The following is a 121,896-nucleotide window of genomic DNA, read 5'->3' on the forward strand; positions in this document are numbered from 1 at the left end:
TATGTTTTTATATTATTAGATACATGTAGGTGTTCACTATAGAATGTGGTATAGAGAAATACCTTACATTTAAATGCGGTCATTAAACTGAGACAGGTACGTTGCACATAGTTAGGTTTTCATGTTCTGATGTGACACAAAATTCTGCATTTTTTTTTAAAGCTACACAGCAGAGGCCATGTAGCACATGCAAACACCCTTGTAGTTTTCTATCTTTTGCTTTTGCAGAGCTACTAGGAATCAATTACCTACATTGCAGTAGCAGTTTGATTTGGTTTTCTTTTCTGTCTTTGCCAATCATCTCCCCAGGTCCTGTTATAGCCCCCTAAGAGCTGGGGCTTTATCACACTGCAGCAGGTCCCTCAGTGAGAGCAATAATTCATTTCTGCCTTTTAAGAGATACCCATGGAGCCTGTCGAGAGCTTTCGGTTATGTTTGGGCCTTGACAAGTTTTAAGAGCAGCCAACGAGCTCCCTGGCTTACTGTGTGCAGAACATCTGAGCTGCTGACAACGGGGCTGCAGCTTTACATTTGTCCTGCTGCGCTAATCTGACATGGCAGAGGAGATGGGAATGTGCGGCCGTTCTGCTCTGTGTATGGAGTTGATGAGCTCACAGTTCAAAGAGCACACATTTAGGGAAATTTCTGCACTTACCTGCTGCTGTGAACCACCTGAAAATGGGTTGAGATCTTTGACACAGTGGAGAGGGAGAAGGTTACATCTTTCTGTTTTCACTAGCTGAAGTAGTGATGTCACAGAGTCATTTAGGTTGGAAAAGACCTTTAAGATCATCAAGTCCAACCATAAGCCTAACACTGCCAAGTTCACCACTAAACCATGACCCTCAGCACCACATCTACACGTCTTTTAAGTACCTCCAGGGACGGTGACTCAACCACTTTCCTGGGCAGCCAGTTCCAATGTTGACAATGCTTTTAGTGAAAAAGTTTTTCCTAATATCCAATCTAAATCTTCTCTGGCACAACTTGAGGCCGTTTCCTCTCGTTGCCTGTTACTTGGGAGAAGAGACTGACTCCCACCTGGCTACAGCCTCCTTTCAGGTCATTGTAGAGAGCGATAAGGTCTCCCCTCAGCCTCCTTTTCTCCAGACTAAACACCCCCAGCTCCTTCAACTGCTCCTCCATAGGACTTGTGCTCCAGACTCCTCACCAGCTTCCTTGCCCTTCTCTGTACACGCTCCAGCACGTCAGTGTCTTTCTTGTAGTGAGTGTCCTCCCCATGAAGAGCACTTCTGGTCTCCTCTCTGCCACTGAGGCAGAGACCTAAAGGTCCTCAACCCTGCCAAAAAAAGGATCATTTACCCAAGTACCAGATGCGTTATGTTGAAGTTCTTTTGAAGATTATCTGAAGACTATGATCCTGCCCATAGCCTGAAGATTGATGTCACCGATAATTTTGTTCAGTGCCTGTATATGGGGGGGATGAGACACTGTTGTACAGGGCTGCTGGGCTGTGCAAATAATAAAATTAGCAAGTAGCTTCTTGAACTCGTCCTGGGCTGTAAGTGTTTTTTTTACAGGAAAAGATGCTACTTACCTCAGTGAGGTCTCAGGAAAGCATCACACGAAAGTCTTAGCTAAGGGAGGGATTTTCGTTCATTTTAAAACTGCTATGATATTTAAATGTTTGAGAAAAAGTTTGAAGGATTGGCATCGGTATTGGAAAACATTTGCTAATCTTTCTGATGGAAACGGTACTACTGAAAACTGCATGGTTTACAACAGGGCTACAAAAATCCAGTTCATGCTCTCATCTTGGTTTTGTTTTAACTTTTTTTTAAATGAGAAATTAATAGAATTCTCAGCCAGTCTGTTTCTTTTCTAATTCTCCCTGCTTTCTTGGTTCTCAGGTTTTGAACTTGGCTTCGCTATGGCGAGTCCCAATGCCCTGGTGTGCTGGGAGGCCCAGTTTGGTGACTTCCACAACACGGCACAGTGTATAATAGACCAGTTCATCAGCTCCGGCCAGGCCAAGTGGGTCCGTCACAACGGGATTGTCCTGCTCTTGCCACATGGCATGGAAGGAATGGTGAGGGCCACGGGCTGGTGTGTGCGGGAGGGGAATGCTGGCTACCGTGTCTCCTTCTGCAGCTGTAAAAGCCAAAGGTGTCTTTAGGATACGATGGTGATATGAAGCTGGGGGAAGGAAGGCGCTGTTTGGCATGTTGGGCTGCTTCAGTGCTACAGAAAAGAATGTGGATAGATTCATTGGTGAGAACCAAAGAAAACTGAGAAATATTTCTGAGCTTTGCGTCCTTCTTCGTGGTGTGTTTCCCCCCCCCCCCTTTTTTTTTTTTTTACCTTTTTTCTCTCTGTTTTTCTGTATCTTTCCCTACAACACTGCCTTCTTCCCCTAGAAAGACGGATTCTTAGCATACAGTAAGAAAGAAATCATGAGTATCTAGCAGTACTTGCTTGGTTTTATTTTGCATGAAGTGTTTCTGCGTAAATGCTGCGCTAAATTCACCTGCATTGAAATGATATTGAATGAACTTTAAAACTTCTTCAAAAATCATTGATATTGGGTAACTTTGATATAGTAAGAAATTTTCCTCTTTCTGAAAAGGAAAATGTTTCCACTAGCTGTTGACTCTCTTTTCTTTGGTGGCTAGTAGGAAGAACTAGAGAGTATCTTAGAGGGAAAAGGCATGGGCAAGCTCTCTATAGAATGTTATATGAAGTTTGTGTCAGCAGTAGAATTGCTCTTCAGATCTTTTAAATTATTTGTAAAGGTTATGTGAACATCATGTCAGGGTAGGTTAATTTTCTGCTTTTCAAATGCATTATCCTTCATGAATTAATGCATGTATGTTTCTAGTTTTCTATTAAGAAAAGCATAGTATGTGCCACAGTGGCAATCGCCATCTGTATAAATACTCTACACCCTTTCACTACAAACTGCGTCATTTCCATTCTCACAAACAGTTTATTTCCATTCAATTATAATCCTGTCCTGATATACTGAGGTGGATTCATGTCTTATGAGCGGCTTTCCATACTCATTTGTGTGTAAAGAATAAAGGGTCTGGTGCTGTGCACAAGAGTTTTGATAAATCAATTTTTTTAAAATGAATCCTGAGGGACAGCCTGAACGTGCCCCCAGCAGGAGGTGTGGTCCTCTGCAGGGAAGCACTCAGCTGAAGGGAGATGGTTCTCTGCTACTTACAATACAATTAATCTTTCTTTTCTCCTAGCCACTTGCCAGCTAAGATTTGCCCAGATCTTCTGAAACACACTTATTTTGCTACTAGCGTCAGGTGTTTTTGGAATATTTAAGAATCCCACCAGGCTGCTGAAATCCGTTATCTTCCCAGAGGAGCCTTCCATTACAGGAGTGTTATTCTCTCTATAACTACAGTGTTGGGGACAGAATGATTTGGGGAAGGATCCGTAATGGGATATGGATCCCATTCACCTCTAGGTCATGCATTCACAGGCAAGTTGGCCGTGATTGAAAGACTCTGCTGCCTAATGCCTCCTCGGGGACTCATCTGAAAGTAGCTAATGGATTCAGTACAGGTCTCACTGGATGGGTGGTCACCATAGAAATAAAGGCTGCCCCACACTCCCAGGCAGCAGTTGCCTGCAATCTGACTGGTGCTGTCAGCAGAGAAATCAAAGATGGATGTGAACGTTGAAGCCCTGGATGGAGGTTGTTGCTGGGGCACTGTATGCGTGTTTGTTGGGGAAGCCTCACGTGTCTCTCCTGGAATTGTTTGCTGGTAACATCTCTGTTTCCAGCATACCGAATTCAGTGTGCTTGTGAGGCACTCTGTTTGTACATGTATAGGTTGTACTTAGTGTAGGGTTTGATTTACGGCAAACAGATGTATACAGCAGAGGTATTGCAATATTGGACTCTTACTGTGCACCATAGCTTTGCGTGGCATTGCCTCTTGTTCTCAAGCCCTTGCCCATTTATGACCAGATTATTTGGCACCTCAAAAGTGGAGACAGACTTAAAAAGAGTAATTATGCAAGGCACAATTCCTGGCTGTTTGTGTTACTCCTTTGTTGCCAGTGGAGTGGGTTTTTTCCTTTGAATTCCCTTAGTCCATGAAGTAGAGTGAATCCTGTGCTTGGAAGCAGGGAGGATGATGTGTTGAATCAAGGTGGGCTACTAGCTGTCAAAATAATGAGTGATTTTTGGAGATCATACATTAAGGTTTCAACAGAGGAAGTTACAATGAGAGACTGCCATATACAGAAAGGAGGTCTTTATGAACGTTAGCTTAGGAGCCACGGAGAGATTTGAAAGGTTTAATGGTTTATGTCTTCAGGTTAAAATACTTTGCAACTGTCTCCAAAATGAAAGTCCTTCCTAACAGCAACTGTCACTTGAATGTGCAAAGGCTGCCAGCATTGGCAATAAATAAAAAAGCACACTGCATTCTCATATTTCTCACAGCTTTCTCTCATCCCTTATAAACAAGGACAAGAGGGAAGATACTAGATTCTGTTACACTCTTTATCCCTGATATTGTCTGTGACCAGTGTGCATGTTTTGCTAGTGTAAAATGGATCTAACAATGTTTGTGCACCAGAAGAAATTACCTTGGCTACTGCTAGCAAGACAGTGGATGTGAGTGTTCAGTACTTTGACAGAAGGTAAAATACCTCCTGAGGAGGCAGAAATTAATCATAGCTTAGTTTGGCAGATGATGCGTATATGTATTTTGATCCATTTTAGCTGAAGCATTCACCTAGGCTGTTTTGTCCTGTACTGAACAGTGGACAATGGTAGTAGAGAGATCCTGAGTCTACTTTTGAGTTGCTAATACAGCGCACATAGTCAGCAGTTACCTTTGTGTTTGGTCCTGTTTCTCATGCAAGGCTGGTTTGGCGCAAAGAAGAGTGAGTCACTGCAGTGCACTGAGGGACGTGGTGTTTCTCCTCCTGACATTCCTCCAGCCTCTTTTTGCCCAGCATTAGCAAGGTCATTCTTGTGCCCACGTGGACCTACTGCCCCTTCCCTGGTCTTCATTGTGCAGCTCTACTGAGGCTGGAAATTACTTGCAGCTGGTAAAAGCATTGTAAATCCACGTAAAATCTAATCTTCTCCTATGAAAACAGTTTACAGAAGACAAAGAATTCCAGTCCTGTGGTGTGTCCTCTCCTCTCTGATGGCTGCTGCCATTGATGCTTTGGCTGGGGGGGCAGGTGTGCAGAGCTGCAGGGTGGCAGGAGGTGCTTATGCAGCGGGTGACCTCGACTGATGTCTAACTGCTGATTTGGCTTCTTAATGTTGTTTTAAATGATACCTTTACCAGGGTCCAGAGCATTCATCAGCCAGGCCTGAGAGGTTTCTGCAGATGAGCAATGATGATTCTGATGCTTATCCAGTAAGTAGATTTGTCAAAGTCCGTGTCCTCTTTTTTGCTCTTCACATCTCAGAGCTATTTTTTTTTTTGTAAGAACCATCCTTTTAGCCAGGTTTAGTGGGTTAAGATTTATCTTCAAGAATTGGTGTAACGTTAACTTGATCCCAGAAAAAGTAATGGAAGTACACAGTATGTGCTGCTTCATTTCAATGCTGAGGTCATATACAATTAATCTCTGGCAGCATTATCTTTTTATGGCTGTTCCTCAGGGACAGTGATTCTGCTTGTTTATGTTGCTGTGCGTACAGCAAAGAGGTGTCTCTAGCTAATTTCTAAAGGAGGCCAAGTGAGACTGCTCCTGGGTTTTTTCAATGGAGCTAAATTGTACTGCTGGGAACATGAAAATGAGCAACTTCTACATTTGATTCAGCTAAGACCTTCATATGTTGGTCATTCATTTCTACAGGTAAAGTACGTAGCTCTACAGGATACTGGGCATCCACTTCCCCACTGTGGATTTCCTAAGAAACACTGCTATATGTTAATTGAAAAGCCCACCAATTTAAAAAAAAAAAAGGGGCAAAATAAAATGGATGTTTGAGTTTTAGCCGAGTTTGTTACCCTTGGGGCAATGATAGTTCCAAAGCCATGTCTCTCCTCATATAAAAGTGATTTTCGTCAGTGCACTGTCAGAATAAAGACCTGTTTGATTGATTAGTTTAAGCATTGCCAATTCTGCATAATAAGCAAGTTACACATTTTATCATAGAAAGTAGGTACTGATCTGTAATGAGATTATTGTACCTATACCGATATATATGCTTACCTAATATATATACACACAGATATGGATTAAAAAAACCCTATATTAATAAAATACATAAATATAATACATATGAAATTTATGTATTAAGATAGTATAAGAGGACAGCACACCTACTGAAAAGTGGGAGAGAGTGAGTTACTATACACTCAAAAAATGAATTATAGTTTTAGGATTCTTTCAAAAGGGTTCTATTTTGTGTCTTCCACCTACTGAAGTCCTAGTCCTCCTCACCGTTCCTTCCTGGACTTCCCAGCTTGCTGAAATTAATGGAAGCTTTTTGCCTTCATTTGCATACATTTTTAGGAAGAAGTAGAAACAGAAGAGAATGATTTGTAGGGAGGCTTCCCTAGCTAATAATATAATCTCAGCAGAGATCTGCTAATTAAGTTTTTTGAGGAAGGGAGTTGCTGAGAGTCAGAAATAGAAGGATGGCTTTCAAGCCTTTTTTTTCTGATCTTTTAGACTTTTTTCTAATGCCTTTAATGTCTCTCTCAGGAGTTCAGTGAGCAGTTTGAAGTTTCCCAGCTGTATGAATGCAACTGGATTGTGGTGAATTGTTCAACTCCAGCCAATTACTTTCACGTCCTCAGAAGACAGATCTTGCTGCCATTCAGAAAACCGGTAAAGTTACTGTAATGGACTTAATTATTCTAGGTATATTAACCCTCACATAAAGAGGTGTCTTTGTTTTCATGTGACATACTGTTGAAAAGAACAAGAATCGTTGGTGAAGACCCCTAATTGAACACAGGTTCAATTTGATGGAATGAAACTCAGCTCTGACTTACTACAGTTCTAAAACTTGATTTTTTCAGCTTTACTTCCTTCTGGCTGTGCAGGCCTTCAGATGAGCTTGTTGAGATACTGTGTAGCTAACAGGTTGCGTAACTATAATCTGCATCTCTGATTGCTGCTAGAACTTCAAAAACCTAAGATACAGCTGGTGGATATTTTACTGGTTCATAGCCTGTGATTTGATTTTTTTCTCAGAGAAGCACAAGCAATGGTTTTTGAGAACCTTTAAAAGGAGTGGACTACCCAAATCTTCTGAATAATTTTGAAACTTCCTAGGCTTTCAAAACAGGAAAAAATAATTTACTGTGTTTTCTGTTCACACTAATTTGATCTATAGCCTATCGGTTTGTGTTTTTTGTATGAACTGTGTTACAAATGTTGCGTGTAATAATGTAGATAAAGCAGCTCCTGAGTGTTGGAAAAATTTCTGTCTTACAGCTGATCGTTTTGACACCTAAGTCACTGCTGAGGCATCCAGAAGCTAAATCCAGTTTTGATGAAATGGTGTCTGGTAGGTCACCTTAAAGTATTATGGACAAATAATTAGCTATACCAAGTCGTGTGTCAGACTGTGAAGAAGAGAATCTGCTCTGGAGAGTTTGCCTTTTCCTTTGGCGTAATTTCTGTGGAGCTGTTGTAGTGAGATCTAGCATGGACTTTCGCTGAAAAATCTGCTTTCAAGGATGGATTCTTATTTTTAACAGGCTTATCTTGTTACCAGCCATTAGTCTTAAAGGCAGTGGAAAGTGCATTCCCTTCCTCTCCGCAGGGTTGTTCCCCTGCATAGGCTGTTAGGTCCCTCCGCTCTTTTTTTTTCTTCATATAAAAATTGAATTGTTCATTGTATTGCCCCCACCCCCAGATGTGAGGGATGGGTTGTGATCACAGTGTGCCCATCTGGAAGAATAAGGGGCCCGTTTCTTCTTACAGTACTCAGTTCTGGGGCTGCCTTGTCACACCAGTGATCTAAAGCAAGACCAGTGAGCTCAGAGCTGTAGGTGACCACCCTAGCTCCTGCCGGCGTGCCATCAGCACCAAGAGATATGTAGTGACTGCAGAGGTAATCCCAAAAACTGGAGTGCTCCGTCTTGCCCCGCACTGGTTAGAATGTGTTAGAGCGGCATGAGGCAATGCAGTGAAAGGTAGCGAGTGGGTGATGAAAGGTGCGGTGGTCTGGCTCCAGTCCTAGCAGGCATCTTGACTGCTGTTGGAAAAGAGCAACTGCTCAGGGTTTTTTTTAAAGCAGGTTACAGTGTATAAACATACTTAAATATTGCATTATCTCCTTTTTGTAGGTGAACGAAGTTTGCTTCTCAAGCAAAGACATTTGCTGGTTTTGATTACTGTTCAAAACCTTTGTAGAATGAGTCAGGTTAGAAATTCTGTAGGGACTGTGATTTGTCATTTTGTTGTGGGAGTTCCCTCTACTTCAGGCTAACCCTCAATAGTGGCCAAACTCCTAATTAAGATTGAATTCTGACATATTTTCATGTTCCTGCTGAAGAAGAAGCAAGCAGTAAAGTACTGCTGACTCTCAGCTAACTCTTTTTGCTCTGATTTTTAATGGAAAGCTGAGAAGGAGAGGAATAGTGATTCCGGCTGACCCAATGAAGCGTGGATTCAGTCTTTTTTAATTATGAATTCTGCTGTTCAGTGGAACAGGATAATTCTGACATAAATCAGTTCCTCTTTCATATGTTTGTGCTGCCGCTTTTCTCCACTCTGCAAGATAAATGGTTCAAACAGGAGCTTATTCTCCTGGTAAGTGGGTGTGCGGATTCAAACTGGGAGGTCGTGCCACTGTCTGCTGCCTTGCAGTTGGTTAATGTGGGAATAGTTCTAATCAATCACATCAGAGAGCAAAGAAAAGGATCTTTTAGACCATCAAGTCCCTCTTCCAGTTTCATGTATCCCAAGCAAATTGTTCTCCTGGGAGATGATATCACAGGGGAAAAGAGATCTAGCAGTGAGGATATGCATCTGAAATTGTATCTTTTCACTTGTAAATATGGCTCAATGCTATGCTAATTCTTCCTTTAGCTAATGCCGTAATATGTGTGTTTGTGTAAATATTTCTGCAGTTGCCAGACAGTGGCATTATGAATATGTACTATGCTTTTATATAAAAATGTTCTAAAATGTTCTAAACTTATATTAATGTTACGTGGTTGAGATTATCGTGGAAAGAAGAAACAATATTTCAGGTAATTCTCTGAAAAAACACCTGTAAGCAAAGGTGAGCTATCCAATCAATTTAAAATTAAAGGTATAATGCACAACACAAAGCTAAAAAAGAATCCACTGTTAATATGTTTCTGTCTATTAAGTGTGAAAGAGTGGATTATTGACAATCTTTTAGCTTCTTGAAACTAAACTGCTGAAAGTCACTTTAGTAGAATTACTGGTCTGAAAAGTAGGACTAGAGAAGCAGCAGAAGCCCGTGACCGTTGCAACCTGCTGCTTGCTCAGTAAAGGAATGATTTTCGGGCTGCTTTATTACAGTGTCAGTTCCACTGAGAGCACTTCTCTGATTTGTGCTGTAACCAGGTACCACTTTCCAACGTGTGATTCCTGAGACTGGGCTGGCAGCTCAGGCACCACATGAGGTCAAGCGAGTGATTTTCTGCACAGGAAAAGTGTACTATGATCTTGTTAAAGAGAGAAAGAATCAAGACCTGGAGAAACAAGTAGCTATAACCAGACTTGAACAGGTGAGCTCCATGATCCTCAGAAGACATGGTCCTTGGGGAGACCTTCAGCAAGGGTTTCCTATGCTTCTACATGGGTATCTCTTGCCAGAAAGGATGGTGATCATATTTTTATAGCACATTGCATCTTACAAGACGTTATCTAATCCTTCATGGCCTCGTGGAGAAGGAACACATCAATAGTGTACTGGACAATGAGATCCAGAAAACCTGGTGACTTTTCCAGAACAAGGTAACAAAGTGAAGGTTACAGTATGATGGCACCTTAAATTTGTACGTCCGATCTGCTGAGTTTAAATGTTGTGAATAGTACCCTTTGCAGCTATATTGTCATTCACTAATTAAAGACTTGCATTGTCACAGCTACTTCAGTAGAAAAACTGTAGGAAAGCAGATCTGGCCTATGACCTGCTTCTGTTCATACTCGTGCAACTATAAAATATGTGTGTATTCACTTCTGACAGCATGAAATAAATCAAAGAAATTTAACTCACTTTAAAGAACATACAGCAATTATATGAGGTAGTAAATGGTTAATTACAATGCTTGGTTGTAATACCCAATAGGTAAAAGGCTTTCCTACCATGGGCTAGCACCATGTAAGAGAAGGCTTCACGAGTTACCCTCCCCTTCCAGATCTCACCATTCCCCTTTGACCTGCTGAAAGAAGAACTTGAGAAGTATCCAGGTGCTGATCTAGTTTGGTGTCAGGAGGAACACAAAAACAGCGGATATTACGATTATGTCAAACCTCGTTTCCGCACTATTGTGAACCACACTCGACCGATATGGTATGAGACTTTAAACAATTGCTCTGTCTCCTGGGCTGATTTGTTTGCTTTTAATTTTGCTTGGTGGCTGGTTTGGTTTTTTTTTTCCCTTTTAAATTTGTTTTTGATTTGAGGACAGGGAAGTCATGTTTTTCACAAATCAAAACCTCTGAGTTTGGGTTCTTGAGTGAAGGAGGGAAAAGTCTAGATGACCATTTCTCAAATACATCATGCATCTCTTGCTCTCCTGGTAGTTCTAGAAGAAAACCAATAACAACTAGCTCTTTGTTTATTTCTATTTAGCACAGCACTTAGCTCTTCTGGATTTTTCTCACTTGTTGTCTTAAGATTCTGTAATTTTTAAGAATTTCACTCCAAATATTAGGTTTCTGGAGGAAACGGTTGTAAGAGCTCAGTCCAGGAAGCTTTGCCTTTATTTTAGATGATTGACTGTTGGATCTGCCCATGCAGCTGTCAGAGGAATGAGAGTCTTCATCGCCAAAAGCAAGTTATCTAATTATGAGACAGTGTAGCTGCCTGCCCTGGGAGGGATGAGGGAGAAAACACAAAAGGGGAACAAAGGGGGAGGCTGACCGGAAGGTATAACTGATGGTGCAACTTAGATTGATTTTTATTTAAGAAAGATTGATGATTAAGCGTCCAAATCTGCCAAGCTGACTTGAATGCATTTAGCAGCATGTTCTCATGCTTCTTAGTGTCAAAATAGTCTCTCTTCTCACCTCGTTTATCTGCCCAATTCTTTTTGTCACAAAGGTATGTTGGCCGAGAGCCTGCTGCTGCAGCTGCCACTGGCAACAAGAACACACATCTGGTATCGCTCAGGAGGTTCTTGGATACAGCTTTCAACCTGGAGGCCTTTGAGGGAAAGACATTCTAACTGCAGAGCACCAACCCATCTCTGACGAGTAGTCTCTCAAATCACTGCATCTGAAAGAGGAAATAAAAGTGGGAAAAATACTGGAAATTATGTATTTTTTGCTTCACCAGATAAAACAATCCAGCAGCTGACTTAATTAATCTGCATCTTGCTCTGCAGTTTGTAAAGAAGAAAAAAATAATTCCAACTTTCTTCCACCATGTTTTGTCACTTGTCTATTTAGATTGGGACCTCTTCGGCACAAGGAGAGTCTTCTACCCAAGGATGCGGTGTCTAACTCCGTAAGCCTCCAGTCTCAGTCTGTGGGCACTGTCTAATTACTGTAAGTAAGTAGAGCAGGCATGGGCAGCATGATAGTTACGCACATCCCTGAAGAAGAAGAGAGCACCTTTGGGAGCCACGAAGGAAACAAGATGCATTGTTACAAGGAAAATGGTTGACAGTTACTTCTAGATACGTTGGAGAGGAGTAATGAAACTGAAAAGCAAATAGTTGATAGATGACTTTGGTTAAGAAACGTCCTGGCTGTGGCTGTTGGATGGAGATGGTGAGGGAGTCTGGTGATGTGAGGAGGAGGCTGGAAATAGGGAGGCAGATTACAAAGTTGCTAAACTATGGGTGGTAGCAAAAGTGGTGTGGACTTCTCAGGTATAAGGTGGAGGAGGGTGATGAAGGCAGAAATAAAAGGGACCAAGAAAAGGTTTGTTGGGGGTTGTTGAGGAGGGAAGAAGTCTACACAAGACCACAGCTGACAGAGCAGTGGGCGATCAGCAGGAGAATTCGGCATCAAATGACTTCAGAAGAGGTGACAGCACCAATTGTTCCCGCTCCCTGGGGTGCCTGCTTTGATGCTCTGTGGTATTAGGGAACTGTGGGGTCCTGTGAACGTCTTCATTTTGGATGAACACTCTTCCCCTCACCAAACTACTAGGATCTGCTTTTCTTTGACCTGGTGGCACCCCTAAAAAAGATTGTGTTTGGATGAGAAATCTGTGTTTGTGCAGCAAGTAGTGGGTTCTCTGCTTTGTCCAGTGCTAATCCCTGCCTTACCTCTCCTTGCTGATATTAATTCAACTCTGAAGTGGCAATTCCTGATTTAGTCACCCTTTTTTTGTGTTAAGAGGAAGGTAGGCAAGCAACAGTTGCTGACTGACCAAAGGCACATACTGTGGTTTCGTACAAGAAGTAATTGATTTTTTTTTTTCCCTTGTGTTTACTTGTCAATTAGGATATCAATTGCTGTGTACGTTTGGTATGGACATAAAATCGAACCGCCTCCAAGAGCTGGCTCTGTGTGAGGCAGCTGGTGTACAGCAGGTGCTGGAGGGGAGGGAACAGCCGGGGATGTTTCTTTTCTCAGGAGATAGAGCTTGGCTTCCTGGGGGGCACCACGCAGCAGGGTGGCCTCGGAGTGACGCTGCTTGTGCTTCCTCCGCAGTGCTAGAGGGCAGGTGGGCACAGCTCTCCTCTCCCCTCTTAGTGTAAGAACTTGTGTTGTCAGAAGTCGTTCCCTCTGCCCCGGGAGAGCTTGAGTGTGGGTGGACCTTGTGGCTGCAGGTTTCTGCCACGCTAGACTATGTAGTGGCTGGAGACTTCTTCCCTTCTTTCTGCTGGCTGGCGGAGGAAACCGCTCAATTAACGGCGTAAGCCGTGCAGTAGGAGGCAGAGGCATGGCTGTGCCTGTGTGGCAGCGGGAGGCAGTAGCTGCAGTGCCTGGAGGGGTGCACTAGATCCTCCCACCAGCCACCTTGATACATCATAACAAGTGACTGGAAAACACACAGATGAGGCTTCACCCCCATCTCCAGTTCCCTGTTCTGAGCGTGCTCCTGGGACATAGTTGTGCTCTTGGCAGCAAGTTTTACCCTGCTGCTGCTGTATCGGCTGAGACATAATAAGGCTTGACAGTTTATGCCTGGTTCAGAGAGTCAGGTGATGCTGGAAAGCTTCTTGTCTTGTCCGAACAAAAAGCTGTATTAAAAACTTATAGCTACGATCAGGTACTACTTGTCCAAGCAGGTTACCAAAAAGGGAGGTGTGCCTTATGCTGTCCCTTTATTTGGCCTGGAGACTACACGATGGTGAAAAAAATAATTCTTCTGTCAGAGCATAAAATTGATGTGATACTTACCATGGGATCCAGAACCAAGCTTGGTCTAATGATTGTGAAACTCAGTAGCATCCTTTTAAATCAGGCTGGTTGCCTTGGGCTTTTTCTCTCATTGAAACAGTGAAGCCGATTCAGTCTTTTGAAACTAATGAACTTGGAAAGTACTGCAGTCGACAGCAGCAAAGATTGTCTCCTGTCCATTTCTATAGCTCAAAACATTAAGCTGATAGGCAGCAACCATCACCCAAAGTATTTTAATGCTTTTATGAATGCTTGTTTCTGTGGCAAGAATTGAGTGCAGCTAAATATTGCTGGCAGTGTTTATTGTATGCTCAGTTTGCATAAGGCAGGTCAGTGCTGCATGAAATATGATAAATGCATTTATGCCACAGTATATGCAGAGGCAGAAAACAAAATTAACATAGAAATGTAAGTGGTAAACGACAGGTTTCCATTTTCATTGTGTATCATAGATTGTGGCACAATAATTGCATAAAAATTCCATCAAAGAATGTAAAAAACCCAATAAAATAAAAATATGTAAGAACAAAATTCTCTGTTATGGCTGTTCTTTTTGACAGTTTCTCCTTTGAGTGCTGGTATCAGCATCCTATTGGTAAGAGTGCTAGGGCAGCTCATTTTTCTGCTTTCTGTTTGTTTCCTCAGTTGGGGCTTATTTAAATATAGTAGCAGTGAGAGAGACAGCCTTTGGACTAGAAAAAGAGAATTATTCAAAACCATTGGGTTAAAAGTAGTAATAGCATTGAGGTTATATTAGAATATTTTGTTTGTTTGTTTTTATTCTAATTTTTTAAAGTAATAAATGAACACACTTCCATTTCAAGCAGAATTTTTAAAATACTGGAACTAAACTGGAATTAGCTTCCCTAATTTCTAAACACTGGAATTCATTTCTTCAAACATGCTGGCTCAACATATGTTTCTGTTGAATTACTTTTCCTGTCGCCTGCACTTTCAGATAGTAAATGTTCAAAAGCTACTAAAGCATTACAAATTGCTAAATGCATAGATTATACTTATTTGCAGAATTCTGCTGCTTTTCTTCAATGAGGCCCCTTGAATAAAAAATAGTTCTTAAATAGATGCACATTAGAAAGGTGCATTATCAGCAATGAACGCAAGTTTCTGTGACTGCATCTTTAAACCAGGTTAAGAATATTTCTCTGTTCTCACAGAAAATAAATACTTAGTTAGGACTAGCTGACAAATTCAATACTTTTTTCATACTAAATAGCAATCGATTAATCTTTGTAGAGTGTTTGAAAAGGACTGAAGTATTATATGAGCCTCTTCTGCAGGTATTCTGCACTAAATAACCCCACTAATAACCCCATGCACGGTACAGGTTAGGGGCTGACCTGCTGGAGAGCAGCTCTGTAGAGAGAGACCTGGGAGTCCTGGTGGACATGAGGATGACCATGAGCCAGCAACGTGCCCTCATGGCCAAGAAGGCCAGTGGGATCCTGGGGTGCATCAAGAAGAGTGTGGCCAGCAGGCTGAGGGCACTCATGCTCCCTGTCTGTTATGCCCTGGTGAGGCCGCACCTGGAGTACTCTGTCCAGTTCTGGGCTCCCTGGTTCAAGAAGGACAAGGAACTACTGGAGAGAGTCCAGCAGAGAGCTACAAAGATGATCAAGGGACTGGAGCATCTCTATTAAGAGGAAAGGTGAGAGACCTGGGTCTGTTTAGTCTGGAGAAGAGAAGACTGTGATCTTATCAATGCTTATAGATAAATAAAGGGCAGGTGTCAAGAGGATGGGGCCAGGCTCTTCTCAGTGGTGCCCAGCGACAGGACAAGGGGCAACGGGCACAAGCTGGAACACAGGAAATTCCATCTCAACATGAAAAACTTGTTTACTTTGAGGGTGGCAGAGCACTGGAACAGGCTGCCCGGAGAGGTGGTGGAGTCTCCTTCTCTGGAGACATTCAAAACCCGCCTGGACACGTTCCTGTCCAGCCTGCTCCAGGTGACCCTGCTCTGGCAGTGGGGTTGGATGAGGTGATCTCTAAAGGTCCCTTCCAGCCCCTACAATTCTGTGATTCTGTGAAATTCAAGTCACAGACTATTGTTGCTCAGTCTAGCCTTTTCAAAGTCAGATGACTTTGAACATTGTTGAAAGCATGAGAGAGAGGCGCACTCAAAAATCATATGAAGCCAGAAAATCCTTAAAAGCAGATGAAACATCTTGGTAAAGTTAACAAGTCTGGTCAAAGGTGGAGGGGAAAAAAGTCGGCTGTTGTCTTGTTTGTTGGTTTGGTGAATTCAGTGTGTTTTAATTTTACAGGCAACTGCTCAGGTTGGCGCTGGGCCATGGGGGTCTGCCAGGGCACCTGCCAGGCTAATGAGTTACCCAGCACAGGTGATTACTTAATTATGGCTGATGGGACTGGCCTCTGTGGGTGTGGGCAACCAAATGCTGCCTGTGGTTGACTGATTAAAGCCCAGGGTTTGGTTGCAGCTGGCCCACCTCTATCTCCTTTGCATCACCTCCTAAATACTTCAAATATTTCACCTGTTTTCCCCAGAATGGAGGGTTGTGGGTGGGCCCTTGCAGTGGGTCCTTGTGTGGGCCTCTGGGGCATTGCCGGACATTCCTGGTGTAGGAAGGACAAGAGTTACGGAGTTAAGCTATGGCAAAGGAGGCTGAGGACGGCTGCTGGGGAAGGCCTAGGAAGCAGTGGGGGCCACTGGCTGCCGACTGCTGGTGCTTTCTGCAAGCAGGTAAGAGATGTGGCTCTGGAACTGGGTAGGGGCGTCTCATCCTGTCCTCAGGGTGAAGGGAGCGCCGTCCTTCGAATTATTATCAGAGCTGCTGAAGACTTCAAGGCCTAGAGAAAAACTCCCAGTGTGGCCGGGGATTTCTGGTGCAAGCCACTGGCAAAAGCTGCTCAGGGTGTATAATTACTGCTGCTCAAAGTGAGGTTTGTTTGGAAAAGATGAGGAAACCTTTGAGTGAAAGATGGTAGAGAAATGCATGTTTTGTTTAAAAACAACAGCAAAAAAACCCGCAAGAAAACAAACCCTTTAAAAATTCCTTGTCCTTCCCTGGGTGAAGAATGACCTGCCTTTTCCCTGGCTGCAGCCATCGAGGTCTGCTGGGAGGGACGGACGCTGGGCCACTGCTCTTCCCGCATCCTGTGGACAAGACAAGACTGCAGGTATTGGAGCTTCAATCAGTGGCTGCCACGCAGCCTTGCTGTGCTGATGAAAACACTGACCATCACAGCGCACCAAAAAAATCTCTGCAGATGAGGGTAGTTCTGCATGAATCTTTCTCCCCTTGATTCTTGGGTAGTAAAGGTTACTGAGTAGAGTAACTCCAATGTGAAGCTTTAAATGGCAAAAGGCATTCAAGATTTCTATTAGCTCTGATCAAAAGGTTTGGGGTACTTTTTTTTTGTTCTCTTCGGTCATTTAGTAGTTCTGCAAAGTCCAACTGTGTAGCAATAGGAGACTTGATTTGATGGACTCTACTGATTAAAAAGTAATTATCGAAAGTTTTTCTTCATGTTTATGCAGAACAAGGACAGAGATTAAGTGGGTACATTTTCTTAATCATCAGTGTAAGATAGCAGGAGACAGCGTGCAGAGTGAAACAGAAATTCAACATATTTGCAAGAAGGAAACATGAATATTGCCTCTCTTCCAATTCTTGCTTCTTTTTTTTAACTGTTGAATCCACTTCTGATTTTAGATACTTCTCAGCTGTTATTTCAGATTGTGCTTTTCTTAATGCCGTTATTTAAAACGTAGCCTATGATCCAAAAGGAATAAAAGAACAAAAGGAAAAATTATTCAGGAAAAAGGATATTTTAGAGATTTATTAGCTTTGATTGAAAACGTTTCACAGACTTCTTCAAAGTTTTCAATTATTAACAAGTGCACCAGGCGGTTCCTTTGTGATATTTAAGTGATGCAGTCATTAATGGCAAATGGAGATATAATTTGTTTAGAGGGGAAAACAACTGTAGTCATCACTAGAGATGCTGCATGAAACACCAAATTACAATTTCTGTTGCAGAAATCTTTGCTTCTATTCAATAGCCCATGAATTCACTGATATTTACATAATTCACATAAAGGAGCACAGAGAAACTTTCTGACCATGTTTAAAAGACAGGTAGACAGTACTTAGAGATACAGTTTAGTGATGGTTTTTGTCAAAGTTAGGTTGATGGTTGGACTAGATGATCTGAAAGGTCCCTTCCAACCTAGGCAATTCTATGATTCTGTGATTCTATACCCATCCAGCTTCATATTCTTCTCCCCTTCAGGGTGGAGGGTGTGCTGAGACTATCACAAGTGAAGCAGCTCTACGTAAGAGCTCAGCTTGGCTGTCAATTAGTGTCTAATGTCAATCCAAGGGAAATAATGGGTTTGTTTTAGTGGTGGTTTCAGTGACCGCATTTCGGTTGGCCAGGCAGTGGAATAACAGCTGTCTGCACAGGGACTTGGCTGAAGGGCAGTGATGTTTAGTGCTCTCAGATTTCTCCCTGCACCTGCGCTGCTACCCGCGGTACGGGAAAAAGTGCAGGTCAATGTTAGAAAGTGCCTGAGAACGCCTCCCTGGGTGTCCTCTGCCTGGGCCTTGGCTGTACCGTAGAGGAGACCTCAATTCTACTCTCCCCAGATGACCTTGCCCAGGTTGCACAGTTACTTCTGCAGCGATGCCTTGGGTAGCCTTGCTGGGGTTCCCAGTAAAGCTCCCCTGTCTGTAGTCAGTCAGTTCCCCAGGAGAGGCCATCAAGTAAATGTGAACTGTCACTGCGTGCTGGCAGCAGGACTTTGCAAGGGTAAACATCATTAGTAAAAAGCAAAACACATTTGAAGAAAGAGTATGTTTCCCTACACTGAGGAAAGAGTATCTTTCCCCAAATGAGCGTCTCTGCTGCTGTGGATAAAATAAAGAGGATAAAATAACACTGTCTAATACAGAACATGATAAAATGATCGTACATAATTCCCCGTGACTAGAAATAAATGTCTAGCAAACTGCTCCCAATAGGCTTGTTAAAGAGGAAATATTTATTACTATATGTTAATTAACAGGGTTTAAGCAGTACTTAAGTAATTTAAAGGGATTGGCTTCATCTTGCTTTCAAGAATTTTATGTGATTAAATCCTCCTCCATCAGTTGGTCTTTGTGCTGGAGTGGTTTGCACAAACATATCCTAAAACTAAACAGTGTTTGCAATGTTGACTATGTTGTATAGGAAGAATAGCAGACAGTTCTCTTCACGGATTCATGGCCCAGGCAAAATCAAATTCCATCAGAATTAACATTTTTGCACGTGGACTGAAGCACAGTAGCTCTTCAAGTCTAGAAAAATCTTACTAATATGTAAAGTTGTATGTTACTCCTGGGATGTCTCGGACACTAACATCCAGTTTTGAAGAAGTCTGTGTATATTTTTTCGGGGGGTGAGAGATATATGAGAGAAATACATATACATAAAGTACACCATGTAAATCGTCTTCCTTCCCCTGAGCAGCTTAAGATACCACAAGAACCATAAATATTTTGCACCTTTATGTTTTAAACACTGTTTTGTGCCAGCATATTTTGCACAAAATTACTTTGAGGAAAACTTTTAGTTTATCAGAACTTCAAACTATTGTTGACAAAACTCTGCTGTCTTAGGGTTGATGAAGAGCCAAAGCTTCGTGTTGCTTTGGGACTCTTCATTGCAACAACCTCCTGCCTATTCAGAAGGAAAGATAAACAGAAATAAAGCAACTTAATCTCCAGTGATTCTAAATGGTTCCTAGTTACACTCTGAGATAATTAACTTCTCCTGTGATGTGCTCATTTAATAGATACCTGGTCATTTGTGACCATGTTTATTTAATGTACTCTGCAATATTTATACCACAATACACCTTTCTCATTATAAAACAGACATTCTTTAATTTATTTACACACACATTCTGAAGCTCTTGCTTAGACAAAACTCTACAGGCTTCAGGAAAATATATCGGAGTATTCACATCAGTATATGGCTGCACATAAATAGCTTCTGCAGGGACTATTAGCAAAAAAAAAACCCAAAACCTAGTATTTTTCCTTCTCTCCAGCATCACTGTTCTGATATTTACGTGCTACATGAAGTGTGATTTTTTTTTTTTTTTTTTCCTTCCGTTTTTTATTCCCTTAGGCCTTTATCACAGCCCTCAGGCCCCTCATTAGACTTAACAGTAAAACTGTATTTTTCATAGTGAGCACAATATTGCGCAGCTCATGAGCTCAACAGATTTATGCAGAGCTTTGCAACTTTGTGGTACCGGTCTCTGTGACAAAGCCCAACGGGAAGTAGAGAGACATCTCTGCAGCATATTCTGTTCCCCAGAATTAATAGCAAAGCATGCGAGGAAAACCACTAATATGTAATGTTTCTGGCTATACTTCATATGACCTTGGTAGATGCCCTCCTGGGTGCATTTACATGCACATGTGAGCAAATATTGATGTGTCCAAATAGTGCCTATGTGTGGGTGCAGAACAACCCCATCTTTTGGTTATTTTAACTGCCTTACAAAATTGATCAAAATTGAAAGTTGTAGCAGGTAAATGGCCACATTTCAAATTCATCTTAAATTAGTAATGCATCTTGTCTTTCACTTGAATGAGCCTGTACTGAGTTATGAGTCTTGTAAAGATGTGCCTTGACAGAGCAGAATAATCCTGCTTGTATTCTCTTGGGCTGTTTTCCACTCATAACATGTGTGGGCATTGATAGGGAATCCCTCTCTTTTAAGCTGAAAAAAAATTATTTAAAGAAAGAATTTACTGGAATAAAGCATTTCCCTGCAGTAATTGCGGAGTGCCATATGGCTAGTTGTACAGCACATTTTACTGGAGATTTGGAAAATATTTTTGGGAATGCAGGATCTCTGTGACTCAAAGCTGTTATCTCCATTTCAGCTGAAGGAGATGGAGAAGAGACTTCCTACAGACTGCAAAGTGAGTCTGTCACAGACTTTCTTTTAATATGTAAAAATTATACATGGAAGTTCTTAGTGCTGCTGTGTTTGATATTGTGTTACTGGATGGCCAATATGCAAAATGAACAGGAAGGAAATTTAACTATGTACAGGATCATTGATATCTTTTATTAAAAAAAAACAAACAAACAAAAAAAAACCCCCAGCTATTAAAATAATTCAACTTTGTTCCTCTAATAAGGTTTAAATTCTTTTCTGAGAACTGTGTTGATATCAGCTGTATGTTGCTTTATTTTTCCAAGTATCGATCAAAAGCGCACCCATGATGATTACCATTGTTCAGTCACTTTAAAACAAGCAAGACATGGCTGAGAATAAAGCAGACCTTTTCAACTCTTCTTAAGTATTTGCACAGAGTGATTTCCTTCCCATGCATCACTTCCATCTCCACAAACGAGCTCCTAGGCCCTTGCAGGTTTTTTTGATCAAGCTGACCACTATGAAAGTGTACATCTCTTCTAGTGGCTGTGCCACTTTGGCATCGGGCTTCTGAGAAGAAGTTACTTGAAAATTACGTGGCTGCTGCCTTTAAGATGATAATGTACGGAATAAACACAACTCCTGTAAGGGGTAATGTCTTGTTGCAACGTACGGCCTGTGCAACCACGGGGAGTGATGGCCAAGAGCAAAATCTTCCTGTTTGCTGAGGGTATAAAGAGCATGTCGGTAGTGCGTTGGATAATGCCAGCTCGCTCCATTTGAAACGTGCTCCTCGTATGAGGAAGAAGCTTCATCTCTTTTAATATTGTTTGAAACAAAACACCAAAAAAGTACCTAAATGAGGAGCCCAGAAATCCTACAGGCTGTGCTCAGTAGAGATCTGAACTGATCTGGGGAGATGCCTCTCTCCATCAGTTACAGAGGTAGCCGAGGGCAAGCCAGCTCCTGAATTAAGTGCTTCAATAAAGTGTCTGTAATTAAATGTGATAAACTCTTTGGAGGTGCGTCCTGCAAGGGTGAGTGGACTGGGTGCCATACAACCATGCTGCTGTTCAGCCTGTGCTTGGTACAGTTGTTTTCATCTTTTTTTTTAATGTATCAAGTGTCGCTAATTTGTTCCTTGATAGCTAATGATTTTTTATTTTCCCTCCCCTTTTTGAAGAAATTACTGGAAAAATTGACAGATTTTTTTTTTTGCGCCATTTGCAAAACATAAGGAAACGCGCATGATAGAGGTTCATCATGTTATAAGAGATTGTTACTCTAAAAGGCAAATTATTTTAGTCATATTGTGTTACTGTGCCATTAGTGCCGTTTGACTGCCAACTGTGCAGCAGCGGGGCTCCAATCAACGGGAGGCTTTGTGTGTTTTCCATGGCAAATAGCGCCAGGGATAGGAGGGAGAGAGGCTCTTAGTGGTACAATTTTTTTCAGTGATTAAAAATACTTGAGATCCATTTCAGTGATCAGAAATGTGTCTTAATGAGACAATTAGTCAAACCATAAAAGCTGCACGGCAATTTACTTGGTGTTACTACTGGAATAATTTGCTGCTGCTGTTTTCTTCCCCCTGATTTGACTTTATCATAACAGTCTGGAGGAAAGTCACTGCAGAATGGCCTTGCAGGCTAGGTTCAGTTTTCAAATGGCCATGATTATCTGTGGGGCAGATAATCCCCTTAAAAATGACGGAGTCTTGGAGGAAAAAAGTGGTTATTTCACACATTAAAAAAAAAAAGTAAATGCCTTTGTCCAAGTGGCTACTACAGTGCCTTCAAATATGCAGCTGCCTGCTAGTGCCATGGCAACTGATCGCAGGTAGTGTTTGGGGGACGGGTACCAAACTGAAAGGGCTACTTCAAATTTGTATTTATTTTTCCTTTCCTTTCAAAGGCACAATAATGGGGCCTGAGATCTCTTTATGCATTCTAGCCAGCTGTGTTCAAAATGTCTGATGGAGCTAATTTTTTATCTTGCTGGAAGATACCTCACTGTCACATGAAAAATCTTTTCTCATCTGTTTCTGGTCTTTCACGATTTGGTCATAATATAGCCTAGAGCTCCTGATCCTCAAGAAATGCTACTTCTTTGGTGATACCTCTCTGTTAGGATGCAAAGACTAACCACTTCTTTCTTTCATAACTAATATGGGCCAAACTGAAAATTGCTCTGAGTACCAGCATTCTGGCATAGGATTATTTGCTGAATTAGTACCTGAGTCAGAGTGTTTCTAAAATGAACTTCAGGTTGAGAATAGGTGTTGACAAATCAGGAGCAAAATAGAAGCTTCATACTCTAGTTATTGGGGGGGGGGGGAAATAGAAAGGAAAAGGCAGCATTACTTTTGAGATACCTGGATTATCAGCTGTGGTAATACTCAATCAGCTTTAATCCTGTCCTTATGGCTATGCCAACTTCTTTCTCTCTGTGCCTTTGGGCTGTGTCTAATGATGCAGCAATGTTCTTTGGGACATCTGTATGAGTATGTATGGGTTGATCATCAGCTATTAATGACTTTGAAATTATTATCTAAAAGTTGAAAGAATGCAAGATACCCAGGAGTTTCATTCTTCTTTTAATTAAAATCAAATTATTAGAACTACATGCAAGTCACAGTTCTACATGAATTTGTGCTGTTCAGGGTGGTAACACATGACTGGTTCTGGAAAAGGCAGTATATTCTTCTTTGGTTGACACGAGTGTAACATTACGTAGAGCTTCATTAAGAGGCATATAGAAGCGTAAAGAAACAACTGAATCCTGACACTTCTAATACCTTTGTAATGCCAGTAAATTGCCTGACAGAAAACCAAGGTAAAAGGGAATGTACCTGTAAATCAGTAAGCATTTAACACTGCTTTTCTGGCTTCTTCACAAAGTGGATCCAACTTGACAACACCTCCTAATGGAGAAAAACACAACTTACAAAGTATATGCAAGTAAATTTTATTCTTATTTTACATTTCTACTTCTTATCCTAGCATCTATTTTCCTTTGCATTCTCCCTCACAGTACTTGGACTCAGCTTGTCTCTACCCGGATTAGCTGAGATTGATTCAGCTTTGATCTGGATTTGAAACAGAGCAAACTGCGAACACAGCAGTGCAGGTGGCTCAGCAGACTGTACCATGGCCTATTAGCCACTACTTCGCTGGCCAGCATAGGTTTAGGACTGGCACCAAAAACCCAGATGTATTTTGTTGGAAGAAATTTCCAATTCAAACCTACCGGTTCCTGGTATGTCTGCCTTCCTTGCAGAAACATGAAACCAACCAAGCTGTGGTGCTGGAAATGTCATTATTCTTGGTCAGTTTTCTGCTTTCGCTCCACAACTCCTGTCCCCTTATTCTTGGTCAGCTTTCTGCTTTCGCTCCACAACTCCTGTCCCCAGCCCTAGAGAGGCGGTTGAAAAGTCGGGGAGGTGAGAAGCTGTGGCTTTCAGCCTTTCTCTGGAAGCCAGTTGCACAGGAGATGACAAAATTTGAGCCCTGAAATCCTTGTCTCACCTACAGCAAAAAATGATAAAAGAATAACTCTCTGGCATCTTGCAGAGAGTTACCCAAAGAACCTAAGAAACTAAGGCCCAAGCAAAGAAACATATTTTCTATTTTGAAAGCAAAAGGACGTCCTATTATCTCTGTGGAGTGAAACCTAGCAGGTTTTCTTGTGATTGTGTGCTGGTGCATGCAGCAAGGCCCCAAACGGTGCTCTCCCGAGCATGGCCTTAACTCCCAAACTATCCTCTCTGACTGTGCCCTTCAAACTGCCTCAAATATAAAGGAGTGCAGAGCTTAAAAGTGTTAGTGTTGACAGAACCTGGACTGTTTATGCTCATTTCAAAATGTAAGTGCTTTCAGTGAGAGAATGGGATGAATTAAAACTTTGTACTTAGCAATATCCAGGTCACTGATGTTAAGAGTGAAATACAGTCTCCCTGTTGACCACCAGATCTACAGCGTTCCAGTCTGGTATCTCTTCCAGAATAAGCTGATGTCCATCTGCCTGCAGGACAGCTGGAAAAGGGCAAAGCAGTAGTGACCAGTACTGTATTTGCTTGGTTTCCTCTGAACTCCCAGTATATCCAAGTTTTAGCACTTAGGAGGGCAAGGAGCAAATAACAGTGTTGATGTAGTTAAGTGCTGTACAAAACTCCCCACAAATCCTATCAGCTTTAATCTCTGGCTTCACTATTATTACGTTAATGGATCTCCTTTGAATGAAGCCTCCACCCTCTGTCATTTCTAGTTCTAGCAGTAAAAGGCAACAAATTCATTATATACTTGTATTTGCTATTAACTGGCACAGCAGCTGGAAGAAATGCAATGCTTTTATTTGTAAGTACCATGGCATAAGACTAAATTCAAAAGAAATCTCCAATAAACGTTAAGATGGTGCTATAGAACAGCTGCAACATTAAGTGAACAACCTTGATAACCCAATTGTTCATTGACGCATAATTCATTTTGCTTTTGCTGAAAGACTAATTCCTCAGGACGTTAAAGACTTGAGATTTTGTGAAGCTGAGAATCAAGCCAGAAGAGGGGACAAAATCCCTTCTCGATCCACATATTTGTTTAGATGAATTAGGTGCATTTTGGGTTTATTACAGCACATTGTACAGTGTTGTTGTAAATTAATCAGAACTGGGGAAATATGAGAACTGGCTGATAATACAATTCCAGCAACATAGAAATGCCACGTGCTTCTGCCTGCGCCCCCCTAGATTTAAAATTTTTTTAATTCATTTTATTCTACTGACTTGTTTTACAAGGCAGAAGCAGATTTCTGTATAGTTAAACATTCAGGCTCTCACCTTTCCAGGCTTTTATCAGCTATGTGTTAAGGCTGAGACAGCATACTGCCCAATACTCATGAGTCATTTTGGTCTGTCTTTTAAAGGTGAAGGCAGGTGGAGGTACCGCTTCCTCTATCCTGGCTCCACCGTAGCTTGCAAGGGTTGGTGTTTCTCAAACATTTAACCTAACTGCCTCCACCTGTGACAGCTGTTTGCAGCATTTTAATTCAACTTATTGAAAAGCTACAGAAAATGGTTGAGGAAGGAGTCTGGTTCAGAAAGCAGAATACTTTCAGCCTCAGCTGCTGTTTGGTCATCCTTATCAGACAGCTCTCCCTGCTTTCTAGGAAGCTTTAATGGGAACCTCTGACAATTAATTCACATTTATAAAATGGACAAAAGAGATGTCATCTCTACACTGTTAGCTCTAAATTAAAAAAAACAAACCAAACAACAACCTTACTAGTTGCCCTAGCTTGAGGCCTGGTCTCTCTCCATCCATGTCAGGTACACTGCTGTGATCTAGCAACCCCAGTAAGGTAGCTGGAATGAATTGCCAGTAGCCTATATTTTGCATTAACTTATGCTCTTTCTAAGTTTCCAGTGTCAAGCAAATAGTGATTTGTCTGATACTGAGTTTATCTTTTTTCTTCCTTTTTTTTTTTGATGCATCTATGTGATTTAAAGCCTTTATAATCACACAATTTTACTTACTTGAATACTTCAGATCACACGCATACAATTTGATTTATCTTGCAACCTTAGATTAATTTTGGTAGGCAGAAATTTGTATTATGTATCCTCTTATAGTTGGAGAGCATTAGAACAGAGGAAAACTATTGCTCATTCCCTAATAAACAGAAAGTAGACTATGCCAGTCCTTAATTGATGATGAATTGGAAATAAATAGCTACGCCTGGGTCTGTGGGTGATATGTTAGGTTTGGATAGTAAACTTTGGCAGGACTCGCTTGGTGATACCCTGAAGCACTGCTCCTCTGTCAGATCTGCGGCAGGGCCGTTTCTTGCTGACTGAAAAGTCTGTGTTTTTAATGAGGTTTGTGTAGTTGGAAAAGAAAAATACATACACAGTGTAATACAAGCTTGTTTTAGCACACATAAGTGATGGAAGTGTTTAAGTTTCTGAGGGATATTTAAGGACCAGCTCTCCCCTCTCTCACATGCAATTTCTAGAGCCTCCCTTTAGCAGCCTGCCAGCCGCGAAAGGACACCCTTCAGCACAGCATCACCAAGCAGAAACCAGGGCAAAACCCTCCTGCTGGGCCCGGCCGCCGCCCGGCCTGCTGGGCCTGCCCTCCCTCAGGGGCCCAGCGCCGAGCCTGGCTGGTCTCCAGACCTGCGGGGCGGTGTGGGGGTGGGGCCGGCGGCTGCAGGACTCCCTCCTCCACACACCCCGCAGCCCCCCGCACCTGGCGGGCCCTCAGGCGGCACGTGTGCGCCGCCCGGGAGCCGTTGAGGGCCCTGAGGCAGGAGGCGCGAGGCGGGCGCTGCGCCCCCGAGCCGTTAGGAGCCGTTAGGAGCCGTTAGGAGCCGTTAGGAGCCGTTAGGAGCCGTTAGGAGCCGTTAGGAGCCGTTAGGAGCCGTTAGGAGCCGTTAGGAGCCGTTAGGAGCCGTTAGGGCCGCTGTCCCGCCTGCCCCGCCGTGAGGGGCGGGGGCAGGGGGCTGCCTGGCACACAAAATAGGCGACAAGAGCTTTCCTCCGGTAGTTTTTATTTGCGGTGCGGAGCGCTGTCTTTAAATAAGGTGAATTCGCGGTACCGGTATACACTTCAGGTCGTATATATTAATATAGGCAGATAAATATATTTCGATAGAGCACAAAACAAACTGTACTATAAATGCACATTTACATTTGTCATAAATCTATAGTATTTTATAAAAATAAAAGTATCACTAAAATATTTTTATGTCTTCTGCAACTCATACACCAGAAGAAGCTTGGCTGCGTTGTCCCAGCCGTGGCCTGCATAATGGCAGCACCCACGGAGAGAGGTCGGGCTCTCGCAGCCTTGAACCACCACTCTTTGGAAGTCAAGGTTCTCTTGCTTTTGTTCACTGCGAATATAGAAATTCACAAAAATTGGCTTTTTAATTTCTACATCTCAGTACTGCATGTATGTGGGTGTACACCTACAGAGAGCGTGAAACAATTACCTCCTTAAAATTTTCTTGCAGGGGGTTTGTATGTCCCAGGTCCCACCAAGAGGTCTCATTAAATCATTGCCACTCGTTACGTTAATGTAATTGCACTTACTCTGTCAATCAAGATTTTCTCCCTTTTTTTATAATGAACAATCTATTTCATAGTTTTCTGGTTGGAAACATTTTGAAAGCTTCACATTTGATTTCCATAAGTGCATGTGCACAGACTGTGTATTTTTAAACTTCAGAAGATAACTTCATTTGTATAATACAAACAATTTTAAATAAGTACCTAAGAAAACTACCTATTTCCTGAAATCCTTAATAGATGCAGCTGCAGCATGGGATCATACCACACAGGCATAGGGGATTCTGTTAACTGAGAAGCAGCACAGTCCTTCGTGAAGCCCCTGCTGGGAAACCGAGAAGTGTGTAACACCCTGTGCTGTGAATTTGATCCATCTGTAGTTTAATCAGGACCCTCCAATTAAGTACATCTGAAGTGAGTACGCAGTCAGGTACTTTGCAGATACTGCTTTTAGCATGGTTAAGGTGAAGCATATATGCCAATGCCTTCCTCTGGAGGGACTGAGTTCATCGAAGCTGTTCATTTCAGGTATTCAGGCTGAACACTAACAAGTATCTAGGATACAAGTATGGAATGGCCAGCTAAATAAATAGAAAGTATGAGTGGTCGCTGATTTCTTCCTCAAGTAAAAATATGGTGTCAGTATTTTTCACCACCAGTATTTTCCAGTGTTGCAGAATCCAAAACACCTGTTATGGCAGCTGTAGACAAGTAAGGGTTTCTTAATGATAAGTTGGTATAAAATTTCAGATGTGGTTGTAGTTTCTGCCTGAATTCTCAGTGATTGTGTGTTGAGTGCAGTGTCTGAACTACTTTTAGAATTCCAGCCAAAAAAGTAAAATGAAAACACAGGTAATATTTGCAAATAAATATTAGTACCTATGGAACTAGGAATACAAAATAAAATTACATATTTCAATAGAAGCAAATTAATAAATAATCAAATAACTATTTGCAGCATTTTTATAGACTTAAAATATGGTTATAATTTTAAACATACAAATCTATGAAAACATCTTGAGATTATAGTGTTGAAAATGTATGTTAAAAATACAGAATGCCTTTGTAGTGACAAGAGAGAACAAAGCAAAATTACTAGGAATGTTTCGAAGTAATTTTCATAATTATAGTATAGGAACAATTTAAAGTCATATTTTGAACAGTGAACATTAAGTGAACATTTGGTGTTGCTAACAGCTTTCTTAATTTTTTTTAATTTTTTTTATTTTTTTTACATTTTAACTTTGGGGCAGCTTGTATGCCAAAATACTATTTATATAATCTAAAAATAGATTTCATCTTTGGTTTGAACAACGGCTCATGGGGTAATGAAACATACATATTTTTAAAGGAACGCATTAACTTTAAAAAAATGAGCCCAGCTCTCAATCACTGCAAATCAACTGAGTTGATTTGCGCCAATGTAACTGACTTCCTCCAATTGATTATCAGGCCCACTGTGCTTTCGTATATGGGATTGCAGGTAGCCTTTATCCAGCAGACTGCTTAATTGCATGTGTGCAACTGCAAAGAGGCAGTAAAGTAAGCATGGAGATATATAATCTACTGCATCTTTATCTAAATTCTTAGACAGAAACGTATCTGCGCTTCTAGTTTATTATAATAAATCTATTCTCCTGCTTTTAGGCTTGAGAGTGCTTAAGCATGTGATTGTTCAGTCTACAAAGGAAGAAAAAATGTCTCCACTTCTCCACAGGCAAGTAAGCAGTCCGGGCTTCCCAGCATGCTCCAGCTTGCCTAGCAAAGGATCTACTCTGGAGTTAGTAAGTAAGTGTCTTTAGTCAGCAAGTAAGTTGTATTCTAAGAATGACTGAACACCTCTAAGCAAGGCAACGTATTTCAGTTTGAGAGAAGGCAATTCAAAATATCAGTCCTTGGAAAGATTTGTAGGGAATAAAAGATAATGAAAAAACCCTCAGGATAACACCCACAGAATATGGAAATTACCACATACTGCATTATTTTTCCAACTAAATTTACTATATATTGGAGATTATGATACCCTACATCTACTATTAAAAAATATAAAATATAAATCCCTCCCAAGTGGGATGATGCAAAGCTGATCTGAGTACCAGTACTATTAAACTGGTATTTATAGCTCTAGCTTGGCGACGTCCTTATATTGCAAGTTTGCCTCTTCATTCTAGTTTTTTATTGCTCTTTGATTTTGTGTGGTTGCATATGCTCTCCTGCTACTCACAGTGACTAAATTCATTCCTGTGCAAACAAAAAAGATCTTAAGTAGGATTGAATTGCACTTATGCTTTGTGCTTTGCCTCTCTGCCAGACTGGATTTTGCTCACTGATGGAAAAAAATAAAGTCAATTAATTACAGACAAAATTATCCCAGTTCTCTGTGATGAATCTTATCTCCAATGTGCTGCTTTCAGAGTGGGACTGTGCTTGAGGCCAGCACAAACCAGAATAAAGGCTAAATTATTTCTGTAGCATTTTTGAATGGGGGGAACATGCAAACAGTAGTGTAATCTTCCTAAACCCTCTTTGTGGAAATACACAGCAACCACTCTTGAAAATAATATGCTTTTCATATGTAGGAAATAACATGGTGGTATTAAATGCTCTTCATGCAAATTTTCAAGATTTAATGGCATCAGCCTATTATTTACAATGTTACGCTCAACATTCTCAACAGGGGAAATTCCTTTTTTTCTTTTCTGTTTTTTTTTCTTTACATGCAAATCTTGCAGGAATAGATATGAATATTTTAGAACTACTTGCAGGGGATATTCATTAATTGGTGTGCCTTAGTATTTATTTTATGTTATATACAAACTTACTCAATTTTTTAGGTGATAAAATGGCATAAGTTAATTATGGTTAGAAACGGTAGTACAACACATACCCGTATTACTTCCTTCTTCATTTCAGCCGGCAAGACCAAACCTTTTTTGCTGACTCTCAAGCAAGAAATGGTAGATTTAATACTTACAGGGTTTTAAATGTTGGCAACAATGTAAAACAAATGACATTTTGGTTCTACACTAATATGTATTACTAGTACTGTCTTGCCTTTGAACAACTATGTCATTGTTTCTTCGTAAGATGGAGTCAGGAGAATAATTCCCACAGCCTCTCAGAGTTTGCGGTCACTCTGTAGCTGTGTGGCTGCTTCTTGTTTTGCAAGTGGCTTTGCGGTAGTAGAGTTGCATTTGCTGCACATATCTCTCATTTCTAGGAGACTTTCTTCCACAGCTTTTGCAAACATGTCTGAGGAGGTTTCTTTACAGTCTTTGAAGCTTGAGATGCAGAATAATATATGCTCTGGCTGGGGGTTATAACATGCCCCATAACCATTAGGCACCACAGGCCCATAGCAGCAGAACATTTCCATAGTAGTTGGAACCTGGTTACAGGGAGAAGGTAAGGAGTAATCTCTGTTAATCAGGGCACCTGAAATCAGCTGGTTAGGAATGAGGAAAAAGATAAACAAATGCTCCAAATGCTAGAAATGTGGTGAATCCCCCTCTCCCTTGTAGAATATTGCTTCCTTCAGAAGCCCAGACCTGGGGCTGGCACTTAGTAAAAGCTGATCACAGTATAGAATTTGGTTGCTCTGTTTGTTTGCCAGCATTTGAAATTTGGTATCATTTTAGTGGATATAATGCATTTTTTTGTTCACTTTATATAGGTCTTTAACAGCTATAAGCTTTGTTACTGATAGGGAATTTTTTTAAGGCTGTATGTAATTCTGATACATAAAATTATAATTCATAAAACTTCTCCAAGGTTTTTAATTTCTTAAGGTTATGTTAAACTTGTAATGTGAAGAGCGTAATCAATTATAGAAAGTAGTATTTTCCATTTCTAATACTCATTTATAATTGCGATGCTGTATAAAAACATATTTTAATGCTGTATTTCTATTACACCTCAGTTTAATCATAGCATAATACAAGAGTGAAATGCTTTCTCCTGCAGAAAATAAAAGATGTGTTAGAAATCTATATGTTTCAGACTTTGTGTACATGGGCCTTCACAAATGACATTTGGCTTTTTAATGGTGCAGAACAAGCCATTAGTCCTGCTAATAGAGCCATAGAATTGTCAGATAAATTTGCTGTGCAACAGCCGAAGGCCATAAAGCTATTCAGAAGCACTCTTTGCTCATGGATAGTTTCTTGGAGAATTTATGTAGTAGTACATTGGTTACATTCACTCATGTCTGAAAGCCTGCAAACATTATGACAAGATCAAATTACTTATTAAGGTTTTATGCTGTAGCACGATACTATAAGTCTCTTTTGTTGCATAGTTCCAATCTGCGCAGTTAGGTTAGTGTTTCAGTAAATGAATTCCTACATAGATTTCTTCTTTCATTAGGACTGCTACTATATGCAATGAAACATTTAATTTTTAGACTGTATGCTATAAAGATGTTTCCTTATTCAGGACATTAAATGTAGGAAGTGTTGATTTTTAGAGTATCTTAGTATAGTTGCAAATAACTGTAAATCCATAAATGTCTGTAAATGTCTAAAATGTCTGTAAATCCAAGAGGCATGCCTACAGAGGTTGAAGTCTTACACTGAACAACTGAAGGCTCTCAAACATTTCAAACACAGCTACTTTTAAGAGTAAAATTTCCTCATGCCTCTTGGCTTTTGTTTCTCAGTGGCAGCCTGTCTGGCTTATGGCTATGCTGTCACTGGAGTAAAGCATTCCCACTAGAGCTGTCACCTTAGGGGAAGGAGGACAAGAAAGGGAATAGAAACATATGTAGTTTGGAAAGCAAGGAAACGCTGAGCCCTTATAAAAATTTTACTGAGTTTGTTTCTGTGCATTTCCAGAATTTCTAGGAATTTGCTTGGATGTTGCAGGGGAAGTGATAACTTCAGTCAGTATTTATTGTGCTGATTTTTGCAGAATGAACCCAAACTGGATTAAAAATCGGGAGGATTTTGCAGACTTCTTGAGACTTCTTGATGGTACTGATACTTTGTGGGGTTTTTTTGTTTGGTTTGGGGTTTTTTGTTTGTTTTAGGGTTTTTTGTTTGTTTGTTTTGGGGTTGTTTTTTCCATCCTTCTCACTGTGAGCTATCAGGTCTGGAAGAAGACAAATGAATTTGAAGAACACAAATGAATTAGCCTTTGCTTAGCAAGACCAGTGAACAGGAGAAACTCACCTGGCTGGTTGAGAGGATGAATCGATTGCTTGTCAAATATGTCTCATCTGTAAATATCTCTGGCAGTTCCTTGAAGTGTTCCCGTGCCACCTCTCTGAGCCCTAGCAGATGATTGTCTATTGCCATTCCAGTAATAGCCTGTATACAACATGATAAGACACCAACATTTAATTAAGTATGGAGATGTTTTCTTGGCTGTTACTGCGTTGTTTTCTGGTCAGAGTTGATGAACTTGGTTTGAGTGATGTAATGCCTCTAATGTTCAGGTATTACTCTGCGTAAGTACTTTGCTGATGATCAGTAACTAGAAATTCATATGGTGCTCTGAAGATGTAAAAATTAGGAAGATGGTCTTGAGATGTATTATGTGCTGATGTTGTCTAGTGTTCTGGGTGTTCATCATCTCTCAGAACTGAATATCCTGGGCTGGGCTTCCAAAGCTGCTGAGGGGAGCATATGGGACACCAGAAATCTCTGTGTGTTTTGGAATTTCCTGTACGTCACTTGGATTATATTTCAAAATGGGAGGCTCCAAAACACCTCCAAACCAGAACAAATTAATCTTTCATTGCCTTGCTGCCTGCGTCTCCCTCTGGCAGGTAAAGCATGTGTCATTCCGTAGAATTTAGATCCAAAGATCTGGTAGATGTCTGCAACCGATTTCACAGTTATCACAGAGTAACAGATAGATTTGCCAGTGATCTATCACAGATCTACTATCACACTCCACCACTTGAGAATACTGGGGTTAGGGACCCAGATGCCTTCTCAATTTAATTTACTGCCAAAATATCCCAATTCCCTCTCCCACTCCCTGTGGTGGCTTCATTGCAAAGCTGGATTATCTCTGGGGCAGCCCTTACTTTAGCCCTCGCTCTAATAAGGCAATTGGAAACACTAAGTGTAGGACAGCACAGGTGGATGGTACTGTAGTCCAGGTACCATTTGTCTAGAATCAAATTAAACAGGGTTTAACAAAGAAGAATAATGTGCCTGACAAGCAAGAGACCTAGAGCAGTCTACTTGCCATCCTGCTTGCCCATGTCTCTGCTCGCCATCATCCACAGCACAGAACCAGCTATGCTTGCCCCCAAACCCTCCTCCCAAATGTGCCCAATATCCTCTTCTGTCTCATGGTTACAGGCAAGGTGACTGGCAGCATGTGCAGTGAGTGACTGAATGTTAGCAGCAGTGGCACGCTGGTGGCCAGCTAGCCAGCTCACAAGAACTACTGCCGAGGCTGCAGTAAGTCTTTCTGCCATGAGGTTGCTATGCCTGGGTCTGTCTGCTCTATCCAGCTACCTAATGTTATAGACTTATGGAATTTATCAGCTTAAGATCTTTGCCCTGCTAGAAAATGTAATTGAAGATGGCTAACAAGATCAAAAGTCAATAGTGGGAGATGGGCAGACAGGATAGTTAGGGAGTTTTGTTTCTTTAGGAAACTAAATCAAAATTTGTTCCAACCAGGCAGGAATTGCCTCAGATGAAAAAATACATTTATAATCCTTCAGGCCAAGTTTATTCTAGCTGGTGAGAGCACTGATTATGAGGACTGAGCTGTAGCTTATCCCTGGTAACAGGCTGAAGTCAAGTAGGAAGGGGATGCTGAACAAAGCACATTGTACAACACAGAGAGCAGAACTGATATCCCCGTGGCACAGGCCTCTTGTAGCAAGGAGAACAAGCAACCTGAAAGAAGGAAGGATTTAAAAAAGAGCACAAGTTTGGTTTTCCTCTTAAGGGAAGAATTAAAAAAACAGAGGGGGTTAAAAAAAAAAAAGGAAAAGCACAAGTTTGCTTTTCTTCTTAAGAGGAGAATCATTTTAACCAGTAATAAGTGCGTGAAGCAGAGGCCCGGGAGTCCATAATCTTGTTTAGTTTATTAAGGAGTAGGCACCCATTGGTAAACGGGCCATTTGTTCATCAGCCCAGACAGAGCAAGGATGTTTGCAAAAAAGTAGCATACATCAGGGCAGTGTTTACATTGGTTTTCCCATAGAGGGAAACTGACTTGATAATCAAAGGAAATATTTTGCTATCACACAAGATTTATAAGGCTGTTAGCAATGACATTTTTGCAACATAGATCAATGTCATGTCTGAAAAGAGGCCGAGACAGGCTAACGAAATAAACTGTGAGTCAACGCATAGGAAAAAACTGCAGTAAATTGAATTTTAGAGCTCCACATTTAAGATAGCAATGCTACTAGTAAGCCCTAACAAGGGGAAATAAAATCATTAAATTGCTTTTTGTTTTATGAAGTGGATTTTTTTGGTTGTTTGTCTTAGGAGCTATTACATTTCAGTCTGTTACATACAATTTAGTCAGACTATGTAAGTCTTGCCCATAGTTTAAAGGCACAACAATTACATTCTGCTATTCTGAGAAAGAAAGGGGAGCTTGATGAGTAGAAATACCTGGAGACCTTTTTAAATTTAAAGATAAATTAATTTTTCAATGGTGATTTTAATATTTTCCCATGAGCTACACTGGAGGCTGAATTTTGTAACGATTTCTGGAACTGAAATGACTTGGAGGGGTGATTTTATGGAAATTTTTCCTTTTTTTTTAAAAGAGATGTCGTACGGAAATTCTATTGGTTGTGACCTAGTAGACCTACAGTATACTGTGCTCATTGTAAGGTTACCAGAGGTGGCTGAGGTGAGACAGTTGCCCTGAAGTAAGACTTGCCTCTGTTTTAGAGGTGATGTGGAGTCTCGGCTTCGAAGATGTGGATTCCCAGCACAAGGCTTGAAACATAAAACCGTTTTTCTTCCCTGCTTTTTTTGTTTCACAGTCTTAGGAAAAAATCCTGCCTGAAAGCCACACTTCACCTCTCCAGAGTTCTGAGTTTACCTTTGAATTCACCTCTGGAAGTGAATGATTTCTTGACTATTATGAGTATTTAAACAGTAATCAGCAACGTGGGTTTGTTAGGCAATGGTCTGAGGCAGAACCGTAGGTAGCAAATTCACTTAACATAGCTGGTTATTAACATTTATTAATTTCATGAATGGTTTGACTAAGTTCTTTGTAGAGTAAGTCTATGCTTTGTCTTGGCACAGTGGGATGTAAAGCATTACCCAGGCTCAATTGTCTCATTTTTAATCAACAGAAAATGAGTTCTATTTGATACTAAACTGATTTCTTCACTGGAAATCGTCTCTTCCTTTTATTAGACATTGCATTCAGGTCTTTAAAAGAGAATTTACTATAATCATTCCCTCATCATTAATGACCTTTATTAGAAATGGCACTTTGGAATACCAGAATACATTTCCTAGAATACCAGTCTGTCTGAGGATCAGGTCCCAGATAGGGACCTCTCTTCTCTAGGGAAGAGAAATATAAGAAAATGCATAAATGGTTACTTTTAGGGGAGGGGGGGAAAGTTCCTGATGTGTTAACAGCTGTCTGAGGTTATCTGTAATGTTATAGTGTATGGGTCTAAATACCTGTAAATTTGGGAGATCTGGATTTTGCAGTTGGAGTTTTATTTCTCATGCATGTTACACAGCAGTTAAGTTGGTGGCTTTTAAGCCTTCCTTCTCATCCTGATAAGGCTCTCAGCTGTCCACTTGCCATACCCCGCTAGAATACCCCATTGCCACTTTTCTTGGCTACCTTCATGGCTAACATTTCATGTTGATCACAGAGCACGCAGAATAAAGGCTTATTTCATCTGGCTACTGTTCTCCCTTGCGAACCTTTGAATATTTGTAAAAAAATCCCATTACTAAATGTTGATTGCAAGCTTTTTAAGATGGAGGCCATTTTTTGAATTGTTAGTTTGTACAACACCAAGCTTAGCAGAATCATAATTTGTGGCTGGGATGCCTAATTATGACACAGATACAAATCATAAATGTTTCACAGATGCATATTCCCCATGAATATGTTGAATACAGGGTGTCATGTTCCATGACAGTTCTGGGTAAGAGAGCTAATGCCCAAGAGTGATGGTCTTGCTACTGATGTCTGATGCAGTTTTGTTATCTTGCTTTCCAGGAAGTATTTTTTAAGGTGAGGTTAGTTGAATATGGCTATTTGGAGGGTGTTCGGGTCATTAGAAATTTTTGTAAGTGTGTCATAACAGGTACTTACCTATTTAGAGATGCCTACGTTTTCTGGTGCTTAAGTAGTTAATGATTGTATCTTCATATTTTTCTTGAAAAAACAACTAGTCTTTATTCAGACAAAGCAGTGTTTTACTTACCAGAAGAGTGTAATTAGTCTGAGCTGCAATTGCATCCTTAAATCTCTGCATCTTCTCAGAAACCTGTTGGGGGAATCAAAATATATCTATTATTGAATAAACTCTCAAAGAAATAGCATCTTCCATCAATTAAGCAGCAGCCAAACAGCATGCACTCTCAAATGCCCTTTGCTCCTCACTCAGGTCTAAGTACTCTTTATAAAAAGCCATAGGGATTCGATGTCCTGATCAGCAATGGTGCCTGGTTGTGCAAGGGTTGAACAGGTTTATTGGTGGTGGTTTGTTTGAGGTCAAGGAAAGACTTGCAGTTCCTTTCATGGATTCCTTCCATGGATTTTGGGGATGTAGATTATTACTAACTGAATTGTTCCATTTGAAGTAGGGAAAATAATTGCCTAGTGTAATTCAGTGTTTTCAAAGCAGCCAGGCAGTATATCTGCTCCAGAATGGTTTATCTAGACAATGACAGTGATATTAATGAAAGCCATTACCGCTTTTTTACTAGCCAGTCAAAAAATTACTCCCCTGTGTGAAAGGGATATCTAGAATTTTCCAAGGCTGCTCTACCCTCCACAGATGCCTCACATTTCAGATAACAAGCTAGTAAATTTTGACTCCTGTCAAATGGCAGCCTTTTATATTAAGGGAACGATCCTAAGAAGTACTGCCCTGCTGTACATCAAGTCCGACACTGCAACTTTGGGAGACCCTGAGGCAGCCAGAAATGACTGGGTCTCCAGATAAACAGGGAACCTTCAGCTCCTATGGACGATGAATGATCTTTTGAACAAAGAATTCATTTTAGAAGCAATTCAAGGCCACCGTCAGGGACCTTCAAAGTACAGTCTGATATTTTTTCATAGGGCTAGAGCTAGGCATTAGTTCCCTTATACAGATTAAATTACCAAATGCAGTCTTTAGTTCTGACTAATTTACAGCTATTCAAGCCATCTCTGCAGTGTCTGTTGCTGCTTCTTTTACAGCAAGTGTCATATGCATGATATATTTCTCCTGCTAGAGAATCAATCCAACTTGATCAGTCTTCGGTGACTGTTCAAGCTATCGTTTGAAAATAATTTTTATTACCATCAGATAGAAAACTGTTTTTAATTTGATTTGGATTAATGGCTATTAAAAAACAATATTTTGGGGAGTTCAAGGCTACTTGAACCAAGTGATGCATCTCTTTGTCCAAAAAATAGAATTAATGCCTTCACATCCAGAGGCAATCTATAGGTCTAAAGATATCACCTTGGAATAGGGTTGTGTTAAGTGAATTTTGTTTCTAATGATTCTGTGATAATAATATATCTAGTTTTGAACTAAAAGATGAAGATGTTCACATCAAAACAAAGATTTCTGGAAGTTTGTGGGAAAGAATAATCACAGAACAGTTTAAATGTCCTTTGCATCTCTCAGTGGGCAAGAGGCCAGGAAAACTGTCAGTGGATTGGTTTGCATTATGATTGCGTATTTTTCAGGGGGAACGAAACCATTATTCTCCCTATTTGGTACTGCCCAGGCATGCAATGTAAAGATTTGGGGGCTGAGACTGAGCTCACTGTAGACATGCATGGCATTCTTCTGCTTGCTTGTGTGAAGCAGTTCAATTTAGGATGCTGTGAAAGGTGGGCACAATCTCAAATTTGGGTGGTAAAATGGTGAGAAATGCTGAAGCTTTGGGAGAACTGCAGAAGTCAGTAAGTGTTGGAATAAGGAAGGTACAAAGACACTGTTGAAGGGAACAAGGAGTATTTGGCAGAACAACGTGTCAGGAGCAGGCTGGCTCATCCTAGGAGTACAGTCAGCCTGCAGCAATGTGTGTTGGAGCTTGGGGTATGCTGAGCCCCAAAGTGTGGAGGGGATGGTGTGCAGAGATGACAGCAGCTTCTAATGAAATACAATTAAGAACCATGTTGTCTTGTCTGACACTGATAGCAAATAACAACATCATCTTCTTGTCTATTGTATGGTAGTCACTATTATGCGTAATAGTATGGTCATAATCTGCCTTGAATTACCCACTCAGCATAGGGAATTATTTCAGGTTTCCTTTAAGTTTAACATGGAACTTATTTGAGTCTTGTTTGTCACGAGCTAAATTCTGGGCATTTTAAGGAGATTGAAGCAGCAGTGGAGAAACAGAGCACTTCTCTGGGCAAATCTTCCTCATCCTCCGGTCATTAGAGCTTTGGTTTACAATGTTTCATCAATTTAGACTTAATCTACAGCCCAGCAATACTTCTAGCAATGCTATGCTAGATTCTAAACAACAGCCATGTGGGCTGTTGCCACTGGAGTGGGCTTACTGTGCAAAATAATCTATATTGTTGCAGCGTTTTGCATCTCAACAGCCACCTGGAAATTCCCTGTACAGCAGCGAAGTGCAGTGGGTGGAAGTGGCATGCTGAGAGACATTGAGGGAGGCTCTCCAGGGATGGTAGGCGGGACAGTGCGCAAAGCTGTCTGTGCAGCTGTAGGCTCAGCTCTCTCAGCTGTACCTCTTTGCATTCCCATCGACCATGTACAGTACTCATGCTTCTGGGGAACAGATGGTGGTGTCTCAAAGAAAGGTGATTTAATTTTTCTTTTTACAGGATGATATCAGGACAATTAGGAGAGTTGTTTAAATAGCTTGATGAACTCTTTTCATCATGAAGGTTCAGCCCCCTAGAGGATCTTATAAAACTAACTCTATTTGGTAGAAACATACATTTAAAACAAAAAAGATCAGCCAGAACATATCCACCTTATCCAGAAGTCAAAGTATGTGAATTATATCACTTCAGTCACTGCAATCTGCGTCAGAGCTATCTACTGCAGGGGACCTGCCAGGCAGTTCCCCTGCTGCGGCAGTGTAACGATCCTGAACTTCGCATGTTCAGCCTAGATCTCTACAGGGAGCAGAATTTGGATCTGGTGACAGATCATTCAGAAGACAGTACTAAGTCTAAAATCAGATGTTTTGTTTCTTATAATGTCATTTTTAGGCATAGAATCATAGAATGATTATAGAATCTTTTGGATGCTTAAATAAAAATAAGGAAATATTTCTGTTTAGCTTAATGGTTGGTTTGCACAAAAAGTAAAATCCTGTAAGGCTTGGCTACTCTGCCCTGTGCCTTAATATTCTCGGTCAACGTTAACAAGTGAGAGATCTGGGATCACAAATGTGTTATTTGCTTAGTGTTTTGCTAAAGAAGGCAGAGGGAGACAGACCAACATACCGATAGAGCTGTCTTGTCATCAATCATTGCTTTTACAAAAGCAAATGCTTCTGAGGTAGCAGACCTAATATTGTCGACTCTACCCTCATCAAATCGGCGTATGGAAGCACTTTCATAGGTAGGGACAAGTCTCCTGTGGCATCTGAGAGAATGAAGTAATAAAAATAAAGAATAATTATTTTCAAGGAGTCATAAAGAGTAAAAGAAATATAGGCTTGGTATGTTTTATTGTTACAGCTGTGATTTTATTTTTTGCATAGTATTCATCTTAATGTTGACAGAATTCTATAAGAAACTTAAAAAAGATGGATGCTCACTCCTTTCTAATATGAGGAGCTGCATACAGCTGTATACATTTTAGTTATGCATTGCCAGTAAAAAATCACTTGCTATGTAAAAACAAGGCTAGTAAAACTAAAATTTACTGAAAGATCTCAAGGAATGTTTTATTTGTACTGCATCATAAAATAATTGTGTAATTAATCATTTACTTATGGGCATGAAATATTTTATTTAAAACAAGAAAAAAATGCACTCTGTGTGAAAAATAGAAAACTAAAAGGGTGCTATTTGAGACTGTGAACTGGAATGAAAACCCACAGAGCAAATATACCAGGCTATGAAGACTAATGTTTAGTTTGGGTCCAGGTATGTAGCTACCATTCCTTGCTTCAGGAGACCTACTGTGCCTTCCAGTTGAAGCAGGGGTCTCAGAACATAACTGTTCCCTAAGGTTTTTTTGTTGCATATTTATATTTTGGATGGATTTATACTATGGCTGGAATCCAGATGAAAATCTTGGACCAGGTCATTGTTGGTGTTTGGTTAATGGAATACAAAAAATGGATGTTTAACAGATGTTAACGGAGTACACAAAATGTGTTAGGCATCTCTGGTTTTTACTAGGTAGAGACCATTTCAGGATTTAATTTGACATGATAAAGAGTTATTTGTGTAATAGGCTGTTTTGCAGGAAACCATGCAACCGATCTCTAGCCTGGAGCATCAGCTCTTCTGGCAACGTAGAAAGGAGCTTTTAACTTTGATAATACCATGAAAATTAGAGGATATTATCAAATCTTGGGATGTCTTTGAAGAAAGAAGCAGCAGCAGTTACTATCCTGTGCAGGAATTCTGATCTGATATGCTGCTGTATTATTTTTCCCTGGGAATGTGTTTCCCCCTGTGGTGCAGGGGATGCGTATGTCGTGAGCTATGAATTACTGCCACGGTTCCTCCCAAGCTACCTGCAGTGTCAAGGGAGTGTTTCTGCTACAGGACCTAGGAGTCCCTATCTGCTTCTGCTGCTGTGGGTGGCAGGGTTGTCTGCCACTCCCTGCCACATCCCCTCACCCACTTTATGCCAAGCACAGGCACAGCTGTAGGGAGGGTAAGGACCGGGAATGGTGCCTGTGGGACACAGAGTTGGGAAGGTAGAGCAAGGAGAAGGAAAGGGAGTGAGGGAAAGGAGTACTCTGTCTTATAACCAGGTGGTAACTTCTGTCTTGTCTCACCTACAGTCATTAGGCAAGATCAGACATTTCCCTGCAGGAAGCATTTGTTTGGGTGCTGAGGGAAAAAAGGACCCTCTGTATAAAAAACAAATTATGAATCTCCTCTTGTGCTACCTTCTTCCTATGATTTGAATTAACCTTACCTGTAAAATGCCAGCTGAAGTGCGACTTGAATGTAGGCATCTGGACTAATCTTTTGTTTCTTAATAAATTCCTTTCCATAGTTCTCAAACTTGTAGGCAATAAAGTCCAGATTTTTTACTATCCTGGAAAACAAGCAGAGGCAGTCACTGTGGGTGAAGATGCAAGAATGTCATGTTCCATTTCCATTTGCAAATAAAACCCAGAGATCTTTTCCTGCTTGTACCCACTCAGAGCTGAGCAGGCTTCTGCTCTGCAGACAGTCCTGGCCCTTGGTAACTTGTTCCTAGTCAGCAACTTTTATTCGTACAGGTTCTAGACTGGACTTGTTATCTGTAGCCCTAACATGAGCTGTGGCACTCTAGTCATTCTGTTCATTTGAGTAAAACACCTTTTTTTTTTTTTTTAAAAAAAAAAAAAAAAAACAAACCAAAACCTAGTGTTTCCACTCCTGAATCCTAAGCCAGGGCCTTCTTTGTTCTCTATAAAGTTCTGTGAGATTTACTAGTGTGAAAAATGGGTGGATTTAAAACCTGATAAAGGCTGTAAGCTCCTTACAACTTTCAACTTAGAGGACTACTACCTTGATTTAAAAACAAAAAGGAATTACTCTGCGTCCTGAATGTTTTCATACTCTCATGTATGCTTCTAGCCACTTCAAGGTCTGATGTAATGCAATTACACTGGACGTACTTACAGCTGATAATGCAGACAATGTATTAATTCTCTACAGAGAGATCACAGCTCTGAGTGTTGAGATGAAATGACGTGGGGAAAAAAATATCTCTCCTTGCCATCCCCACCCCCAAAGATCATGCAAATCTTTTACAGTCTGGAAACACATTCAGAAGAATTAACCTTTGTAGGAGCAACATGGATGTAAACAAATTACATTCCTGAATTCAAATTGTTTATTCAAAACAGTGGTATTCAACTGTCCCATATACGTATGCCCATTGCCCTGGCTTGGCTTTAGTCAGGTCAAACCCATAAAATGCATTCACAAAAATGGAGGACCTGCATTGTTTGCACCCTGTGCAAATAGGACTCTGTTTTTTCCAGTGGTCTTTAGCTTTCCTAATATTTACATGGAAGGAAAACAATGGTAATGCAATTCCTGAATACAGGGAAGTAGCTCCAGCCCATAAGGGTGCCATCCTGCAAAAGAGATGCTAGTTATGTCCAGCTTGGGAAGATGAGGGAGAGCCTTCTAGGAGGAAACGCATGGCTGCACTCACTGTGCTGGGTAGTTCCCAGCTTGCATTCATTGCTGAGAAAAATGAGGCATCTGTTCTACCTTTGGAGCTTTTCTGCTGATGATGCCAGATGTGCCTGAATTTCAGGGGAACATTTCCATCTTAGTCTCCGTGGAGCAGGAAGCTCACTCACTGAATCAGCTCGGACTAATTTCTTGGAGCTTTCTTTCCTGTTAGTATGTGAGAGAAAAGTCATTAAGGTTACAGGAATAATCTATTTGTTAAATGCTGCTTTTTCAGCAGGTAAATGACTGGTTTCCAACAGTTGTATGGGTCTTAGTGGCCCTGGGCATCAGGAGGAATTTGCCCCTGGCAGAGGCTTCCCAGGGGCTGGAGTGGGTACAATAGCTGTACTGAAATGGCACTCACATGTGCTTGAGCAAGTGTTCCGTGCACTGCACCAGTACGATGCCATCAAAAGGAGAATGTTCACACACGGTACCGCAGACTCCATCTCTTCCTACTACAAACTAAACAAGGAAAAGAAGTGCAAGATATATAGGGAATAAATCATGTTCTGAGTAAGTTAGCCATGATGGCAACCTAACAAAAGATATTGTTCTCCATGGTTTTCTTGTTGGTCATATCAAGAACTTCCTTGACTTACAGATCAGTGAGTGACTTGCAGACTTATTGCAGGAGACTTTCTTGTCCTGTGAATAGCATTGCATTGGATCCCTTTCATGCTGCTATTTTGGACTGAGTCCTGCGAGAATGTAAATTTTAGCAATTCCCATTGGGTCCAGAAATTTGATTTAGCATCTGCTTTATGGTAGAGAAAACCCATCAATAGAAAGACAGGCCAGGGTTCTCCTTCCACATTTGGGGGCAATGCAACTTCTGTATCTGGGAAGTCCCTTAGGATCACATTGTATTAGAAGTATCATATCAAATGAGCAAGCTAATCCTTATTTGATAGCTTTCTCATAGCTTGTTTTACTGTCCTGCTTCCTCTTTACCTTTTTTTTGGTGGCGTTTTCTTTATTTCCCCAATACTTGTCTTCATTCCTGATTTCATTGCATACATATGGTATAACTGGTGACACTTAACCTGCTGCACAGTAGTTCTGTGATACCCCCATGCAGTTGGTTACTTCTGCATCTCAGACAAAAGGAGAAGTCTAGGACGAAACTGCAACTTGTCTCACATGTTTTCTGGACTTTTTCTCCCACTTCTTTTGAAGTGTTTTTGGCTGGACTTCTCCCACTCAGCTCACTCTGCACATTTGTATTACACATATGCATCCTGCCTCCCTGGTTCCCATGAGGTTTTCACCGAGTAAGTGTGTGATGCAAAAAGTTTACCTGGATGTTTTCTGATGCCTTACTGCAAAGTTGAAGAAGAATACAGAGAGAAAGAACGAGTCCTACTGTGAGAATGACTCCTTAGATAACCTGCATTTTCATGAAAGAAAATGGAGTCTTTTTTCCCCAAAGAATTTCTCTTTGCCTTTAAACTACTTCTGGCCTGAATACATCTGGGCAGATGAAGCTCTCCCATATACTATACAATTTATTTGCTTTCTGCTACCTTCTGATAGTAAACAAAAAGAAAATCTTGTTTATTCTCATCTGCTTGAAACATCTCAACTAATGGCCCTGCAAATAACAGAGGATTTTAACTAAAGACAAATGGTTTGTTCTTTAAAAACACGTTACAGGCATTGGGTAATAATGTCACTTACAGTGGCATAAATCAGGAATGACTATTGAAATGTATTTTCACTGGGGTAAGTCAGTGCAAGTGAAATTAGTTTAGTGGTTTCTCTTTTAATGTTGCTGTTCTTAGATATGGCAAGAGCAACAAGCGTTGCAAACGCAATGTATCAGTCAGGGGTTTTTCAATTTTTCATGAGGTGTCAACATGTTGACAGTTGGAGGTTAATACATTGCTTCATCCTGGGTCCATTGCAAAAAGTGCAGTGCGGCACTTTCAAATATGACAATCAAAATCTGATTGGGAAAAAGTCTGGAGAAATCAATACTTCCAGTAAAGTCTCAACAAGAATGTCATTAAATGAGTAAACAGTCTGTTAAGTGAGAACTTAATACTAACTTAAATACATGCTAAATTGTAAGCAGTAGTATTTCTAGGATGTCAGGAAAATGCGTGAGAAGAGAAAACAGAGAAAGCTATTGCACTTTTCTTTTTTGTTCTGGAATGCTAGTCCAGCATTTGATTGAGTGTAATTAAATGCGTACTGTGGTTGGTTTGTTTGTTTTTTGGTTTTTTTTCATCAGATGTCTACCTGCTCCTATATCTGTGTATCTGTCTTCCTCCTCAAGTGCAAAGGGCAACTTCAGGGAAGGTGAAAGCGTACCTATGTTGAAGAGGCCCCCCAACTGCTTCCCCTGCTTTGCAAGGAACAGCACTAACATCACCAACCCTGCCTTGGCAGATGCTGACACCACCTTCCCCTCATTCTCCAACTTGATTCTAAGTGGTCCCTATCATGAGGGCAACTGGAGTCCTTTACCATGTGCAAGTAATATCATAGTACTGTAAGGTTTTTACCTGCATAGGTTTGTCATACCAACGATTGGCCCCGTTTTTATGGTAGCCTCCTCCATGTAGCAGTTGCAATGCCATGTTTGTATCACTGAGTTCCACCCCACTTGTGCCGTCCAGGCACACCAGGCATATGCACCGTTCAATCATGTCAAGAGAGTCGCGGTTAGTAGAGTCTGGGGATAAAACAGTGAAATGTTCACATCCTCTTACCTGTAATACAGGACTGGCTGGGGAGCCCTGCTGCCTTGGAGAGCCCTGAAGATCTGACCCTGACTCTGCAATGAGCTGGTGTCTGCAGAGTGTTCTCAACAGCAGAACGTCTCAATGCAAGGAAAAGTTATACCAAGGCATTCATTTATGTTTTAACTTTTGCAATATATCTGTATATCTTTTGTGTGATTCAACGATGTCCACTTTCTTTTTCTACCTTTCATTTCCTGAAGTAATTATGTTACAAAATAGATCTATTTTAAAGCCAGCAATGCTTACTTATTTTATACGTAACAGTTACAGAGAGGACAGGTGGAAAATAGAGAATTTCAGAGCTCAGTGCTGCAGTATTCTGCTCTGGAACAGCAGGGCCTATACTGGTTTTGTGCTGTTGTCCCATTAAAACCCTTTACTAGACAAGGAACAGCAGGGCCCATGTTGGTTTTGTGTTCTTGTATTAAAACCCTCTTCTCTCTCCTGTTCCTGGTCATTTCTTGTACTTTAGAGAAATAAGCCCTGGACTGGGTATATTGGCTACGTCACATGAGGAAACATCTGTGGCTGAGGTCATGAGGTTTAGTTTTTGAACATGGTATTGCCAAAACCATGGGCTGCCACATTCTACTTCCCGCCTATCACTAGTGTACTGCTGAACAGAAACGTGCTTTTTCTGGCTCTCTTTCTCTGTTTCTTTTCCCTATTCTGTTACTCTTGCTGCTACAGATGGACTACAAAGGCTATTTTTATGTTGTCCTCAGTGCTTTCCTTCTAATTTATGGTGGATTTATGCAGGGTTTTTTTCTCAGTTTCTTTAACTCAGAAATATTATGAAGGTAAAGTTTTGTTTGCTTCTGAGGGCCAATTTGAGGCATAGGAAATATTTAATTGTGAGCACTTAATACAGCTCTTAATTGAAAGGATAAAAGTGTGGAACCTATAACAAGAACTTGTTTTATTTAAAAGCATATAACACCATTAATTGCTGTTAAATGGTTGTTAACAATATCAAACAAAAAAAGGGTTTTCAAACATCAACTTTAAATGCCTTCCATTCTTAACAGATCAGCTTTCAGCTGCTGGTTTTGCTAGATTTTGGTGAAAATGTTTTTGTTTCAAAATGCTCTAAAGATATGAATTCAGATTGATCAAAACTTCCTGCAAGTCTATGCTAAGTTCAACAAATCTGTGCTCAATTCAGGAGATGATTTTAGCTGAAAGAATGGAAAAAAAATTTCAAATTAAACAATTCTGATTTGCATTTGAAATATGGATCATATGTTTTTAATGTTTGCAAACGAGAAAAGTAGTTTGATCCTCTGAAAGAACAGCATTTTTCAAAGTAAGAAAAAATGCACCTTCCCAAAATGAGTAACATAGGTTAGTGAGGAGCTAGAAAAAAATACAGATGCTTGTCATCATCCAGGTTCATTCTCCAGATGCTGCATAGTAAAAAAGAGCACAAATATGCAAGAAATGAAAAAGGAGTCAAGCAAAGGACAGTCAAGTGATGGCAGTGGCTGAGAAGGAAGAGGGGGGAGCTGTGGCTCTTGCACGTTATGGTAAGGTACCATCTGTTGCTGTCTGGCAGCTCCTATGAGGGAGTGCTGGCAGCCATGGGCATGAGTGACAGAGGTGGCCAGCCTGACTTCTTGCAGGCTGCGTGGGGACCTGGTGGAGTACATAGTGTGTTGTCTTCCCTTGCCCACAGAAGCAAAGTCCTAGGGAAGGCATCTGGTGTTCCTGCCAGTTCCTACAAAGACTTGAGCCGAGAGATTGTAATTGATGGGGCACGCAGATAGGCTGAGCTTTCTGCTAGTGATCTGTGCTGCTCTACAACATGTGAAACACTGATGTCCTTATGACTTGTTTTCAAAAGCATTCAGAAGCTTTATAAGGGAGAAGACATGTCCCTGTCCTCTTGGCTGTAAAGCTCTTCTTGTATCTGACACTTGCAGGGCTGACTGTAACTGTGGTATTTATTCCATTGATGGTCTGGGTATATCAATGCAAAGGCTGAAAAGATCCTTGTGAATGGAAGTTGCCCCGTACACATCAGCTGTTGGTATTTGCGGACAGGCACCTTCAAGGAAAAACGGGTTGGATAGTGATTTACAAACTGCTCACAACTTGCTCAGCATTCTGCTTTATGTTATCTGATAGGTTTAAGTATATTTCATTGTGACTGCTGCCCACAGATCTTTGACAGATATGAAGCCCTTATTCTGACATATGGCTTCAGGGTATCTTGAGTCTAGGTATTAGGGTGAATAAAATTAAGCTCTGCTAGAAACAGAAAAGTAGGGGAAAGATGCCCTTACTGAAAGAAACAGACATGTCCAGACAGCTGATCAAACACTGAAACAATTATCATATAAAGCAGGCAATGAACTGCACAAGAACTCAGGAACCATGACTTGGAATGGAAAATAAATATTTCCAGAAGAGCTGCAACAGAGGAGAAGTGTGAGAACAAGCTCTGCAAGACATTTCCTTTCCTTCTTTCCTTCTTTCCTTCTTTCGCACACAATTGCATTGAATTGGCCAGTCAGCTTTTGGTTAGTTGGGGTTTTTGGGTTTTGCTTTAAAAAGGAAAATATGAGAAGACAGTTCTGAATCAAATTCGGAAATAGTGTACGTAGAACAGTAGCCCCTATAGCAGTAAGAATTTGCTTCCTCTGCTTAGAAGAGTGAATTTGTTCTGGAGCCTGAATGCAGTTAAAATACTGAACGTGTTTATAAATCAGTGACTACAATTTCTTTGAAATTTTCTAACCTAGAAGACCTATCCTCTACTTGTGTTTCTATACAGGCTCATGCATATATCTCCTTCATAACCTCTGCAGAGTGCTGTATAGGTCTCCTCTGTCCCAGAGGATCCTCTCTTTCCCTGCCCAGTACAGAACCATTGTGGAGTGACCTCCTCCTCCTCACACTGCTTCACTAGAGGCTTTTCTCTTCCTCTCTTAGTTATTCACCACAGATAAGAAAGAAAAAAGGGCTGTTAATACTCATGTATCCATGTGTAACAGCAATGCATTATACTATATAGGGGAACTGTGCTAATATGAGTTGTCTAGGATGGGATCCCTCCTCTAAATTAGACAAGGCTCACATCACGGTGCTGTGATATTTGCTAGTGCAGAATCTGCTTTTTTCAGTTGCATAACTGAGTTTGTTTACTTCCTCATTAAAATTTTGGCAAATGCCAGGCAATCCAGGAATGCCATAGAGGTGTTTTTGTTGTAGTTTTTGTTGATTTATCTTTTTTTCTTTAGAATGGTGTAGGTTTATATAGATGATTTTGCTGTAGCTTTCAAGGTATTCACTCTTTAACTTAAAAGCGTGGCATGAAAATAAATGATTAAGTGTTTAACTCATTTTCATTAAACTAAGGAATCATTTTTCCTCCTGCTTTAAAAAAGAAAAGACAGGGAGGGGAAAGCCTGAGGATGAGAGTGATACCATGTAATAATGCTGTAATAATGACCAGGACTCTATGTGTGTGTGTGTATCTATATAAAGTTATTATAGCCACAGATAAACTTGAATAAGAAAAGGGAAGATCTTCCTTGGCATGGTAAACATATTTTGAGACTATTGGCAACTCTTGTATTTTCCAGGGCATTGGTAAAACGGCAATATTTTCTGTAGCATTGCTGAATTGTGGATAAAGAGATGAATTAACATTTTTTTCAAGGTGGCGAAATGAATCCCCAATTCACCTAACATGGCAAAAAGAGACCATTTACATTACTTAGCTTTAAGGTAAAGTATCTAAGGTGTGAAGTGATAGAGGTGACTAATCCCAGCCTTTATTTTCATCTGTTTTAAAGTTAGGCGTTTGAGTCCAGAATCCAAGACAGCTAAATGCTGCCTGTTGTTGGAAGAGAGAGAGAACTATCCCCAGATAATAACTGGTGCCACCTTTCCTAGATATTTACTTAAGATTTGGATGACTCAGCCCTGGTACTTTCTGTTTTTCTCCATTGACTAGAGAGAGTACATAGCTAGATTCAATAGGTGTTTAACTTGTAGATGCCTCTGTTAGATTAGATGAAAAATGTCTAATAGTTGCCATAAGCTAAGAGGATACATCATTCCTATTGGTACAAAATGGATATGAAGAAGGAGACAAATCACAAAATCTGATGTAATGTAATTTATGTGATGAAAGACAGAGAATGGAGTGAGAGCTATTTACCTGGCGAAACACTTAAACATACCCAGACAGAGGGTCAAACCGTATCTGCTGCTTTCCTGGTAACACATATCTGAACACTTATGAGTACTGAGTTTCCTCCTGCTAGAAAAATTCAGCAGTGAGGTTGAACGTTCAGTCCTATATTTGCTGTAACGTTCACTCCCAGCAAAGAAAGGCAATGATGGTGAGGAGGAAGAGAAGGAAGATGATGAAGAAAAAAAGCTGGGATTGCTGCTGCTAACCTTTCATAAGGATCGTCCTGGCCTCTGCCCACTCTGTTCTTCCGTCTGTTGTCAGCAGGCCAATTGGAGGCAGCATTTCCTCTTCATTCTCTGCCATTTTGGCTATCTTTCGTAACTGAGTGAAAAGATCTCCCTCACTGAGACGACGGAAATTAATGACAACATCCAAAACAAAAAACTGCAAAAAAATGACAGAATTCAGAACAGTCACAGATGGGTTGGACCCTTACTGGTCCAACATTGTGCGTTTGCCTGGGTGATGGTTAGATGATGAAGTCCTGCCTGGAGAGCCAGGTGTGCAGGCAATGGAGCTCAAAAACACTGGAGACTGGCCCAGGGCTCACCCCTCCTGTGTTTTTACACCAGTGTAATGCCAGTTGCTACAGGGGACTTATAGTGTGTGTTGGGTCAAATAAAACATAGGTTATTTGAATAAGCTTAAAAAAACCTAAAGAGATAAAATCAGGTAGTATGTAAATAATTTCCATGGTATTATTTGTTTAAAAATGACCGAGAGAATCTAGAGAACTTCCCATTGGGGTGAAGAACAGGACTTCCTGGAAAAGGGACCTCTGGGATCTACCCCTTCACTCCAAGGGGGCCTGCAGGCACGGCTCCAGTACTACAAATAGTTGAGCTGGGCTATCAGGTACTCTGACCAGCCAATATACTCTGCTGCTCAACAGCATTTATTGGGTGGGGCAAATTCACTCTAACGCTTCAGTATTTCTGCCTGCATCCATGCTAACTTCTTCAGGCATAGCTTAGGCCCCCTTACATGGGATGGTAGTATATATGCCATGTGTTGTGCTTGACTGTCAAGAGAAGAGCATTTCCAGCAAATGCACTCTAATAAGGCTTTTTTTTCTCTGTGGTTTCATCTCTGTTTAATAAACATTTTTGTTTGAATGAGAAAGCAAATGAATTCTGCCACAGTTCTCCTTTCTGCATCATTGTACGTAGAACATAATGTGGGCTAAGGATAAAAGTGCTGTGGAAGCATCTTTTGGAAATACTGACAGCAAATGCTTGGTAAGAAGTGAGCTCATGTGTAGCACGCAAATTGTGTTTCTGAACAGTGATTAGATTAGGCTCTTTTTGAGTGAATTTAAGCAAGTTAAGAAATATAGAAAGGTATAAAAAAAGAACACCCATTTACCTGATTGTTACAAGCAACAATGATGTGCTCTGGTTCTGGCATTATGCTGCTTTTCTGGGCCACGAGGGTATCTTTGGTATGTCCTGGAAGACGATAGGAAGAAAAGAGTCCATAGTATTGCTTCATACAGAGAGGATGACCAGACAGCTGTCCACGAGCAAAATCAACAGGTAAAGCATGGCTGGAGAGAGAGAAGGAGAAAAACAAAGCCAGAGGAAAAGAGGGGAGAGAGAGACAGAAAGGAAAAGAAATCTAATCTGTCCTTTGTTCTGTTACAATTAGATCAGGTATAACACAAATTGAATAATAAAATGAGATTACAGTATAAGGGAAATAGATGAATTCCCATACCAAAGTTAAATACATCATTCCTGGCAGCTTCATGCATACTCGTTAAGCAATTGCATTATCATCTAGTGGAAATGGAAAGAATAGCAGGTCACAAGCAGCTTTGCAATGTGCGTGGAAAGCCTGCCTAGATGGGACCCCGGAAACTTGCCAGGATGAAAGTCAGCAGAAAGCTGGAAAAGACATAGCACCTTGAAAAAAGTACTGATAAAATTCATGGCAAATCACAGTGGCCCTGTACTGTGCGCAGTGGTTACAGGGTGGGTGAGAGGGCCTTGCCTGATGAACAGGATCAGCTGGGGCAATACAGAGGGCGTTTCTGTTTTCCACAGAGCCTTACTTATGTGCTAATCCTTACTTAGACTTACAGGGGAATAAGTGCTGAAAACCTATTCCGCTTTTATTGGAAGGCATATGAACACACTACCTCTGAAAAGGCTTCTTTAGTGGCCACAAAAAAAAGAGAAGTTATCACAATTATGATTATGGATTGTAAAACATCCTGCTGGCACTGCAGCAGGAAATAATGGTGCTGTTGCTTGGGAGAGGCTGCAGACACTACAGGAGGAAGAAGATCCTGTGGTGCAGAGGTTTCCCCTCAGCAAAAGAGGACTAAGCTTCCAGCCTGACAGAGAGGGGCAGGGGCAAAGAAGCACACAAGGAGGGTTACTGTCATACAGCTGATATGGGGTAACGTTTTATGCTAGTTTATCTTGTTTAACTGTCTCTTTAGAACTGTTGCAGTTCTAAACCAGGGATATTCACTTTAGTTCCTGACTCAGATTCTCTGTGTCACTTATTTCCTTGTACAGATGCTTAATTTTTTTTGTTCCTTATCAGCAAAGCAGGGTTATTTGTGTTCTCCTACATTTTGCATAATGCAGAAATCCTTATGTTTAGCAGAGTTTTAAAGAGCATCTATGATGATCAAAAATATTGGAATAGCATGGTATATTTATATAAGACAATCTGTAATTATAGCAGTTAAGAAAGGGGTCATTAACCCTGATAGCACCAGAAAATCTCGTACTGATTTAGATGTCTGTGTAGATCGTACAACTCTTATGTGAGCAAGTTAGGTTTTGTTTGAAATATTTAGTCTTGGCATCGGGATGGAATATCTGCACAGTTTAGTTACTAAACACATGGGTTTGGGCTGGAATATTGTGCATCTGTATGTGGGATGATCAAGAGAAGCTAGCAGTATACTCGCTGGTACAAGTCCTTAACAGCAACAAGAAACTGAAAATGTTACAATTATGGTGTCATCATAATGATACAGGAGGGGTGATAAGCAAACAGTAAAAATATTGAAGACACAGTGAGGAGTTAAATGATTATTGATTTAAGGCAAGCAAATGTGATCACAGGAGTCTTTGGATCTAAAGTAGCGAGGTCAGAATATTAAGAATGTAAATTGTCCTTTGTCTGAGCAATGTGGTTTCTTTAGCTCATCTCAGATGGTGTCATATAAAGATGCAACAAACTACATTAGTATGCAATAGTACTTCACAGCAAGTCAGTGCTGGTGTATGCAGTCACATGGCATATCTTGGACAAAGGCACGTGTTCTTAAATAAGTACCTCTCCTATACTTTCTGAGTAGCTGTCAGACTTTTGAAGTGAAAAATCAAACAGCCCCTTCCTGTTTCTTTTATCTAATTTAGAGATAATAGGGACTTTGTTGTTTGAATATGGACTTTGTCTTCCTCATCCAAATAAGCATTGGTTAAAGCATATCACATAGGCCTCTTGTATTTCCAGACAGGAAAATGACCCCTTCCCCACTAGGGTGTGGTATCTGTTGTGCTTGGCTCTGCACTGTTGCTATTGTTTCGGGAATAGTGATTTCAGCAATAAACTTGGAACATACTAGGTGAGGTTAAGAAGTGCTACAAAAAATGCTGTTATGAGCTACCTCATACATGACCATGAATCATGGATTTCCCCCATGTTTATATAGAGAAAGTAACAATGGCATAAGCAACTTATTTTTACTAGCCACTGAACCAGCCTGTGTGTGATGAGGCTTCCTTCTCCTGGTAGGATGTGTTATTTCTTTTTTGGTGGGAGGAAGGCCAGGGGGCTGATGTTCTCAATGGAGGGTGCAGTACATGAAGGGGGTGCAGCACCCTGGCAGGGGTCTGGTGCTGGGGAAGGTGTGCCGGCTGTGTAACCGCAGTGCTGCTGCTCTTTGGGTCTGGGGACCACAGGCTCCCTCAATAGCTCTCTTCAGTAGATTGTGTGTGGCCTTTGGGCTGCACTGCATGTGCAAGAGTGTTGACTACCAGGCATCAAAACCTGTTAGATTGCAGTAATAAAGCAGAAAGTGCATAAAAAATTGCTGGAGCGCTTGCCCTGAAGCATGATGGAGCCCCGGCCCTGCCAAATGGTGGAGAGGTGCAATGCAGCCTGACTTTGGGCACGTTAGAGCACCCTTGAATCAGAAGCCCTGCAGATAATCAAGCAGCAGCTCTCCTTCCAAGCTACTTACGTGTCCAGTAAGGCTTTATAGTCTTGCACTCCTGAAATGAGATTGGCAGCAAACCTGCAAGTAGTAGATAGAAGTGACATCAGTCTTTTGTCATTCAGCAACACTGGGCTGTTTCTGAGAGACAGAAGAGAGCCTGAATGATTGATGACACAGCATAAGGAGAGAAAGTCTTCTGGCTTGGCAAGAAGAGCCCCCCACCCCCACCCAAAACCTGAATTAATTCATGTCAAGAGAAATATGAAATCCTAGAGATGGTCCTTTCAAATGGTTAAACAGACTACCACAGGAGGAAGGCTGAAAGCATTTATTTAGAGAATGAGAGCAGAGGCTGAATATTTAATAGGATCCTTAACATGGGTTTCAATATCAATACTCATAAGCTGTCCAATTTATTAGAGTACTTCCTGTCCTAAGCAGATACTCTTTCTGCAGAGCTGTGGACAGGTGTATTATTTCCTGACACTGCCCATTTGCACTGTGTCTGAATGGGAGGCTCTAAGAAAAATATTTCCTCGTTAAAGCACATACATTAGAAAATGCAAAGTGGAGGTTTTTCGAAAGCTGTGTGCACAATAAATTTGGTCAGTAATGAATGGAAGCATTTATAGTTATGTTTAAAGTAAAAAGACACATTGTCTATGCAAAATGTTAAAATAATACATATGCAAAATGTTAAAATAATACATATTGACTTAAAGGTTCTGGCTGTTTTATAATAGCATAAATTCACATGCAGTTAATTCTTTCAGTAATGAGCAGCTAGAGAGTACTAAAAGCAAAGAGGAAAATTGTACTATATGAAGGTAGATTTGATCTGGTTTACTGTTTTAAAAGGAGAAAATGTTTTGGCAAAGGCTGAAGAACAGAATCCCATTTTAAGGGTGTCTGGAGAGGTATATTCTGTGCTTGGCTGCCTGTTTACCTTTTCACTTTTTAAATTATTGTAATTGCCCGCAAGAGCTCAAAGGAGAAAGGTCAGTTCAGGGCTGGGAAGGATGGGACTGAAGGAACAGTGAAGAACAGTGTTCTTGGAGAGGAATGGTTTCTGAATTCTTATTCTTAGATCCCCTGGGTTTCTGGTGCCCTTTTGGGCACCTGAGAGGGACAATTTAATGCCAGCACGGCCTTTTCAGGTTGCAGGCTGGATATGAGTCATAGTGATAGCATGTAAAAGATTGTTTTTCTTTAAACAATGTGTCAGAAATTAGTATTTTTTGTTTCCATCACAAAATGGTTTACTTGAATTACACAATGAAAAGATTTGCAAATATTCCTTTAAAAAATACAAATCCTATGGCATTTTGTTTTCATGCAATAAATGTAATAGCAATGCCACTTTTATTTCTGAATATCAGTATGAGTAACTCCAGAAACACTGCCCTCAGTCAGCAGGCCTAGTAGGAAATCATTTAATGGTTACAGCCCTTATTTTTTAATGAAAGCTGATTGTCTTTTTGCAAAAGCAGTACAGTTAAAATATCCTTTCATTTAGCAAAAGCTGCAAAGTCGTAGTACATTACCTCAGCTGGTCATTTACATCCTTGAAATACTGACGAGCAAAGATTATTGCTGGGCTGGAATTGACTGGAAGAGCTAGCCGGTTGTTGAGGTACATGTCATCCAGCCAGTAGTTAAACACCTGAAGGAAGGGAACATGAAATCTTAAAGCTATGAACAACATGCAGAAAGGCAATCCGGGCGTGAGGGGGTAGTGCTTGGTGCTTCTGGTGTCAGGCGTGGGCTCTGATTAATGGAGCCACTGAGCATTTTCAGTCTGGGATCTGTGACCTCAGCTCAGCTGAAATCAGCCACAATTCCATAATCCTGTTTTTCAATCAATGGCAATTTGCAGTGTGTTCCATTAAAAAGTAAACAAGACCCATATTGTGGTGGTTTGGGTATTTTCTTGTTTGCTTCTCTCTGCAACAAAAAAATGTTGGAGTACAACATGCAAACTGCTGACGCTTGAATAGTAATTGAGATATATTTAAGAGATGGACAGAATTTTATTAGTGATGCCTTTCCTCAGGGGGCTGCACATATTTGTCAGTTTGCCAAGATGCTCTGTTGCTAGCCATCAGACACTGTCCTGTGGCAAGATAGAGTGGGAAAAGAATGTCCCGAGTCTAATGGTTCAGTCCTTCACATACTGGCATGTGGATAGGGCCCCTGGGGAACTCCCTCTGTGTCCACTGACACAAATACAGATTACTGATGCTTGACCCAGACAGACACATGTATTAAATTTCTAACCATTTTTATTGAAAACACAGATATATGGTAACCACATTCCTGTATGTCTGAGCAGAGCTTGAAGAATCATTATTTGGAAAATTGAGGCTTTCATAAAATGATCAAATGGTCTTTCTGAGTTTAGCAGGCATGCTTTGCATATAGTAACTATAAACAACAAAATTATGCAAAAAGAATTATGAATGCATGCATCAGTTGAAAAAGTTTTCCTCTGAGATATTTCATTGCTGTTAGAACAGATGCTTCCCCCACAGTCTCTGGAGTCTTCAGGAGAACAGGCTAGAGCTGTACTCCTGGCAAGTTAAATTCCAAATCAAAACATTTCTTGTTTATCTTAAGAATCAGGTATTTAATTTTAATAACCAGTATTTAAAGTTGAGATGTTTCAGAAAACGCTTGTACATCCTTCCTCTGTAATTTTCATGCTGTAAGTGGTTAAATGAACAGTAGTCTCCTGGAACACTATTTGTTATCAGGAACACTAAGCGATGGTTAATTTAGCCACCAAACCCATGAAATTCTATGATCAGAATATAACAATTATAAGTTCAGAAATTAAGCACTGCTTTTAAAATAAAAGCACTGCCAGTACTGTAGCCTTTTTTTTTTTTGTGCCTATAGCAGCAATTTGATGGAGTTTTCTTGCGGGTCACACAGCTGAAAAGTTAAGGGAGAACCACACTTCACTGACATCAGTAGCAAGTCTGCAGGATTTCACTGAATCCATGAAACCATTCAGTGTTGCTCTGTCTTCCTGGGATGGAAGGACTTCAATAAAATCAGTGTCTCTACTTTTCAGCTGCCATATTCTAACATGGTTAATGCAGGCAGGATGACCTATGACTTTGTGGAATGATATCTATTTTATCTAGGCCTTATTTAATTTTCCTGTCTTGGGAAGCAGAAAGCTGGACTTTTTTAAAGGCTGAGGTCTCAGCATGGTCTGTGTGATAGATATATATTTATATGTATACATGTCTGTATACATAGTCATACATATTCAAAGTAAATTCAAAGTAAATACTTCAGGGTAACTACATTGGTATGGTGTGACAATGAATGGCAAATAATAGTTTAATTAAAAAAGAGTAATTCCTATCCTAAAGTATTTAATTCCAGAATAATTTGACTGAATCAGAGCTTCAGCTAGATGGGCATGCAAGGCACTTTTTATAGCCCTATCAGAAAGCATTTTTCATTTTAATAAAAACTCTAAATCCTGTTACAAAAGTGAAAGGAAGAAATTACATCCAAAAAGGATGTAATGTAGTGCTTCCTATAAGTAGAGCTGACACCTGTGTGCATGCACTTGAGGTGCATGAATTCTCTCATTTATGTCAACAAACTGTTGATCTGAAAACGTAATGACATGGATTTTGACATGGTTTGAAAATTGTAGCCTAATATGTCTGAAATACCCATTCCCTTTGGTAGAATCTGATGTCACCCCTGTTTGCATTGACCCACTGAAAGAAAGCAGCAATCACATATAGAACATCACAAAGAGTTTGTAAATGATCATCATCTACCACAGAAATTATTTTTCTAATCTGCATTTGCTTACCCAGTTAGTTGTCTTTTCCCTTCTTTCCTCGAGGATTTGCTGCAAGGATTCTCCCACACCTCCTGCAATTCCAAACTGTTCCACGATGACCTCGGTCTTTCTAAATTGCTCCTCTGGCACCAAGTGTTTCATGCACTGTAAGTACATGCGTAAGGTCTGTTGCAGTGGTGGGACTGGAAGTTTTGGCACTACCTAGTCATTAAAAAAAAAAAGAGATTAGCAAGTAATTCTACTTGTTTCCAAACTGCCCTCTTTTTTCTCTTTTTTTTTCTTCTTTTTTTTTTTATCTGTTTCTGATTAATATATTGCATCCCTTCCTTAATCCATTTATTCTGTTTTAGCAATTGAGATGCCTGATTACTGCAAATTAAATTGTGTGACTCCAGCAGACTCTAATTAGGTCTTAAAGTGCCTGGATTTTAGGACATAGTATGCAGTTGTACGCAATACTGAAGCAGTGCTAGCTCTCCAGTAACTCTATTTGTAGGCCTTTGGCCAATGAGGATTCCAAATGGATAGGCGAGGAAACTAGTGGAAAACAGGAGAATATTCCCTGGTAAAAATTCTAGAAATCCTAGGACAAACAGGCAGATAGTCAGGATGCAAGCACATAGTCTGAGCTAGACTCTAGGAAATTTTCAAACACATTAGAGTATAATAAAATAATGCATTAAGAGAAGGTATTTCAATAGGAAAGAAGTGCATTTAGCTTGTGATTACTAAAACCGTGGGTTAATACTTGTCTGATAGGTAATATGACTGGTTATAAAATTGCAGAAATAGAAAATGTGCAGGTCTACCTGTTTATTAGCACTGACTACATACAGTTTTACCCTGCCAAATGTCTGCTGTCAGCCAGTCTGGAGCCCTCCTAGAAGGCTTGATAAAACATTTCTGCTTACACTTGCTTTATTCTTATCCTGCTTGGAGCAGGAAACCAATAGTATCTGGGAAGAAAACAATTTCATGCTGTCCATGCAATTAAGCTTCCTTTAGTTTTTAATGTTGAATTAACCAAGTGAAGTGTAATTAGTCACTTAAAAGCCAGAGGAATTACGGGGGCAGTGGGAAAATCAAGCAAGGAGGTAATCCACAAAAGACGGAAAATTCAAGAGGCTGTGATGCTCTAGGCATGGTTCCTCAGGGAGGTGAACATGTCTCCCAGTGGAGAAACTGTCATCTAATTCACCTGTGCATGTTCATTAGTGGTTAGTGTAGACCATAAACTTTTGGAGGGTTTATTTCTCTAATTTAATATTTTGCCTGTCTCCTAAAGCAGATAAAGTTCAGATTTTTTTACTAGCTCTTGATGTAAAGACATTCATTTTCACAGGATCGCAGGACCATAGTGTGAGAGATGTCTAGCAGTCACTTAGTCCCACCTGCTGCTCAGAGGAAGGCTAGCTGCAAACTCCTTTGTTAGTGCATGCAGGGAAGGAGGGGGGCAAAGTGCTCTGAACAGAAGGCAGGGAGCGGGTGTCCTCTGAGCTCAAATACCAGCTCTGCCTTTTGACATCCAGCGAAAAGTCAGTGCTGCATTATGTTTCCCTATCTAGAAACCAAAGATTTCAGATACTCCTAAGAAGTGTCACAGGATTACCTGTTATTAATGGAAATGCAAATCTAATTTAGCCTGTAATGCACCCTGGATCTCAGAAATAAAAGAATGGTAATTCTACAGTTTCAAGCTATGTTTAGTCAGGGCATATCTCTTCTGTCATTGATTTCTTGGTCAGTGGAAATAGATGTGCCAAATAGTATTTCTTTCAGATACCTGGCTTTGTTCCCATCTTTCTGGGTAAGGTTACAGTACAGTTCATGACTCTGCTTAGGAAAAAAGCTTTAAACCCAAGGGATTGATTACTTACAGGCATAAACATCTGTCATCTTTTCAACCAGCTTGAAAATGAATCATATGTGATAGTTTGATAGTTCTCTACTATTAAGAAATAATTATATGCCATCTCGGACTGTGTAGTAATGCATCTGCTGTTGTGTAATAATATTTTGCTTACTGGAATTCTTCACAGGATGTTTGAAGGAGTGATTTGGATGTGAGAAGCACTAATGTTAGATCACAGTTCCTGATTATAAGCTGCTGCAGCCCAACTAGTGTTCCCTGAAATGAAGAAATGAGCTCTGGAACAGAGGTTGGTTTACAATCATTATATTAATTTACATTAGTTTACAGCATTAAAAGCTGTTAAGTCATCTATCTTCAACCTTTTGTTTTTCTTTTTTTTCTTTCTGTTTTCCTGGAAATAGTCACTTACTGTCTCATCTTTACTGCATGTGTCTTTCTCTTTCTTCTGCATGTTTTTTTCTAGGACAGGCATTCCTGCATTTCTTTTGATATCTTTTGTTGAGTACAGAAATTGAAGCCACTTGGGGGCACTTATGGAGCCTCACGCCTCAGTTCTGGAAATAGAAAAGATTTAAAGTCCAGTCAGTACCCATTATTTACTACCACAATGTACATGGGGAGTATTCCCTGCGCAAGCACACACAAAAGCTTCAGAATGCAAAACTGAAGAGAAATAGGAGTACAACATTCAAAAGTAGCTGAACTGAGCCCTGTGGAGATTGCTTTGACATTCTCTTTGTCTCATTTTGCTATAAATTTCTTTGTCCAGAACTATCTGATGCACATAAATGGTTCCTTCTCAACATGGTTTATTTTGTCACTCTAATTTACTTCAATTTACTTCACAATGCATTGTGCCGTGATCTGCACGTTTTGTATTAATGTTTTATGTTAGCTGGAGGAAAGAGGTGACTTTTCTTTCAATGTATTTATGTCAACACAGGTAATAGTGGTTGCAGTTTTCTATCTAAGGATCTTCTATGTCCTCCTCTTACCATTTTATATGAAAGCACTGCAGTCTTTAAATGTATTTGTCATCGCATGGTTCCAAGGACACAGTGAGGTGCTGTCATCTCCGTGTTAAAGATGTGGAAAGGAGCTTGATGGAAACGTGCCTTTGCCCCCTGCAGGCTAAAAGCTCGCAGGGTGCCAGTGCTTTGGGGCATAGTTGTAGCTGTGAGACCCGGTAAGCCTGCCTAGGTTGGCAGGCTGGCTGTGGGCGGACTGGGAGGGGAGGCATACACTGCATTTCAGCTGCTTCTCACAGCAGTCTTCCCAAATAGCATATACCTATCCAGGGAGAGAGCTTAACCTGCCAAAAGTCACTGAAGTTATCTGTGACAGAGCAAACACTTCCACTTGTGGCTCTCTGGTATTGTGCTTATCCTGGTTTTTACTTCTAAAGGTGCCTCTTATTCATTTTCTGTACAAGAATAAACTATATGGTGCACATATTTCTTCCAATGTAATAGTGCTCACACCAAGCAGTTGTCCTTCAATTACAGTGGTACAGCTAAAGCAGAGTAAGTTCTGTGTGTTCATTCAGGTCTTGATGGATCACGGGGTGGGTTTTTTTGTTCGTTTTGGGGTTTTTTTTTAAATTACTTTGTGTGTATGCAAAATATAAAACACAGCATGTGTTAGACTAAGTAGAAAAGAATGTCATATTTCCTTTCTGAAACCCTTAGGACACTTGAATTATTTCTAAAACAGCTTTTAAAAAACAATTTGGATAAAAACCTACAGTGTATGAAAGTGAAGAGTTTTGGTTAGCAACGGGCAGGGATAGCTGTGCATTATTCCTCTTCTGAGGAACTGGCTTGGCTATTCCAGCCTTGTGGCTTCTGCATGGCTCTGCCAATGTGTATGTGGTCGCTGACATCTTGTGCTGATCCTGTCCTCTCCCTGTCCTGCACTGGCTGCCAGTGGGGCCATGTGCTGTGAAGTAGGTTGGATAAGGTTGAGAGATGTCCCTGGGGCCCTGCAATGAGCCACACAGCAAACTCATGTTGATCTGTCATCTGCTCACTATTTCAACCCAGGTGAGAGACAATTTCCCTCGTGGAAAGGCCACGTTAACCCGCTGTGCTGCTCCGCTCCCTCTCGTGTGCTGTCCAGGTCTCATCGCTTAGCCCTGTGCTCTACTCCAAGCAACACAGGTTCAAAGCACTTCAAATAATGGACGTGTCCTGTAACTCTGGGAAGACTGGGGCTTTCCCAGTTGTTTGTGGGCTGGCCTCGGCTCACCACCTGTGTTCAAATACAGAGCCCCTAAATCTGTATTTCCCTAAAGAAAAAATCCTGCCAGTATTCTTCTCACTGGGACTTTTGTTCTTTCGTTCCTTACCTTTTTTTGTCAAACTGAAATATGGAGTCACACCAACCACACATCCCTACTGGCTCTGTGTCTGTGGGAAATGCTACTAATAACAGACTCACGTATCTGTAAAATCAGTGTGATAAAGGGTTTGGAGATGGTAGGCTGAACTATACTTTTCTTTGTCATGGGGATGAACTGAGGCTTTGTCTCTGGTTCAAGTGCTGCCAGCTTAGCATCATGCCCATTGCTGTATTTGCTTAATAAAGGACAAGGAAACTGGCACAAGAGAAAATCCTGCAGAAATTCAGGAGGACTTAAAAGTTACTCACTTGGATGGCTCAGAGGTCCATTGTCAAAGTTATTAAGAAAAAAAAAATAATCCTAGCTTTTTTTATTTACAGATGGCTTAGCTGGAGGGCTGGGGTGAGCAGCTTAGCAGGGTGGCTGCAAGTCACGGCAGGCTGGGGAGCCGGGTGGCGTTCCCCACAGCTCAAAGCATCAGCTCAAATCCACAAAAAAAGGCACTGATCTCTCCGTTAGCACATAGCAGAGGATGGAAATAAGCCCCTGTGCTTATACTCCAGTTCTCCATACACTGCGGACTCAGGAAGCAGCTTGTGGTATATAACGTCGCTAGGGCATCACACTCAGCCCCCATCTATTCATCCTCACTCTTAGTGTTATCAAGAAGATAAGAAAGATAAGCTTAAAGCTCTCAGGAATCTATGCTTAAAGTTAAGAGCAATGTATGCATTATCAGGAACAGATGTGTGAAGTGTGCTCTGCTATGGCCGTTGACGTTAGGAGCGGAGCCGGGAGCCGCCCTGTCGCCTCCCGTAAGCTCCCTGCGGGCCGCCGCAGCGGCGGGGTCCGTCGCGGAGCGCTCTCGCTCCGCCGGAGGCTGCCGGCGCGCCCCAGCCCCGGCGGAGCCCCTTCCCTCCCGAGCCGCTGATCCGTGGGTGGGTGCCGCCAGCGCCGCGGAGTTTGGCGAGGGGAGCCCGTCCGGCTCGGTTCCGCGGAACCCGCCGCCCCCGCTCCCGGGCCCGCTGTTTTCCCTCCCCGGCACTTGTAGCCGCGCCGTCGGGGCGCGCAGCCCGCTCGCCCATACCTGCTCGTCGGGGCGCTCCGCAGCGGCTGCTGGGCGGGCTCCGCGCGTCGCGACGGCTCTGTCCAAGGTACCACCGCCTCCTCAGCGGCCAGGTCCCCTCTGGGCGGGGGCGTGCGGAGCGCGGCTCGTCCCCGCCGCTGCCTGGCTCCTCCCCGCCCGGCCCGGCCGGGCCCGGCCCTGCCTGCCCCGCCCGCTGCGCGCAACAGGCGCCACCGCCCTCCTTCCGCGCGCGGGCCGCCGCGCTTGTCTGGCCCCGTCTGCAGGCTGTGCCGCGCCGTCGCACCGGCGCCGGCTCGCCCCATGACGGCTGTGTCCCGGGAGGGCGGGCGGGAGGTGCCGGGCAGAGCCGGGATCACCCACACCCGTACCGCTGTCGGGGTCAGACGAGAGGCTCCCCGGCGGCGGCGGCAAGGGGAGCCCGTGAGGGTTACAGCTTTCGGTGACCCGCTTTACCACGGGGGTTGTCACCAGTGTCGAGCAGTGTCGCGGCGGGGCATCCTGCAGCTGCTGAAAGCTCCGTGGCCAAGGGGGCGGGCGGCGCTGCCGGCACGGCGGCCGGGGGCGGCGGCGGTGCCGGCGGCGGTGCCGGCGGCGGTGCCGGCAGGGGCCCGGGCGCTGCGGGAGCTGCCCTGGGGCCGGCAGCGGGCTGTGCCGGGGCGAGAGCGGCGGCGGCCCCGGGGAGGCTGACCAGCGGAGGCGTCGCCGGTGCCACTTACCGCAAGGAGGGCGGCTGCGATTTAGGGAAGCGGGGCTCAGCTCCTACTGAGGTGCCAATCGCTCTTTCGCCAAACCCGCCGTGCCGAAGCACCGCCGCAGTGCTGTCGTGATATGTGCGCATCCTGAGCAGCGACTCGGCTGCCCCGACGGGAGCTGCAGCGCGGAGGGGCCGCGCCTCCCGCGCAGCTCGGCGGAACCGAGGAGCGGTTTCTCCGCGGCTCCTTCGCGGCGCCCAGCTCTCCAGGGAGGGGTGGGAGCTCTTCAATAGTTGCTGTGTCCGTTTATGTATTTTTTCCCCCCTCTTGAGATGATAAGTCATTTATTTTGTTTCCTAATGAGCTAGGAATTTAAACAAACGATTTTATTTTATATCAAGATAAATTTACAGTGCAAAATATGCACCCTGGTTCTATTGTGGTTGGATCGAAGGTTTCCACTTTTTGCAAAGCTTTGAATGAAACACTTCACCTATCTTTTGTTTTGTTTAATCCCTGTCGGCTACCCTGAGGTGGGCACATTGCAATTGGGGCAGCATTCAGCACCAAGAAAGGCTTTTACCAGTGTTGTGTCTCTAACTGCTGGTAGTGTAATTTTTGGAATAATCGGAAATTGAAATTAACGATTGTGAGAATTAAAATTAAATTCGCGTGAGAATACAAGGAGTTGGTTTTAGGCGATCGATAGCATGTTTGCAGTGCGATGTTGTTTGCTTGGACCCGTTAACATATGTTTTAAAGAATGAATGAGAACATTTTGTACCGGGCTTTTCTCCTGGGCAATTTTGGTAACCGATGAGGTTTCTGTTACAAGGAATTGTTACCGTAGGGGTTACACTGAGCACAACTATCTTCCCTCCCTCAAGCAGCCCTCAACAATGAAACAAAGACAATCGATCCCCTTCAATTCCATTTATTCAGATCGTATTATTCTTGTAGTTTGGACTTCAACATAATACAGCATATTGCACTTACCAGAGAGCAGCACAAGAGAGAGAAAAAAAAGTACAATACTTCAATTTATTCCCAAGGAAGAGTAAGACGTTGTAATAGTTGTTGCTCTTCTTAAATATATGAAACCAACTGAAAATCTAAGTATATGTACACAAGATTTACTAAGTCCCTGAATATGCCATTCAAAATTTTACACAGACTTTTTTGCTTTTATTTTTTACAGAGATATACAGTATGTCACACATAGTTTCAGCTTGAGAAAACTTTGCACAATTATACCCCACCTGTGAGGCTGTTGGGTTTTTTGTTTTGTTTTGTTGCTGGCGCTTTTTTTTGGAAGGATCCCACCCAGATTTATGCCAATGATTATTCAGATAACTTTCTTTAGGATTGTCCCCTCTATTTCCCACCTCCACCTTGACAGAATGCTGAAGGAAATACTGATTAAAAATAAGTCTAGAAGAAGAAAGCCATTACATCATGACAAAGGTTAAACTGTATATATTGCACGTTGGTACAGAAACATAATGCAATAACACTTTCATCCCCCCCCTTTTCATTTCTCCCACATGCCCCTCCTTGCTCCTGGGGCTGGGATGTGTGGGGGAACCTAACTGTACTCATAGTCTGATGAGTCCTCCTCGGACACCCCTGTCAGGTCTCTGCGGTAGGAGTCCATGCTGTTCTCCTCCATCTCACCCACTGGCCGGAGGCTTTTCCCCATGCCTTTGCACTCCTCCATTTTGATGGTGTCATAGAGTCCCTTAGGTCCTTCTTCAAGGAGGATGTTCCTCTCCGAGTGAGAGGGTTTCATTTGGCAGACGTTTTTGAGGAAGAGGAGGACAGGGGCATAAAGCACATTGGCGAGCCCCATGCCCAGGTTGAGCTGTGCGAAGCCCATGGTGTGCACAATCTGGCCGGCCACGATGGGCCCCAGGGCATACGCCACAGAGTAGGAGATGTCTGCAATGGCATAGACACTGCCATAGACAGAGACGTGGCGCACGTCCACCAGGAAGGCCAGGGTGGGCAGCAGGGCCGTGTCCACCAGGGCGATGCCAAAGCAGATGCCGCAGAGGGGAATGATGACTTGCCCAAAATTCCTGCAGGCTGGTACCAGGCAGGAGCTGGCGCCAATGATGGCCATGCCCAGGGCCCCATAAAACCACTGGAGGTGGGGGTACGCGGCAGCCAGCCGGACGGTGACGTAGACACCCAGCACGTGGGGGAAGAAGGCGGGGAGCCAGGTGAGGCCCACCTCCCACTCGCTGGCCCCCATGGAGTCCTTCATCCAGTTGGCGATGGTGGGCTCCAGGAAGGCCAGGGGGATGTTGCAGGTGGCCAGGGCCCCCGCCACCACGGCGATGTAAGGGTCGATCATGAGGCGGTGAATGGGGGTGCCGACGGGCATGTTGGCCCGCGCCCCGGTGGCGCAGGGAGGCGCCAGGGCCAGCAGCAGCAGCCCGTCGAGGAGGCAGACGCAGGCCAGCACCAGGAAGGGCACCCTCTTGCCGGCGAACTCGTAGAGGACGCCGCCGAAGGGGGGGGCGGCCAGGCTGCCGAAGGAGATGCAGGCCAGCGCCGTGCCCAGGGCGCGGCTCCGCGCCGGCTCCTCGGCGTAGCGGTCGGCGATGAGGGCGATGCCGGCCGTGTCGGCGAAGGCCGAGCCCAGCCCCTGCAGGCTGCGCGCAGCGAAGAGCGTCGCGTAGTTCTCGGCGAAGGCGAAGGTGGAGGTGGAGAGGAACATGACGGCTAGCCCGGCCAGCAGCGGCACCTCGTAGCCCACGCGGTCGATGAGAGTGCCGCTGAGCGGGTTCACCAGCAGCTGCAGTATAGCCTTGGAGGCGAACAGCACCCCGATCTGCACGTCCTCATTGCCCCCCGCCGCCGGCGGGTACCGCGCCGGCAGGAGACTCCGGTTGCCGCCGCCGCTGCCGCTCTCGTTGCCCCCCGCGGGCGCGGACGGGCCGGCGGCGCTCCCCCCGCCGCGCATGGCCGCGATGTAGTCGGGGATGATGGGCACGATGACCATGTAGAGCATGTTGTCCAGCAGGAGCGCCACGCACACCACCAGCAGCAGCAGCCGCCGCTGCCGCCGCGCCTCCCCCATGGCGGTGCCCAGCCGCCGCCGCCGCTCGCCCACCGCCTCCGAGAGCCGCGCCACGGCGGCCCGCGCCCGACCCGCGCCCTCCGCCTCCGACATCGTCCTCAGCGCCGCCGCCGCCCCGCCGCCGCCGCCCGCATGGGGCACGGCGGGGGCGGCCCCGCCGCCGCCGCCGCCCGAGCCGCCGCTCACCTCCCGGCGGCCGCCGCCAGCCCGCGCCGCCACTGCCAGGCGGCTCCGAGGGGCCGGCCCTCCATCACCACACTAATAAGCGCCGCGCACGGAAACCCCACCCGCCCCCGCCACCGCGCCGGCCCCGCGCCCCCCCGCAGCCCGCCCGGCCCGGCCCCGCCGCCCGCCCGCCCGCCCTCCGCGCCCCGCCCCGCTCCGCTCCGCTGTACCGCGCCGGCGGCGACAGGTCTGCCCGGCTGCAGTAAGGGGGCTGTGGCGCGGGGCTGCCGCCTGTCCCTGCTCGGCCCGGGGGTGTGCCTGGGGGGGGCGGCGGCCCCACCCCCGAGGCGGGGGCCCGCCAGCAGTTCTCGCCGCCCCGACGGCGCGGCTGCCCGCGGACCCATGGGCGGCGCTGGTAGCGGCCCCGGCTCCCCTGGCAGCCCCCTCGGACCGCTCACTCCGTCGTTTCCCTCTGGGCGTGAACGGCGCGGGGGTAGCGGGCCCGGTCCGACGTGCGCCCGCCGGTGTTGCCGGCAGCGCTCCCGTGTCCTCGCGGCCCTGCGCCGCCGTTGACCCCGGAGGGGCGGTCCGGAGCCCGGCTCGCCTGCAGGGGTCGGCGATTACCGCCTCGGTCCCTGCGCGGTGCGAGCACCAAAAGCCCCCAATGCCCCCACGCCGGGGCCGCAAGGAACCGTCATCTGCTCCCCGGCTGCCCTGTGCCTCCGCGGCGCAGCCCGGCTAACCCGAGCAGCTCGCCGGGACAGCCGGCACAGCTCCGCTGTCCGGGACGCCCCCCCGACGGCGTGGCCGGTCCAGGGCAAGGCGCGGGGGCGGCTGGGGGAGATCGGGCTAACCGGGAACGGGGCTGAGCCCTGCCCTTCGTCGGGGGGTGTTTTATACCCCCGGGGACAGCGCTCCCACCTCAGAGGCCACTGAAGCCACTTTGGAAAGCAGAGAGCGATACAGTAACCATCTTCCTACATGCGTGCATGTCTGTGTAGCAGTCAGACAAAGAGCAGGGAAATAATCTTCAAGTGCAGTGGTATTATCTACTTCCCGCATTTTGCTGCAGCTGGAAACTCTGCGGAGCAAGGGCCCTCACTGGGTGCAGAGGCTTTGGATACTCCTGGCATAAAGCAGAAGGTAGATGTCATTACTCCTGTAGCAGAAATGAGATGAGGGCTGATCCAAGGAGGATCTCTGCAGAAGGCTGTATGAAATAACTGGATCTCTCAGCTGAGCAGTTCCTGAGTAGATGTGGAGTTTGGGCGCCTTCATTTGCTTGCGTAGCTGGGCTTCTGTGGCTGAAAGGGAGATGATTTATCTGTCAGTTTCTGTATCTTGCTCTGTTGCAAGAAAACTGTCCGGATGGACAGAAAGACTTTAAGATAGAACGCTGCATGGAGTGGCATACAGATCCGATTGTGCTTACACAGAAGTGGAGTCTTAAAGCACGCTTAAAATAACAAAACCCCTAGACATCCGTATTTTCATTGTTACCATTATTTGTTATTCACCTACTACCCCACTGTAAAACTGCAGAAATACACTACTGACAACAGGGACAAAGCTGTTGACCTGGGACTCTAAATAAGCTAGTATCCTAAATGCTTCAAAAGATCTTTTCAGACTGTAGAAGGAAAGTGTCTGAGAGAATAGAAGAGTACTATTGGAAGGGTACTGAGCTGAAGGCCATGGCTGCTGCACTTGGCTGCATGGTTCAGGCTACTTGTCACCTGCGAGATGGATTTAGTTGGGAAAAAAATCCCCAAACACTGCAAAGCCCATCCTCCTCTGGTTTCACAATGCCCATCCTCTGTTTCCTCAAACAGACCCTGGGGTAGCAGGCTGAAAATATGCTTCTGCGAGGGACTGTGGGCACAGGAGGATCAGCTCCCAGGATGATAAGGAAACGATGCACCTCCTGTTTGGGATGGATATCACGTTTGCAGTAAGCGGTAATGGGTTGGGGGCAGATATGACTTTGGATCATTGCTGTGCTTCAGTCAGGAGTATTGGAATCTTGGCTCTTACTTGATGAGGCACTTTATTTGATTAAAGTTTCCCTTTTAATCAGAGATATGGCCATTTCCCGTCTCTAAAATGGAATCTGGCTCTGGGGGTCATGTCTGAATAATAAAGGAACTGGTTCTCTTGTCTCAGGGGAGCTAATATCGAATTTATTACCATCAAGGGAAAGCAGAATTATACTTGTAAAATGTTGCATAATAAATTTAGCCTTCTTAGTAAATCAAATCAGCAGATACCCTTATCTGCAAGAGATGCGTCATCGCTACGTGAGCTTCTTTGACTAGACAGAACTAATGGGGAGAAAACGTACCTTCAAGTGTGGTCAAAGTTGATGGACCCACAGTAAATTAAAGTAAAAAAAAAGTCTCCCTGGTGTTTGGCTTAGAAACTCAATTATATTTGGGAAGGAACTTCAGGGTGAGATGAGACAACTTTTAAAATCTTATACTTTTATCCCAAACCCAGAGGAAATGATGCTTATTTGCTTTGAGAGGAGGAATGCAGATGAGGTGATGTACTTCATTTGTCCTTCAGTGCAGAACATGCAGTTTTGGAAAACCACTGTTAATGTCAAGGAGATGGAGAAGATTTTAGGTCTGTATAAAGAACAGAGTTGACTGCACCAGGACTTCTTACCACTTTCTTTGTTCTAGATGCTGTAGATGCAGGAAAATACAGCTCATGATGACTGTTTTCCCATAGAGGAGAATTTATTCTTGAGTCCAAAAAAAAGCCCAGGAAGGGAAATTACATTTAGAATCTTTAAGATTTCAGAAACAACAGAAAATACATAACACACATACGAGCATGTAAACCTACATGTCTGATCATGGTATCACTTCAAGTTAAACATGAGCAGAAAGTGGGGGTTAGTAAGACCAGTTGGTCACACTTCTAACTGTTGCTTTAGTTTAGAAAGAAAGATCTACCAACCTTGGGAATTTTGGAAAAATGAGAAAGGTTTCTCTCCAAACATAAAATAAATCTGAGTAGTTAAACAGAAAAAATTACTTGTGTACAATCTGTGCTTGCTTGTCCTGCTACCTACTGAATTGATAGTCCTTGCTCTTGGGAATGACAGTTGTTTTTGACACTGGATCAGGGTGATTTTACAGAGGGAGAGAGAGAAGCAACAACTGCTGTGATGCACTCTGCTGTCAGGAATGGATTTAAGTTAATCGTGCATCCTTAGGCATCTTTCTTCCACAGGAGAAAAACTTTTTGCTATGAGGAGTCCAAACACAATGAGTCAGAGAGTTAGAGTTCCTCATGTCTGCAAATTATTAATTTTCTTAATAGTCCAAGTACTTAATGTCTGCAATAGAGAGCTTGTCCTCTTAAGGATATGGCAATACTTTTTAGCACTTGGTGCCAAACTAATTGCATGTTTCTTTTCTATTTTTAATTTCTGATTAAAAGACCTGATAATCTAATCCTGCTAAATAGGAGAGGCTCACCTAGTTTGAGAAGTATGCTATAATTTTTAGAAGTGTGGTGGAGGAAAAGGGAGGAAACAGAAGGTAAAGTCCATTTTCAACAACTTAATTTCAAAAGCATTTTTGTGCACAAAATAGTGGGGCTGTCAAGCAGAGAAGAATTAATTATTGCCGTGAGTGGAATTATTGAGAAAACATTGGCTATTTTGCTTTAGCCATTAACATATTCCTGTATGTCAGTGGTAGTTGAGCTTCCTGCCCTTAGCTGGGCACTAAAATCTTTGTTCCCAAGGCAGACAGACACATGGGTGCAGGCAGAAGCACAGAAAGGCACACACAGGAGCTTTGGAGAGCAGAGGAAAGAGGGAATCCTGGCAAGGGCTGGCAAATCTCCATGGCTGGTGGCGTCATGTGGTGGCACTGGGATCGGAGGGAAGGCAGGCAGGGCTTGGTCCTGCTTCGGGATCCCACTGGGCAGGGCTGGTTGGCAGTACTGGCTGGACAAGCCTTAGCGCCTTCAGCCAATGGGGCTTTTGGTGTTAGCGTGAGTAGCCACCAGGCACAACCTTCTGGGGAGACCGTGTCTGTTGTAATTCTCTGTCAAAGCTTCATGTGTGATACAGGTGTGATGAGGGGTGGGGACTGTACATGAAAGTGTGCCTGTCTATTTCTGTAAAAGCTGTGTTCAATAAGGAAAACTGCTCTTTAAAAATGGTTGTCATACCTTTTTATTTTTTTATTTGAGGAATGGTAAATGATCTGCTTGTTTGGTTTTTTGGTTTTTTTTAGTGTTGCACCCGTACTTCATGCTGCTTCACTCTTTGGCAATAATGTTTAGAGAGAGACAGGAAAATAGATAGAAGAGAGAAAGTAATTCAAGGGTTTGTGTCTAAGCTTATGGTAGCTCTAGCAATAGTTGATGTTCTTGTTAGTTGTAATAGACAGTTGTGCAGTTAGAGTTAAAAAAGAGCTATTAAATTATAGCCTGTCTTCCAACTCTGAAAGTATAGGGTATTCTCTACAATAAACTCACGTCTCTACTTCTAAATGGCTGAACAAATGGAGTTTCTACTTCCCCTCTTGGAGAATAATTAGCTGTTCAATAAAATTCACAGCTTGAGTAGTCTCCTAATGTTCAGTTTGGAATTTCTTCTCCTGTTTACTTCCCGTTATGCCTATGTCTACTGTGTGTGCCACCTTAGACCACCCTTGTCTCTTCTTTATCTCCTTGAAACGTTTGCTGTCAGTCTCAGACTAGATGGGGACTACAAATGGTATCCATCTTTGAGATGCAAGAAGCAGCTATAAGATCTGGGAAGATCCTGCTCCTCCCAATGACTGCTTCAGCATCATTTTTGTCCTATTACGTCTTTCGTTGCTCTTTTGAGGAAGCCTATCAAAGTGTTCTCCAATGAATCATGAAAATATTGCTTTTTTCTCAAATTACCTGTTTTTCAGCTTTTCAATTGTAAACATACGGAATCTATCCTTGCTCCAAAACCCCTCAAGTTCATGCATGCACTCATTTCTCATCCAATTTTGCAGGGAGCAGGAACTGAAGAAATGTTTTGATGCTACTGATTCTTAATGCACTTCTCCACTAGCCACTCATGTCGGTTCACCTTTTTAGGCTTTGCTGTAATGCAGATCAAATTCCTCATTAGCTCTTCGTTGCTTAACGGTCTCTCAGAACTAAGACCGCAGGAAAGACATCTTCCACACACTCACAAATAGTTTCTGTGGCTTTAAAACCGGTATCAGATTGGCAATCTGATTTGCTGACAGTTTAAATGTAGGTTTCCATCATGCTGGGCATTCTTCTAGTGCTGGCAACAGAAGAAGGATATTTCAAATAGCCTGTCAGATATTTTGGTTTGGTAATCTGTAAAGTGATCAACATTGTCCCAAGCAGAATGAATTGAATATGAATGTTTTACTTAAATGGGGAGAAAAATCTCTTGGCAAAGAATTAAAAATGTATTTGCAGTATATATTGTATGTGACATATCCCAGTGACAGGATTTCACTTAAAATAGTCAGCCTGTATCTTCATACTATATAAGTGAAATTTCACTGTCAAGAAAAGCTCTGGCATCTGGCAATTTTGTAATGCTTTTCTACAAAATTATTGCAAAGGAGACAACTCTGAGTGAAATATGAAATAGGCGTTAGTGTCTGGAAAAAAACCAGCATGATGTTGTAGCGCATCCTACTTTCCCATGTGACTTAAGAAAATCAGAATAGATAGATAATTATTCAGTGCCTTAGATATTTACTCATGTACATACTTTATAGGCATTTTAGGTGTGGCTGTAGCAGAATCTGTCACTGGTCTTGCACATCTCTTCTCATCCCACTCTTTTGCTCATAAGAAGTTACATTTCCGTAGCTTTCTTCCTTTGCTGTAACATTTTGAATGGCTGTGTCATTTCAAAGTATTGAAAACCCTTGAGAACAAGGGGAGAAATGCTCATTTTTGCAGCACAGATAAAATCAATGGAGACTCAAGCCACCTTGTAGGTACTTGCAGGTGTGTAGTATTAGTATCCACACAAATTTAGGAAAGGAGATTAGGTGTGTATCAGGGCTGGTTCCTCAGAATGGTATTAGGTTGGGTCTTATCCTGCTAGGGATGATGGACTCAGGCTGCAGATGAGGCCAATTTTGGGCTGGGACAAACCAGTGCTGGTTTGAAGCTGCTCTTGGAGTGAGGGCGTGGGATAGATCGAGAGTAAAGACAGAAGAGTGAAGGTAGTGATTTTACAGTGCTTTTTGTCACTTGGAGTATCTGCTGAGATCTCTGTTGTCAGTGCTGCTTCAGAGCAGCATATGGTCCACGTGGCCCTTGTCAGCTGGGTGCCCTTCTTAGTAAGGTATAAAGGGCAGTGGCTCCTGCTGGTGCTTTTAGATCTATCAAAGCAGCCTTTGGTATCTCTGAATAGAGCTGAATAATAATCCATAATTAATAATACATTAGATAGGGGTTTTGGGTCTTTGTTCATCAGTCATCTGAAGGTACTTTTACAGTTGTCTCACTTATTTTGTTTGAAAGTGTTGTGAGTTGCTCTCAGCATGAAGGTTGTTCTCAAAGAACTTGCTGTAAATATAAGATACCTGACATTAGAAACCTGGACTGCACTGACTGGCTTTTGTGGGCTGTGCACCTCCCGTTGCCTCTCTGCCTGGGCTGGAAGCGTGTGGAGTTAGTGCCAATTTCCCCTCTCCTTCCTGGTGTCTCATCCTCAGCATGTCTATGCCTACGCAGGGCTTTAGGAAACCTTTCTTGGGGTCGATGCTTCTGGAGACCCTTGCTGCGTGAGAGCTGGGCTGGTCAGTGGAGCGGTAGGCAGTGCTGGCGTGGCTGGTGCCATGGGGATGTATCCTGCTGCCTGCCCAGAGTGGTCTTGGCCCCCGCTCGGGGGCTTCACGGATGCTGCTAGCAGGCTCTAGGCTGCACAGCACTGATGGAGAGGCATTGCTGACTGTGGCCTGGCAGCAGAAGTCGTCAGATGAGGTAAGAAAACTGTGAAATAGCAGGTTTATCATTGTTACTTAGTTCTGGAAGTGTGTCCCTGCTCTGACTGTGTGAATGTTTCTCCTCTCCAAAGCCTCTCCCGCTGCCATCAATTTTGTCACTTTCAGGCTTTGTCGTATTTGCTCTTCTCTTCTCTTTTCTTGGTTATGTCCAAATCAGCTTCCCCTCTGCTGTGTTTAAAGGGTCTGCGACTCAGTTCAAGAGATCATTTCTGCAATTTTAAATAAATTTTTATATAAGTTCCTCCACTCCCCACCTTGAATCTGAGAAGAGCAGGCCGTAAGTAGAATAATTTTCTTTAGAAGTGCTGAGATTTTTCAGTACATCCAGTAACTTTGCATTTAGAAATTGTACTGAAAGATCTCTGGAGGATTTGCAGACCTGAGGAGATGAAGTTTGTTTGCTAACCCAGGTAGGACTGGCTGGGTAGCAGGAGCAGCACCTGGGAGAATCAGCTGAGAGAGCTCCTGCTCTGAGCCGTCTTGCTAGTGGGAAAATGCATGGGATTTGCTGTCAAAATGTGATGGGACTGGTGATGTCCTCATAATCCCAAACAGCGTCTGGTTATGTAGCTTAGAGTCATAATCAGAACTTTAGGTTTTTTTAGCAGTTTGGCAAAGTGGATGTGTGGGAGTTGGTGAGGGGCTTTTTTGTTTTGGTTTGGTGTTTTGTTTTGGTGTTTTGTGTGTTTTCTAGAAGCACAAAGTTAGGAGGCAAGTTTTCTTTGACTTGCAGTAAGATGGTGTTACTTGCAGAGGAATTTCATTCTTACTGAATGTATCTAACTGATTTAATTTTGAACACAGCAATAGAATGAAAAGTACCTTGGACCTGCAGGGTGTCCTATTTTTTCCTAAAGAGTTTTCAGATTTTGATTGGTACTATTGAGAACGCTGTTTTTTCAACTATCTCCATAGTATCTGAACATTATGTCTTCTGTGCATTGCATGACCAAAACTGGATGTATGGAAAAGAAGGCCGTTCTACAGGCTCCTGCACCATGCACGTGACTTCAGTAAAATGGAAATGCAGGGAACACACAGCAGTGAGCTACAGGATGTTGAACATAAACTGTGAAGGAAAGTGCCTCTTTAAATGGAGACAAATGAGGTTGCATTTGAAAGAAACCCTTTACCTCCTGATGAGGTTTTAGAATTTTAGTGGGCTCCAGTAAGTTCCTAACAGTGTACTTTTTAAAGAGATTTTCCATTTCCTTGATTGAGGCTATATTTAATGAAGATGGCACTTGAGAATCGAGAGCAGGAGGCAATGACCTTGCCTTACCCGCAACGCCAGTGGAAGCTGCCTATTCTTAGTGTGGTGTAATTCTGCTCTTGCTGTGAGGCTGCCTTTGATTTCATGGCAAAAGGCTAGAGCTCCCATATGGGAGACTGTTGTCCCGCATCTCTTACAGAGCATGCATTAACTGGAGAGCAGGCATCTAATTAACATTCCTAGTGCTGTCATAAATCAATCTGTGTATGCTTAAACAAGTTACATCAGCCTAATGGGAAAAGATGTGGCGAGACAATTAAAAGAATTAACCCAGAGCAGGGGGGTCGATATCATGGAATAATCTGTTGCTGGAGTGTGACGACAAGGCGCCGTGGTAGTTCTGGCAGCCGGTCCCTGCAGGAACCAAGCCCCAGTCCCTCTTGTGAGAAGGCTGACGCATTTTCAGAGGATTTGGTGATGGGGCTCTGGGGCTTCCAAATGCTTGAAGGCTGATGAGGTTTAATTATTTTTATTATTAATTTTTATTGCTCTGAGATGGAAAGCAGCTGTGTGTGAATGAATTCACTAGTGTGTGTGTAAATAAGCCAGCTTGTACCTTTCCTGCCAGTGGAATTGGAGCGTAAGCAATAGAGTGCAATCAATTTTAGTGATTTAATACTGTCTAGGTAAGCTTTTCTTACCCACTGGCTCAAGAAGGTTGTCTGGCAATATCGCTCATATGCTTTAGTGAGTTGTCTAAATCGAGCAGTGCAAATGGCTACCAATGGAAAACAGAAACTCAGACTTCATATTAGATTTACATTGCAGTGGTCATTATGGTGAATTTAATTACCAAAACAAAAAAAAATGTGTGGAGGTGGGTGTGAGGGGAGGAAGTTTCTAAAAAAAGTAATGGATTTGGTTTCCTTAGCTTTTTTTTCCCTGACTTGTGAAAAATCAAATTGACAATGTGTGCCTATCAGGTTTATACCTTTACAGTATGCATTGCAAGCTCCTATTAAAGTTTAAGAGAATTGCACAGGAGTCCTTGAAAAATGAACCATGTCTTCCACAGCTGGTATTCATTATCTGAACCCAGTTCAACCAAGCCCCGTGTGAGTTAATGAAAGCCTCTGGTCCTCCATTTCCCTTGAATGTGCTTCAGGTTTCCCTGGAAGATTTATTTTCTGTGAGGATTCTCCTAGCTGGAAAACACAGTCAGTGTAATGCCCCTGGAGCGAACAGAAATCTCCTCCTTTCCTGCCAGTTCAATGTAAAGAAAGTCAAACTGTGCTGCAACTCAATGAGTCATGCAAGTCTCTGTCACGCAGGTGTCTGGAGAAAGGTGAGAGAGCCAAGACATGAATAGCTGGTGCAAAAGGACCCTCCCAGCATTGTGGTTGTGTACATGACCCTCTGTTTTGCTGCAGCTCTACTATCTTCCTCAGGCAGAGAAACCTGTGCTTGCAGGTCACCTTCTCTTCAGCTTATCCCCAAGCAGCAACAGCCAAGTGCTACTGGGGCCATAAGGGGTGACATAAGGGCCATCTCTTTGGAGGTGTGGGAGGGAACTCCACTGTGTATCTTGGAGCGTGTGGGGTTGGCATTGGGAGTCCACCAGACCACTGAAGCCTAAAGGGTGAGGTCAAAATGCTGTCAGTGTTGCCAAGAAATGAAGTTGTTGGCTGTCTGACCTTTCCTTTGTTAAGTGTTTCTCTTGGGCCAAGGCAAATCAGGCAGGGCTGGGACTCACTTTGCTGCTGCATTATGGGGAGGCAAGCGGTGAAGCAGCTAAGGGTGCTGTGTTCTCTATTTCCAGAGAGGCTGTGGCAATGTTTGTGAGGGACCTGCCTGCTGGTGCTGCTCCAGGGGCTGGGGTGCTTAGAGGGATGCTGGCTCGCATCTGCTACTAATTCCTCCTGGGGAAATGAAGTCCAAAGCTTCCTTTAGCAGCAGACAGTTAGGTCCCATTTAAGCCCCATAAGGATATACTCAAGATCAGGTGTTGTGTTTGTACCTGGAAGATGGGTGTCCTACTGTGTGGTGAGAAAGCGGTGGGTGTTGAAATGTGTACAAGGGCCTCAAGGGCAAGAGGGTGTATGCTGAGTTATTGCAAGGGGGAGTATTTGCACTCTGTGTTAGGCACTGGCTAATTTAAAGTGCTTTAGTTTGCCCTTCTATAATTACCCACCTTTCCCTGCCGGCTGATAGGGAAGACGTCTATCCTTCTTCCTCCCTCATATATGCATTACTTACTTTTTGCATGTGCTGTACTTAGATATGTTTTTGGAGAACCTGCTGGAACAAAGGAAGGCTCTTACTGGCCGAGGAGACTGGCAGCATGGAAAGGCTATTGGGAGATGCAAAATAAATGCTGCTCCTACTTGCTCAGCTCTCTGTTTGCTGTTTTGAAGCATCCTGGCAGTGAGGTAACATGCAAGATAAGCTTTGTGGCTGTCTTTCAGTGTGCCAGTTACATAGATAATGGATCTCAGCTGGGAAACCCTACCAGGACAGGGGTAAGGGTTAGTGCAAACCTGGCTCTGACCCTCCCCTAGCAGTGATCCAGATGCGCCTTCTAGCACAATGCCTTTAGCAAAGATCTATAATCATTGAACTTTTGACCCCAGTCTCTGAAGTAATGCCAAGTATGTTTAGCACACATACAAATGAAGTGGAAATCATTATTGGCTTGCTCATGACCTGCTGAAATATGGTTCCCCTCCAGGGGCTCCATTTGCATTTCCCTCAGTCTCTCTGAGCACTCAATCTTTCTGTAGTTTCACATGCTACAAACTGAGCATCACTGTGCTTTTGATCAGAGCTACCTGCCATTGCCTGTTCACTCCAAACCTTTCCCTGCCTTACATTTTCTCAGGGCTTATACAGAAATTCTCCCTGCCCTCCTCCTTCACCCCTCTGCCTTCTCCCCCCCATTTATATTGTGGGTCCAGGTATGGCTCTTGACCATGGCTAACTCATGTCATGCTGAGAATTGGTCTCTCTCTGTCCCTCCACCACCAAGTCCCAGGCAAAGGAAATGCAGATTTGTGGGCTGTCAGGAGGCTATGCTGATCCAGATGACTGGCAACCCAAATAGTAAGGCTTCTTCCAACCCTGACTTTTCTTTCTCTCCTTTCCCTCTGCATGCACATACTCATCTTGTCTGGGCTGCCACAGGGGGGCTGGCAAAGCTGATCTCTTCTTTAAAAGTCTCGCTGGAGCCCCTTCCTCCTCTTGGAAACAAAGAAACCTCCAAACACTCAGAAACCTCTGAATTAGTTATCTGAAGGAGGCAGGAATAAAAATACCATATTTTTCTCTTTATTTCTTTCCCAAGGAAAGCTACAAATGAGCTTTGTCCTTATCCCAAAACTTATTGAGAGAATTGATACTCTGTGTAAATACAGAGTAATCCCAACACCTGGATTTTTCCTTACTGGAGTCTCCTTTTGTGTTTGCCTGGCAATGATCACAGAAAGAAGGAAGACCTGTTATTCACCTTGTCACCTTATCCTGCATTAGAGTTGAAATATCCTGAATGTTGATCCTTTCATTTTGCAACTTTGGATGCCTACTGTTACTTGGTGTGGGGGAGCAGGACCCTGGCTCTCCTTCTATGCCGCTCTACTGTTTGCTGCTGTCTGCTTGGAAATCTTGCCTTTGCACCGAGGGAGAGCTTGGAGCCAGGTAAGCTGTGCCTGTGCCTTGCTAGTGCTTCTCTCACACCCTGCCCTTCACTTTGTGCACAGTGCAGAGGTGGGTGTTGCTCTGTAACAGCAGATTTTTCCAGGATATTCCCAGCATCCCTTTAACCTTTTCTTTTTATGTCACGGGACAGCTCTTCTGCATCCATGACAGACAGCTGGTGGTGCAGCCAGAGCAGTGCCTGCCCCAGCACGTCCCACTGCTCAGGAGTGCGTATCGGCCCCACGACCAAGGGGAGCAGGGCAGATCTGGAGCAGAACAGGAGGGAATCGAGCCTCCTGCTCAACTGAACCATGTAGAGGAAACTTTAAGGGCTCTGAGGCTCTCTTTGGTGTCAGTGTGCATGTGTGTGGGTTTTCTTTCTGAAACGTTAACCATCTGAGAGGTGCTTTCAATATGAGCCTGGGCACCCAGGATGCTTTCCATTACATGTGGGTAGGGCTTCAGGTTGTGGACCAGTTACTGACATAACTTCTCTATCAGTAAAACCTGGGAAGCCTCTGCTTGGGCAATCAATACAAGTGCATCCCTGGAGTTACACAGAAACACTATGGGAGAGGCAAGGTGGCAGTGTGGCCCTCAGATTTGCTGGAAACCAACAGAGGATCTAGCCAAACCACCCCTTTCCATAGTATGACCTTTTCATTGGAGATGATGTAAGTGGTAAGGATCATGGGAACCTGTTCCTCTGAAACTCCACTGGGTTTTTGAGGTTCTGCTCCACTGCTGGCATGAGACACTATTGCATGTGTTGTACACACTAAGGGATGTGGGGTCCTTCTGAGTCCTGTAGCTTCAGTGGTCTGGCAGAAAAGCCAGGGCAGGTATACCAGCGATCAGTTGCCCAGGGGGAACGGACAGGAGGGAAGAAATAAAGTATTTTTGTTGCCAGTGTTGCATGAGTTAGTTATTGGCTGTATTGCTCTAATTCCAGGGGGCTTACCCAAGTAGTAGCTTTAACAAATTTGTAGCTGTGTGAAGTGCCCGGACCTCTCACCTGCTAGGCTCTGTGAGGCAGCAGTTAAGGACACTTGGAGCAGATCTGTGGCAGTTTAATGCCACCTTCTGGTTATAGATATTATAGCAGAGATGCTCTTTAAAAATGAGTTTATTGCTATCTTTATTTGATAAACTGGAATAGCCAAATATCTAACTACTTTAGTAGCTTTGTTGAATACTTCTTAAAAACACATTTTCTACTGAGTAGCATGAACACTTTCCTTTGGATTTTCATTTAAATTAATAAAAAATACTGATAAGAATAAAATCATCATACTGTGATCTGCTGCTGCTGACCTTAAAGGGAGAGAGTCAAGGTTACAGAAGAGGGCTTGCCATCCTTGCTGCAGAAAACCTGCCACACTGATTTCTCTGTGTCAAGAGCAAAGGCTTGGTTTTCAGTAGCTAGCAAATGTTTGTCCTCCTGACGTGTTATATAATGATACGTTGCTACTTCAGATTTTCTTTTTTTTTTAGTATTAAAATGGCCTTTCTACCCAGCACAAGAGGTCTCCTTCCTTATGAAAAGCAAAGAATTCAGTGACCTTGCAAGAATGTGACCGTAAAATAAGGAATTTTCATGAGTTTATTATTGATTAATCCTATGTGTAAACTTTTCACTAAGTGCAACTAAAGTCAGTAGAGATTATGACTAGAATCGAATTGATATCACGGGGTTAAAAGAAATAAAATGTTTATGACGAGACCCAAAGGTCGTTAGTTAAATGCAAGTGACGGGGGCGGGAGATCTCCCTGCAGGGCTTGCCGGGCCTTTTGCTCGTGGCCCTTTCCCCAGCAGGGGGTGCAAAGGGATCGTCTATTTTTTTTTTTTGGGGGGGTGGGAGGGGGGGAAGCCCTTTTTCATCTCTGCCCCAGACCTGGTTATGTATTGCCTAGCATTCAGGGAAGTCTTTGACAGAAAAGGAAAAAGAGAGTGCAGAAGCAGCAGAGTGTAAGCAGATGGAGAAGCGTTATTTGATAGAATTTAGTTTCACTTTGCACATATGCCACTTGCCATAGGAGATGCACCCTGGCAGGGAACAGGGTTCCTTCTATTTACTATAACTCACTTCTATTTACTAGATAGTATTTTACTGTTACTGACAACACAGCATTTCTGCATTTCTTTTTGGTGTGAAAACATACTTTATTTTCATATTTGTGCTATGGAGCAACTGCTGCTTTTTCATTCATTAGCACAAAGATCTGATGCCACCTTTTGCATGTAAAAAAGACTTGCTTTTCTGAAGCGAGAAGGAACTTAGTTATTGGGGCATACCAAGAAGTTAATTCCACCTTCGGGTCGACAGAGCTCACTTGTTTTATATTTCCTCCTGCATCTTAGAGTGTTTGATATATAAACTTCATTCTCCATTATTTATCAGTATAAGCACTGATTTACTGCTTTGACAAGTATTGCTCTTGACTGGTGTATGCTGACACTGAATTCTGTACAGAAACATCAACTCTCTGATTTCATGCCTCTGAGACTCTGATCGCAGTTGTATATGATTAGAAAACTTGTTAATAAATGTTATATATTTTCACTAGATCTTGTATAGGGTAATAGGATGTATTTAGTGGTAGAATTATTTAAAAGGAATTAAGAATTACAAGACAGCATTTTTGTCATAAGAAGTAATGCATTCGTTGACAAATGTTGATATCTTTGCGCTTGATAGAAGATCTAGGAACTTCTTTTCACATAGGAATTACCTTAAAGTTGTTGGCTTCAACAGGATTTTTGTATGAAAAAGTCCTAGTTTTTTATTCTCTAAACATTCATGAGGATCATCATAAAGGTTTTCTCTCTCTGAGGATGGTTTTACGATCAATAGACACACTCATTTGGTTGTGACATTGCCTTTTTTTTCTCTTTATTGTCACATCAGTAATGCATTAAGATAATGTCAGTGAAGATGTGTCACAATGTAGGAGATGAATGTTGTTCAAATAATGTGTTTGGTGAAAGGCAAACAAATGCATGGATCTTAAAAATGTAACTTTCTTCGAGAAACAAATCTTTTTCTGGCAGAGTTTGTTTCCATTAAGGGCAATCTCAGATGCATGAGTATCATCAGCAGCTGTCTTTATTTGCTCCCAGTTTTTCAAACTCAGATTTCACAGTAAAATCAGCAGCATTTATGTGAGAGCACAAAGCAAATGGTAGCTGCTGTGTCTGGGCTGCTTAGAGCAGATTAAGCTGCAGTGAGGTGTGCTGCCAGTGGCCATTGGCCTGAAGAGACCGGACAATGAACCTCCCCCTGACTTGTTATAGACTGCTCTGTCCTGTAAGTTGAAAATAAATCAGAAGCTGAGCCATAGCTGGGCTCCTTAGACAAGTAGCTGAATGGAGGGGCCAGCCTGGGCTTTAGACATTTCAGCTATTTTGTAACTGCAGTCTGAGATGCACCTCTGTATCTTGGCCTTCTTCCAAAGAATATTTTCTATGTTTTCAGGCATCCTTCTGATGCTGTCTTTGAATTTAAACACCCCTTTCGTTCTGTTCTTACTTGGCCAATCTCCCTTTTCATAGTCTGGATGGGTGCTGGGAGAGGACACCCTGATTTCTGCAGGAAATTGTATAGTCCACTTCTCCAATTCAAAGTCCAGCAGAAACAGCCCATGCCTCTACTAAAGCTTCAGCAAAGACTGAAGGAAATGGTAGTTACCCCTTGTTGAGAACTCATCAAAGCAATTTCTAAAAGTTAAGAAATACTTATTGCAGAGACCTGTGGCTTTCCCTGCTCATTGCTTGGCTTTCTGCCACTTTGTGCCATCGGTCTGGGACTGATGATCTATATTCAGCAGCTTTCTTCCACATAATGTTATTTTTTTGAGAAGAGGCACAATAGTGAATGACCTTTCCATCTCCCAGCTGTGCATACAAGTATCTAGTCAGCAAATCTTTGATTGGAGCTGATCAAGGTTGGAGATGACCTTGTGGTGTACCTTTGCGCTGGCAGTGGCAGAGCTGTTTTCTACACTTGACCCACCAGAGGGCATGAGTTGGCTCCTGGGATCCCTGCCAGATCCAAGCGAGAGTGGAAAGCACAACTTGTTTATACATCACTGTCATTTTCTGCCACTGATAAGACACAACGGGGCGTGTATTTTGGAGATTATCATCCTTCTTGGGTGATTAAAGTCCAGAGGCAACCTGAGGTATGTGATAATCACTCAGAAATCCACTGCCAGGTGGATCTTGTGGTTTAAGTAGATCACGCTATTTCCTTCTGTAGTTTTGGAAGCTGTAACAACAGTCTTGTGCTGCCATTGCTGTGGAAAGGTGGAATGCACAGAAAAATGGAGACCCCTGCCCTGAGCATGGCTTCAGCCACCCAGGAGCAAAGGTGGCTTTCATAATGAGCTGGGCTGGCCACATCATGCTCCTCCTGCTCCTCAGATCCACAACGTCTGCCAGGCTGAGCTAACTTGATTATCCCTGTGATGAGATTACCCAAAGGTGATTTTTTTTCTTTTCCTGCTGTGACAGGTGATAGGAACTGACTCTTCACCTTTGGAGTCACGCTGATGGAATAGGGTTTTCTTCAGGAAACTAAAGATGGTGTTATTACCCAGGAACCATAATTGTGTTTGTGTAATGTATCCCTTCCTGGCTCATTTTTGTATATTTATGTCTTGGATTACCAACTTCCTGCTCGGAGCAGGGGCTCTCAAACTGTGCTGCTTGGCTGTTGTGAGTGCAGCAGGACAGATGGGGGGCTCTGTGACTGTGAGAGCAGCCCTGGCTCCTGGCTTTGTTGGGGGTATGTGCAGGTGGAGATGTTTGATGGGGTGGGCGGTGCCAGAGGAGAATGTCTTGGACTGTGTTTGTTGTCCCTAATTGTGAAGCAGTGTCTGTAACACTGTCGGTAAGGATATATCGGTATCAGAACAGCAGGCTTAGACAATGCTTATTTTTAAAATGAACTTTATGTCAATTTATTGATCATATTTAAAACAGCAGTGGCAATGACTAGAAGAGGAACTGTGAAGGAGTTATGGGTTACATACGATACCTAGACATGGTCCTGTGTTGACTACATTTCTGCAGCATGGTGGGTAGGTGAGCCTGCAGCGCACAGGCTGGGGAAGTCATCGGAATCTCATGCGCAATACATTAGCAGAAGTAAATCTAATGATTACTGTTGCAAAGACTGTTTGCTGTCATTTGATTAACTCTTTCTATCATATGCTGAAACAACATGAGTTATGTGACATGTTGGGGATAAATATGATTTTGCACTGATTTGATTTTTTGCTGTGGCATGCTTAATTACTATAGAAAGGTATGGAAGACCTTGAAAAGGAAAATAGTATGATACAGATATATTTAATAACAGATCTTAGTGTTTTGTAAGAGATGAAGATTATTTTCTCTAAGGGAAAATAGCACAAAGAGACTTCCACCATACAATGATACAGAATGTTACACCTGTTCAATAAATCGGGTAATCTGTGATCAAAGCCAGTCTCTGCACATTGCAGCAGGCCCTTAAAACAGTATTTCAGTGACCAATGCCACTTCTTCCTCAGCGCTTACTCATAGTCAGAATCCCTGAGAGAGAGCACAGGGGAATGAGCCACCAGGCTGGGCCTCTTCTCTCAACTGGACATGTCCCCATTCTCCTTGAGGAAAGGGGCTGCTGGGGGAATTTGTATTTTCTGCTTCAGTGGATGAAATCAATTTTGTAAAGTGCAGCCTGTTTGGGGCTTGTCTGAGATCTGCTTACAGGGAGTGTGCATGTGCTTCTAGTCAGGTGGCCTGTAGAAATGCTAAGCTCTGGGGAAAGTTTTCTAATGGTAATGAACAAGCCACAGATAAGCCTGTGAAATGGCATGTGCTGTGGCACATAGTAACATTTTCAGTGTCTGTTGGTGGAAGTTTTGCCCCAGTTTCTTGTCTGTTTCCCTTTCAAACAGTCATTCCACAAATGACTGTATGGAAAAGCTAGATTAAAAAGTCATAAGCTGCTTTAGCAGCCATTAGTTTAAATACACTCAGTAGAGTAAACATTCATATGCCAAATCATTCAGTAAATGGAGACAGGTCACTGTATTAAATGGACTTACTGGGTGCTCAGGACCAGATCCTTCCCCTCAGCAAGTGATGCAGGGGCTGTCCTCTCTCCAGCACTTTGCTCTTACTAGGAACAGTCTGCCAGGGAAATGATTTTATTTTATTATTATTTGGAAACGGTTCCCCTGGTTAAAGAGGTCTCTAGTAGATTAACTTATCTGCAGGACTGGGTGGATGGTGCTTGCTTCTAGGAAAGGAAGGTACCCTGGGAGTTGGGAATAGCTGGGTGGGTAGAGCTCCCTGTCTTTGGCTGACGTCCCTATGTGGGTGTGCTTCTGGAGTGAGGGACAGCCTGGAAAACTAACAGCAGGAGAAGCTGTCAGTGCTTTTTCCCTCCAGAGATGCAGTGGTAGGAGAGAAGGGCTTTTCTCTTTGTGTACTTGGCCAATGCTGCTCAGTTGGCTGTATTAAATAAACAGCGATGATCACTAACAGCAGCATGGGCAATTGGGTGCCCTGCAGTCCCTGGGAGAAGTGTCTGTCTCTGCTGTGGCGTGTGGATACTAGTCCCAAATCCTTTCACCGGGTGTTGTAAACCTGTCCTGGTGGGCTGTGGAAAAGGCCTTGCTGATATCTCTGGCAAGTTACATCTGAATATGCACCCTGGAGTGCTCTATGTATGTGCCGGGTGAACAGGGGTTTTGGGCTCTGTGAGTCTCCTTACTGTAACGAGAGAGAAACAAGAATATGGTAGGAATGTTGACTTTGCAGAAACACCAAAACCAAGTGCTGCCAAGTGATTCCCCCCAACTCCCCCCACCCCAGCTGTGACATTGGCACAGCACTGCCATTGATCAGGCTGAGCAGATCTCATGGCTGCACATCCTCAGGCACCTGCCACATATGCTCCTGTCACTGATTGTTCGTTCAGCAGGACTTATGGGGTAGTAGATTGGGTTCAACAAGATTAACATGCACATGATTTATCCACATTATTTGTGCTCTTCGTGGTTGGTCGTAGCAGGAATGTGCCTCCCTGTCCCTCCCGGCAGCTACCCCCAGGGCTCTGGGAAAGACAGCCTGAAGAGGCATGAGGCTGTGAGCCACCAGTGCGACCCAGCAGCTCCCTGCAGAAATTAGACAAGTTACATACTCCTCAAGGCGTAGATGTGTCGTTTCATTACAAATAAAAGCAATGTGCTATCAGTTTGATTTCAGTGCTGTCTTGAAGGGAGAACGAGGAGAAAACTAGTGTGAAATTGGTCTGTTCCCATTCGTCCCATGGTAAAAAAGAAAAGAAAGTCCAGTGCTCTGATCAGGCGACTGGCAGTGCTGAGGATGTTAGGAAGTGCCTGGGCGTTGGCTAAGCCTAAAATTTTAAAGCAGTATTAAAGAAATATCTTTCTCATTGCACTCCCCTTCTTGAAGACTTTTTATGTCAGGAACTATCTAAGAAAAAAAATATGGTTGATTGAGGTTTTCTTGGGGCCCACTAAGGCTGCTCCAGTGATGGGAAATACCACAGAGCAACCTCAGGTGTGTGCCAGCTGTGCAGCTATCCTGGCTGTGGGCATAGGATGTGGTGACATGGCACAAGAGGACTTATTTTGTCCCTGTGGTGGAAGTTTGCCATTTCAGTGTTCTCTGGTAATGGTAACACAGGTCTGGTTAAAGAGAATTTGAGTTGGGAGGGAGAAAAGTTTTCATTTGCACACCAGTTCAGGTCAGTGTTAATTATTTCCATGTCCCCCCCAAATAGTCGTGCAGGTAGTGAACTGTGATAAAGTAGTAATGAGTCGTTTTCCTCAGAGGCTGGAATATCAAGGAAATACAGTAGGGAGCCATCATGGAGCAGTGCGTACCATTACACTGGCACAGCCTGGGGCCTTCCCCTGGGTAGACAGGGACATAGATTATGGGATGTCACTGCTGCATCTTGGTCATCACAACTGCTCTCTGCAACCCATTACCTCACTGGCTCTCTTGCCACAGCAAGCGGTTCCTCTCCCTGTCGCACACATAGTGGCTGTATTTTTTTCTTAACCTGGAAACATACGTGCTGTGTCTTCACTATTACAGGGAGTGTCCCCACTTGCATAATAACATTAATCTCTTTCCTCCTCTTTCAAAGATTGGGCTTTCTTTCCTTTTTTTTTTTTTGTGAGTGGAATTGCCTTTAGATGTCCCTTAAGCAAATTACAGAAACTTTAGTTATGATGAAGAGTGATTTTTTTGTTGTTGTTGTTGTGTGGGGGTTTTTTTGTTGGTTTGGTTTGGTTTATTTTGGTTTGGTTTGTTTTTTTTTTTTGTTTTTAGAGGAGAGCCAAACCTTTGCAGCCTCTTTTATCTGGAGTGACATGCTATTTCATGCTATAGCTATGCTCTACAGTATCATTGCAAAGCCTAAGAAGATTAAACTAACCTGTATTTCATGAGGAAATGAGAGCATAGATAATTGCTTAACTTGTTAACCTCTTTAAAAGTATCAGTGAGCAAGTTTTAAAAATTCTGCAGAATGAAAGTAAACAGAAACACTTTACTCCAAAGGGCCTAGTTTATGAAACTCAAATGACTTCTTTTTCTAAAGTGCTTAACCTGCTTGGGATGTTTGTCCACCACCTACTGCAGGCGATTTGATCCAAGTCAAAGAGGTTGTTGAAGTCAAGTTGAATATGTTTGCAAATTGAAATACAGGGAAACTGGAGAAATTTCTCCTCTAAATACGTGATTCTACCACTGTGTCCTTGTCCTTCCTCTTTGTATCCCCCCTCCTGTCTGTGGTGCTGCTTCTTTCCTGGTGTCTCAGTGAGACTGAGTGCCCCTCAGGCAGCGATACTCTTGCTGGGGTCCATGAGGTGCTCAGTCTAGCTTCAGGAGGCTCAAAATAAATACCTGGAGCTTGTATTTCCTGTATTGATTGCTATCTTACTGCTCCTTGGTTTTGTATCCAGGAGTACTTAAAACCAGTTTGTTTACTCTTCTACTATACAACTTGTCCAGAAAACAAAAGAAATTTGGTGCTTCTTAAGAAAAAACATTCTGGAAGCAGCATGAGGGTTGTGTCTGTTACTATGGGCTCTGGATTTCATGCTTACAGCCAGTTTGATTCTGCTTTCGATGTAGAACCCTAATACCATTTTTTTTCAAAGTGTTTGTTTATTTTGCTGGGATTTCATAGCCTTTTAAACAGAAGCTCACAAAATGTCTTGGTAGTGGTCACAGCAGTTCACAAGAACATTTTCTGATTCATTATTTCTCCTTTGACTAGCTCTATCTATCCTCTCCTTCCAATCTGTATTTAACAGATGAGTGTATCTCAGTAACGAACATTTGAGAATATCACAATCTGTGTGTGTGGCAGTCCTCCAAGTGAAGGAGGCAAACTCTGTGGGAAGAGCTCCTGGGTACTCATTTTACTGCTCAGCTTTAGGCATCTGTTTAATTGTTCCTAACAAGCTGAAGCGAAATGGACAGACAGACACAATCAGATATACTTTAATTTGCATTTCTATGACATTTCCCATGCCAAGGTAGGGTTTGGCAGTCATTCTCCCCCTGGAGTATGAGAAAATGCCAAGCTTGCTGAGGGTGGACTTCCCTTCTCTCCATGTGGTGCCTGAAAAGGGCAAAGGTAAGACATGGAAAAACTTGCAGCTGTATTAAATCCAGCACTAAGTTGTGAGATGAACCTGTAACTTTAGGGGTGTTGCACCTGGTGGTTGTTTACTTCAGGATGATTGGGTTATTGGGACTCATTTGCTGTTATGCTCCTCAGGCAAACTGGCTGATGAAAAGACATAGTTGGTCCAGAATAAGTGACGTTGTAGAGGCAGAAATAGAACATATAAGTTAACAAGTAAATATGTAACCTATAAAAGTTTAAGTTAAAATCCACAAACTGAGCTCTGGCAGCCTGCGTGTACCCCAGCTGTAAAGCTGTCTGCAGTCAGCAGGAGCTGGCACTGACTCTCTGGGCCCAGTTATGGGCATCCCTGTCTGAATGTGGGAGACTTCTGCTCTCTGGCAGCCTTTCTGAAACCCCTGCTTTGATGTTGAGGACATATTTCTTCCTGAAGCAGTTGCCAAGTGAAAGGCAGGGTTTCCTGCACTTGTTTTACTGAAGACATTCCTAGTCTAGAATTGAGCTTGTTTTAGCTATTTTTACTTAGTGACTTATGATGGTCTACTGATGGTCCTCCCCTAATTAAGGGATACATCAGTTTTCCTTGTGAAGGTCTTATGGGACTTACAAAGGGCTGTCCTGCAAAACCTACTGGGAGTTCGATTCACAATAATGCTTTGATGTTCAGTGTTAGCCATTTGCAAATATAGCCAGGATAAAGGAGCTGCATGAGCAACTCCAGTTTCTTCTTGTGCTTTTTGGGATGGATGGCTGTAAGGGTGGGTGCTGCAGCCAGTCTAGCCACGTGTGGCAGGCTAATAGCTCACAAGTCCTAGGTTTCCAAAAAGCTGTTACAGAACTCGCCACTGTTGAGGCGATCTGTTTATGTGCACTGACGGCCTTAATGCCATTTTTTTTTTTAAAGTGTGGGAATATTTCTAGCTTTTTGTGTGTGGGTTTTTTTTTTTTAAATGGCTGTTCCTGCGTAGTTAACTGGAGTCGACTTTAGGTTAAAGCTAATTTAAACTGGACACTATATTTAGCATTTATGGTGCTAAAAGGATTATAGGAAAATAGATACTACATAAGTGGCCATAATCTTCTCACTGTTTGTGATACTTGAGTGGCAGAGAATGGGGTGCCAATCTGAGATTAAAAATCTAATTTTAGGGAGCTAATAAGAGTCACATTGAAGCGAAAAAGTAAAGATGGATTAAATTTTGTGGATTTATTTTTTTAATTGGGCCTCAGACCTGCTTAAAACCTTGCTATCAGAGTTTTAACCAAACCCTGTGATTCTAAATTATGTACTATTTCCATACACCAATTTAGTAAAATCAAACTAGACACTTCAGTTATATGCTTAGTGGAACAGCCAGGATGCATTTTCAGAGGTAATTTTTTTTTCCTCTGCTTGAAGTTTGACAAGCCACCTCCATGACATTATTTTTGATTGCAGAGCCTGTACTTAACCAGCTCCTTTTCTGTGTTACTTCCAAAACGACAGTGACAAGAAAGCCCAGCCCGGCCTGTGAGGAACCAATACAGACTGCAGCTCTGCAGCTCCAGTACTACCCTTCAGTCACAGTACAGTTACCTTGCCTGAAAAGACCTCCCAGTTAATTTCTTTTCCATCGCCTGGAGAGAAAAAAAAAATTAAAAAAGAAGAAATAGATGTGTGACTAGTAATGCCATTTGCAGACCTGGCCTTACAGCTCTGTCAGGAGGGTGGGTTACTTCTGAAAAGAGAAGCAAACAAATTTCAAACTGGGAAAATACCATCAATGCATTGTAGGTGAATCGGCTTCTCTGAGTTAAGTTGTCAGTGCAACTGAGAAAGAACTGGCTGCTAGCATGTAAACACTACAGGAGCCTGGTGACTTGGTGAGAGATAATGCACAGCACTGGCTCACTAGTGTTTGCTTACAGTAACTGGGAGTTATTCCACCTTCTTTCAGTCATATTTAATGGCTGCCAGCAGGAGGACGGATGGATCTTGCATTCTTGGTGTGTCCAAAACATAAGCAAAATTGGCATCTGGAGAGTATCTGAACTGGGTTCCCTTTTACTTCTCCTTGTATGTAGACTTTAAAATAACAATTAAACCCTCTTAATGGGATTTGTGTACCATATGGCACCTTCCTCACAGGATGACTCTTTCTTGTTGCTATTCTGTCAATTGTCCATATCTACAAGTAGTTTTCAGCCAGAAAAACAACATGCACCATTTAAAGACATCCAAGGAGAGATCTCCATCTCTTTGGATGGTTCTTTATTTGTATATCCTGTCTGAGGCATAGTGATCTCTTGTGGTGGTAAGTCAAAGGAATAGACTTCAGTGGCAAGCTCAGGCCCCTGAAATGTTATAACAAAAATAAGTTAATAAACGTTCGATGTAGGATCTAAGCATAGGCTATTGGGTAATAGGATGCTGACATGTGTCTAGTCACAAATTCCTTTGTTTTGTTTGCCATACTCTCATTTCTGCTCGTAATGAATTCTCAGAAATAACTGCAAAAGGACACCAATAAACCTTTGGTCAATAGGTCAATGCAAGACACATTAAGGTATTTCTTGTCCTACCAATGCTTGTGATACTTGTTTTTCCTTTTGTTTCATCCTAATCCCGTTTCAAAGCACTGAGATTCAGCCATCAGCAGTTACACAGCTGTTTGCTGGTAGCTGGGGCCTTTAATTACGGGCTATGCCATGGGATTAATGTTTCAATTTCAGCTGCCGGGTGGGTTTTCACTGGGGTCAAAAACGTTGGGGTTTCCCACTGATGTTTCTGGTCTCAACTCATTGCTGCTTCATGTGTTACATTTAAGAGTATGGCTGCTATATAATTTCAAATGCCATCTTTAGGTGATAGTGGTGGAGATACTGGTGCCTGCCGTGGGATAGACAGATGGGGATAGCGGAGTGTGTCTGTGTGTCTGCAATGCCCTCCAGTGTGCAGTCTGCTTGTGTGCTTGCCACAGCCTGCAGTGTAGCTAATGCAGGCCACAGTGGCTGGGTGGAAATAGGGCCATGGCAGTAGCCTTCTTGGAGGGTGTATTGTTGCACTGCCTTATGTGTTCATCTGAGGGTAGGCTGAGCAGTCCTCTGGAGGACCCTGTCTCTGAGTGAGCGGAGTGACCAGAAAAGACCTGGTGCCTCCTAAATTCTTAGACAAGTGAAGTTGGTTAGTGTGGCTCCCTTTAGCAGCCACACTGGGATCGGATCTGACCACGTCTGTGGTGTGCTCCACTTTCTAACTGCTCTGTGGGTGAGTTTGAAGAAAGCAGTGGAACATTTCAAAATAGCTTGGGGGTGCATGTAAATGAAAGCTTTCTTTGTTTCACAAGGGTTGAGCACTCTCCACTGCTATTCAAGATCAAAATTTTACACTCTGTGCTTTTTTGTTTAAGTTCTATCCCACATATATTATATTGCAATTTTTTTTTTTCGCTTATCTGCCAAAATAGAGTTGCTAATGGCCATCCTGCTGCTGTGGCAATTGCTCTTTCCTACCTTAGGAAAGGATCATGATCTCTCAAACACCTGATATCAAAATCCTAGCTGATTGTCAGGACTGCCTGACTGCATCAGAACAGGACATAGAAGTGGGAGAAAGCTGGAGTTCACAGAGAAGTAATTTTGCTCAATCAACGGGGTTTCATCTTCTCTTGCTTACCTTCATGTAGCCTGGAAGCCACTGCATTCACTCAGTTACTCCCAGGGGCGACCAAGTTAAAATCTCATTTCAAGTGAGTACTTTTTCTTCCCTCTCTCGCTTACCTGTTCCCACCCTTCTGCTCCCATCACCCATGAAAGGAAGAGAAAACATACTTGGGGTAGGTAATACAAGCAAAAGGAAATGCTTCAGGGACCTCCCATGTATGGCAGCCTAATTTCTTTAAAGTTCCTGTGATATGTCTGTCGCTACACATAGCTGTTTCTGGGACTGCAACATAAATGCATCTGTTAGAACAAGCAAGATGTAGAGAAAAAGAGGTTTTTGTTTTTTTTCTTGTTGAGAAGGAGCAATGGTTCATCCACCTGATGCCCCTCTCATGTCAGAGTCAGAAACGTTTTCCCTCTATCAACCCTTCTCTCTGACCATGAGGCCAGCGTGGCCCCACAACACTAACTCTGCGTCCTTGCCAGTTGTAAACCCTGTAGCATCATTCAAGCCATCACAGAAACATGGCATGCACGTTGAGTACAGTGTAGGCAATCCTGTTTCACCAAGGGCTGTAGGCAATTCTGTTTCACTAAATAAAGGTATGCATAGGGGAACTAAGGGTGCATAGCTTGAAGAGCTAGGAAGGACAACCATAATCATCTAGTCTGAAACTAGGCTAAAAGTGTATCTTCAGAGCTATCTGTCTCTGTCTAAAAGGCTGCAAGTGATGGTGATTTCACTAGTTGCCCTGATAAGCTGTTCCTGTCTTTCATTACTGCTGGGAAGTTTTTCCCTTATTTCAAGGTTGAATTTAGCTTCAACTTTTATTCATTGGATCCTTGTCATCCAGATTGGAAAGCTCCTCACGTATATCTTCCCCAAGTGCAATTACCTACATAGTGTGATGAAGGTACGTCTATGCTTTCTCTTCAGTGAGCTGAATATGTTGAGCTCCTTACCTGTCATGTCAGAAGGCTTGGGCTGTTTTGTTAAAGCCAGAGAATTCATTTGTGACACTCACTTGAACTCTGTCCAATGTCTTCAAATCCGCTTTAAAATGCAGACACCAGGACAGGATTCAGTAACCTAGTAGGGGTCTTGGCAGTGCTGCCCAGAGATGCTGGAATCCTTCATTATTTCTGCTTCATACTATTTTTTTTTTTTTCTTCCCTCCCTGTATTCAAGAATCTCATTAGTCCTTTTTGCTACAGCATTGCCCAGACAGCTTATATTGAGGCGATTATCTATAATGACCCTTAAATCCTTTCCTGAGCTCTGTTTTTCAAAGCAGAGTCTTCCATCATGTAAATATAAGTGACTGCCATTCTTGTATCTCAAACACTTGGTCCTACCAAAATACATTTTGTCAGGGTACAACCATTTACCCTGGTGGCTCAGGTAATCCTGTAATGATAACCCATCTATCTCTTAGTTTACTATTCCACAAATTTTTATGTCACCTAAATATGTGACTATAGCATAGAGAAGCAAAAAAACTTGGATCAAGAAAAAGTCTCTCTGGCTTAACAACGTTCTTGTTCAGTGGTAGCTGCCTACCAACTGTATTTTACAATCTGTCAGTGGTGTAGTTTTTAGTCCATATAATATGTTATGTGCTAACTCCATAGGAGGCGTAATTTGTCATATTTTACTCATTCTCACAAGTATCTTGGAGAAATTCAAATGTTCATTAGCAACACATGAGCCTTTCCATTTTTGTCCTGGAAGCAAACATCATGATCCAGATTTCTTCCCTTCTAGTTAAGTTAAATCAATCCCAAATTGTTTGTTCTCATTTTCTACCCCTTCAGTTGGCTAAACCTTGTATTTTTTTTCTGCAAAGGGGAAGTAGAGAAGGTGTCAGTAGGGAAATAGGAGAGTTTTGCAACAGCCTGGTGGCTCTTCTGGATGAGAGAAGATGTGTGTTTGACTGCCATCAGGTTAAGAACAAATGGATTTGAACCCCTCCACTCCCAGATGAGTGCTATTCCATAAAAGCATCTCTTTCGGCCATGACAGTGACTTCTTGTTCCTTATATGACAAGACAGACTTCAAGTTGCCTAGTCCCAGGTTTTGAATCCTTGCTGAAAACAGGCTCCAGGGAAGTGGCTCAATGTGATGCCAGAGGCCAAGCAGGCAGGATATGAAACAAAAAAAAACCTTTTCAGATTTATAGTCTGTTTAAGATGGTTTTCCTTACCTTTTGTGTGGATCCCACTTCTGGGGGAGAGCTTATGTACCAAACTTAGGCTTGGGGACTATCCATCAGGAGCCAGATGTTGCACGTCTGTGCCAAGTATCTCAATATGTAGCCCCTTTGTAGATAAAGGGCTAACTCCATAAATGAGTCCACTGTCATGTCTCCATTAAGATATTTCTTAGCTATTTCAAGAAAGTTGAAACCTTCCTAGTGAAGGAAAGGCAGAGCCCTCTGGGAAATACAACATTTGATCTATATATCAGAGGTGCCATTTGGTGTAGTATCTAGGACATGCTGCCACTCAGTGGTTGCTGGGCCAGAAGCATAACTGTGGAGCTCCAGTTGGCTTTGAGGTTTGAACTGACTCCGGTTCAGTAGGGAAAGAACTGACAAATATTACCATCAAAGCATTGGTTATTAAACATTGGAATAGGCTGCCCAGGGAGGTGGTGGATTCACCATCCCTGGAGGTGTTTAAAAAAAGGGTAGATGGGGCACTTAGGGACATGGTTTAGAAGTGGCTCTTGTCAGGGTAGGCTAAAGGTTGGACTCGATGATCTTAAAGGTCCCTTCCAACCTCAACAATTCTATGATTCTATGATTCAGCTCCCTTTGCCTCATCTCTCTGGCATTTTTCAGGGGAGTCGTCTCTAACCAGTGTGCATCTCTGTCCTGGCACAGCGCCTTCACTCAGCTACAGCTCTCTTCTGATAGTTCTATGTTCTGATGTTGTGTTCTGAACAAAACCTGCTTTGAAAAATTTCATACGTGGGTTACACAGGAAAAAATCCTGGCTGTGGAAATCCAAGGGTCTTAAAGTGTTAAAAATAGAATTCTGAAGTCTTGCATGTGCAATTTTAATTGTATTCATAATGATTCAAACTTGCATCTCATTGAGATGTTCTTAGAATTTTTGTGCTTTCCATTGCTGTTATTATTGGATCCTTTTGTCCTTTTAATGATACACAAGAGATCACCTTACATGATTTCCAAACAACACCTGAAATAGATGTGTCACCATGTCTGTTCACCACTTAAAAATTCTTATTATTTTACATAACCTTAATGCAACAGGTCCATCTTCCCTTCTTCTCTGCAGAAAGTGGAATGCCTGGTCTCATAACACTGAGTATTTACTGTGTTAGCCTGTCTAGGGTAGCTCATACAGACCATTGATCGTAATCCTTTTATATGTATACAAGGCAGATGGTACCAAATGGTTTTGCGTCATAACCCCCAAATGCAAACGCTCAATATCATAGTCTAAGGTGTGAGTGTCCACTTAGCCATCCTCACAGGTGAAACACAAAACAGAAATTTAAGTGAGACATAACAGGAAGGATAAGTACTTGTGACTAACACTTGCCATCATCATAGAATCATCTAGGTTGGATGGAACCCTTAAGATATTATAAGGATTTTACATTACACTTCTAGTCCCTGTATCCCAATGTGTTGAACCAAACAAATAATTAGCATTTTGGCCTATATTTAGGAATCTGGCAATCCTTTTTTCCCTGTGGTGACAAAACCAACTCACTTCACTGTTTTACAGTAACGCAATTCAATGTAGTGTGGTGACAGACTAGGAACCATACAAATTCTTCCCCCGACCCTGTTCCTGAAATGGTTTGTAATGCCCCAATCAGATATACAAGAGGTGCTAGGAAAAATACATCAGAAAGTGTATGGAGCACATGAAGAATGTGCACTGCAGAAAAACTCAACTCCCTTTTATTGAACTGTAGGGTTTTTGTATGTGTGGGCAGTGCAGGAAAGCTGAGTCAGCAAGACCGTGATTTGCAGCGTTATTGAGGACACAGTAACTTCATTTGGAGTTGTGGGTGTTTAATAGCCTTGAAAATAGGACTGCAAGGGATGCTATTTAAGGTGTGAGGCATTTCCGTCTGCTGAAAGAAGACCTGAAGAAATTACCCTGTTTGTGCCTAGGGATAAGGAGGACAAATTGCCTTCTATTTCTTCTTCAGAAGTCTGCCCTTCATCAACATGTCAAAATTTTCACTCTGACACAAATGAGTAGAATTAGACTGCCAGTAAGAGGGATAGTAGGGTGTTTTGGTAATATTGGGCATAATACTGCAGATCACTGTGTGTTAAGAGTGGTTGGATACTGAATCAAGTAATTGAACCCTACGGAGAGGCACACTTTCCTCTTCTATATTGATCATGAATAATTGTCCAAATCCTTCCCAACAAAGGGCTGCAATAGCTAATCTGAAGCAGCCTGAAGTGCCATCTAATTATTTTTAAAAGTGGGTAGGTTGTAGACACTCTCATCCTTAGTGACAGGACAGGTATTGATCACTGATGTGTAGACTGGCTGTTCCAGCTTAAGCTGAGAGAAGGTTACACTTCTCTCCTGTTTTGTTCTTTTGGGTTTGTTGTTGTTGTGTTTTGTTGGTGGTGTGTTTTGTTTTTTTGGCGTGTGTGGGTTTTTTTTTTTTGTTGTTTTTTTTTTATAGTAAGTGTGATACTATCTGTATAGGAGTGTTTTGTATCCCCTGTATAACCCCCTGGGCTGTACTTTGGTTAGGGTAATATAAATCCTGTTTTAGCTATCTGGGATTCTCCAGAGTGTGAAAACATGATGAGATTTTGTATGCCTTAGCCCAACCTACTACAAGGACCTTGTAGTGACAGGCTTTATCAGGATGGTAGCAGATATTCATTGGGAAGTTCTGGACAACCAGCAGTCCCAGAGGGCACTGGGCCAGCGCTGTAGGGGTGAAGGCTAACTGTGCTAAGGATAAACTGTGTAATTAACTGGAAGCATGTGTTGGGCATCTTGTTGCACTGCAGTTTGCTTTCAGACATTTTTCCGAAAGAAACACAGCACACTTGTTCATATGCTTGTTAGTAGTCATCAGCCAGTTCTAAATGTGGATGAATTAGTTATAGTTAGAAGAGGATTTTTTCCTTGGTGACCAGTTCCTGGAAACTTTTATGTTTATTTCAGTCTCTTTTTGGTTTGCTTCACTTTTTTTATTTTATTTTTTTTTTCCAGAGAGCATGAGATTATCCATGATCCAATAAATGAGCCAAGAGCAACCTCATTTCCTCTACTCTTTGGTAGGAAGTCAGCAGTTGAGGCATTATGGACCAGAACTGAGGTGTTTAATCCACCCAGTCTGTTGAAATGCTTTGTGTGCCTCTCCATTCAGTCGAGAGCCTTTGTAACTTCTTGTATGAATGAGCTGCTAGGTTAGGACAGTTATGGGCCTGACTGGTTGAGAAGCACTTGTTTAAGGTATGAATGACAGGAGAAATTATTCAAGTTTTACATACATCCTTAGGTTTGGAGGTGCAGAGTGAAACCCAGTGGGATTTCTGAGCATATGTGAACAATGGGAGCTCAAACCTACTCAGTGCAACACGCTATGGCACAGGGAACCATCTGAAGTGAGGTCTCACCCTGGATAGCTGTGGGAGGCTCCTCTTGGGTGGAACAGCCTGTTCTTGTGTCACTGTAATGTACTGTACTGCCTCAGCTGTGGTCTCAGTTTACAGCACTACATGCTGTAAACTGAGCATGTCCCGTGTTCTTCAAAGCATGTCTGTAAGTTTTGCACCATCCCTAGGTCTTTGTTACCTTGTATTTCTTCAGTGTGGCTGTAGAGGACAACTTTGGTTGCTGCTCAGGACAGAGGCCACTAAGCAACTTTACGCTCGCTAACTAATAATACTCAGCTTTACCCATAACTAGCTTTCAGTAATCAATTATGAAAAAGAATACACAAACCTAAACAGAAGCATATTAAAATTTGTAGCTGTCCAACAGAATGAAGAAACAGCTCTGCTGCTTTCTACTACGATGACAAAAGGTTAACAGTAAAAGCAAGTCAAAAATCAATCTGAAAATGGACTAAGAGCCAAAGCCTGAGATGAGTTACTAACTGAGGTACGTTTCCTTTAAGGCAAAGGAGACTCAGATCCTAACCAAATGTCTTAAGCTGTTATTTATTACATTATTACAGTATTGTTATGTAAGCCATAATGTGTTTGTGTAGGCAAACATGAAGAACACTCCTCAAACCACAAATTTCAGAAAATACACAGCTAAATTTAATTTTACTGTGTGCCCCATTGTTCTTGTGCTTTTGGAAGCAGCAAATGGTCATTCCATCTTCTCAATCCCTGAACCCCTGGTTCAGTGAGGCTGCCTCTGGTGGTCTCACCACCTACCTCTTCTGAGCCATCATTCTCCTTCGCTTCATCCCTGCCGTGTTCAAGCTTCTCCTTATGTTTGATCATCCCTGTGGTCCTTTTCCAGCTTATCTATATCCTCTGTGAGCTGGAATGATCCAAACTATGCACCCTATTCAATAAGTCTGTGCACAGTGGCTTTTCAAGTGGTGTGACCATGTGTTCTCTTTTGTTTCCTATTCCTTTTTTAGTGTTTTTTAGCATTCTGCTGGGATTTGTCAGTATGACCCTGCTGACAAGTGAACTGATGATTTCAAGACCTGCCCAGGACTCTTTCCTGAGAAAGAGATAATTACAGATTCAGAGCCTGTCACTGTAGATATATACTTAAAGGTAATTTTGTGCCCATACACATTATTTTGCACTTATCAGTGCAAACATTTTGTCATCTGCTCACTTAATACTATGTGTACCAAAGATGTAAGTCTTAGCTGTCAGCTTTAGATGTGATTATTCTGAATAATTTTGTCACGGCATTATTCACTGCTCTGTCAGGTAGTTTGTGACTAGATTGAGCCTCATGAGTCCCAAAGCACATCTCTGAGTGGGATCCTTCTGGTTAACTTGCAACAAAATGACATTTATTTCCTATCTCTAGCCAGGAGGAAAAATGTCCCTTCTACCCACTGATTGTTTAGCTTCCAGGATTGCACCACCTACCCTTTTATAACCCATATGAAACCATTTTTCCTTAGCCTTTTATTACCTATACACAACTGTTTTCCCTTCTAATATGTTGGGAAGCACCACAGGGATGAATCAGCTTTTTCTTTGGTTAGCTTCAAAAGCTCTTTTGCTGTCAATGCGTTGAAATGAATCATATGATCCCTGTATGAATCAATTAGGTTTGGCTTTTCATACGCACAATCTTTTGTATTCTGTGTGTTATGCACATATTTTTTTTGCAAATGACCCATCTTGCAGTAACAGGCAACATCAACTAGCTATTTTTCATCCTGTTGGCGATGTGAGCAAATACAAATGTTTAAAGTGGACATTTTTAATAGTTTACAAATTCTTATAACTGTTAAATAAGTGGCTTTTTATTTGCTTAGACTCTTTAATCACAACCAATTCAGTGATTGTTTTCACTCATATAGAGCATAGGGGAATTGAATGGCAGATGTGAAGTTAATTTTTATTCTTACGACATTTTCAGAACAGAATCTGACCCATACCTCCCTTTAGTTTTTGCTAAGTTTTCAATAAAAAGATGAATGTTTTTGTGATGGACTATAAGCTTGTTGATTGTCCTGGTAAGCAGCAGCTGCAAAATCTCATTCAGTTTAGTATGTGAGAAAGCTGAATGTCACACACTAATTCATTTGAATAGGAGCCAAGCTAATATTCCTTATTGGGGTAAAACGCCCACTGAAGTGTTTTTATGGAATTAGGATGGTGGATTCATCATTGAAATTTGGAAACTCCCATTTTGGGCGCATTGAAAATGCGTTGTGCAGACGAACAAGCTATTTATACAGACATGTGGTGTAATACTGGATACTCCTTTAATCTTTCAGTAATCCAGACGTTACCATATGGACAAACTGCACAGATTGATTTGAGGAGGCCTCACTGGATAAACGAATACCCTACTTCAGTTAATTTGCTGAGCTTTTATGTTAGTGTATCAGGAAAAAAAAAATGCTTTCCAGCACATAGTTTATTTGCAGTGACATATAAAATGAGACTGATGACAATCAACACAGGTTTAAGGCAGCTTGTTTGACAAGCAGCTCGTGATGGTTTGGACAGTTATCTGGAAGGCTTTCTTTCAGTTCTTCATTGCTTGTAGCCAATGCACGGCCTTTCCAATGTGGAACCACCTCTGTACGTACATATCAGAGAACGCACACAGTTTCCTCTACCATTTTGCTTTCAGTGATGTACCTGCATTAAATTGGCTTAATGCCTTAGTGGGTTATTTAGCTTTGTTATCGACCTCTGCTTTCTCAATCTTCTGTCCTGTGAGGAACTGCCATATTCCTCCTCTGTAGTTCTCATTCCCCAGGGCATATACAAAGGCGTCCACAGTTGGCACAGTCTTGGCAATAACGGCGGGAATCTGTTGTGAGACACAATTTTATGAACAGAAAAATGCATCAAGGAGCCAATGGGCTGATTTCAGCAGAGGCTCAGTTTCCCTTTACTGAACAAATGCCTGTCTCTGATGGCAGTAGCTTGCTACCTCCAGAGAGACGAGAGGTAAAAGCAATTTGGTCAGTGGGAGGCCCTTGCTGAGGAAATTATAGTCTCCAGGAGAAAGAATTTATTTAGATCAGCATTGCCTGAAACTGGGATATTTCAGTTGAGAGTGAATACACTTAGGAGGAGTGAAGGGTGGCTGTGGGACACCTTTTGGTAGATAAGTGGGCTAATATTCCTAACACATTTTATGTGGGATACTGAATACCTAAGTACAGTACTGCATTTGCTGACCTGAAACTAGGCTGATTTTTCAGAGACTGAATAAAAGTTGAAAGGTTTGATGTGGTATTACTGAGTTCCAGAGGCAGTCTTGGAGCCAAGACTCATAGATAAAAGGGAAAAAAGGAGGCAGCATGACCTTAAGAGTGATCAATTGCAGGTTCCCTGAGGAGCAGGAAGTATTAGAAAAATGAATGAGACAAATAGTCTCTTCAAAACTGAACATTTTTAGCTGGTACTTGACTGTGGGAAGGATACAAAAGTCTCCTACAAACCATGAAGCAGTACAGGCTACAGACCCCTAACTGACTGATGAAGAAAAACACCCCCTGGCTTCCTAAACTGTTGCTTGATCAAAACAGTAATACAATGCCTTTTATATCACAGTGCTTAGCTGGTTTGCCTTAAAAGTGGTAGATGAACAGAATGCTTTGAGGAAATGATCTACTTGTTATGTATGTTATAACAAGTATATTGTTTCCTCAAAACATTTTGTTTATATGTTATATATATGTTATAACAAGTAAACCCAATTGTGAGTAAATTGGCATTGTTCCATAGGAATGGAGAGAGGAGAGTAAGGAGAATATAATTGTTTGAATTCCCTGCTGTTTGATTACGGCAGCATAGACGTACCATGCGGTATTTTGGTGAAATGAACATCACGTTTTCAACTGCTGCGTAGAAGCATAAAAGGCAATAGGGACCCCAGCAAATGACCAGTGTCTTCAATGGTAAACCAGTATTAAACTGAAAAACAAGAGCAATAAATTCCTTTGTGTTTCACAACCACTCACTGCAACAAGCGGATGGGCCAGATCCTGTGAGACTGTGGTTTGTGTTCAGTAGCAGGAGATGATCAGCCAGCAGGATGTGCCTTCTTAGAGACTCTTGCAGACAAATAAACTGTGTGATGCCATTACCATGGCAGTGCAACAAACGGCTGCAGTGGCATCTGTGTTGTGGTAGTAGGATTCCTGTGTCCTTCATGCTAGGGCCTTGTCTATGGTGTTCATGGCCAGCTGTTCCCAAGTATCTCGTAAATATTAATGATAGGGAAGTGATAATTTCATCCTTAACTAGTCTGCATAGCTAGAGAATATCCTAAGAAAGAAATCACATGCTATTGCATAAACTCACTGAAAAAAAAGGTAATAGACAATAACAAGCGCTGAGATTTGTTCAAGAAATATGTAGAGGGCACATATATATATATTCCAGACAGCTACAAGCCAGTCTGCCTGACTGTCTCTTTGCTGGTATAACATCCCCCTTGAGAAGTGACTGTCTTTACTGAGTGCAGGGGTTGGGCTGTGCCTGCCAGCCACGCGTAGTGCCCCAGACTGTATAGCCTGCACCTAAGGAAACAACTCATATAATCACCACATTACATTCCCATAAACCTGCCACGCCAGAGCTGTTCCTTTGTTTCCAGCTCATAAAGATTTCTGAATTTCCTCAGCCAAGTGGAAACACTGCATGTTTAGGAAGGCCCTTCTCCCGCTACGGGGTGCCTGCATGTTTTCTTGCAGTGCTGCAGTTCTGGCTGACTTCCTCAGTGATAAGCTAAGAGCCTGTAGCAAAGCAGGAAATAATGATCCTTCCTGAACAAAGGTTCTCTGGAGAAATATTGATATGCTATTAGCAAATATTCTGCATGCTGCGTGTTTGTTTTGTGACTAGAGTTGGACCAGTGGTGGTGGAGGGGTATCCTCAGGGTCACTAGTCCAAACCCTGTGTTTACAGCACTAGTTCAGGGCAGATGTGGCTGGCTGGTCAAATCTCGACATCTCTAAGGATGGGCTTTCCGTGAACTTTCTAAGTTTATTTACTCAAGTAACAATGGGGAGTTAGCACAGAAGGAGCTGAGCCAAAGCCTCTATGAAAGAAAATGGCTTTTTGAGGACTTTGTCTCTATTGGATGCAGCCCTATTTTGGCAAGACAGTTACAGGGGCTAAGGAAGCTTTCTTACCTTATAGTGCCCACTTTTCTTGAACTTCTGGTGTATGGACTGATAGGCCGTCAGCATGATGAAGCCCGGGATCATGAAATTGAAAATGGACAGAGCAAAAAGAAACGTGATATAGTTTCTGGAAAGGGTGAGGAAGGGGAAAAAAAAAAAAGACGTTGTTAATTCCTCTCTAGGGCATCTCTGTAAACTTACTGTAAATATTCATTAACTTGTATTTTTAAAATTGCCAAAACCAGTTTTGTCAACATGCTTTAGGTGCAGCATTTGCCAAAGGCCAGTTAAGTTGTGCGGGATGGATGGTATTGCAGAAAATCACAACAGATGTTTTGTTTCTAAACACAAGCATCCCTACTCAGACATTAGTGCTGGACTGTATAAAACCAAAACCATTCAGAATAAAAGTGTCAAGTCCTAAACTCAGAAAAGATGCAGCTTATAGATGACCAAGGAATAAGGGAGTCGCAGAAACCTGAGCGTCAGCCTCCACCCCAGAGGAAGCTGACCTTAGCTGTTGCCACATACCCCGGCTCGTGCCCCAGCAACAATGATGGAGACAGATGGGGGTTTTGGTGTGCTGCCGAGGCCACCCCAGGGGACGGCGGCCTCCCCCCCTTCTTCCGTGCAAGCTGGCTCCAGCCCTCACCTGTCCCCTTTGCTGTAGTCTAGGGTGCAGCAGGTTCGGAGGGGTTCGTAGTCATATTCCCCCCACCCCAGCAAGGGCATCACGGACCAAAAGGCAGCAAACAGCCAGGCGAACACCATCATGGAGATGGCCGTGCTCCACTGCAGCTTGCTCCCTGTGGGAAGAGAAAAGCGGATCTCTGTGCCCAGAACGAAACTGGTGGGCAAAGCTGTTGGGCTCTGTGGGGCCAAAGCTGAGTGCCCCGGCCTCTGGGCCTCAGGCAGAAACAAGCAGTTGTCTGTGCTTTGTAGCCTGCATCTGACTTGAGTCTGGAGGAATCAACCTTGTGTAAAATTTGAAGGAAGCTTTTAGTCTTTAGGAAACTGCAAATTGTACTTTCCTTTCGTGTGCTTTACTTACACAAGTGCTGCATTGCTGCTCAGCCTTGTACCACATTGGAGATACATCTGCTCTTACAAACATCATATTCTTGGGTTTTGAGAATGTGTTTAGAGGCTCAGATGAGGCAGAGAGAAGAAGGCACAGGGTGAGGCAGTAAATAGTGTCTGAAGAACTAGAGCGTAGCTGCAGGGTGTGGGCCAGATCAGAAATGTGGCTATGCGGGCACCACCCAGCCCCTGCCTGCTCCCTTTTGCCCTGCTGGGAGTGCAGGGCACATGTGGATATTAAATATACCCCGGTTTAAAATCACTGCTCATCAATATCTATGGGAATATATATATACAACCTGACAACAGATCTTGTTCTGAAAATACTGCTGGTCCAATTATTCTGCCCTTAAGGTCATTGCTTAGCCTGGAACAGGAAATGTGACGCTCAGCATTAGTAATTTTTTTCTAATTTTATAATAAAAATTATCACTTGTGCCTATCTCATCCAGTTCCGTAAAATACCATTGGAATAGGTTAATAAATGAAATGAAAGATTGGAAACTTCAGAAGACACGGGAAGTATTTCTCCATGGAGAAGGCAGGCAGGCAGGCTTCCCCGCTGCTGCAGGACATTGTGTTAGCCTTGCTGCTTGCATGTAAAAGGCCTGTATAATTTTGTTATCGAGGCTAACCTCCATCATCATGCCCATGCTGAATAGCCCATGGCGCCAGCTGCACCAGTGAGGAGCACAGTGACTTTGCCCACTACTCCTTTCTAATCAAATCTGCCGTTCGGGAGAAGTAATGTTGTAATTTTCACTGAGGTTGGGAAGCAATTTTTTCATCTGCCCTTAACAGCAGCATCATGACAGGCCAGGAGGATTCAGGCCAATTCTGACCTTTCTCAGAGAGGTGAAGGACTGGAGTCGAGGTTCTGCCATGGGACCAGAGGTGGCTGACTGGTGGGTGGAGAGCATGTGGGGTCCGCACAGGCTGGAGATCCCTATAAGGCAGCAGCCCCGGGAAGGACTGCAAACTCTACAGTAGCTATTTTGTGTTGTGCTGTCCCTGTTTATTTTAAAGACGGATAATAAAGTAGGTGTGTTAATGAAATTGCCCTTTTACAGGAACTCTGATTCTACCTCTGTCTTTTTTCTTATCTTCCAGAGGTTCTTCAGGGAAAAGAATTAGAATTTGAATTGCATTAAAAATCAACTTGGAAAAATTGTTTGGTACATGTGTTCAAAAATTAGTTATGGGAAAACACAGGTGTACATATTGCAATTTAAATGGCAAGGAAAAAATAAAGAATTACCTACTCCACATTTTAATATGGTGGTTACGAAAAAATGTATTGATTTTTTAGTAATTGAAAACATTATTTTTTAATAATTACTAATGAAGAATGATTAATAATGACTAATATCTGTCTTTTCTATGATTCCTACATAGAAGATACACTTTATCTGCAAAGGCTCAAATATTTCTTTGTAGTACTGACATAACATGACTCTAGAATGACATAGATGAAAATAAAGGAATAGTTTCTGATTCAGGGACTAGAAATACGAGTCCAACTTTCTAGTAACTTGTAATTATTCTTAACCTCCCAGTCCAAAGAAGCATTGTAGCCTAAGTTGGATCTTTCAGAACTGAATCCTATTTAGGTATATGCTCAAATAAGCATGTTAGAGTTGTTACTCATCCAAGGTTTCCACTTCCATTTGTGTTCTACATAGTGGTTCTTGTAGCTTGGCTTTACACAACTGTAACTTGAAATTCAATCTGGACGAAGCTTATTACACAAGCTGTCAGGTTTGTTTTGTGTTTTACATATTCTAGCAATTCCTTAAAAGCATTAGTAAACATCAGTAAAATCAGCTGCACTGAAACCTGGCTCTGAATTTTGTTTCTTTTAAACCAAGCTCATGCCAAAAGTAGCTTTATTGCTTTGGGAATACGATTTTGTAAGTGGTAAGCCCTCCCGATATTCTGAAAAAACAAACTAAATCTTGGGGTTTCTTTTTCTTTTTTTTTTTTTTTTGGTGTCTCAGCAAGTCCTGTAAGATAGTTAATACCAATTATTTCTCATGGTAGCTTGTGGCAGAAACTTTGCTCTCTTTCCACCCCCATCCTTCCACTTCATGGACTACTGCAATATCTTGAAGGTCTCAAAATGCGATGGGCCATGACTGAGGCACTCTAGAGTCACTGCATCCTAGACACACACTGGCACCTTATGGATCTTTGCATGCAAGGAAAAGATCCTTGCATTGACAAAATGTGCCCTCAGCTGCTGGGGCAGTGCTGGTGGCATGCTGAAGGCAGCCTGTGGGTGCCTGCACCGACAGGAGGCAGCTGATCCAGCTGCCTGCATGCTTTTGGCAAAGGGTTGTTGGAAGTCTCACCTTTCCTGCTGTCGCCTTGCACAGAGAAGCAGGGGAAGCTCTTGCTCCACTGGCTCCCACCACCTCTGGGGTCTTTCAGGGCGCCCAGTCTTTTGGTGCCATGTCTTTCCTCCATCCCCATGTGCTACCAGCTGGGGTGCATGCAGGCAACAAGTTGTGAGGCTTCCCACTAAATGGCTTTTAAATATTTTCTACGAAGAATGGCTTTAATGAAGATTTCTATGTTTAAATTTTTAACAGGAAAAGTCCAGCCTATAGGACTCTCTAGGGGAAAACTCCCTGTGCCTTTGGCTGGCAGTGCCCTGCCTCGGTTCCCCCCTGCTGCAGCTGGGAAGGTCTCTCAATTTCCATTAGCTTGCTTTTTTTTTTTTTTCCTTTATTTTCCCAATCCTTTTGCTTTAACGTTTGTGCCTCTTCTATGAAAAACTGTAAGAAAAAGTTTATTTTATTTCCTTTTCCATGGGTGTTAGGAAAACTCATTTTCTTATTAGAAGTAGAATAAAAGGACCATGCGATAATGGAGTCTGGCACCAGGCGTGTCTCGACAACCTGCATTTGGAAAGCTCATCTCTGGGGCTGAGTTCATATGTTCTCTCTTCTCACATTTAAGGAGTCCCATTTTGGACACTAGAAAAGGAGAGAATGAGAACTTACAAAAGTAATTATTTCCTTCTGGATTTGGCCTTTTGCAAATTGAGAGTAATGGTGAAATAGTCCTAGTGAAATCAGCTGCCTGTTGACCCTCCAGGAAACATCGTAAGTAGCTAAAAATGTATGAATGTAAAATTAAAGAAACTTGATATTATTTTAGTTTTAGCCAGAAAAAATACTTTCAGTACAAGAATAGTGAAAGAATCATGCTTCGTTTGCATGGCAAAAATGCCCTTCTCTGAGAGGTCCAACAGCAAGAGAGCAATTCAGTTGTTTTTCTGTAGAGCAGGCCATTCCTTTACCTTAAATATCTTTTTTGGCCTGATAAAATTTAATATAATAGCCATGTAGGTCCTAATTCAGTTAAATGTGTGTGTATGGAGTTCAGCATATGCTTAAGGATATAATTGCTAATTACAGCCCAGTGCTGGCAATTTGGTCCTATTAAGTCCAATCACTCTTATGCTCTGGCTTTCTCACCCTGAAAAACAAGACAGAAGCACCTCTTTTCCATACAGTGAAATATTAATATAGGGGATTTTAAATGGCTTCTGTAATCACTTTGGAACCAAAAGAGGTCACTCTTGAAAACAAAACCCCCCCATCATTTAAAGATTACTAAAATCGTGATATCAAAAGCTTAAATTTTAAGACGTTCTAGATAGAGCATGGAACAATCCTTTTGATTATGCTGGCCAGTTTTTAGTGACATAATCATAAACTATTTCTCCATCTTTAGTCTTTGGGGACATTTATGGATTTAGATTTTTTGAAGATTTATAAATCGGTCAAACATTTAGATCATTTTCACAGACAGAGCGAAAAATACATCTCTGACACAGTGGCTACCTTTCAACTAGATTTCAGGCTGGTGTTCATAAGGAATTTCTCAAACAAAAGGTCAAGAGGATTTTCTAGGATGGAGGGAAAATGTTTCCTCATTCTTGCAAATGGTTAAGTTATAATAGCTGATACATTCCAGAACAATAAACATGGCTTGTACCAGACTTCATGGCATACATCACTTAAAACTGGCAAAGTTTGACACAGACAAAAATATCTGAAAGTCTTATAAGGGAAAATATGTATCAAGGCGTAAGTAAAAGAGGTGTTGGTACCTACTTCATCTGCAGTGCAAAAAGCACTGAGTCACTGGTGCTCATGAGTAGTCATTTTTTTGTAGGAATAAGAAAGCTGCACTGTGTAATAGCTTATTTTGTCCATATCATTAGAAAAAGCTCTTTAAAATAACCTAATAAAGGGATTTTTTTACTCCATTAATTTTTTGCTACGGTTCTCCATGATCATAAAGCTGTCTTGGCGATTACCTCCTGCTTCAGTGAAAATGCAAGATCTGTACAAACACTGGCATTTTGTCTGGGAAAACTGATGCAGGTGCAAGGAAGTGTGGCAGGGTGGCTGCAGTAACTGTGAGAGAAGGTAAGGACATGCTCCTAATTTGACAGACCGGACAGCTGCAATTGGAGCAAATGGTAGTTTGCTAATCTTTGAATACTGATATAACAACCTAGATTTCCTTGAATGTTAAGGATTAGATAAAACTCGCTGCAATTCTACTTCTTGAAATTGAATGCTGCTGTGAAATCCCTGATGATTTTGTTCCATCTTTTCTCTCATAATAATGAAAAAGTGCTGACATAAATCACTTCAGACTTTCCATTTCCCCCTAATTCTGAAATGCAAGTGTAAAATCTTCTAGATATGTTTCTTTTCTTTTAAAATTATATCTGTATGCCATGGTTATGAAAGGAAAAAATTGACCAGAATCCTTCCCCTCTCGATAACCTGCTGATGGCAGCGTGCTACCCTCTCGCCAAAATGAACCATGTGTTACATTGAAATGCCTTCAGCACAGACATCTCTGCAGTAGGTGGCTGCCTGCTTTCAGATTGCTGAGCCCCCGGGCTGTCCACCGGCTGCCCTCTGCCTGCCTGATCCCAGCTCCAGTGAGACCTCCTAGGCTGCTACTTCTTTCCTCCCTTGCTAGGTTAGGAACATAATTCAGGATGGTTTCCTCATTTCTATGGCCAGGGAGGGAGAACTAACAATGTCTGCCTTGACATAAAATGTCATCCTCTGTCCTGAATGCTCGGCTATTGATAGACAGCTTCCTCAGAGTTTGCCCTTTCCTCCTTCACTGTCAGGCACTAACATTAAACTGCATCTTTTTTTCGCCTTTTCCCCCTAATGATCAAATTTTGAAATACAATAATCTTCCTATCTTGCTAGTCATTGACATTCAAACCTTTCAGACTCTCATGCCTTTTCTCCTCTTATTGCATACTTTTAGACTACAGATTTCTGTAGTTGTCTCCTCCTTGCTGGGAAAGTAGCACCTCATAGGCCCCAAAACCACATTAGGGGATGAAAAGAGAGTTGCTCAGCATGGTTGCCTGGGAGGAAGAAAGAAAGGGGAGGAAGAAAGAAAGAGGAGGAAGAGTAAAATCTCTTTAAACTCTTGCTTCTCTCTCACATGTGGTGGTCATACCGTTTTCATCCATATGCCAATCAATAGCAAGCTGTTTTCTCATGCATGACATGTCTAGTTATCAATATGCTTTAAAGGCTAGTACTTTGTCACTGAGGGTTGCAAAGACTTCCAAATTTAAAAACTTGGTTAATTTTCAGGATATTGGTGAACATATTTGTGTTATTAGCATCCAGAATGCCTGAAAAGTCCCATTTTTTCTCATTATCATAGCAATCTCTCACATTCTCATCAGTTCCTTCTTCCTTGGAAATATGGATAGTGGGTAATCAAATGTCAAGCTGAGGAATGCCACAACAAACACTTTCTCGGAAACTGTTAGGACATAACAAAAATATTGGGGATGATGCAACTGAGTCTGGAAGGAGTACCAGTTCCCGGGGAATGAATCATAGAATCATAGGGTTGGAAGGGACCTCTGGAGATCATCTAGTCCAACCCCCCTGCCAGAGCAGGGTCACCTAGAGCAGGTTACACAGCAACGCATCCAGGCGGGTTTTGAATGTCTCCAGAGTTGGAGACTCCACCACCTCTCTGGGCAGCCTGTGCCAGGGCTCTGCCACCCTCAAAGTAAAGAGATTCCCCCTCATGTTTAGGTGGAACTTCCTATGCTCAAGTTTGTGCCCATTACCTCTTCTCCTGTCGCTGGGCACCACTGAAAAGAGCCTGGCCCCATCCTCCTGACACCCACCCTTTAAGTATTTATAAGTGTTGATAAGATCCCCCTTCAGCTGTCTTTTTTCCAGATTGAAGAGACCCAAATCCCTCAGTCTTTCTTCATAAGAGAGGTGTTTGAGTCCCCTAATCATCTTGGTAGCCCTTTGCTGCACCCTCTCCAGCAGTTCCCTGTCCTTCTTGAACCGGGGAGCCCAGAACTGGACACAGTACTCCAGGTGCGGCCTCACCAAGGCAGAGTAGAGAGGGAGGATCACCTCCCTCGACCTGCTGGCCACACTCTTCTTGATGCACCCCAGGATGCCATTGGCTTTTTTGGCCACAAGGGCACATTGCTGGCTCATGGTCATCCTGTTGTCCACCAGGACACCTAGGTCTCTTTCAGCTGAGCTGCTCTCTGAAGATAAAGGGCTGTTCGCTTTGGTTTTTAGGCAAAGGTATTTTGTACTTTCTGTACAGGCATGCAACTTGCACCAGTGTCAACAGCAGTTTAATGTATGGATTGAGAACACAGTATAGCCTGTAGGCTTGATATATCAGATCTATGAAATACGACTTAATCTTCCTGGCAGTCAGCATGTGAAGGATGAAACTAGAAGTGCCTGGTTTTACTGGAGTAGACCCAGAGCATGAGCTTTTAAAACCTTCTGGGTTTTTGCTTTTGTTTTGTTGTTCAAAATGTTCAGTAATAGCAGCAATGTTTGGCTGTCAGTAAGTAACAATTTGAGCAAAGTAAAGACGCTCGTGCCCTTAGGGTCTCTCTGCCTTTGCTCTTAATGTGGTATGCTCTTGACTGGAGATGTGCATGACAAGAAAGCATTAAAGTCAATGTTGCAGAGAGTAAAAGGTCTTTCCACAGACATGCTTATTTTCAGGCTGTCTCTCTTGTAAAATACAGATGCTACTCTTCTAGCTCCAAACGCATTTCAGTGTCCAAAGGGTGTTGGAATGGATTTAGCTTACAGCCTGCATTGTTTGGGGCCTTTGTCTGGACATGAAAAAAAACTCCAACATTTCCTTGCCTGAGCTGAATTCTTGACAAAAGTTGAAGAACAAAACGTTAGCAACCTTTCCACCCTCAACCGGATCATCAGATTGAACATGTTTGCTGTGGGTTCTGGGGGTGTTTTACCACTTGCTGCTTTAATCATACAGAGGCTGTGCCTGAAAGGCTGTGTGGATGCTAATGGTGGAGGGGATTGAAGCACTGCAGCTCAGCGGTTTCTTCCCCAGCCAACTTTACACTTTCATTTAGAAAATATTTTGTGAAGTGGTCTGAGCAACCTGTGCTTTAGCACAAGAAAAGGAGTGCTGCGTTTATCTGTCAACATTGCCAAAGAAACACAATTTTTTTTGGGAATGGTGCAGTCACGTGGGGTGCTCTGGACTCCTTAGTTTTCTGGAAAGGGCCTGGCTTTAGCAGGAAACACAAAAGCTACAGATCTGCATGGGAAGACCTCATCCATTTCTCCCAGGTGGCGGAGCTGCAACACAACTGCCAAAATGGCTAAACAGTGCAGATTAGGGCATTCCTAGCATTACGGAGTGCTAAAATGTCCTTTCAGAGCAAGTTTGTATTTCATATCATGTCTCTTTCCCTTTTCCTAGTGAGGGCCATGAGATTGTACGCCCTGTGTTCCTCACTGAGTTCATTCCTAATAACTTTTAAAAACGTTAGCTACATAGAAGTAAACTGGAGAGGGAAATGGGACTGACAGATACTAAATTGCTGTATTTACTATGAAAGTTGGTGTTTGGGGGGAGATTAGGCCCCACGAAAATATCCACGAAAGACAAAAGCAAATATCATCCCTATGTGCCCTATTCACAAGAAAGCAGGTTTTGCTAGTTCCAGTGCTCACAAGGCTGCTAGTTTGTTTTACAGCAGATGGTAATGCCCCTTGCTGTGCTTCCTGACTTCTGTGCTAGGAGAATACAGTTATTCCCCTGTTCTCTCATCTGCGGCGGTGGCTGGAGCGCACCTGGAGGCTCAGCACACATCCTAGCAGTCTCCACAGACACCAAATCCAACTCAGCACCCTAATTCAGCAGAAATTTCTACTCATGTTACATAAATGCACAAATCTAGTACCACCAAAGTTTGGGAAGTAGTTCTGTGATAAAAGACAGAGTGTCTCTGTCTCTATAAATCCATAAATTTGACAATCCTGTCAATCTCTCTTTCTCACCTAAATCAAAAATATGCTTTCATAAGTCCACAAAAGAGGAAATTTTTTTTTCCTGGGTTGATCTCCCTGTCTAATATTAGATTTCCATTAAATCCAGCTAAGGTGTGAGATAGTTAAAAACTGAATTGCAAGAAAAAACAAAAAGTGGCCTCAGTAAGAGATGAAAAAGACCATATTACTCCTCTTTTCAGCTTAAAAATAGCTCTGCTGCTTTTATTGAAACTTCCAGATAATTTGTTTCTTGCTTGGGTACAAATGTATCAAGTTCCAGTCTTCATGAGGGGGCCTGGAACATAGCACAAACCCTGCGAATGTCTCTTGTGCTCCAAAGTGCCTGTGTGTCACACAGCGCGGCTGCTGAGCTCTGTCTGCCTGATCCTGCGTCTGCAGAAGTGCTTTGCTGTGGGCTCTGTTCCAGCTGCCGTACCTGCAGAGACAGCTCTCTAGCTACACGAAATTTATCTGTAATTAGTAAACTCTGCATGGGCATGGAGATCTGTTAGGTACACAGCAGGGTGTTGGATGGAAGCCCAAGGTGTATAGATTTTTCTTTAACATGAGGAGCTGGATTTTGTTAGGGACACTGAAGTTTACTTATGGAGAAGGTGAAAGCATGGCAAGAGGGTCAGGCCTTGGATGTGATCTGGAAGAGGAAATACCTCCTGAAGGTGGTTGGTTAGTGCCCCCTGTATGGGAGCAGGTCCTTTGGAGAGATTGTTTATATTTGCTCTGTCTCTAGTGTGTAAGATAAATAAGCTTACATATGAGATATGCAGATAATAAATATGTGTTTGCTTTGATTCTCTGAAATCTAAACAAGCTGCTTTATCGCAGGATCTGGGAAAGGTTTCTAGGTAAATTTTAGCCCTTACTTGTACAGTAGTGATGATACCGGTCCCAAGCGACCGCAGCACTGGAACTTATGCTGGCTAGTGCTGTCCAGAAGCCCTGGAATCCATGAATTTGACAGCCATCAGAGCCATAGGGCCAGTATCTGTCAACAAAAAAGGAATATGTTAAGAAAATGATAGAAAGAAGTGAAGATATGTTTGGAAATTGCATTAACGTAGAAGGCAAAATGATAGCCTGTGCACATGCTTTCTACGTCTGAGAAACATTGTGAAAGCTGTGGTTGCCTTTAGGTATTTGCTAGTATTTATCTTGCTGTGGTGTCTGATACAGTACAACAGCTATTTTTACTCTTAATATGGAGAAGAAAATATAACCTGCATTTATGTGATGGAAAGTTGTTTTTTTTTATTTGAAATCTATATTTCATCCAATTATTCGTATCTTCAAAATTTGCACCCACTGGGACCAGCTAATTTGTCAACATGTGAAAGTAAAAAATGTGTAATAACCTTTTGGAAAATCAGTGTTCACTGTGTAACAGAGTACAAAAGCTTTCAACAAACAAAAATACTCCTGATAACAAGACCGAGGCCTTAGTCTCAGCAAGACCTTGGTCTTTGCAAGACCAATTCTTTGCAGGCATAGAATGAAAAGAACCATGAGATGATCTGATGTAGCAGACATCTGCTGACATGTGCCTTCAATGTCCTGGTGACCCATAGCAAGGAGCCGTGGCTTTTTTTCTCTCTGTATTCATCTAACCTGACTCTTACGCTCATAAAGCTGGCTGTGAGGTGGAAATCTTCAGCAATCTCCTTTCTTATGTATTTACAGAACACAAGTTTAATTCCTTAGGAGACTACCCCTGGAAGTCCCTTTGAACGGCAGATAGCTGACTTCTTGGGAGGCTGGGAAACTTCTGCTCCCATTTAAAGGAAAATGTCCTGCAATTACTAAAACTAAGCTCATTTTGATGTATTTAGCTTTTCAGCTTCAGTTCAGTTAAGGCATCTTTATTGACTTCAGCGAGACTTAAGTGTCTGAAACAAAAGTGGCCTATAGAGGAGGTAAAATAGTGTTGAATAAGGCCTCATTGGAGCTTATTATTGACTTGCTAATTTGCAAATATTTTTTTATATCCACTAACAGAGGATAAAATAGTCACATTCTGGCTTGAAATGTATTTTTCTTCTCTATTAAAGGTATTTCCAGGGTTTAAAATTAGGCTACTTAGGTGGAATTATTCATGTGGTAGTTGGCTTTTTTTTTGAGTATGGTTTGCTTGTGATTTGTTTGTTGTAATTATGCGCTGAAATGCTCGATATTGTTTCTGTCCTCTGTTCCAATTAAATGATTGACAAGTGTGAAAACATGGAAAATCAAATGTGTCATAACTGATGTGAACTCCCTGCTAACGGATCTGCATTTCCATTTTTCACAAACTCCTCAAGTAAGTGCTTTAATGGAAAGGTACATAGCGAAAGACTTGCAGATAAATTTGGGGTCAATCTAGAGGTTTAGTCAAATGAAAACGTACTACTATTTTGATATTCAAGTAGCTTTTACTATAACCACTGGTAAAGCTGTCCAGTTAAATGTCTTCTATAGTCAGTCTTATAATCTGTCAGTGATTATACGCAGTAAAGTCTGCTTTTTTACTTGCCTGGTAGAACTATATAGAGTTTCAGTTTGCTGTTTCAGATTGAGAGAATGAGAAGGTTGGTTAGGTGGTGTGCTAGAAAGAGAGTCATTTAATTAATTTGACCTCTTAGAATGTAAGCGGCTGGTTTTCATGTGGTTCTTCTGAACATCTTTTAGGAAAAAGAAGATATACCTTAGGAAGCTGGAAAAGGCAGCGATGAATGCGTTGATGCAGATCCCGCAGTCGGCTAGTGCAATGCTGAGAACCAGCAGATTGCTGGGTGTTCGGATTTCTTTGATTTTTCGGAAAGAAATAATTGTCAAGCCATTCAGACAGAAACCAAGCAGGGCTGAAATACAGAATTGTTTGGGGTGATTCAACTGGAAATGGAAAATATCTACAATGATACTGCTGTGTTTTTTTAATGAGAGAACAATAATTACTGACGAAACATGCACAGGGAATATATCTGACGTGGTCACAGTCTGCACGCAAGTTACAAAAACTTTCAGGAGAGAAGTCATGGGTGACAGCTGAAGCCAATGCCCCAGACTATATCAGGGATAAGGCCAGTCATGCGGAGCAGAAATGGTTTAATCTTATTTGTAATTCTACCTTTTGTTTTGAATAGAGAAACCTGATTGCCAGGCTCCATCCAGGGAAATGTGGGTCAGAGAGAGGGAGATTGAGAGGAGGCAGCTTCAGAGTGGCTGACAGTCAGCACATGCTGCTGTTGGACCTGTCTCCAGGCCTGTCTTTGGTAGAGAAATGGGTTGTGTTTAATATCAATTGTAACATTCTTTTGTGTCTAAGCATAGAAATCCCTCAGCAGTGTTTCAGTCAGCCTGCCTCCCTTTGGGCTCCTGTCTAAGGTTAACCTAGACAGTGCTTGAATCACACCAGCTCAATCTTATTACTGTCCTTCGTCAATGGACTACACATGGAAAGGAATAATCTAATTATAAAAAGCAGTCACTCATAGATTTAAAAAAATAAGTTAATGTTGGTTTTCAAAGGGGAGCATCTAAGCAACCCCAGCTATTCACGCAGCACAGGGCTGTGCCACCCTGAAACCCATTCTTCACTGGTTTAAACTCAAGTTTTGTCCTTTAATGTCCTTTTCAAGATGACCTGAATTATTCTAGCTCTGATGAGGCTCTGACTCAATATCCCACCTGTAAGTCTCAGTTAGATGAGAGGCAGTATGTCTTTTTCTTTGTGTTCTTCTTGGAAACAGAAATGATGTAGCACAGAAAAAAACCCATATCCCGTAATTCTGTAAAGTAGTGTAGTTACTTATGCTTATTGTCTTAATTCTGCAGTTACATAAGATGGATGATTTTGTCTAGTCAGAAATCCTGCTTCTACCTTAATTGCATTAATGGCTGATGGCATAATCATAGTAACAGCTGATGTGCGTCTTTCATTACACAACATATAACAAAATATTTCCAGGAGAAGTATTTGGAGCCATTTGAAATCTGCTGTTCCTATTTCCTCCCTGCCAGCTCACCTCCCACCCACAGGGTAAAACTGCTGCCAACTCTCCCAAATGTAATCAAGCCTTTAGGAGAGGTATGTTGTGGCCATATTTAGAGTAGAGCTGAGGAGTTACTACTGTATCGACTTTTTTCTATCTTTCCCCTGTTTTTGGAAGCTCCAGGCTTCACCCCACTCTGCTTTCTTGAATCATAGAATCAGAATGGTTTGGGTTGGATCATCTAGTTCAACCCCCCTGCCCTGGGCAGGGACACCTCCCACTAGACCAGGTTGCTCAAAGCCCCATCCAGCCTGGTCTTGAACACTTCCAGGGATGGGGCATCCACAGCTTCTCTGGGCAACCTGTGCCAGTGTCTCACCACCCTCACAGTAAAGAATTTCTTGAAGGCCAGCATGAGTGTACAAATAGAGAATTTACTAAATTAAAAAAAAATAGCTTTGAGTTTTCATTTTTAGAAGAGCAAATATGTCCAGTTAATAAAGTGAATAAAAGGTTTTCCTCTTCCCCAGCACTTTTTTGCAAACTGTACTTAGAAGCTGCAGCAAAAAAGGAGGTCTTCATTGCATTTCTCTCAGAGTCTCTGAGAAAGTGAATTAATCTTTGATTATTTAGTTTGATCTTCTAAGTCAGACAATAAGGTATTATTGCCGATCTGCTGGGCACATTCTGCCTAAAACCCTATAGAAAATACTTGTGTTTAGTAAAACATAAATGTGTTAGACCACATTTAGTTTTAAGGGAAGGTTACCAGCACATACTTTGCTTGGGCTTCAGCAATGGCAGGTCCCCACAGGCTACAGCCCCAGGCACAGGTGGATAGGTGGGAAGGTGGGGGCCGGCAGGGCTGTTGTACCACAACCATCCCTTTTCCAGCAGGACCCCGCTGTCAGGCTCTGCCAACACCTGGCAGTGTCCCTGTCCTCCTGCGATGTCTCACCCCTCAGTAACGAAGTGCACATTCATGCCAGGACCTGCCCGGCCCTGCAGATGGCTTAATGGCTGTTGGCCAGGTTTAGCCCTGTTTAGGCAGCAGCTTGCCCCTGGGCCAGTAGCAGAAGCTTTTTCTTCTCTCTCTCTTTCTTCCAAGAAAGTGTTTCTGACACAGGTCTTCCAGCTTTCATTTGCAGGCAGATACGATGCTGCTTTCCAGCTGAGCTAGCCTTCAAGGAGAGGGCAAGCCTCCTCCTTTCTCCAGTGCTCCACGTTTGCGGGGTGAGCTGATGAATATTTATATCATTCTGATGGTGCTTACAGCTTCTCCTCTGCTGTTGGGCCCCACGATACCTGCATCCCCAGCTGAGCAGCACTATGTGGGGATGGGATCCCAGGCCCTGACCGGGTTGTAGCTCAGAAGAGATGCCAGTGACTGACACCAAAATAATCCTAACTACAAGCCTCTCCTTCGCTAGCTGCCAGGTAGATACAAATTCTTAGTTTTATTGCAGTGTCTCAAACCTTAAGAAAAGCTAAATTAAATGAATACGGTCTCCTACCTTCAGTTTTGCTTCTTAACTCTGTGAGAGCTTTTGGATCTCATGCAAGTATATTTCTGTGTATTACTTTTACCCAGCAGCCATTAATTGCGGCGCTACCAATGCAATCTGGATGTATGCTAAAAGTTAACAGGCTGTTTTGGACCTATCATCTTTGATTATATGACGGCCATCACAGCCTACAAAACGAGCAGCCCAATTTTATTGAGAGATCATAAGTCATTTCAACGTCCTTCCTCTGACGAAGATAAAATTGCCTTTAAAAGTCAACAACAAAGTCTTACATCCCAAATTCTTGATAAGAAAGCTAAGTAGCAAGTACTTCCCTGCCATAGGGCAGCTACATATACGGAACAGATCTTCACTGCAAGTGGCTTGCAGCTCACCCTGACTTACTCACCAGAAGTACTGGTGATGTAGCCACAGTAACCACCATACGTCTGGGTCAGCGTACCACAAATGCCGTTTGCTTCAGTTTTCCTTCCCCCTCCCACCAGGAATAATAGGGGCAAAAATGTTATTGCTGCTGAGGTTCCGCACTGAGCTTACCTTCTACCAGCAGGGCAGTGCCGATGGCAAACACCTCTAATTCAGTGAAGCCTTCAGGGAGCGGGTATGCAGTGACCATACTTGCGATAAAAATGCCAACAGATTTAACCTCTGCCCTCTGTTATAGCTGTAGGGCTGCCTTTTCTCTGGATCCCCCTTCTCCCACTAGCTCAAGGCTTCTTAAAGGAGCAGCTCACGTGCAGACACATGCTCATTATTATATAAAAGCTTTGGGGTTTTTACTCCCGTTGCTACAATCCCTGCAAGAATGTTATTAATGATGGGACTAGCATCAACCCGCACTCCCCCTTTTCCTGCAAATCGTATTTCAGACACCAGCAAAATGAAAGCATTCACTGCAATTACAACAAGTTCTTTGTAGAGACAAGATTAAGAACCCTGTCCAGTTAATTCTGCAACACTGGAAAAGAATTAAAGGTTGTGGAACGAAGGAAACACGTAATATATAATTGGGGAGTGACCTGAAAAACAAAGGGGCACTCATTGAGTTGGTAATTAGGGGAAAAGTATGAACCAATAATTTCTGCAGCATACTCTCACCACTTTCTTAGTGACTGGCCAGTGTATTTTTCTGGCAAAGACTATTCTGTATATTAATATATTTCCTCTTCATAACTGAGGCTTAAATTAAGGTGCACACTGGCACAGCCTGATTAAAGGCAAACACTTACAAATTACTGATTTTGGGCCCTGGAAGTACCAGGATGTATGCAAGCTGCCTAGTGGTGAGCGCTCACAGGAATTACCTTACTGTCCTTTTGGAGACGTTTGAGGACTGGGGTCTTGCTGTAGTGTGGCTCTGGAGTGTGTGCAACATGTAGCTTGTCCAGCCTCCAGATCCTTAACTGCCGGCTGACTTCCCACCACATGATGGATTCGAGATGTGCATGAGCCCTTGTTGTTTCCCAGCAGGGTCAACCATTTTCATTACTTGTACTACTAATTAACTAACTCTTTGGGAATTTGAATGCCTGGATCCTGCAGAATGGATTAAAAGTAAGCAACTTGGCCATACTACTTAGTTTTTAACCTACATTTAGAGTAGCAGTAGTTATGATAACTACTAGATAGGCTTGTTTTCTTTTAATGGTGCTTTATTCTGCCTTTTTTAGTGCATTTGTTTCCTTTTTTTTCACTTCTCATTCCATACTACTTTTCCACAGACCTATTCATTGCCTTAACAACAAGGTGCCACTAGCGTGACAGTTGCTACTTTGACACATGATTTTCTTCACCCTCTAATCCTACTGCAAAATGGGAGCAAAAAGGGAGCTGAAGCACAAGGGATATTGTCTTCCCCCAGCTCAGGCCCCACACTGTGCTGACCTGGCTCCTGCTTGTTTGATTCACTCCTGCAGAGTGAACTTGCTCCAGACGCAGCCAGATCTTGTTCATGGTTCTCCTGACTACACAGTGCAGGTGCGTTTACAGTCAGGGGTCTTGATGGAAGACAGTGGTGGATTTTTTGCAGTTTTCCTGGAATCCGTGCTTACAAGCTGTGATGCCCAGGAGAACTGATCGGAGCTTCAAGGCTGTCATGAAACCATCTTGCTGTGTTTTGTGATTTCTGGCATTCAGTTTACAGCTGTTTTTGATGTAGGTAATTGCCTTGATGGATATGCTCTTGGATTTTGAAGTAGGATTCAGGAAGGCATGATATTTGTTAGGCTATATAGATGTTTGGTTTAAGCAGAGCAAAATTACATTGCACCTCATAAATCCATCGTTATGTTCGCCTTTCACTCACCTACATGTCTTGATGACAAAGAAGATGACAGCCCTGCCTCTTAGCAGGGTAAATGACTGATCTAAGCCTGTGTTTTAATAGTGATCCATTGTGTGTTCTTGCAAAAAATTAGTGCTAGATCTTGTAAATGTGCTGTATTTCTTTTTAGTGTGATTGTTTTGAAAATAGATGGCTCGTTGTAATGCTTGTCAACATAAAGCTGCACAGCCTTTCTAGACTACGGATAAAAGACATGGATATTGTCTGAACTGCCCTCATGAGGCACTTTTGGTTGCCTGCCACTGTACTTCTCTCTCACTCCCAAGCAAACCTCCCAAATGTGTTACACAGCTGGTATTTTTTGTGGTGTGCATTAAAGTCTGTGGTGCAGACTTTGCTCATTCCAGAACTATTTTTTCCATGAAAGTTTACCCCAGCCCCTTTGGATTTAGAAGATCTTTATTAGAATGAATATTGTGAACTTGTTGGTTGCTTTTATTCAAGTGTCTTAAAAAATTCCCATGTCTAAACCTTATTTACTTTGTCAGTGCTAAGTCTAACAACACAAGTCAGTCACTTTTTAGGGTGGTTTATCGTCTGACTCGAGTGTAATTGGTATCAATAGAAACTTTATGTACTAGGCTCTTAATATCTATTTTTGATGCTGTGTTAAACTGACTTTCTAATAGTCCATTGGGATAGTATGGGATGATGTGTGTCCAATATGGCTGCTAAATTTAGTTATAAAGGGTTTTCTTCAAGCCAAGAGGAGGTGTAAATGGGGAATAAATTATTGAGTTTGATAGAAACTACTAATGATAGTTCTTTTCCCAGTTGGTAAAACAAAGCTGCATTCATTTCCTTTCCCTCCTTTTTATGTAAGACGCAACCTCATATTCCTGTGAAGTCAGTGAAAACATGCAAAGGATAACAAGTTTGCCAAAGATACTTATTAACTCCTGAAATTATGAAGTTTTTAGTGATCCCTTTCTACTTGATGCCCTCTTTTGATAGCTACTTGCTATTTCCAAATTCAGGGGAAAAGGTCTTTCAGTCAACCTGACATTATCTTGCAACTTCATATTTTGAATTCCCACTGATCTCCTCTCTGCATCAATAAAACATCCATATCATTTTACCCTCTCACTTAAGAATATTTCACTGGTTACTAATTTGTTTGCAAGGAACACACAGAAAAAAGATCTGATATGTTGTTGCCGGCTGTCCCCATGGATGTCATAAGACTGTATGGATTTGGTGGGAGCATATTAATCTTTGTAAAATGTGCATTGTACATTTGTACAAGCACAACAAAAAAAAGGTGCAGTGCAAAGATAACAGAGCACTCATGCACTCTAAATTTTCTCCAAGCAATCAATGCAGATTACTGACATACTTTTTTAT

General features: G+C 42.4%; 4 protein-coding genes across 4 annotated transcripts in view; 1 reads left to right on the plus strand and 3 right to left on the minus strand.

Annotated features, from left to right (window-relative positions):
• OGDHL (oxoglutarate dehydrogenase L) overlaps positions 1–14,001 on the plus strand; it is a 58,702-nt gene extending 44,701 nt beyond the window's left edge. The window contains exons 17-23 of the mRNA XM_074591692.1: positions 1,872–2,050; positions 5,292–5,363; positions 6,664–6,789; positions 7,402–7,474; positions 9,511–9,674; positions 10,308–10,462; positions 11,216–14,001. Coding sequence (XP_074447793.1) covers positions 1,872–2,050; positions 5,292–5,363; positions 6,664–6,789; positions 7,402–7,474; positions 9,511–9,674; positions 10,308–10,462; positions 11,216–11,339 — 893 coding nt within the window. The 3' untranslated portion in view covers positions 11,340–14,001. The remainder of the gene's footprint in view (positions 1–1,871; positions 2,051–5,291; positions 5,364–6,663; positions 6,790–7,401; positions 7,475–9,510; positions 9,675–10,307; positions 10,463–11,215) is intronic.
• A 16,511-nt stretch (positions 14,002–30,512) lies between these two features.
• On the minus strand, positions 30,513–60,425 carry CHAT (choline O-acetyltransferase). Its single transcript, XM_074591404.1, has 14 exons — positions 60,241–60,425; positions 57,968–58,159; positions 55,671–55,789; positions 54,151–54,204; positions 51,309–51,489; positions 50,150–50,327; positions 45,500–45,669; positions 43,354–43,454; positions 43,026–43,154; positions 41,731–41,853; positions 40,074–40,215; positions 36,847–36,909; positions 32,627–32,764; positions 30,513–30,846 (listed from the first exon to the last, which is right to left on the minus strand). Exons 1-14 carry the CDS (start codon positions 60,301–60,303, stop codon positions 30,577–30,579), a joined length of 1,923 nt encoding a protein of 640 aa, XP_074447505.1. The 5' UTR covers positions 60,304–60,425; the 3' UTR covers positions 30,513–30,576.
• Positions 60,426–64,978: 4,553 nt separating this feature from the next.
• Positions 64,979–67,129, minus strand: SLC18A3 (solute carrier family 18 member A3). Its single transcript, XM_074592332.1, has one exon. It carries the CDS (start codon positions 67,127–67,129, stop codon positions 65,537–65,539), a length of 1,593 nt encoding a protein of 530 aa, XP_074448433.1. The 3' UTR covers positions 64,979–65,536.
• Positions 67,130–100,508: 33,379 nt separating this feature from the next.
• Positions 100,509–118,900, minus strand: RGR (retinal G protein coupled receptor). The gene is made up of 7 exons (XM_074592550.1): positions 118,746–118,900; positions 115,395–115,551; positions 113,581–113,702; positions 103,906–104,059; positions 103,263–103,380; positions 101,926–102,039; positions 100,509–100,927 (listed from the first exon to the last, which is right to left on the minus strand). The coding sequence occupies exons 1-7, from the start codon at positions 118,822–118,824 to the stop codon at positions 100,784–100,786; spliced, it is 888 nt and encodes a 295-aa protein (XP_074448651.1). The 5' UTR covers positions 118,825–118,900; the 3' UTR covers positions 100,509–100,783.
• Positions 118,901–121,896: the final 2,996 nt, after the last annotated feature.

The sequence above is a fragment of the Larus michahellis genome, chromosome 6 (assembly GCF_964199755.1).
Source record: "Larus michahellis chromosome 6, bLarMic1.1, whole genome shotgun sequence".
NCBI lineage: Eukaryota > Metazoa > Chordata > Aves > Charadriiformes > Laridae > Larus > Larus michahellis.

Excerpts from the sequence above, each read along its gene's own strand:
- SLC18A3 (XM_074592332.1), bottom strand. The coding sequence starts at position 67,129 with ATGTCGGAGGCGGAGGGCGCGGGTCGGGCGCGGGCCGCCGTGGCGCGG.
- CHAT (XM_074591404.1), bottom strand. The coding sequence starts at position 60,303 with ATGCCTGTCCTAGAAAAAAACATGCAGAAGAAAGAGAAAGACACATGC. Across the intron at positions 54,205-55,670 it reads GATGTAAATGACCAGCTGAG|GTTTGCTGCCAATCTCATTT; the intron begins GTAATGTACTAC and ends TACTACTTGCAG. Across the intron at positions 41,854-43,025 it reads TCAGCAGAAAAGCTCCAAAG|GATAGTAAAAAATCTGGACT; the intron begins GTAGAACAGATG and ends CTTGTTTTCCAG.
- RGR (XM_074592550.1), bottom strand. The coding sequence starts at position 118,824 with ATGGTCACTGCATACCCGCTCCCTGAAGGCTTCACTGAATTAGAGGTG. Across the intron at positions 103,381-103,905 it reads GACTACAGCAAAGGGGACAG|AAACTATATCACGTTTCTTT; the intron begins GTGAGGGCTGGA and ends CACCCTTTCCAG. Across the intron at positions 100,928-101,925 it reads TTTCACCAAAATACCGCATG|ATTCCCGCCGTTATTGCCAA; the intron begins GTACGTCTATGC and ends GTCTCACAACAG.